The following is a 121896-nucleotide window of genomic DNA, read 5'->3' as shown; positions in this document are numbered from 1 at the left end:
CCCCAAAGCCAACAACTCATTTGGCCGCCTTTCCTTCCAGTTCCTTGCTGCCAGTGACTAACGAATTGCAAAAATTGCTGAAGCTGGAGACTTATATTTCCCTCACTAACTTTAAACATCAGCTATCTGAGCAGCGAACCGATCGCTGCAGCTGTACATAGTCCATCTGTAAATAGCCCACCCAATCCACAGACTACAAATGTCAGTGATGTTTGTGTCAGTATGAAAGAAGTTAGAGGTAGTGGTTGGTGACCTGCAGCGATCCAGACGAAGAGTACCTGCTGTCCCGAAGGCATCTGCCCTGTAAGTAGATATAAAAGTTATTATTCATGTTCTTTAGATAATGTTTTGAAGCATTAGAGACAGTTTATGGTTGATCCATTACAGTACAAAAGGCAGAATATACTGCATGTTCTAATATGGTTAAGAAATTTCAGACGACCTTTGCTTCACTCGGACTGTTAGCACCGTAGCCGAGACAGATCAGACTGCAGATCATGTTGTAGTTGAGGGAAGCGGCACAACTGACAATGGTATGATATGCCTTATCATTTCATGTATTTAATGGTTTCAAAGAAAAGAGCACTGCACACTGCTCTTGCTAATATCACTTATTTTTATTCAAGTGATACTAGCACCTAAAACAAGTTCTCAGATGTGCGAGTGCTTTTTTGAATGAAATATTCAGTAGTGAAATTGTTTAATGTTGATGGAACGCTAATCAACTTTGAAATAATGACAACAGAACCGACCAGATTCTCCACGGAGGAGTTTCCCGTTTCAACTACCGACAAGGTAAAGCAGTAAAACAGTGTACGTTTAAAGCATGTAACCTCTTTCCTGTGAGAGCATTTCATCATGTTTTTTGCTGTTTGGTTTTTCATCTCCAGCGTGTCCTTTACAGGATCTATAAAGAGGAAACCAACGAGCAGAGTACAATCCTCAGAATCAGAAATCCTCTTACCACTCTGGAGGACTTTAAGAGACTGGTTAACAAATAAGACGTTGGTGTCTGAGGGTGTGAGTACAATTGTAATAGATGTGATGTCTTGCTCAACATGTGGCAGTCCTACAGTAACTGGTAACACTAGTATCACTGTCTTGATTTCACAATTTGATGCTCACTGTCTTCTAATTATCTACAGTCTATACACCAGGTTATCCCAGCTAGTAGCAGACACCAGGTTATCCCAGCTAGTAGCAGACACCAGGTTATCCCAGCTAGTAGCAGACACCAGGTTATCCCAGCTAGTAGCAGACACCAGGTTATCCCAGCTAGTAGCAGACACCAGGTTATCCCAGCTAGTAGCAGAAATGGAGACCAAGGATGTACGTATACAAATATATTAGAAGTGTAATAGTTAATGTTGTCTGTAACGCAAACATCTCCTCTCGTACACATTGTATTAACAGTGTTACTTTATTTCTCTCAATAGGTGAAAGCTGTTGTCGTGTGTCATATCCTAGACTAACAGCAGACATGTCCATGAACGTGTCCTGTCTTGTTACCTGACGGTATGACGGTATGATTTAACCAGGCATCATTGGTATGATTTAACCAGGCAAGTCAGTTAAGAAAACAATTCTTATTTACAATGACGGCCTACCCCGGCCCTAACCGGGACGATGCTGAGCCAATTGTGCGCCGCCCTATGGGACTCCTAATCATGGCCGGATGTGATACAGCCTGGATTTGAACGAGGGACTGTAGTGACACTTCTAGCACTGAGATGCAGTGCCTTAGACCGCTGCGCCACTCAGGAGCCTATGCAGAAATGCAGACTGACTGAACTTAAATAATAAAATAAAAAAATGAAATGACTGCTCTCTCTTGGTTCATATGCATTCGTTCAGTTGTGAAAGTATTTGAATCCTTATAAACTCTAAACCAAAATAGGATGTTCAGATAAACGGCAAGATTGTTGTTCCTCAGTGTGTGGGAGCTGATCCTGGGAAAGGAGACCATTACATCCTTTGGGTGCGAGTCCACTTAATGATATATTGAAGATCTAAGACTTATTCCCATGTCATTCAAAATGGCTGGTACATGAGGTCTCATGAGATACACATATATTTGATATTTTCAAGTCAATAAGGATTTTTTTGCTGGTTCTCGCTTCCCTCTGGAAAATACATTCACCCCCACATGTTACTACCATAAATCACATCTAACTACCATACACATCACATCTAACTACCATACACATCACATCTAACTACCATACACATCACATCTAACTACCATACACATCACATCTAACTACCATACACATCACATCTAACTACCATACACATCACATCTAACTACCATACACATCACATCTAACTACCATACACATCACATCTAACTACCATACACATCACATCTAACTACCATACACATCACATCTAACTACCATACACATCACATCTAACTACCATACACATCACATCTAACTACCATACACATCACATTTTTATTTTATTTATTTTTTATTTCACCTTTATTTAACCAGGTAGGCAAGTTGAGAACACCTTTATTTAACCAGGTAGGCAAGTTGAGAACACCTTTATTTAACCAGGTAGGCTAGTTGAGAACACCTTTATTTAACCAGGTAGGCAAGTTGAGAACACCTTTATTTAACCAGGTAGGCAAGTTGAGAACACCTTTATTTAACCAGGTAGGCTAGTTGAGAACACCTTTATTTAACCAGGTAGGCAAGTTGAGAACACCTTTATTTAACCAGGTAGGCAAGTTGAGAACACCTTTATTTAACCAGGTAGGCTAGTTGAGAACACCTTTATTTAACCAGGTAGGCTAGTTGAGAACACCTTTTTTTAACCAGGTAGGCAAGTTGAGAACAAGTTCTCATTTACAATTGCGACCTGGCCAAGATAAAGCAAAGCAGTTCGACACATACAACGACACAGAGTTACACATGGAGTAAAACAAACATACTTGTTTATACTGTATTATTGACTATATACGATGTGAGCAAATGAGGTGAGATAAGGGAGGTAAAGGCAAAAAAAGGCCATGATGGAAAAGTAAATACAATATAGCAAGTAAAACACTGGAATGGTAGATTTGCAATGGAAGAAATGTGCAAAGTAGAAATAAAAATAATGGGGTGCAAAGGACCAAATAAATAAATTAAATACAGTAGGGTAAGAGGTTGTTGTTTGGGCTAAATTATAGGTGGGCTATGTACAGGTGCAGTAATCTGTGAGCTGCTCTGACAGTTGGTGCTTAAAGCTAACATCTAACTACCGTATACAAATCACATCTAACTACCATATACAAATCACATCTAACTACCGTATACAAATCACATCGTACTACCGTATACAAATCACATCGTACTACCATATACAAATCACATCGTACTACCATATACAAATCACATCGTACTACCGTATACAAATCACATCGTACTACCGTATACAAATCACATCGTACTACCGTATACAAATCACATCGTACTACCATATACAAATCACATCGTACTACCGTATACAAATCACATCGTACTACCATATACAAATCACATCGTACGTGACTGATTGGCTCAAATTGTTCTGAAGTAGAAAAATTGAAATGTTTTTTTTTTTACATTGGATAAAAGTAGAGAATCAGAGCTACAAAATGGTATATCATACACTGCATTTTTGAGGAACAATGGGAAAGTAATTCTGCTTTGAAAGTTGTTAAACTTGTAAACTCACTTTTGAGAAAAGGGCCTTTGAATGTTTTGGTACCTACTGTACTGGAGAGCTCTCCTTGTCTACACCCATTCAGCATTGTTCACACTCTTAAGCCAGCACCACCCATCTCTTTAAGGATTCACATGTAAGGTCATGTGCTAAACAGTGAGTAGTGTAGTAAAGATTAAGACTAAAAGTGGTAGTAGCCTGCAATAAGGAAGAATTCCAGGTAAACAGAGTGTCCAGATAAAAACATGTTATACATATTAGATGACAGAAACACTGGTCTAAATTGATGGGTCACGTGAATGAAATGCTAGAACCCCCAGCCACATCCAGTGGTGAAAAAAGTACAAAAGTGTCATACTGGAGTAAAAGTATAAATCATTTGAAATTCCTTATTTTTAACCAGACGGTATAAAAAATGCTTTTTATTGACGGATAGCCCGGGGAACACTCCAACACTCAGACATAATTTATAAACAAAGCATTTGTGTTTAGTGAGTCTGCCAGATCAGAGGCGGTAGGGATGACCAGGGATCTCTTCTTGCACAATTTCTGTCAAAAAGTACTTGTGTGTCGGGGAAAATGTATTTCTTTCAGAATGTAGTGAAGTAAAAGTTGCCAAAAATATAAATAGTAAAGTAATGTACAGTTACTCCCCAAAAATACTTAAATAGGACTTTTAAAGTATTTTTACTTAAGTACTTTTGACCACTGCCCAAATGCCTTCACACCAGGACATTACCATACTTTATATACTGTTACCCACGCACTTATCACATAGTATTCCATACATAACTTAAGGCCATGCAACCTGAGTTGAAACCTGACATGGAACCCAAACCGTCTGCTCGCGTGTGCCATTGTGCATAAATGTATTGTCCCCCCACACCAAACGCGGTCACGACACGCAGGTTAAAATATCAAAACAATCTGAACAGATTACATTAATTTGGGGACAGGTCAAAAAGCATTAAACATTTATGGCAATTTAGCTAGCTAGCTTGCACTTGCTAACTAATTTGTCCAATTTAGTTAGCTTGCTGTTGCTAGCTAATTTGTCCTGGGGTATAAACATGGAGTTGTTATTTTACCTGAAATGCACAAGGTCCTCTACTTCGACAATTAATCCACACAAAACGGTCAACCGAATTGTTTCTAGTAATCTCTCCTCCTTCCAGGCTTTCTCTTCTTTGAACTTATATGGTGATTGGCATCTAAACTTTCATAGTATTACCACGATGACCGACAACAGTTTCTTTCAATCACCCACGTGGTTATAACCAATGAGGAGATGGCACGTGGTATCTGCTTCTATAAACCAATGAGGAGACGGGGGAGGCAGGTCTTGCAGCGCGATCTGCGTCACAAATAGAACTGACTTCTATTTTAGCCCTTGGCAACGTGTGCGAGCAGTGTGGGTGAAATAATTGAATAATATAGATTTCTACATTTATTTTGCAATGCTCACGCGAAGTGAGCAGTGTAGTCAGGGTGTCAGTGAGGTGCACATGTCCAGTACATAAACAGATGCATGCACCATATATTTATGTGGTGGACACTTGATACGGTCACATGATATTGTTGTGGTATGTCACAAAATCATGTTACGACCACACATAAATATTAATTTTATATATCAATATTTAGCTAAGTTTTGCTAAGTGGTTGGGTCTCAACAGAAGGTGTAAACGGTACAGCCAAATGATTAGTTGCCGAAAGATTAGTGGAATCTGTGTGGGTAGCTGGACAGGTAGGATGACTGACAGTGAAGGTGAACAGGTGGTCACGTGTCAGGTGACAGAGGAATGGATGAGACTGAGGCAGGAATTCCTTTAACCATAAAGTGGTATATTTACTGAGTAGTTTGTGCTGCATCACAAAGGAAACAAATAACATGTATCCAATCAGATTCATAATCAAAGATCAAATCATATCATTCATTATTAACATAAGTTAGGGAGTTCAACAGTTCAGTTCATTAAGTCAATAGTAATCATCCGCGAGTCATTTAGGCTCGTAACTATTTATCATAAATCATGAAAGAATACAAACAGTGAATGGTTGGTTATACAATCCCCATTATCAAAGTCAATCAGTTAGCAAACAATGACGTTTCTCATTTCACTCTTTCAATTGTCTTCATGTGTACATATAATTCATTTCAATACACATGAACCATATCGATTGCATAATTGGCCTATGAGGATCCGTAGGGCCGTGATCATTGACAATTCACATTACACAATATGTTTGAAGCGTGCGCTCCAAGCCGTGCTCCGCGGTAATAACTATACACAATAACTGAATGGCCCACTCTCCCGATCGCCACAGATAATTCAGATGAAAGGTAAGAGTCGGTGGATTTACGTGGATTCATGGACGCACAGAACTTCTGGATCAGATGGAGTTAAGAGAAAGCAGCGAGATCAGGCGATGGCAATTTCCTCCTTTTATGGAGTTGAGATCTGTCGGACATTTCCACCTGACCTAATTAAAGCGCCCCTGGCCCAGCTGAGTAAATGGCAAAGGATTAAAGGATTATTCCACCAACTCCATGGGCCTTTTCTACATTGTAGCAATATTGTAGAAATATCAGAAATAGATAGTGTCAATATATATAAAATAATATACAGTAGGTACAAGAACAATATAAATAACTATATCAGTGATAAAGTGAACCAAATAGGTTCAATGTTAGCTAGCAATCCAGCCATTGAACTTTATGGACCACAAACATGCCCCATAAAGAAAATGTGAATTAAAAACAGGTTCAACCATGATCTTGCAGAGTTACTCCACCTCAAGAATTGCATTTGGCAAAAAGCTTGGCACATGCATACTCAGGCTGACTGGCTCTCGTTCAGGCAAATGAGAAATAAGTGCACTCAGGTTATCCGGAAGGCCAAAGTTAGTTACTTTAAGGAACAGTTCTCTCTCTGTGGGTCTAACCCCAAGAAGTTCTGGGAAACGGTTAAAGACCTGGAAAATAAACCCTCCTCACAGCTGCCCATGTCCCTTAATGTTGATGATGTGGTTGTTACTGACAAGAAGCACATGGCTGAGCTCTTTAATCACCACTTCATTAAGTCAGGATTCCTATTTGACTCAGCCATTGCTCCTTGCCTGTCCAACATTTCCTCATCTCTCACCCCTTCTAATGTGACTAGGCTCGATGCTCCTCCCTCTTTTTCCCCTGCCCCGCTACACAGCTTCTCACTCCAGGCAGTCACTGAGTCTGAAGTGCTAAAAGAGCTTAAACTTGATCCCCCAAAAAACATCTGGGTCAGATGGTTTAGATCCTTCCTTCTTTAATGTTGCTGCCCCTATTATCGCCAAGCCCGTCTCTCCTTTCTGGGGAGGTTCCCATTGCTTGGAAGGCAGCCACTGTTAGTTCTTTATTTAAAGGTGGGATCAAGCTGATCCTAACTGTTATTGGCCTATTTCTATTTTGCCCTGTTTATCAAAAGTGTTGGAAAAACGTGTCAATAATCAACTGATCAGCTTTCTTGATGTCTATAGTATTATCTCTGGTATGCAATCTGGTTTCTGCTCAGGTTATGGATGTCACTGCAACCTTTAAAGTCCTCAATGATGTCACCATTCTAATCAATGTTGTGTTTCTAGTTTTATTGACTGATTTCCGTAGACCATTCCATTCTTATTGATGCTTCTGAAGAGTCTTTGGCCTGGTTTGCTAACTACCTCTCTCAAAGAGTGTAGTGTATAAAGTCAGAACATCTGCTGTCTCAGCCACTGCCTGTCACCAAGGGTGTACACCAAGGCTCGATCCTAGGCCCCACGCTCTTCTCAATTTACATCAACAACATAGTTCAGGCAGTAGGAAGCTCTCTCATCCATTTATATGCAACTGATACAGTCTTATACTCAACTGGCCCCTCCCTGGATTTTGTGTTAAACGCTCTACCACAAAGCTTTCTTAGTGTCCAACAAGCTTTCTCTGCCCTTAACCTTGTTCTGAACACCTCCAAAACAAAGGTCATGTGGTTTGATAACAAGAATGCCCCTCTCCCCACTGGTGTGATTACTACCTCTGTGGGTTTAGAGCTTGAGGTAGTCACCTCGTACAAGTATTTGGGAGTATGGCTAGATGGTACACTGTCCTTCTCTCAGCACATATCAAAGCTGCAGGCTAAAGTTACATCTAGACTTGGTTTCCTCCGTCTTAATCACTCCTCCTCCTCCTCTTTCACCTTAGCTGCCAAACTAACCCTGATTCAGATGACCATCCTACCCATGCTAGACTATGGAGACGTAATTTATAGATCAGCAGGTAAGGGTGCTCTCGAGCGGCTAAATGTTCTTTACCATTTGGCCATCAAATTTAATACCAATGCTCCTTATAGGACACATCACTGCACTTAAACTCTGTAAACTGGTCATCTCTGTATACCCGTCGCAAGACCCACTGGTTGATGCTTACTTATAAAACCCTCTTAGGCCTTACTACCCCCTATCTGAGTTATCTACTGCAGCCCTCATCCTCCACATACAACATCGGTTCTGCCAGTCACATTCTGTTAAAGGTATCACGTTTTAAAGTATGACCTAGATGCAGACAGTGTCTAAGAAACAAAAGTTTATTTCTAAAATAGGGGCAGGCAAACGACAGGTCAAAGGCAGGCAGGGGTCAATAATCCAGACAGGGTGCAAAGAGTCCAGAACAGCAGGCAGTCTCAGGGTCAGGGCAGGCAGGGGTCAGCAATCCAGACAGGGTGCAAAGAGTCCAGAACAGCTTGCAGTCTCAGGGTCAGGGCAGGCAGGGTCAATAATCCAGAGAGGTGGGGTAAGGAAGGTCCAGAACGGCAGGCAGTCTCAGGGTCAGGGCAGGCAGGGTCAATAATCCAGAGAGGTGGGGTAAGGAAGGTCCAGAACGGCAGGCAGTCTCAGGGTCAGGGCAGGCAGGGGTCAGCAATCCAGACAGGGTGCAAAGAGTCCAGAATGGCAGGCAGTCTCAGGGTCAGGGCAGGCAGGGGTCAGCAATCCATGGAGGTGGGGTAAGGAAGGTACAGAACGACAGGCAGTCTCAGGATCAGGGCAGGCAGAATGGTCAAAACCGGGAAGGACTAGAAAACAGGAGCAAGAAACAGGCAGGAGAAGGGGAACAAACGCTGGTAGGTTTCACAAACAAATGAACTGGCAACAGACAAACAGAGATCACAGGTATAAATACACAGGGGATAAGGGGGAAGATGGGCGACACCTTGAGGAGGGTGGAGACAAGCACAAAGACAGGAGAAACAGATCAGGGTGTGACAAAAGGTCCCCAAAGCACACACATCCCTAGGTCGCTCGTCTTTTCAGTTCGCTGCAGCTAGCGACTGGAACGAGCTGCAACAAGCACTCAGACTGGACAGTTTTATCTCAATCTATTCATTCAAAGACTCATCATGGACACTCTTACTGACAGTTGTGGCTGCTTTGCGTGATGCATTGTTGTTTCTACCTTCATGCCCTTTGTGCTATTGTCTGGGCCCAATAATGTTTGTACCCTGTTTTGTGCTGCTGCCATGTTGTGTTGCTGCCATGTTGTGTTGCTACCATGTTGTTGTCATGTTGTGTTGCTACCATGCTGTGTTGTCATGAGTTGCTGCCATGCTATGTTGTCATCTTAGGTCTCTCTATGTAGTGTTGTGTTGTCTCTCTTGTCGTGATGTTTTGTCCTATATTTTTATTTAATATATTTTAAATCTCAGCCCCTATCCCCGCAGGAGGCCTTTTGCCTTTTGGTAGGTCGTCATTGTAAATAAGAATTTGTTCTTAACTGACTTGCCTTGCGAAAATTTAAAAAAAGGGTTGGATCCATAAGATGTAAAATAAAGGTTAAACAAAAAATACAAATAAAGCTTTAACTAGCAATACAACCCGATTGGGGTTAATTTATCTACTAATTTGATTTGCTTTTTTAAGTGTCACTAATACCTGCTATAACATGGTAGATCACTATCAAAGATAGTGTTTATGTAGGTTGGACTTTTCATTGGTATTATTGCTTTTGGTCTGAGACCTGCCATGGGGAGAATGAATAGGTTTTTATTGGATAGCCTGTGGGTCTGTGACCTGCCATGGGGAGAATGAATAGGTTTTTATTGGATAGCCTGTGGGTCTGAGACCTGCCATGGGGAGAATGAATAGGTTTTTATTGGATAGTCTGTGGGTCTGTGACCTGCCATGGGGAGAATGAATAGGTTTTTATTGGATAGCCTGTGGGTCTGAGACCTGCCATGGGGAGAATGAATAGGTTTTTATTGGATAGCCTGTGACATCTCTTCCTCTCATACCTTGAAATAAAATATGTTTCACTGTTCATTTCTGTGTCATCAACCTAATAAAGCATTATGACCATGAACTGGCAAAGGACACCTGGGACTTGATTTCTCCCTGGCATTATTGGGGAGACCAACTCACTGTAAAGCATTATGACCATGAACTGACAAAGGACACATGGGACTTGATTTCTACCTGGCATTATTGTGAAGACACACAACACAATTAAGTCTTCAGTTCCAAATTACACCAGTAGAGGTCATTCGTTACATAAATTATAGCAAAAGTATGATTTTTGGTGACATTCACAACATTAACAAGGCATCATTATTTTGCAATACCAATCAATGCGTGTTGACAATTTATTATTATTCGATTTACTACGAATTGACATTACATTTATTTGTAGTGCTTCCATTTCACTTTCCACTCAACGATTGGTCGAGCAGAGAGTCAAGGTAGCTGGCTTCGGGTAAAGTCAGAGACGGTGGGTAATGGAGGGTCCTTGCTATTCTGGGTCCTTTGGATGTCCCTATGCCATTGAAGTTGACATTTCAAATTGTTAAAGTAAAGATTAAGATTATGGTCAAATAAAAATTATGGTTAGGGATTAGAGTAAGGACGTCCCAAGGATCCCGGATAGGACTGTCCCTTGAGTAAGGACTGTCCTTTGTCTCCATGGCATAACCGTGATTAATTTAGCCTTGTGTCTTGTTCCAGTGCAAGGAAACACAAAGACACACAGCAGTAGAAATATGTATTGGAAAACAAATCAGAATTTCCCCTGCGTCAGGAATTCCATGAAGAGGTGTAGCCTAGCCCAGGCTGCAATACGATCACCCGTCCGACCGGTGTGGCGGTGCGGAGGGTGTTGGCTGGTTGGGCTGAAGGGCAGGATCTAATCGTCAGCCGAAAGTGCCCAACGCTTTCTATCGCCGCTTTGCTATTTATCCATAGAGACCCTTGGATTTGTACGTGCGCGTCATTTCTGACCCGTGGAGTGATTTTACGCACAGGCAATTTGGGACTGATCTTATCGAATCCGAATGGAATCAAACGGCAAAGCGGGAAAACATGGTAGGTTGAGCTGCAGATATATGGACTATTGTGTGATATCTGTTCATATTTAGAGAACCTTCTTTTTTATGCTCTACTACCAGAACCACTGTAACATCCGTTTGATTCCATTCCTCAATGGGCGTTGTGACCAGTAATGCTTGAGTGGAATGTGATTTGTTTGTCTGATTTTGTTGTCATGTGTCTTGTATAGGGCTGACTGACTGAGATTATTACCCTGCGTCTTGTGTAGGGCTGACTGACTGAGGTTGTTGTACTGCTTCTTGTGTAGGGCTGACTGACTGAGATTGTTGTCATGCGTCTTGTATAGGGCTGACTGACTGAGATTGTTGTCATGCTTCATGTATAGGGGCTGACCTACTGAGATTATTGTCATGCCTCATGTATAGGGCTGACTGACTGAGATTGTTGTCCTGCGTCTTGTATAGGGCTAACTGACTGAGATTGTTGTCCTGCGTTTTTGTGTAGGGCTGACTGACTGAGATTGTTGTCATGCGTCATGTATACAATGCGTCTTGTGTAGGGCTGACTGACTGAGATTGTTGTCATGCGTCATGTATAGGGCTGACTGACTGAGATTGTTGTCATGTGTCTTGTGTATGGCGGATTGTCTGAGAGTGTTGTCCTGCGTCTTGTGTAGGGCAGGTGTTAAACCAAGTACAAAGTAATGGTCGTTATTGTCCTAGGAAGAATAAGTAGAATAAATACTTAACAATGTGGTTTATTGATGAGCAACAACATGTTTGTGTGCAGCCAGATCAGATGTTATTATGTCTGGAGGCAGGCAGAGAGAGGCAGCCCACCAGGGAGCAGGTAGATAGAGGCAGCCAACCAGGGAGCAGGTAGAGAGAGGCAGCCAACCAGGGAGCAGGTAGATAGAGGCAGCCAACCAGGGAGCAGGCAGAGAGAGGCAGCCAACCAGGGAGCAGGTAGATAGAGGCAGCCAACCAGGGAGCAGGTAGAGAGAGGCAGCCAACCAGGGAGCAGGTAGAGAGAGGCAGCCAACCAGGGAGCAGGCAGATCAGATGTTATTATGTCTGGAGGCAGGCAGAGAGAGGTAGCCAACCAGGGAGCAGCCAGATCAGATGTTATTTTGTCTGGAGGCAGGCAGAGAGAGGCAGCCAACCAGGGAGCAGGTAGATAGAGGCAGCCAACCAGGGAGCAGGTAGAGAGAGGCAGCCAACCAGGGAGCAGGTAGAGAGAGGCAGCCAACCAGGGAGCAGGTAGATAGAGGCAGCCAACCAGGGAGAATACATCCCAGGAGCCAACTCCTTCCTTCTGTGAATGATAAGTGATAAAGGGTAGCCAATGCACCTTAGGCGTTGTTGTATGCTGGATAGGCTGCAACTTGCTGTATCTGACTGCAATTAACAGTGGCCACAGTCATTGATATACCCCTTGATTTTGTCTTACCTTATCCTAACCAAAAAAAGTACATTCATTTAACTCCAATTTACACTTAAATGAACAAGGAAGGACAGAGCAGTAATTAACAGATACTACTTAACATGTGAACTATGTCCAACTGACTCACCACCAGGGTTGGGTAGCTTACTTTCTAAATGTAATCCATTACAGTTACTAGTTACCTGTCCAACATTTGTAACTATGTAACTTTTGGATTACCCAAACTCAGAAAAGTAATCGGATTACTTTCAGCTACTTTTAGATTCCTTTCCCCTTAAGAGGCATGAGAAGAATACAAAAATGTACAGTGCCTTCGGAAAGTATTCAGAACCCTTGACTTTTTCTACATTTTCATGCGTTACAGATACATTACACACAATACCCCATAACCCACTGGAAATATCACATTTACATAATTATTCAGACCCTTTACTCAGTACTTTGTTGAAGCACCTTTGGCAGCGATTACAGCATTGAGTCTTCTTGGGTATGACGCTACAAGCTTGGCACACCTGTATTTGGAGAGTTTCTCCTATTCTTCTCTGCAGATCCTCTCAAGTTCTGTCAGACTGGATGGGGAGCATTGCTATACAGCTTTTTTCAGGTCTCCAGAGATGTGTCATTGGGTTCAAGTCCGGGCTCTGGCTGGGCCACTCAAGGACATTGAGACTTGTCCTGAAGCCACTCCTGCGTTGTCTTGGCTGTGTGCTTAGGGTCGTTGTCCTGTTGGAAGGTGAACCTTCGCCACAGTCTGAGGTCCTGAGCCCTCTGGAGCAGGTTTTCATCAAGGATCTCTCTGTACTTTGCTCCGTTCATCTTTCCCTCAATCCTGACTAGTCTCCCAGTCCCTGCCACTGAAAAACATCCCCACAGCATGATGCTGCCACCACCATGCTTCACCGTAGTGATGGTGCCAGGTTTCCTCCAGATGTGACGCTTAGCATTCAGGCCAAAGAGTTCAATCTTGGTTTCATCAGACCAGAGAATCTTGGTCTGAGTCCTTTAGGTGTCTTTTGGCAAACTCCAAACTGGATTTCATGTGCCTTTTACTGAGGAGTTCCTCTCCACAGAGGAACTCCGGAGCTCTGTCAGAGTGACCATCATGTTCTTGGTCACCTCCCTGACCAAGGCCCTTCTCCCCCGATTGTTCAGTTTGGCAGGGCGGCCAGCTCTAGGAAGAGTCTTGGTGGTTCCAAACTTCTTCAATTTAAGAATGATGGAGGCCACTGTGTTCTTGGGGACTTTCAATGCGGCTGACCTTTTTTGGTACCCTTCCTCAGATCTGTGCCTCGACTCAACCCTGCCTCGAAGCTCTACGGACATTTCCTTCAACCTCATGGCTTGGTTTTTGCTCTGACATGCACTGTCAACTTTGGGACCTTATATAGACAGGTGTGTGCCTTTCCAAATCATGTCCAATCAATTGAATATACCACAGGTGGACTCCAATCAAGATGTAGAAACATCTCAAGGATGATCAATGAAAACAGGATGCACCTGAGCTCAATTTCAAGTCTCATAGCGAAGGGTCTGAATACTTATGTAAATAAGGTAATTATGTTTTTATTTTTAATACATTTGCAAACATTTCTAAAGACCTGTTTTTATTTGTTAACCTAACTGACTGGGGTCTACCTTACAATAACAGACCAGATCCTATGTCAGCTTCACTGATTGGGGTCTACCATACGGGTGTCATCACAGATGATAATTTTTTTAAATGACTTATAATTAATGTGTATGTTACCCGTTATGACAGCGTGAACCTCCTTGCCATCCAAGTGAGAGGATACACCCACTGGGACACCACAGGGGATACACCCACTGGGACACCACAGAGGATAAACCCACTAGGACACCACAGAGGATAAACCCACTGGGACACCACAGAGGACATATAGTATCTGCAGAAGTACAATGTAATTACTATGTGTTACACACGATTGAGCTAGTTAAAATGAAGTGTATATGGAGGGAAACTTGTAATCAATGTCTACCTACATAGTATGTTACCTCCTGTATATACAGTGACCATACAAAACATTAGGAACATGACATAGACTGACCAGGTGAAACCTATGATCCCTTATTGATGTCACTTGTTAAATCCACTTCAATCAGTGTAGATGAAGTGGAGGAGACAGGTTAAAGAAGGATTTGTGAGACAAAGGAGGCATGGATTGTGGGCCATTCAGAAGGTGAATGGGTAAGACAAAAGATTTAAGTGCCTTTGAACGGGGTATGGTAGTCGGTGGAAGGCAAACCGGTTTGAGTCAAGATCTGCAACGCCGCTGGGTTTTTCACACCCAACTGTTTCCCGTGTGAATCAAGAATGGTCCACCACCCAAAGGACATCCAGGAAACTTGACACAACTGTGGGAAGCATTCGAGTCAACATGAGCCAGCATCCCTGTGGAAAACTTTTGACACCTTGTAGAGTCCATTCCCCAACGAATTGAGGCTGCTCTAAGGACTTTAGTCAACTTTATCGCAACATGTAAAAATACCTTACATTTCCTACAAAACAATATGGATTTTTATTATTGGGTTAATAAGTGTATTAATTAGAATTAACAAAGATATATTGGCCTACTCCATAACATAAAATAACTATTTTAATAGTAGTGACTCAAATCTGCAGCCTATAGTCTGGTGAGTAGCCTAGCTAGCTAGATAGCTAATTATGAGAAAACGAGATCGTCATTCTCTACCCTTTTTAACATTACAAGTAGCAAAGGAAATCAACCATGTCTGTTTCTTCTTTATCTGTTTCTTTGTAAGCATTGTCCCATCCTGGAGTCTGAGACCTTGTGGGAGTCTGTGGGAGTGAAGAAGAATATACAACAATTAGCTTACTAGCTAGCTATCATCAGAGAAGGTATAGAAACCTTTCTCCAATATACACTAAAGTATGTGGACACTTCCTCGTCGAACATCTCATTTTGAAATCATGGGCATTAATATGGAGTTAGTCCCCATTTTCTGCTAGAACAGCCTCCACTCTTCTGGGAAGGAAGGCTTTCCACTAGATGTTAGAACATTGCTGCGGGGACTTGCTTCCATTCAGCCACAAGAGCATTAGCGAGGTCGGGCACTGATGTTGGGCGATTAGGCCTGGCTCGGAGTCGGCATTCCAATTCATCCCAAAGGTGTTTGATGGGGTTGAGGTCAGGGTTCTGTGCAGGCCAGTGAAGTTCTTCCACACCAATCTCGACAAATCATTTCTGTGTGGGCCTCCCTTTGTGCACGGGGGCATTGTCATGCTGAAACAGGAAAGGGCCTTCCCCCAGACTGTTGCCAAAAAGTTGGAAGCACAGAATCGTCTAGAATGTCATTATGTGCTGTAGCGTTAAGATTTCCATTCACTGGAACTAAGGGGCCCGAACCATGAAAAACAGCCCCAGACCATTAGTCCTCCGCCGCCAAACTTTACAGTTGGCACTGTGCATTGGGGCAGCTAGCGTTATCCTGGGATCCACCAAACCCAGATTGGTGAAGCGTGATTCATCACTCCAGAGAACGTGTTTCAACTGCTCCAGAGTCCAATGGTAGTGAGCTTTACTTCTCTCCTGCCGACGTTTGGCATTTACGCATGGTGATCTTAGGCTTGTGTGCGGCTGCTCGGCCATGGAAACACATTTCATGAATCTCCAGACAAACAGTTCTTGTGCTGACGTTGCTTCCAGAGGCAGTTTGGAACTCGGTGGTGAGTGTTGCAACCAAAGACAGATGATTTTTACGTACTATGTGCTTCAGCACTCATCGGTCTCGTTCTGTGAGCTTGTATGGCCTACCATTTCGCTGCTGAGACTTTGTTGCTCCTAGACGTTTCCACTTCACAATAACATTTGACGAACTGACTTGTTGGAAAAGTGGCATCCTATGACATCTGGACAAGAGGAATACCTATGTAAGAATGCAGTTCATTGACTATAGCTCAGCATTCAACACCATAGTACCCTCCAAGCTCATCATCAATCTACACACAATATCCCATAATAACAAAGCAAAAACAAATCTTTATAAATGTTGCAAATTGATATAAAAAAAACTCTAATATCACATTTACGTAAGTATTCAGACCCTTTACTCAGTACTTTGTTGAAGCACCTTTGGCAGCGATTACAGCCTTGAGTCTTCTTGGGTATGATGCTACAAGCTTTGCACAACTCTATTTGGAGTTTCTTCCATTCTTCTCAAGATCTGTCAGGTTGGATGGGGAGCGTTGCTGCACAGCTATTTTCAGGTCTCTCCAGAGATGTTCAAGTCCTGGCTTTGGCATTTTTTTTTTTTTTCACCAGGTAGGCTAGTTGAGAACAAGTTCTGGCCAAGATAAAGCATAGCAATTCGACACATACAACAACACAGAGTTACACGTGGAATAAACAAAACATACAGTTAATAATACAGTAGAACAAAAGAAAACAAAAAGTCAATATACAGTGAGTGCAAATTAGGTAAGTTAAGGCAATAAATAGGCCATGGTGGCGAAGTAATTACAATATAACAATTAAACACTGGAATGGTAGATGTGCAGAAGATGAATGTGCAGGTAGAGATACTGGGGTGCAAAGGAGCAAGATAAATAAATAAATACAGTATGGGGATGATAGGTAGATAGATAGATGGGCTGTTTACAGATGGGCTATGTACAGATGCAGTGGTCTGTGAGCTGCTCTGACAGCTGGTGCTTAAAGCTAGTGAGGGAGATGTCTCTAGCTTCAGAGATTTTTGCAGTTTGTTCCAGTCATTGGCATTAGAGAACTGGAAGGAAATACGACCAAAGGAGGAATTGGCTTTGGGGGTGACCAGTGCTGCTGGAGCGCGTGCTACGAGTGGGTGCTGCTATGGTGACCAGTGAGCTGAGATAAGGCGGAGCTTTACCTAGCAGAGACTTGTAGATAACCTGTAGCCAGTGGGTTTGGCGACGAGTATGAAGCGAGGGCCAACCAACGAGAGCGTACAGGTCGCAATGGTGGGTAGTATATAGGGATTTGGTGACAAAACAGATGGCACTGTGATAGACTGCATCCAGTTTGTTGAGTAGGGTGTTGAAGGCTATTTTATAGATGACATCGCTGAAGTCGAGGATCGGTAGGATGGTCAGTTTTACGAGGGTATGTTTGGCAGCATGAGTGAAGGATGCTTTGGTGCGATATAGGAAGCCGATTCTAGATTTAATTTTGGATTGGAGATGCTTAATGTGAGTCTGGAAAGAGAGTTTACAGTCTAACCAGACACCCAGGTATTTGTAGTTGTCCACGTATTCTAAGTCAGAGCCGTCCAGAGTAGAGGTCGACCGATTAATCGGAATGGCCGATTAATTAGGGCCGATATCACGTTTTCATAACAATCGGAAATCTGTATTTTTGGGCACCGATTTGTATTTTTTTTATATATATTTTTTTATATACCTTTATTTAACTAGGCAAGTCAGTTAAGAACACATTCTTATTTTCAATGACGGGCGAGGAACGGTGGGTTAACTGCCTCGTTAAGGGGCAGAACGACAGATTTTCACCTTGTCAGCTCGGGGGATTCAATCTTGCAACCTTACAGTTAACTAGTCCAATGCAATAACGACCTGCCGCTCTCTCGTCGCACTCTACAAGGAGACTGCCTATTACGCGAATGCAGTAAGCCAAGGTAAGTTGCTAGCTAGCATTAAATGTATCTTATAAAAACAATCAATCATAATCACTAGTTAACTACACATGGTTGATGATATTACTAGATATTATCTAATGTGTCCTGCGTTGCATATAATCTGACTGAGCATACAAGCATACAAGTATCTGACTGAGCGGTGGTAGGCAGAAGCAGGCGCGTAAACATTCATTCAAACAGCACTTTTGTGCGTTTTGTTAGCAGCTCTTCGTTGTGTTTCAAGCTTTGCGCTGTTTATGACTTCAAGCCTATCAACTCCTGAGATGAGGCTGGCGTAACCGAAGTGAAATGGCTAGCTAGTTAGTGTGCGCTAATAGCGTTTCAAACGTCACTCGCTCTGAGCCTTCTAGTAGTTGTTCCCCTTGCTCTGCATGGGTAACGTTGCTTCGATGGTGGCTGTTGTCGTTGTCCAGGGAGGAGCCAATGAGAGGGACGGAAGCTATACTTTTACACTGGCAATACTAAAGTGCCTATAAGAACATCTAATAGTCAAAGGTTAATGAAATACAAATGGTATAGAGGGAAATAGTCCTATAATTCCTATAATAACTACAACCTAAAACTTCTTACCTGGGAATATTGAAGACTCATGTTAAAAGGAACCACCGGCTTTCATGTTCTGAGCAAGGACTTAAACGTTAGCTTTCTTACATAGCACATATTGAACTTTTACTTTCTTCTCCAACACTTTGTTTTTGCATTATTTAAACCAAATTGAACATGTTTCATTATTTACTTGAGGCTAAATTGATTTTATTGATGTATTATATTAAGTTAAAATAAGTGTTCATTCAGTATTGTTGTAATTGTCATTATTACAAATAAATAAACACAAATCGGTCGATTAATCGGTATCGGCTTTTTTGGTCCTCCAATAATCTGTATCAGCGTTGAAAAATCATAATCGGTCGACTTCTAGTCCAGAGTAGTGATGCTGGACGGGCGAGCAGGTGCGGGCAGTGATTGAATAGCATGCATTTAGTTTTACTTGCATTTAAGAGCAGTTGGAGGCCACGGAAGGAGAGTTGTATGGCATTGAAGCTCGTCTGGAGGTTAGTTAACACAGTGTCCAAAGAGGGGCCAGAAGTATACAGAATGGTGTCGTCTGCATAGAGGTTGATCAGAGAATCACCAGCAGCAAGAGCAACATCATTGATGTATACAGAGAAGAGAGTGGGCCCGAGAATTGAACCCTGTGGCACACCAATAGAGACTGCCAGAGGTCCGGACAACAGGCCCTCCGATTTGACACACTGAACTCTATCAGAGAAGTAGTTGGTGAACCAGACGAGGCAATCATTTGAGAAACCAAGGCTGTCGAGTCTGCCAATAAGAATGTGGTGATTGACAGAGTCGAAAGCATTGGCCAGGTCGGTGAAAACAGCTGCACAGTAATGTCTCTTATCGATGGCGGTTATGATGTCGTTTAGCCACGCTCCAGGTTCTGAGGTGCACCCATGACCAGCTCTGAAACCACATTGCATAGCGGAAAAGGTACGGTGGGTTTCGAAATGATCGTTAATCTGTTTGTTAACTTGGCTTTCGAAGACCTTAGAAAGACATGGTAGGATAGATATAGGTCTGTAGCAGTTTGGGTCTAGAGTGTCACCCCCTTTGACGAGGGGGATGACCACGGTAGCTTTCCAATCTTTGGGAATCTCAGACGATACGAAAGAGGTTGAACAGGTTAGTAATAGGGGTTGCAACAATTTCGGCAGATAATTTTAGAAAGAGAGGGTCCAGATTGTCTAGCCCACCTGATTTGTATGGGTCTAGATTTTGCAGCTCTTTCAGAACATCAGCTATCTGGATTTGGGTGAAGGAGAAATGGTGGGGGCTTTGGCGGGTTGCTGCGGTGGGTGCCGGGCAGTTGTCTGGGGTAGGGGTAGACAGGTGGAAAGCATGACCAGCCGTAGAGAAATGCTTATTGAAATTCTCAATTATAGTGGATTTATCGGTGGTAACAGTGTTTCCTAACCTCAGAGCAGTGGGCAGCTGGGAGGAGGTGCTCTTATTCTCCATGGACTTTACAGTGTCCCAGCTGGGAGGAGGTGCTCTTATTTTACATGGACTTTACAGTGTCCCAGCTGGGAGGAGGAGCTCTTATTTTCCATGGACTTTACAGTGCCCCAGTTGGGAGGAGGTGCTCTTATTTTCCATGGACTTTACAGTGTCCTAGAACATTTTTGAGTTAGTACTACAGGATGCAAATTTCTTGTCCACTCAAGGACATTGAGATTTGTTTCGAAGCCACTCCTTTGTTGTCTTGGCTGTGTCTTGCTTGTTGTTTCAGTGTTATTACCCTGTAATAGAGACCCCTTAAAATGAAGCGTTATCATTATTTTTTGCAGTGTAGGGAACACGCCCTGTCCTCGCAGACCTGCGAATGTCATGACTTTTGAGCTTATTTTTGCAAATTTCTAAAGGAAGCATCGGTAGCATCGGTAGCATTGGTAGCATCAGGATATATTAGAGGAGAGAAGTGAAAGGTGTTCCTGATGTATTGTTTGCATAAATGTCTGAAAAGGACTAAATCAGAGGAGGTGTTCCAAGAGCACGTGAGAACAGGAGAATGGCAAACGCTTAGGTAGGGTTTCCTGAACACGAGGTGTTACCTGTCTGTCAGCTTTCAGGGCAGTCTGTTATATTTTTGCAAAGACATAGCATGGCAGTTGCTGAATACACAGGCTGGCGGTAGACAAAGTACTACTCCTGGATCTTCTTTTGGCAAGGGACACCACCGCCACCCATGCCTACAATTGTGATTGGAGCATTTTCTCGCAAGGAGTGTGCAAGAAGGCCGCATCAAATGCTAAAATGGCTCAACAATGTAGAAAATTAGCCATGAAAATAGTATTGATAGTGGTGATATGAAGGCATGTCGTAATGACAAAATATCAGGATATATAGTATGAGCCTTTTTACTATTCCAAACATGAATCAGTCACGTGGACGACATTCACATACAGTACATAGAATAAATAAACAAACAGTAGGGATTTATTTACATTTGAGTCATTTAGCAGACTCTCTTATCCAGAGCCACTACAGTAGTGAGTGCACACGTTCTCTTACCTTTTTCGTACTGGTCCCCTGTGGGAATCTAACCCACAACCCTGGTGTTGCAAGAGCCACACAGGACCACATGAAGTCCCAGTGAGACCAGATCTCTTTAAATGACTCACTCTTTATCCAGTGTTAAATTGTAATTATTCACTCCTATGGCCTATTTATTGCCTACTTCCTCATGCCTTTTGCACACAATGTTTATAGATTCTTTTTTTTCTATTATGTTATTGACTTGTTTATTGTTTATTGTTTACTCCATGTGTAACTCTGTGTTGTCTGGTCACACTGCTATACTTTATCTTGGCCAGGTCGCAGTTGCAAATGAGAACTTGTTCTCAACTAGCCTACCTGGTTAAATAAAGTTGAAATAAAATAATAACATTTACACAGGAAGTCCCATGGAAACTAGATCTCTTTATTTACACAGGAAGTCCCAGTGAGACCATGTGTCTTTTTATTTACACAGGAAGTGTGTAAATGTGTCTTTATTTATACAGGAAGTCAGGAAGTCCCATTGAGACCATGTGTCTTTATTTACATAGGAAGACCATGTGTCTTTATTTACATAGGAAGTCCCATTGAGACCATGTGTCTTTATTTACATAGGAAGTCCCATTGAGACCATGTTTCTTTATTTACATAGGAAGTCCCATTGAGACCATGTGTCTTTATTTACACAGGAAGTCCCATTGAAACCATGTGTCTTTTTTTACATAGGAAGTCCCATTGAGACCATATGTCTTTATTTACACAGGAAGTCCCATTGAGACCATGTGTCTTTATTCTACACAGGAAGTCCCATTGAGACCATGTGTCTTTATTTACATAGGAAGTCCCATTGAGACCATGTGTCTTTATTTACACAGGAAGTCCCATTGAGACCATGTGTCTTTATTTACATAGGAAGTCCCATTGAGACCATGTGTCTTTATTTACATAGGAAGTCCCATTGAGACCATGTGTCTTTATTTACATAGGAAGTCCCATTGAGACCATGTGTCTTTATTTACATAGGAAGTCCCATTGAGACCATGTGTCTTTATTTACATAGGAAGTCCCATTGAGACCATGTGTCTTTATTTACATAGGAAGTCCCATTGAGACCATGTGTCTTTTGCATGGGAGCCCTGCTCATCTAAATCTTCAATAAAGGTTGGATGTCCTTTCAGTCCCAGTTACAATATGCCTATAGGGTGTCTTTATACTGTAACTGTTGTAAACAATGTTTAGACGACTGTGGTGTGGCTGTTGAGCTCCCAGAATGCAATATGTGATCGTTATGGAGCTGTTTAATCATCAAGGGAGCACTTTGTAAATTCTGTCTGGCACAAAGCACTAGGACGTTGTAAAACTTTTCAACTTTTCACAGTAACATCTACATCTGGTTTGGCGTTGGGGTTAGAATGTGGAATGCTTTATTTTCCCTCCAACACTTGTCAGGAAAACACACTCATCTTTGCAGTGCTGCTGGTCAGCCTGTGGTTCATATAGAAACAGCCAACAGATCAACTATGAGAACAACACTGGTTTACATCTAAGGGTTCTTCATGTTGCTGTTACTGACAGGTTTTTCTATCTTTGCTGAATTTCTCTTTTTCCTGCAAACATTCTTTGTTGAAGAAAATGAAAAATGTTTTATGAAGATGTAAAACATCTTTGCCACAGTCCTCTCTTTCCTACCACCACCTTGCAGTCCTCTATTTTCTACCACCACCTTGCAGTCCTCTCTTTCCTACCACCACCTTGCAGTCCTCTCTTTCCTACCACCACCTTGCAGTCCTCTATTTCCTACCACCACCTTACAGTCCTCTCTTTCCTACCACCACCTTGCAGTCCTCTATTTCCTACCACCACCTTGCAGTCATCTCTTTCCTGCCACCACCTTGCAGTCCTCTCTTTCCTGCCACCACCTTGCAGTCCTCTCTTTCCTACCACCACCTTACAGTCCTCTCTTTCCTACCACCACCTTGCAGTCCTCTCTTTCCTACCACCACCTTGCAGTCCTCTCTTTCCTACCACCACCCTGCAGTCATCTCTTTCCTGCCACCACCTTGCAGTCCTCTATTTCCTGCCACCACCTTGCAGTCCTCTCTTTCCTGCCACCACCTTGCAGTCCTCTCTTTCCTACCACCACCTTACAGTCCTCTCTTTCCTGCCACCACCTTGCAATCCTCTCTTTCCTACCACCACCTTGCAGTCCTCTCTTTCCTACCACCACCTTGCAGTCCTCTCTTTCCTACCACCACCTTGCAGTCCTCTCTTTCCTGTCACCACCTTGCAGTCCTCTCTTTCCTACCACCACCTTGCAGTCCTCTCTTTCCTACCACCACCTTGCAGTCCTCTCTTTCCTGCCACCACCTTGCAGTCCTCTCTTTCCTGCCACCACCTTGCAGTCCTCTCTTTCCTGCCACCACCTTGCAGTCCTCTCTTTCCTGCCACCACCTTGCAGTCCTCTATTTCCTACCACCACCTTGCAGTCCTCTCTTTCCTGCCACCACCTTGCAGTCCTCTATTTCCTACCACCACCTTGCAGTCCTCTCTTTCCTACCACCACCTTGCAGTCCTCTCTTTCCTGCCACCACCTTGCAGTCATCTCTTTCCTGCCACCACCTTGCAGTCCTCTATTTCCTGCCACCACCTTGCAGTCCTCTCTTTCCTGCCACCACCTTGCAGTCCTCTCTTTCCTGCCACCACCTTGCAGTCCTCTCTTTCCTACCACCACCTTGCAGTCCTCTCTTTCCTACCACCACCTTGCAGTCCTCTCTTTCCTACCACCACCTTGCAGTCCTCTCTTTCCTACCACCACCTTGCAGTCCTCTCTTTCCTACCACCACCTTGCAGTCATCTCTTTCCTAGCACCACCTTGCAGTCCTCTCTTTCCTACCACCACCTTACAGTCCTCTCTTTCCTACCACCACCTTGCAGTCCTCTCTTTCCTACCACCACCTTGCAGTCCTCTCTTTCCTTCCACCACCTTGCTGTCCTCTCTTTCCTACCACCACCTTGCAGTCCTCTCTTTCCTACCACCACCTTGCAGTCCTTTCTTTCCTACCACCTTGCAGTCATCTCTTTCCTACCACCACCTTGCTGTCCTCTCTTTCCTACCACCACCTTGCAGTCCTCTCTTTCCTACCACCACCTTGCAGTCCTCTCTTTCCTACCACCACCCTGCAGTCCTCTCTTTCCTACCACCACCTTGCAGTCATCTCTTTCCTGCCACCACCTTGCAGTCCTCTATTTCCTGCCACCACCTTGCAGTCCTCTCTTTCCTGCCACCACCTTGCAGTCCTCTCTTTCCTACCACCACCTTACAGTCCTCTCTTTCCTGCCACCACCTTGCAATCCTCTCTTTCCTACCACCACCTTGCAGTCCTCTCTTTCCTACCACCACCTTGCAGTCCTCTCTTTCCTACCACCACCTTGCAGTCCTCTCTTTCCTGTCACCACCTTGCAGTCCTCTCTTTCCTACCACCACCTTGCAGTCCTCTCTTTCCTACCACCACCTTGCAGTCCTCTCTTTCCTGCCACCACCTTGCAGTCCTCTCTTTCCTGCCACCACCTTGCAGTCCTCTCTTTCCTGCCACCACCTTGCAGTCCTCTATTTCCTACCACCACCTTGCAGTCCTCTCTTTCCTGCCACCACCTTGCAGTCCTCTATTTCCTACCACCACCTTGCAGTCCTCTCTTTCCTACCACCACCTTGCAGTCCTCTCTTTCCTGCCACCACCTTGCAGTCATCTCTTTCCTGCCACCACCTTGCAGTCCTCTATTTCCTGCCACCACCTTACAGTCCTCTCTTTCCTACCACCACCTTGCAGTCCTCTCTTTCCTACCACCACCTTGCAGTCCTCTCTTTCCTGCCACCACCTTGCAGTCATCTCTTTCCTGCCACCACCTTGCAGTCCTCTATTTCCTGCCACCACCTTACAGTCCTCTCTTTCCTACCACCACCTTGCAGTCCTCTCTTTCCTACCACCACCTTGCAGTCCTCTCTTTCCTTCCACCACCTTGCTGTCCTCTCTTTCCTACCACCACCTTGCAGTCCTCTCTTTCCTACCACCACCTTGCAGTCCTTTCTTTCCTACCACCTTGCAGTCATCTCTTTCCTACCACCACCTTGCTGTCCTCTCTTTCCTACCACCACCTTGCAGTCCTCTCTTTCCTACCACCACCTTGCAGTCCTCTCTTTCCTACCACCACCCTGCAGTCCTCTCTTTCCTACCACCACCTTGCAGTCATCTCTTTCCTGCCACCACCTTGCAGTCCTCTATTTCCTGCCACCACCTTGCAGTCCTCTCTTTCCTGCCACCACCTTGCAGTCCTCTCTTTCCTACCACCACCTTACAGTCCTCTCTTTCCTGCCACCACCTTGCAATCCTCTCTTTCCTACCACCACCTTGCAGTCCTCTCTTTCCTACCACCACCTTGCAGTCCTCTCTTTCCTACCACCACCTTGCAGTCCTCTCTTTCCTGTCACCACCTTGCAGTCCTCTCTTTCCTACCACCACCTTGCAGTCCTCTCTTTCCTACCACCACCTTGCAGTCCTCTCTTTCCTGCCACCACCTTGCAGTCCTCTCTTTCCTGCCACCACCTTGCAGTCCTCTCTTTCCTGCCACCACCTTGCAGTCCTCTATTTCCTACCACCACCTTGCAGTCCTCTCTTTCCTGCCACCACCTTGCAGTCCTCTATTTCCTACCACCACCTTGCAGTCCTCTCTTTCCTACCACCACCTTGCAGTCCTCTCTTTCCTGCCACCACCTTGCAGTCATCTCTTTCCTGCCACCACCTTGCAGTCATCTCTTTCCTGCCACCACCTTGCAGTCCTCTATTTCCTGCCACCACCTTGCAGTCCTCTCTTTCCTGCCACCACCTTGCAGTCCTCTCTTTCCTGCCACCACCTTGCAGTCCTCTCTTTCCTACCACCACCTTGCAGTCCTCTCTTTCCTACCACCACCTTGCAGTCCTCTCTTTCCTACCACCACCTTGCAGTCCTCTCTTTCCTACCACCACCTTGCAGTCCTCTCTTTCCTACCACCACCTTGCAGTCATCTCTTTCCTAGCACCACCTTGCAGTCCTCTCTTTCCTACCACCACCTTACAGTCCTCTCTTTCCTACCACCACCTTGCAGTCCTCTCTTTCCTACCACCACCTTGCAGTCCTCTCTTTCCTTCCACCACCTTGCTGTCCTCTCTTTCCTACCACCACCTTGCAGTCCTCTCTTTCCTACCACCACCTTGCAGTCCTTTCTTTCCTACCACCTTGCAGCCATCTCTTTCCTACCACCACCTTGCTGTCCTCTCTTTCCTACCACCACCCTGCAGTCCTCTCTTTCCTACCACCACCTTCCACTGTAGCGCTCTCAGATTGGGCTGTGTTCAGGTTGGGCTGTTCAGGTTGGGTTGTGTTCATGTTGGGCTGTGTTCAGGTTGGGCTGTGTTCATGTTGGGCTGTGTTCAGGTTGGGCTGTGTTCACGTTGGGCTGTGTTCACGTTGGGCTGTGTTCACGTTGGGCTGTGTTCAGGTTGGGCTGTGTTCAGGTTGGGCCGTGTTCACGTTGGGCCGTGTTCACGTTGGGCCGTGTTCACGTTGACCCATGTTCATGTTGACGCGTGTTCACGTTGACCCATGTTCATGTTGACGCGTGTTCATGTTGACCCGTGTTCACGTTGACCCGTGTTCATGTTGATGCGTGTTCACGTTGACCCATGTTCATGTTGACGTGTGTTCATGTTGACCCATGTTCATGTTGACGTGTGTTCATGTTGACCCGTGTTCATGTTGACTCGTGTTCATGTTGACGCGTGTTCACGTTGACCCGTGTTCATGTTGACGCGTGTTCACGTTGACCCGTGTTCAGGTTGGGCTGCATTCATGTTAGGATATGTTCAAGGTAAGGTAGTGGTTAGGATTGTGTTTATAATGGTAGAGGTTAGGATTGTGTTTATAATGGTAGAGGTTAGGATTGTGTTTATAATGGTAGAGGTTAGGATTGTGTTTATAATGGTAGTGGTTAGGATTGTGTTTATAATGGTAGTGGTTAGGATTGTGTTTATAATGGTAGAGGTTAGGATTGTGTTTATAATGGTAGAGGTTAGGATTGTGTTTATAATGGTAGTGGTTAGGATTGTGTTTATAATGGTAGAGGTTAGGATTGTGTTTATAATGGTAGTGGTTAGGATTGTGTTTATAATGGTAGAGGTTAGGATTGTGTTTATAATGGTAGAGGTTAGGATTGTGTTTATAATGGTAGAGGTTAGGATTGTGTTTATAATGGTAGTGGTTAGGATTGTGTTTATAACGGTAGTGGTTAGGATTGTGTTTATAATGGTAGTGGTTAGGATTGTGTTTATAATGGTAGAGGTTAGGATTGTGTTTATAATGGTAGTGGTTAGGATTGTGTTTATAATGGTAGAGGTTAGGATTGTGTTTATAATGGTAGTGGTTAGGATTGTGTTTATAATGGTAGAGGTTAGGATTGTGTTTATAATGGTAGAGGTTAGGATTGTGTTTATAATGGTAGAGGTTAGGATTGTGTTTATAATGGTAGTGGTTAGGATTGTGTTTATAACGGTAGTGGTTAGGATTGTGTTTATAATGGTAGTGGTTAGGATTGTGTTTATAATGGTAGAGGTTAGGATTGTGTTTATAATGGTAGAGGTTAGGATTGTGTTTATAATGGTAGAGGTTAGGGCCTGCTCAGCCATCCTTTTCCTGTAGTCCACAAGCATCTGTTTTGTCTTGATCACATTGAGGGAGAGGTTGTTGTCCTGGCACCACACTGCCAGGTCTCTGACCTCCTCACTTTAGGCTGTCTCATCGTTGTCGATGATCAGGCCTACCACCTTTGCGTCGTCTGCAAACTTAATGATGGTTTTGGAGTCGTGCTTGGCCACACAGTGGTGGATGAACAGGCAGTACAGGAGGGGACTAAGCACGTGCCCTGAGGGGCCCCCATGTTGAGGATCAGTGTTTTGGCGGTGATTTTGCCTACCCTCACCACCTTGGGTCATCACGTCAGAAAGTCCAGAATCCAGTTGCAGAGGGAGGTGTTCAGACCCAGAGTCCTAAACTTGGTGACGAGCTTGGATGGGATAATGGTGTTGTACGCTGAGCTGTAGTCAATGAACAGCATTCTCACGTAGGTGTTCCTTTCGTCCAGGTGGGAAATCGCAGTGTGGAGTGCAATAGAGATTGTGTCCTCTATGGATCTGTTGGGTGGTATGAAAATTGGAGTGGGTCTAGGGTGGCTGGGATGGTGGAGTTGATGTGAGCCATGACCAGCCTTTCAAAGCACTTCATGGCTACAGATGTGAGTGCTACGGGTCAGTAGTCCTTTAGGCAGGTTCCCTTGGTATTCTTGGGCACAGGGACTATGGTGGTCTGCTTGAAACAGATAGCTATTACAGACTCGTGCTGCTCTCATGCATGCTTCAGTGTTGCTTGCCTCAAAGGGTGCGTAGAAGTCATTTAGCTCGTCTTGCAGCCTTGTGTCACTGGGCAGCTCGCGGTTGGGATTCCCTTTGACATTTACCCTCCCAAACAGGTATCCTACATCCTATAATGACATACCCTCCATACACAAATAATGACATTTTAACTTGACAATATCATATTTGCATTGATTGTTTGGAGGGGGAAATTCTCAAAAGGGTGTTATTGTTATTGATTTTGTACAATCACCTTACAGTTGTAGGGCCCTATAAGATCAGTTTTATCTTTTGGTAAATTCAATTTTCACGGTTTTATTTTTCCCAGTTTTCTTGTTTTTTTTTCAGGTTCACTCTCAAAATCACACGTTGTTAATAGAAAAGCTACGTTATTCTAAGTTCACAACAATTCTTAAACCAAATCAGGAGACCACTTTTGAGGTCTGGGAACAGTAAACAATTATATTTAGTCCTTTAATTCAATGAACGCCTAGCAAGATACCATTGTGTTTGGATAGTGGTGTTAGTGTACGCTACATGTGGTGGCAGAGTTTACAAAACAATTACCCCGCGATTGATACAAATCACTATGATATCATTCTGCCAGACAGACCTACTCTGCAGTCAACATTTAATTGTTTCCCAAGGTTTCTTGGGAAAGCCTTTAGAAACGTTCATTCAAACAGTGCATGCTGACTGGATTGTGCATCACTTCAGACTAAACGTTATGAATAGTGTGCATACCCTTTGTTGCATATCCATTGCTGTTTAAATAAATCTTGATAATAAAAAAAGCTAATTGTGAAGCAAAAACTAACGAGACCAGCTCGTTAACACCATAACACCACAACAACCATAAGACTATAACACCATAACAACCACAACACACACAACAACCATAACACTATAACACCCATAACAACCATAACACCAAAACACCCATAACACCCATAACACTATAACACCCATAACACCCATAACACCACAACAACCATAACACTATAACACCCATAGCACTATAATAACCATAATAACCATAACACCCATAACAACCATAACACCAAAACACCCATAACACTATAACACCCATAACACCCATAACACCACAACAACCATAACACTATAACACCCATAGCACTATAATAACCATAATAACCATAACACCCATAACAACCATAACACTATAACACCCATAGCACTATAATAACCATAACACCCATAACACCCATAGCACTATAATAACCATAACACTATAACACCCATAGCACTATAATAACCATAATAACCATAACACCCATAACAACCATAACAACCATAACAACCTTAAAAAGATCCCGGTAACGGGATTGATTTGACAACATCCAGTGAAATGCAGGGCACCAAATAGAAAAACAGAAATACTCATAATAACAATTCACAAAACATACATGTATTATACATCAAAATAAAGCTTAACTTCTTGTTAACCACCATCCAGCCGCAGTGTCCGATTTCAAAAAGGCTTTACGGCGAAGCAGACCATGCCATTTTCTGAGGACAGCACCCCGCATACAAACACATGAAAATCAGATTTCAATGAGCCAGGTGCAACATAAAACTCATGCCTTACCTTTGAAGATCTTCTTCTGTAACACCCATAACACCTTAACAACCATGACACCCATAACAACCACAACACCCATAACACCCATAAGACCTTAACAACCATAACACCTTAACAACCATGACACCCATAACAGCCACAACACCCAGAACAACCATAACACCCATAACACCTTAACAACCATAACACCCATAACACCTTAACAACCATAACACCCATAACACCTTAACAACCACAAAACCCATAACACCTTAACAACCACAACACCCAGAACAACCACAAAACCCATAACACCCATAACACCCATAACACCTTAACAACCATAACACCCATAACACCCATAACACCTTAACAACCACAAAACCCATAACACCTTAACAACCATAACACCCAGAACAACCACAAAACCCATAACACCCATAACACCCATAACACCTTAACAACCACAAAACCCATAACACCTTAACAACCATAACACCCATAACAACCACAACACCCAGAACAACCACAACACCCATAACACCTTAACAACCACAACACCCAGAACAACCACAAAACCCATAACACCTTAACAACCATAACACCCATAACACCTTAACAACCATAACACCCACAACACCCAGAACAACCACAAAACCCATAACACCTTAACAACCAGAACAACCACAAAACCCATAACACCCATAACACCTTAACAACCATAACACCCATAACACCCATAACACCTTAACAACCACAAAACCCATAACACCTTAACAACCATAACACCCAGAACAACCACAAAACCCATAACACCAATAACACCCATAACACCCATAACACCTTAACAACCACAACACCCAGAACAACCACAAAATCCATAACACCTTAACAACCATAACACCCAGAACAACCACAACACCCAGAACAACCACAAAACCCATAACACCTTAACAACCATAACACCCATAACACCTTAACAACCATAACACCCACAACACCCAGAACAACCACAAAACCCATAACACCCATAACACCTTAACAACCACAACACCCAGAACAACCACAAAACCCATAACACCTTAACAACCACAACACCCGGAACAACCACAAAACCCATAACACCCATAACACCTTAACAACCACAACACCCATAACACCTTAACAACCACAACACCCATAACACCTTAACAACCATAACACCCACAACACCCAGAACAACCACAACACCCATAACACCTTAACAACCACAACACCCAGAACAACCACAAAACCCATAATACCTTAACAACCATAACACCCAGAACACCTTAACAACCATAACTACCATAACACCCATAACACCATAACAACCATAACACGCATAACACCTTAACAACCATAACAACCATGACACCCATAACAACCACAACACCCAGAACAACCACAAAACCCATAACACCTTAACAACCATGACACCCATAACAACCACAACACCCAGAACAACCACAAAACCCATAACACCTTTAACAACCATGACAACCATAACAACCATAACAACCATAACAACCATGACAACCTTAACAACCATAACACCCACAACAAACTTAACAACCTTATCAAACATTTTTGGTTCTAGGTCGATTTTCAAGCATTTTGAATGAAGAGCCGTTTGGGAGCCAAATTATGCAGCTCTTTTATGTGACGGTTAATGTCTGCCTGACCTCTAACCTCTGTGTGACCCCACTAGGTTTAGAGGGCGATGTGGACCTTCAGTTCTTGCTGGTGGGAGGAAAGCTGATGAAAGTAAAGTCTTCCTCTTGGAAAAAGGACCGAATGTACAAGCTGCATGATGACAACGCGACCATATGGCATGAGTCACACAGGATCTTCAAGAGAAAACAGACCTGTGAGTACTGCACTGTTACTGTACCATTCATCTACATCAACATCTACAACTCAATTAAAGGTAGCCCATTGATGGTCCTCAAACACATTTACCTCCATTCTGTTATGAAACAACAAAGCCCTGGATACCACTACTGGTCAGGCTGGGGGTTACATGCCTAGATACCACTACTAATCAGGCTGGGGGTTACATGCCTAGATACCACTACTGGTCAGGCTGGGGGTCACATCCCTAGATAACACTACTGGTCAGGCTGGGGGTTACATCCCTAGATAGCACTACTGGTCAGGCTGGGGGTTACATCCCTAGATAACACTACTGGTCAGGCTGGGGGTTACATCCCTAGATAACACTACTGGTCAGGCTGGGGGTTACATCCCTAGATACCACTACTGGTCAGGCTGGGGGTTACATCCCTAGATACCACTACTGGTCAGGCTGGGGGTTACATGCCTAGATACCACTACTGGTCAGGCTGGGGGTTACATGCCTAGATACCACTACTGGTCAGGCTGGGGGTTACATGCCTAGATACCACTACTGGTCAGGCTGGGGGTTACATGCCTAGATACCACTACTGGTCAGGCTGGGGGTTGCATCCCTAGATACCACTACTGGTCAGGCTGGGGGTTACATGCCTAGATACCACTACTGGTCAGGCTGGGGGTTACATGCCTAGATACCACTACTGGTCAGGCTGGGGTTTACATGCCTAGATACCACTACTGGTCAGGCTGGGGGTTACATGCCTAGATACCACTACTGGTCAGGCTGGGGGTTACATGCCTAGATACCACTACTGGTCAGGCTGGGGGTTGCATCCCTAGATACCACTACTGGTCAGGCTGGGGGTTACATGCCTAGATACCACTACTGGTTAGGCTGGGGGTTACATCTCTAGATAACAATACTGGCCAGGCTGGGGGTTACATCCCTAGATAACACTACTGGTCAGGCTGGGGGGTTACATCCCTAGATACCACTACTGGTCAGGCTGGGGGTTACATCCCTGGATAACACTACTGGTCAGACTGAGGGTTACATCCCTAGATACCACTACTGGTCAGGCTGGGGGTTACACCCCTAGATACTACTACTGGTCAGGCTGGTGGTTACATCCCTAGATACCACTACTGGTCAGGCTGGGGGTTACATCCCTAGATAACACTACTTTAGTGTGGATGTCAGCGGCCCCAGAGTCGATGAGTACCCAGAGAGATTTCAACTGGTTTCCCCACAGCAAGATGGCATGAAAAGGGGTGCAAGTAAGGGGAGAGGAAAAGTTCTCTGTATGGCCCACCAAAGTACTTGCTCCTACCGTTGAGCCTTGTCTTTAAGTGGACAAGTGGAGATGAAATGACCAGTAATACAGGCATCTCTTATTGTGAAGCCTGTATAGCCGTTCGGCTGGGGACAGCCTAACTCTGCCTAGTTGCATCTGCTCGGGAAGAGGTGAATCGGCAGACTTTGGAGACTCTCGGGGGAAATCGGGTAGCCTCGGGTTCTCTCGGCAACTGAGCCGTAGGGGACTTCCGGATTGCTTCGAAGGTGAGGCTTGGGCGGGCGAGTGAAATCGTACCTCCTCTCCTTCCTTCACTCCCGTAGTCGCCCATCGATCCAAATGGTTAGGGCGATGAGAGAGTCGAGATCCGTCTGTAGTTCCCAGGCTGCAAGCTTGTCCTTTACTTCCTCCGATATTCCGTGCAGGAACATGTCAAACAGCACTTCCACGTTCCAGGCACTCTCAGCTGCCAACGTGAGGATATCCACCACATAGTCTGGCACACTGCGGGAGTTTTTTTTGTTATTGTTATTTTTTCATTATTTTGTCATATTTATTTGTTTATTTTATTTGACTGAATATTCGAAACATACAATATACTTGCAGTAAAGCCGCTCAACAACTACATCATACCAGTCATCCAACAGACTCCCATTCAGAGTGACACACAGAAGCATCCAGGGTCAATGCCCTGCTCAAGGGCATGTTGACAGATCTCCCACCAGTCCAAAAAACATGAACCCGAACCCTCCAAGATCCCCCCACAGTTCCCCAATACCTGTCCCTCAACCATTCAAGACCCCTCCCACAGTCCCCCCAAGAAGAAAAATAAAAAATACAATTAATTCCATTCCCCACCCCCAAGAACCCCGCAATGCACCAACAACCAAGAGATTAAACTAAAGAGAAAAATGTTTTTATTTAAAGTATATACATTTAAAACAAAGGAAATCAAGGACAACTAAAATCATAAAAGCAATGCCAACTGTATATGTTTGTGTGCATATATGGCACTATTACATTTATGTGTGCGTTCTTGTATGTGTTTATTTGAATGAGAGTGTGTGTATATGCATGTGTACAAACACCTGCACGGCATCAGCCTCAGGCAAACCGGCATTAGTTGTAAAAACACTGCCACTCAGTGTCATTCAAACATACTTTTTATTATGTTGTATTTAGACTTAAAAAACGTTTATCTTTGACCATCATTCTATCTCCCGCACAGCAACTCTACTCCCATTTGTCTCCAATTCCACATCCCAACCATTTCCTCAGCCCATCCCATCTATCTCTACTGGCCACCCACTTCGGGATTCTACCTAACACATATCTTTCAACTATGCTGTGATGTTTAACGTACATTTTCAATCTATCTAATTGAATAGAAAGAGAGTATTACTATATTAGTAATTTACTGAACCGGTCCCTCCAGATCTCCTAACAGTACTATTTATAGGGTCAGTTCTAGATCAATGCTATTCATTTTCAGCCATTCTTGAACCTGAGACCAGAAACAGGCTACCTGAGGGCAATAACAAAATAAATGGTCTATTGATTCTGTATCCTCACAACAAAATCTGCAGAGCTTCAATGATTTTTTGCCCCAAATATTCAACATTTTGTTGGTATACATTTTGTTGGTATACTGGTATACTTTCCTATTTATGCTATTTTTATTCCTCCACCAGTTTTGATCCTTTATATTGGGCAGACAGACCAGTTCCCTACCTCCTCCCCCTGCCACCTGCCTCCTCCATTTTTGGGGCAATGCTGTAATCAATTGGTTGTACTCTTGGATTGAGCAGACCTCCATGAAGGACATAACTCTACCATTACAATTTACAATATCACTTAAGAACAAAATACCCTTTTCAAACATCTTTCCCATAAATACAGGTATTTTATTAACCAGCACATTTGAGTTCAGCCATAATATTTGTTGTAATATTTGTTCTATCTTTTCAGGGGGATGAAATTTAAATTGTAGCCAGCTCTGCAATGCAGTAGCCAGCTCTGCAATGCAGTAGCCAGCTCTGCAATGCAGAGAGATACTTTGAAAAAAGTATCATTTTCAATTAATCGAAAATGAGACATGGCAATCTGCACAAAGGCGAAAAGGCAATTTTTAAACAATGGATTAGCTTTTTTTAGTAATCTACTTGAGAACCATTTAGGGTTCAAATACAACTTTTGAATGAGTGAACCTTTTAGAGAGAGGTTTAGTGCTTTTATATTTAATAATCTCAACCCACCCAATTCATATTCATTATATAGATAGGCATGTTTTATTTTGTCTGGTTTAGCATCCCAGATAAAGCGAAATATTTTTTGCTCATATGATTTGAAAAAGAAATCACCAGGAGTAGGCAGCGCCATAAGTAAGTGAGTAAACTGAGATATGACTAAGGAGTTAATCAGGGCAATTTTTCCATAAATAGACAGGTATTTACTTCTCCATGGTTGCAGGATCTTGTCTATTTTTACAAGTTTTGTATTGAAATTCATTATGGAGAGCTTATTTATATATTTTGTGTTATGAATACCAAGTATGTCTACTTCACCATCAGCCCATTTTATAGGTAAACTGCAGGGTAATGTAAAAGTTGTATTTTTTAAAGATCCAATACGTATTATTGTACACTTATCATAATTTGGTTTTAGTCCAGAGAGTCCAGAAAAGTTATCTAGATCTTCAATGAGACATGGGATCTAGCTTGCGGACTTAATATAAAACTAGAGTCATCGGCATACATGGACACCTTTGTTTTTAAGCCTTGGATTTCTAATCCTCTAATGTTGTTATTGGATCTGATTTTAATAGCTATCATTTTGATGGCCATAACGAATAGATATGGTGACAGCGGACACCCTTGTTTAACTCCTCTTGATGATTCAAAACTCTCTGAGAAGTAGCCGTTATTTACTATTCTACACCTGGGGTTACTATACATTATTTATACCCATTTTATAAGAGAATTACCAAAATTGAAAAATTGATAAATTGATAAATAAAATCCAGTCTTACTATATCAAATGCCTTTTCAAATTCCGTTATAAATACCATTCCTAGCTTCTTATATGTTTCTATTATTTCTAAGTTGTCGTATATTATTATTATTCTTTTTTTTATTTATTTCACCTTTATTTATCCAGGTAGGCAAGTTGAGAACAAGTTCTCATTTACAACTGCGACCTGGCCAAGATAAAGCAAAGCAGTTCGACACAAACAACACAGAGTTACACATGGAGTAAAACAAACATACAGTCAATAATACAATAGAAAAATAAGTCTATATACAATGTGAGCAAATGAGGTGAGATAAGGGAGGTAAAGGCAAAAAAAGTAAATACAATATCGAAAATAAGTAAAACACTGGAATGGCAGATTTGCAGTGGAAGAATGTGCAAAGTAGAAATAGAAATAAAGGGGTGCAAAGGAGCAAAATAAATAACTAAATACAGTAGGGGAAGAGGTAGTTGTTTGGGCTAAATTATAGATGGGCTATGTACAGGTGCAGTAATCTGTGAGCTGCTCTGACAGCTGGTGGTTAAAGCTAGTGAGGGAGACAAGTGTTTCCAGTTTCAGAGATTTTTGTTGTTCGTTCCAGTCATTGGCAGCAGAAAACTGGAAGGAGAGGTGGCCAAAGGAGATATACCTACTGGAGCGCGTGCTACAGGTGGGTGCTGCTATGGTGACCAGCAAGCTGAGATAAGGGGGGACTTTACCTAGCAGGGTCTTGTAGATGACATGGAGCCAGTGGGTTTGGCGATGAGTATGAAGCAAGGGCCAGCCAACGAGAGCGTACAGGTCGCAGTGGTGGGTAGTATATGGGGCTTTGGTGACAAAACGGACGGCACTGTGATAGACTGCATCCAATTTATTGAGTAGGGTATTGGAGGCTAAAACAGTGTCCAAAGAGGGGCCAGAAGTATACAGAATGGTAACGTCTGCGTAGAGGTGGATCAAGGACTCACCAGCAGCAAGAGCGACATCATTGATGTATGCAGAGAAGAGAGTCGGCCCAAGAATTGAACCCTGTGACACCCCCATAGAGACTGCCAGAGGCCAGGACAACAGGCCCTCCGATTTGACACACTGAACTCTATCAGAGAAGTAGTTGGTGAACCAGGCGGGGCAATCATTTGAGAAACCAAGGCTATCGAGTCTGCCGATGAGGATGTGGTGATTGACAGAGTCGAAAGCCTTGGCCAGGTCGATGAATACGGCTGCACAGTAATGTCTCTTATCGATGGCGGTTACGATGTCGTTTAGGACCTTGAGCGTGGCTGAGGTGCACCCATGACCAGCTCTGAAACCAGATTGCATAGATTGCATTGCATTGCATAGATTGCATTATCTCCAATGTATCATCCATGTAAAAAACCTGTCTGATCAATACCTGGTAAAACCCTTTCAAATCTGAGTGCTACGAGTGCTAGTATTTTTGCATCACAGCATTGAAGTGTAAGGGGCCTCCAGTTTTTTAGATAGACTGGGTCTTTATATTTGCCATCTGGGTCTTGTTTTAATAATAGAGAAATTAGACCTTCCTGCTGTGTACCTGACAGATGACCATTTCTATAGGAATAGTTAAAACAATCTAACAATAGAGCTTTTATTATATAAAAAATTCTTAATATTCCTCTACTGGTATGCCATCAAGCCCTGGGGTTTTTCCAGACTGAAAGGATTTAATAGCCTCAGAAAGGTTCTTCCTCTGTCATTTGGCCTTCACACTGATCTTTCTGTACATTTGTTAATTTTTCATTTTTTATACTATTTGGAAAGAATTCCTTACCGTAATCTTCATTCAGAGGGTGACAATGAGACAGAAAAGAGAACATCTGCCTAAAATAATTAGCTTCCTCTTTTAAAATATCATTCAGAGAATCATAGATGACTTCGTCTTCAGTGACGAGTTTCTGCAAATTATTTTTGTTAGCGTTCCTGTATTGGAGATTCAGGAAGAATTTTGTGCATTTTTCTCCATATTCCAATCAGTTTGCTTTATTTTTGTATAGATTACATTAGATCGTTCTTGAAAACGTTTCTCAAGTTCTTTTTGTTTTTCCTCTAACTTATTTTGCATCTCTGTAGTATCGTTTTTGTTGCTATCTACCTGTACTATTAGTTCATAGATTTCCCTTTTTAGTCTTGTCTCTTTAGCCAGAAACTGCTTTTTCATTATTGATGAATATTGAATTGAATGACCTCTGAAGGTACATTTAACCAATTGGATATAGGGGGCGCTATTTAAATTTTTGGATGAAAAATGTTCCCGTTTTAAACAAGATATTTTGTCACGAAAAGATGCTTGACTATGCATATAATTGACAGCTTTGGAAAGAAAACACTCTGACGTTTCCAAAACTGCAAAGATATTGTCTGTGAGTGCCACAGAACTGATGTTACAGGCGAAACCCAGATAAAAATCCAATCAGGAAGTGCCGCATTTTTTGAAACCGCCTCATGCCAATGACTCCTTATATGGCTGTGAATGAGCTACGAATGAGCTTACGATTTCCACGCATTCCCCAAGGTGTCTACAGCATTGTGACGTCTTTTTAGGCATTTCCATTGGAGAATGGCTGTAAGGGACCATATATAGCGAGTGGTCACATGTTGTGTCCCGGAGAAAATCTTGCGTAAAATACTGAGGTAGCCATTTTTCCAATCGCTTCTTATGAGAAACCAATTGCCTCGACGGATATATTATCGAATACATATATTAAAAACACCTTGAGGATGGATCCTAAACAACGTTTGCCATGTTTCTGTCGATATTATGGAGCAAATTTTGAAAAAAGTTTGGAGTTATAGTTGAAGTATTTTTCGGTTGATTTCTCAGCCAAGCAGGATGAACAAACGGGAGCTTTTTCGTCTACAAAAATATTATTTTTGGAAAAAAGGAACATTTGCTATCTAACTGGGAGTCTCCTGAGTGAAAGCATCTGAAGTTCTTCAAAGGTAAATTATTTCATTTGGTTGCTTTTCTTATTTTCGTGAAAATGTTGCCTGCTGCCAGCAGAGCCTAGCATAGCATTATGCCATGATAAACTTACACAGATGCTTGTCTAGCGTTGGCTGTAACGCATATTTTGAAAATCTGAGATGACAGTGTTGTTAACAAAAGGCTAAGCTTGTGTTTGAATATATTTATTTCATTTCATTTGTGATTTTCATGAATAGGAAAAGTTGCGTTATGCTAATGCATTTGAGGCTATGATTACGCTCCCGGATACGGGTTTGCTAATCGCAAGAAGTATCCCAAACAATAACGGGATTTGCTGAACCTATATTAAACTGGAAAAATTCAGTTATACATTTTTTTTGTCTTAGTTAAAAATAAATTGTCCTCCAGTTAACTTTGATTAAATTTCCAATATCCCCGTCCACTTGGAAAATCCATGAGTTATGTGAATGCCAATCAGATGATAATCCGATCGCATTCTGTCTCCTATTAAAACTTTTTAAACCTTTAATGCAAGAGAGAGAGAGAGACATGAAAGTAGTCAAGACGACTAGCTTGATTAAGTCTCGTCCATCTATATCTCACTAGGTCGGGGTTTTTTAGTCTCCAAATATCCACTATTTCTAATGTGTCCATGATATTTGTGATTTCCATAAGGGCATGGTGATGATAGTTTGTGGAGTGATTGCCTTTACGGTCCATTGAGGTGCTTAAAACCTCTTGCGACGAGCAATCCCGTATCCGGGAGCGTAATTATAGCCTCAAGCTCATTACCATAACGCAACGTTAACTATTCATGAAAATCGCAAATGAAATGAAATAAATATATTGGCTCACAAGCTTAGCCTTTTGTTAACAACACTGTCATCTCAGATTTTCTAAATATGCTTTTCAACCATAGCTACACAAGCATTTGTGTAAGAGTATTGATAGCTTGCATAGCATTAAGCCTAGCATTCAGCAGGCAACATTTTCACAAAAACAAGAAAAGCATTCAAATAAAATCATTTACCTTTGAAGAACTTCGGATATTTTCAATTAGGAGACTCTCAGTTAGATAGCAAATGTTCAGTTTTTCCAAAAATATTATTTGTGTAGGAGAAATCGCTCCGTTTTGTTCATCACGTTTGGCTAAGAAAAAACCCAGAAGATTCAGTCATTACAACGCCAAACTTTTTTCCAAATTAACTCCATAATATCGACAGAAACATGGCAAACGTTGTTTAGAATCAAACCTCAAGGTGTTTTTCACATATCTATTCGATGATAAATCACTCGTGGCAGTTTGGTTTCTCCTCTGAACCAAATGGAAAAATGCACGCACCTGGAGATTACTCAATAATTTCGACGGAGGACACCAAGCGGACACCTGGTAAATGTAGTCTCTTATGGTCAATTTTCCAATGATATGCCTACAAATACGTCACAATGCTGCAGACACCTTGGGGAAACAACAGAAAGTGTAGGCTCATTCCTGGCGCATTCACAGCCATATAAGGAGACATTGGAACACAGCGCATTCAAAATCTGGCGCACTTCCTGTATGAAATGTCATCTTAGTTTCGCCTGTAGCATTAGTTCTGTGGCACTCACAGACAATATCTTTGCAGGTTTGGAAACGTCAGAGTGTTTTCTTTCCAAAGCTGTCAATTATATGCATAGTCGAGCATCTTTTCGTGACAAAATATCTTGTTTAAAACGGGAACGTTTTTAATCCAAAAATGAAATACTGCCCCCAGAGTTTCAAGAGGTTAAAACACTGTGTTATAGTCTCCTACCAGGATGATTAGATTCGATCGTTGCCTGTAAGTTCAATAAATTGTTATAAATGTTTTCGAAGAAGTGTGAATCATCCTGATTTGGACCATATAGATTAATGAGCCACATCTCTTTTTCGTTCACTTTCATATTCAAAAGGATCCACCTTCCTTGCGAATCATTCCTGACTATTTTCACATTCAGATCAACATTTTTTGTTAATTAATATCATCACACCCTTTGAGTTCCTTTGTTCATGACAGAGAATTATTTCACCACCCCATTCTTTTTTACACTCAACTTCATCTAAGGATGTAGAGTTTCCTGTATACATTATATGTTATATTCCTTTTCTTTTAGCCATGTAAAGACTAATCTTCTTTTTTTATAATCTGCTAAACAGTTACAATTATAACTGGCTATACTTATTTCACCCCTTACCATAACTAGATACTATTCTCAGTTTAAATTGACCATAATTAGTGCTTGTAAAGTTACTGCCATCAGAGGTATTATAAAGGTCAAAACTAGAGCTTTCAAATGTCTGATATTTAGAATTCAAGAAATAGGTTCTAGCAATATTTGTTTTATTGCCTTGCCTGTTTGCCTGTGAGACAATGCCACAGATGTTAGAAAATTGAGACAAGATATTATGTGTGTAGTAAATCTGAGTAGGTTGATGTGTATGGTATGATATTGGATGTGATTTAGTGAAAGTGTGTATGATGTCTGTATAAGCGTAAGACTATAATGTGTGATGTCCAAATAAATAATAACTCATGAAGTGCGTATAGCCTTAATATTCATGATGATAATTGTAATCCATAACGTATAACCATCATAGTTGCATCACAATTACCTTTAACATAATTGAAAAACACATCCCAACACTTCCATAGCAATTGACGTTTCACATAATCATGAAAGAGACCTTGCATTACTCTAGAGAAGTCTTCACTACAGTACAAATGTATTCCATACAATATGTTATTATTCCCCAATGCACCTATTCTGATATCTTCCCCTTACTTGTTGTAAACATATATAAAATTATAGACAAATACATAAAAATGATTGACAAACAGTAAACACATTAAATTATAAAACAGTTCTCGACAATAGAGAGAGAGGGAGAGAAGAGAAGAGAAAAGAGAGAAAGAGAGAGTGAGAGAAGAGAGCGAGATCAGGTGTGTGTATGTATAAGTCCGTATGTGTAAGCAAGCATGTAATTGAGTACGTGTGTGTTCATTTCCACTTCATAATGTTCAGATATTTTTACAGTTCCCATACTTTCTTTTTTTTCATAACCTGAAGTCCCTGTAGAATTTAATACAGCCATGGTGTTATGGCGCTGTCTCGGAACAGCTGTTCATCTATAAAGAGTTTCCCCACAATGATAAAGGCACGCCTACCATCCTTCCTTTGCTGTCTTTGTACCGGATACAGTCTCTTACGACGTTTGTTTATCTCCCTTGGAAATTGGTAATTGAGACCGAATTTGGTCCCTTTAAGCTCCCTTCCTCTGCTTTTGATCAGCTCCTTTTGTTGGTAGTGTTCAAATTTTGCGATGATCGGTCAGGGACTCTTGGTGTTGTTGCTCCGAGCTCCAAGTCTGTGTACTCGGTGGAAAGTCACCTTGTTTACAGTCTTTATAGGAAGTTTGAAGGCAGATTGCATGAATTCTCTGATCGCGCCCTCTGGATTATTGGATGCGTCCTCAGGAATCCCAGAATTTGTTTTCTGATTTTCACGCCTGCTACGGCTTTGTATGTCTAGTAGCGACTCCCTCATCAGCCTGTTTTCCCTGAGTGGACAATCCATGTTGGAATCGTGGATTTTTACCTTGGCTGTGAGTGTCTTGTTTTCTCCTTGGAGCGTGAGAATTTCACTCTGGCTGAACTTCAAACTCCCCCTCAGCCCTGCTACCTCCTCACACAACTGTTCCAGTGTTGCATGGATTCCAATCGTCCGTGTCTGTAGATGAATCTGTTTTTCTTTTTTTGTCGGGTTAAAGTTATTTTGTGAGGTGGTCTGATCTTTCCATGAAGGAGTATGTTGTTCCTCCATAGCGTAAAGCTGTTGGTACTCGTCGATTCCCTCAGGATCTCCTTATTATCCAGATTGGCTCTATACTGCAACCAGTTGTTTTACGAGAAGATAACAGTGAGTCTTTCCCAAGACGATGACAGTTGTCTGTAATACAGCCAGCTAGCACTCGCGGAATCCTCGCAAAAAAAGGAGCACAAACTTGCAGTCCCAGCCGTAAAGGCTAACCACTTCGTGGAATCCTTAGCAACAAAACTTCAGTTCGGATTAAAATCCATTTAATGAAAACGTTTTAATGTAAACAACAAACCAAGTGTAGACCGTACAATTTCCTGTTGCGCTCTCTGATGATGTATGATGACGTCTGCTGAATAGTTAGCTTGTTTAGCTAGTTACCACAGATTGTGTTCTAGATAGTTAGCTTGTTTAGCTAGTTACCACAAACAGATTGTGTTCTAGATTGTTAGCTTGTTTAGCTAGTTACCACTAACAGATTGTGTTCTAGATAGTTAGCTTGTTTAACTAGTTACCACTAACAGATTGTGTTCTAGATAGTTAGCTTGTTTAGCTAGTTACCATTAACAGATTGTGTTCTAGATAGTTAGTTTGTTTAGCTAGTTACCATTAACAGATTGTGTTCTAGATTGTTAGCTTGTTTAGCTAGTTACCATTAACAGATTGTGTTCTAGATAGTTAGTTTGTTTAGCTAGTTACCATTAACAGATTGTGTTCTAGATTGTTAGCTTGTTTAGCTAGTTACCATTAACAGATTGTGTTCTAGATAGTTAGTTTGTTTAGCTAGTTACCATTAACAGATTGTGTTCTAGATAGTTAGTTTGTTTAGCTAGTTACCATTGACAGATTGTGTTCTAGATAGTTAGTTTGTTTAGCTAGTTACCATTAACAGATCGTGTTCTAGATAGTTAGTTTGTTTATTAGCTAGTTGGCCGAAGACGAGAAAATAACAAGTGGTGAATCCTGACTGTTCCCACACTACTTCCCTCTCCACTGTCCAGGCCGGTGTGTGCGTGTGTGTTTGTATGTGTGCGTGTGTGTGTGCTGGTGTGTCTTTCCAGTCCACCCTTGGCTTCCTCTGAGACATCTCCAGACAGAGGACTGTTCATGTTTATCTGCTCAAGCCCAGAACCCAGCCGGCCCCTCCATCCACTCCACCCAACCCAGAGAAGGCTCCTCCTGCTGAGCCTGATAACCTCTGGCCTCTCCCTGAGCAAACACTGGAGCCCGGACCATACCAGTGGCCACACACACCCAGACTGTGCAGAGGCTCAGAGGGGAGTGATCATGTGAATGACCTGGCAAGGCTATTGTTCTATTGTTTCCTGTGGGTAGGCATGCTATAGTAGGGCTGGAGATGGGTTAGAGCAGGGTTGGAGATGGGTTAGAGTAGGGCTGGAGTTGGGTTAGAGTAGGGCTGGAGATGGGTTAAAGTAGGGCTGGAGATGGGTTAGAGTAGGGTTGGAGAGGGGTGTGTCAGAAATATTCTAGCTATTTTCACAACCGTAATTATGAGTGTAATAGCTGGCAGTGGCGAGGGCAGTAACGAGGGCAGTGACGAAGGCAGTGGCGAGGGCAGTGGCGAGGGCAGTGGCAAGGGCAGTGATGAGGGCAGTGGCTATGGCAGTGATGAGGGCATTGACGAGGGCAGTGGCTAGGGCAGTGGCTATGGCAGTGATGAGGGCAGTGATGAGGGCAGCGACGAGGGCTTGGCCACTCACTTGCCAATCAAGGCGTTCCATGGCTTAATACTGCATGTGTTTTTTAGGTAATTTACAATCTTTGCATTGTCAATTCAGCTTTGCATTGTCAATTTTTCATTGTCAATTCAGCTGGGGGCATGAAATATTCTCCTCCTGGTTCATTGTGGAGTGATTCAACAGTTCTTTAAATATCATAGGCTACAGTAACGCAACAGTAGAGAAAATTAACATACATTGTTTTGCTCAATATTGTCACGTATACTCCCTCATCAGGATGCTGATTATCCCACACACCTGTCACCATCGTCTCGTGCACCAGCGCCTCATGACACTCAATCACCTCCTTGATTATCTTCCCTATATCTGTCACTCACCTGGACTCCATCACCTCCTTGATTATCTTCTCTATATCTGTCACTCACCTGGACTCCATCACCTCCTTGATTATCTTCTCTATATCTGTCACTCACCTTGACTCCATCACCTCCTTGATTATCTTCTCTATATCTGTCACTCACCTGGACTCCATCACCTCTTTGATTATCTTCTCTATATCTGTCACTCACCTTGACTCCATCACCTCTTTGATTATCTTCTCTATATCTGTCACTCACCTTGACTCCATCACCTCTTTGATTATCTTCTCTATATCTGTCACTCACCTTGACTCCATCACCTCTTTGATTATCTTCTCTTTATCCGTCACTCACCTGGACTCCATCACCCCCTTGATTATCTTCCCTATATCTGTCACTCACCTGGACTCCATCACCTCCTTGATTATCTTCCCTGTATATGTCACTCCCTTTGGTTTATTCCCCAGGTGTCATTGTTTCTGACTCTGCTTTCATGTCGGTGCGTTGTTTGTGTTTTGTGTTCATTGTTTATTTTATTCATTAAAACACTCACTCCCTGAACTTGCTTCCCGACTCTCAGCGTACTCATTACAAATAGCCTGTGTTTGGAGTTGTAGCCTAGCCTACATGCTAATTTGTGTTGTATGTGTGAGGCACGATCTTCAGGCTTTTTTTAGTAATCTACTTGAGAACCATTTAGGGTTCAAATACAACTTTTGAATGAGTGAACCTTTTAGAGAGAGGTTTAGTGCTTTTATATTTAATAATCTCAACCCACCCAATTCATATTCATTATATAGATAGGCATGTTTTATTTTGTCTGGTTTAGCATCCCAGATAAAGCGAAATATTTTTTGCTCATATGATTTGAAAAAGAAATCACCAGGAGTAGGCAGCGCCATAAGTAAGTGAGTAAACTGAGATATGACTAAGGAGTTAATCAGGGCAATTTTTCCATAAATAGACAGGTATTTACTTCTCCATGGTTGCAGGATCTTGTCTATTTTTACAAGTTTTGTATTGAAATTCATTATGGAGAGCTTATTTATATATTTTGTGTTATGAATACCAAGTATGTCTACTTCACCATCAGCCCATTTTATAGGTAAACTGCAGGGTAATGTAAAAGTTGTATTTTTTAAAGATCCAATACGTATTATTGTACACTTATCATAATTTGGTTTTAGTCCAGAGAGTCCAGAAAAGTTATCTAGATCTTCAATGAGACATGGGATCTAGCTTGCGGACTTAATATAAAACTAGAGTCATCGGCATACATGGACACCTTTGTTTTTAAGCCTTGGATTTCTAATCCTCTAATGTTGTTATTGGATCTGATTTTAATAGCTATCATTTTGATGGCCATAACGAATAGATATGGTGACAGCGGACACCCTTGTTTAACTCCTCTTGATGATTCAAAACTCTCTGAGAAGTAGCCGTTATTTACTATTCTACACCTGGGGTTACTATACATTATTTATACCCATTTTATAAGAGAATTACCAAAATTGAAAAATTGATAAATTGATAAATAAAATCCAGTCTTACTATATCAAATGCCTTTTCAAATTCCGTTATAAATACCATTCCTAGCTTCTTATATGTTTCTATTATTTCTAAGTTGTCGTATATTATTATTATTCTTTTTTTTATTTATTTCACCTTTATTTATCCAGGTAGGCAAGTTGAGAACAAGTTCTCATTTACAACTGCGACCTGGCCAAGATAAAGCAAAGCAGTTCGACACAAACAACACAGAGTTACACATGGAGTAAAACAAACATTCAGTCAATAATACAATAGAAAAATAAGTCTATATACAATGTGAGCAAATGAGGTGAGATAAGGGAGGTAAAGGCAAAAAAAGTAAATACAATATCGAAAATAAGTAAAACACTGGAATGGCAGATTTGCAGTGGAAGAATGTGCAAAGTAGAAATAGAAATAAAGGGGTGCAAAGGAGCAAAATAAATAACTAAATACAGTAGGGGAAGAGGTAGTTGTTTGGGCTAAATTATAGATGGGCTATGTACAGGTGCAGTAATCTGTGAGCTGCTCTGACAGCTGGTGGTTAAAGCTAGTGAGGGAGACAAGTGTTTCCAGTTTCAGAGATTTTTGTTGTTCGTTCCAGTCATTGGCAGCAGAAAACTGGAAGGAGAGGTGGCCAAAGGAGATATACCTACTGGAGCGCGTGCTACAGGTGGGTGCTGCTATGGTGACCAGCAAGCTGAGATAAGGGGGGACTTTACCTAGCAGGGTCTTGTAGATGACATGGAGCCAGTGGGTTTGGCGATGAGTATGAAGCAAGGGCCAGCCAACGAGAGCGTACAGGTCGCAGTGGTGGGTAGTATATGGGGCTTTGGTGACAAAACGGACGGCACTGTGATAGACTGCATCCAATTTATTGAGTAGGGTATTGGAGGCTAAAACAGTGTCCAAAGAGGGGCCAGAAGTATACAGAATGGTAACGTCTGCGTAGAGGTGGATCAAGGACTCACCAGCAGCAAGAGCGACATCATTGATGTATGCAGAGAAGAGAGTCGGCCCAAGAATTGAACCCTGTGACACCCCCATAGAGACTGCCAGAGGCCAGGACAACAGGCCCTCCGATTTGACACACTGAACTCTATCAGAGAAGTAGTTGGTGAACCAGGCGGGGCAATCATTTGAGAAACCAAGGCTATCGAGTCTGCCGATGAGGATGTGGTGATTGACAGAGTCGAAAGCCTTGGCCAGGTCGATGAATACGGCTGCACAGTAATGTCTCTTATCGATGGCGGTTACGATGTCGTTTAGGACCTTGAGCGTGGCTGAGGTGCACCCATGACCAGCTCTGAAACCAGATTGCATAGATTGCATTGCATTGCATAGATTGCATTATCTCCAATGTATCATCCATGTAAAAAACCTGTCTGATCAATACCTGGTAAAACCCTTTCAAATCTGAGTGCTACGAGTGCTAGTATTTTTGCATCACAGCATTGAAGTGTAAGGGGCCTCCAGTTTTTTAGATAGACTGGGTCTTTATATTTGCCATCTGGGTCTTGTTTTAATAATAGAGAAATTAGACCTTCCTGCTGTGTACCTGACAGATGACCATTTCTATAGGAATAGTTAAAACAATCTAACAATAGAGCTTTTATTATATAAAAAATTCTTCATATTCCTCTACTGGTATGCCATCAAGCCCTGGGGTTTTTCCAGACTGAAAGGATTTAATAGCCTCAGAAAGGTTCTTCCTCTGTCATTTGGCCTTCACACTGATCTTTCTGTACATTTGTTAATTTTTCATTTTTTATACTATTTGGAAAGAATTCCTTACCGTAATCTTCATTCAGAGGGTGACAATGAGACAGAAAAGAGAACATCTGCCTAAAATAATTAGCTTCCTCTTTTAAAATATCATTCAGAGAATCATAGATGACTTCGTCTTCAGTGACGAGTTTCTGCAAATTATTTTTGTTAGCGTTCCTGTATTGGAGATTCAGGAAGAATTTTGTGCATTTTTCTCCATATTCCAATCAGTTTGCTTTATTTTTGTATAGATTACATTAGATCGTTCTTGAAAACGTTTCTCAAGTTCTTTTTGTTTTTCCTCTAACTTATTTTGCATCTCTGTAGTATCGTTTTTGTTGCTATCTACCTGTACTATTAGTTCATAGATTTCCCTTTTTAGTCTTGTCTCTTTAGCCAGAAACTGCTTTTTCATTATTGATGAATATTGAATTGAATGACCTCTGAAGGTACATTTAACCAATTGGATATAGGGGGCGCTATTTAAATTTTTGGATGAAAAATGTTCCCGTTTTAAACAAGATATTTTGTCACGAAAAGATGCTTGACTATGCATATAATTGACAGCTTTGGAAAGAAAACACTCTGACGTTTCCAAAACTGCAAAGATATTGTCTGTGAGTGCCACAGAACTGATGTTACAGGCGAAACCCAGATAAAAATCCAATCAGGAAGTGCCGCATTTTTTGAAACCGCCTCATGCCAATGACTCCTTATATGGCTGTGAATGAGCTACGAATGAGCTTACGATTTCCACGCATTCCCCAAGGTGTCTACAGCATTGTGACGTCTTTTTAGGCATTTCCATTGGAGAATGGCTGTAAGGGACCATATATAGCGAGTGGTCACATGTTGTGTCCCGGAGAAAATCTTGCGTAAAATACTGAGGTAGCCATTTTTCCAATCGCTTCTTATGAGAAACCAATTGCCTCGACGGATATATTATCGAATACATATATTAAAAACACCTTGAGGATGGATCCTAAACAACGTTTGCCATGTTTCTGTCGATATTATGGAGCAAATTTTGAAAAAAGTTTGGAGTTATAGTTGAAGTATTTTTCGGTTGATTTCTCAGCCAAGCAGGATGAACAAACGGGAGCTTTTTCGTCTACAAAAATATTATTTTTGGAAAAAAGGAACATTTGCTATCTAACTGGGAGTCTCCTGAGTGAAAGCATCTGAAGTTCTTCAAAGGTAAATTATTTCATTTGGTTGCTTTTCTTATTTTCGTGAAAATGTTGCCTGCTGCCAGCAGAGCCTAGCATAGCATTATGCCATGATAAACTTACACAGATGCTTGTCTAGCGTTGGCTGTAACGCATATTTTGAAAATCTGAGATGACAGTGTTGTTAACAAAAGGCTAAGCTTGTGTTTGAATATATTTATTTCATTTCATTTGTGATTTTCATGAATAGGAAAAGTTGCGTTATGCTAATGCATTTGAGGCTATGATTACGCTCCCGGATACGGGTTTGCTAATCGCAAGAAGTATCCCAAACAATAACGGGATTTGCTGAACCTATATTAAACTGGAAAAATTCAGTTATAATTTTTTTTTGTCTTAGTTAAAAATAAATTGTCCTCCAGTTAACTTTGATTAAATTTCCAATATCCCCGTCTACTTGGAAAATCCATGAGTTATGTGAATGCCAATCAGATGATAATCCGATCGCATTCTGTCTCCTATTAAAACTTTTTAAACCTTTAATGCAAGAGAGAGAGAGAGACATGAAAGTAGTCAAGACGACTAGCTTGATTAAGTCTCGTCCATCTATATCTCACTAGGTCGGGGTTTTTTAGTCTCCAAATATCCACTATTTCTAATGTGTCCATGATATTTGTGATTTCCATAAGGGCATGGTGATGATAGTTTGTGGAGTGATTGCCTTTACGGTCCATTGAGGTGCTTAAAACCTCTTGCGACGAGCAATCCCGTATCCGGGAGCGTAATTATAGCCTCAAGCTCATTACCATAACGCAACGTTAACTATTCATGAAAATCGCAAATGAAATGAAATAAATATATTGGCTCACAAGCTTAGCCTTTTGTTAACAACACTGTCATCTCAGATTTTCTAAATATGCTTTTCAACCATAGCTACACAAGCATTTGTGTAAGAGTATTGATAGCTTGCATAGCATTAAGCCTAGCATTCAGCAGGCAACATTTTCACAAAAACAAGAAAAGCATTCAAATAAAATCATTTACCTTTGAAGAACTTCGGATATTTTCAATTAGGAGACTCTCAGTTAGATAGCAAATGTTCAGTTTTTCCAAAAATATTATTTGTGTAGGAGAAATCGCTCCGTTTTGTTCATCACGTTTGGCTAAGAAAAAACCCAGAAGATTCAGTCATTACAACGCCAAACTTTTTTCCAAATTAACTCCATAATATCGACAGAAACATGGCAAACGTTGTTTAGAATCAAACCTCAAGGTGTTTTTCACATATCTATTCGATGATAAATCACTCGTGGCAGTTTGGTTTCTCCTCTGAACCAAATGGAAAAATGCACGCACCTGGAGATTACTCAATAATTTCGACGGAGGACACCAAGCGGACACCTGGTAAATGTAGTCTCTTATGGTCAATTTTCCAATGATATGCCTACAAATACGTCACAATGCTGCAGACACCTTGGGGAAACAACAGAAAGTGTAGGCTCATTCCTGGCGCATTCACAGCCATATAAGGAGACATTGGAACACAGCGCATTCAAAATCTGGCGCACTTCCTGTATGAAATGTCATCTTAGTTTCGCCTGTAGCATTAGTTCTGTGGCACTCACAGACAATATCTTTGCAGGTTTGGAAACGTCAGAGTGTTTTCTTTCCAAAGCTGTCAATTATATGCATAGTCGAGCATCTTTTCGTGACAAAATATCTTGTTTAAAACGGGAACGTTTTTAATCCAAAAATGAAATACTGCCCCCAGAGTTTCAAGAGGTTAAAACACTGTGTTATAGTCTCCTACCAGGATGATTAGATTCGATCGTTGCCTGTAAGTTCAATAAATTGTTATAAATGTTTTCGAAGAAGTGTGAATCATCCTGATTTGGACCATATAGATTAATGAGCCACATCTCTTTTTCGTTCACTTTCATATTCAAAAGGATCCACCTTCCTTGCGAATCATTCCTGACTATTTTCACATTCAGATCAACATTTTTTGTTAATTAATATCATCACACCCTTTGAGTTCCTTTGTTCATGACAGAGAATTATTTCACCACCCCATTCTTTTTTACACTCAACTTCATCTAAGGATGTAGAGTTTCCTGTATACATTATATGTTATATTCCTTTTCTTTTAGCCATGTAAAGACTAATCTTCTTTTTTTATAATCTGCTAAACAGTTACAATTATAACTGGCTATACTTATTTCACCCCTTACCATAACTAGATACTATTCTCAGTTTAAATTGACCATAATTAGTGCTTGTAAAGTTACTGCCATCAGAGGTATTATAAAGGTCAAAACTAGAGCTTTCAAATGTCTGATATTTAGAATTCAAGAAATAGGTTCTAGCAATATTTGTTTTATTGCCTTGCCTGTTTGCCTGTGAGACAATGCCACAGATGTTAGAAAATTGAGACAAGATATTATGTGTGTAGTAAATCTGAGTAGGTTGATGTGTATGGTATGATATTGGATGTGATTTAGTGAAAGTGTGTATGATGTCTGTATAAGCGTAAGACTATAATGTGTGATGTCCAAATAAATAATAACTCATGAAGTGCGTATAGCCTTAATATTCATGATGATAATTGTAATCCATAACGTATAACCATCATAGTTGCATCACAATTACCTTTAACATAATTGAAAAACACATCCCAACACTTCCATAGCAATTGACGTTTCACATAATCATGAAAGAGACCTTGCATTACTCTAGAGAAGTCTTCACTACAGTACAAATGTATTCCATACAATATGTTATTATTCCCCAATGCACCTATTCTGATATCTTCCCCTTACTTGTTGTAAACATATATAAAATTATAGACAAATACATAAAAATGATTGACAAACAGTAAACACATTAAATTATAAAACAGTTCTCGACAATAGAGAGAGAGGGAGAGAAGAGAAGAGAAAAGAGAGAAAGAGAGAGTGAGAGAAGAGAGCGAGATCAGGTGTGTGTATGTATAAGTCCGTATGTGTAAGCAAGCATGTAATTGAGTACGTGTGTGTTCATTTCCACTTCATAATGTTCAGATATTTTTACAGTTCCCATACTTTCTTTTTTTTCATAACCTGAAGTCCCTGTAGAATTTAATACAGCCATGGTGTTATGGCGCTGTCTCGGAACAGCTGTTCATCTATAAAGAGTTTCCCCACAATGATAAAGGCACGCCTACCATCCTTCCTTTGCTGTCTTTGTACCGGATACAGTCTCTTACGACGTTTGTTTATCTCCCTTGGAAATTGGTAATTGAGACCGAATTTGGTCCCTTTAAGCTCCCTTCCTCTGCTTTTGATCAGCTCCTTTTGTTGGTAGTGTTCAAATTTTGCGATGATCGGTCAGGGACTCTTGGTGTTGTTGCTCCGAGCTCCAAGTCTGTGTACTCGGTGGAAAGTCACCTTGTTTACAGTCTTTATAGGAAGTTTGAAGGCAGATTGCATGAATTCTCTGATCGCGCCCTCTGGATTATTGGATGCGTCCTCAGGAATCCCAGAATTTGTTTTCTGATTTTCACGCCTGCTACGGCTTTGTATGTCTAGTAGCGACTCCCTCATCAGCCTGTTTTCCCTGAGTGGACAATCCATGTTGGAATCGTGGATTTTTACCTTGGCTGTGAGTGTCTTGTTTTCTCCTTGGAGCGTGAGAATTTCACTCTGGCTGAACTTCAAACTCCCCCTCAGCCCTGCTACCTCCTCACACAACTGTTCCAGTGTTGCATGGATTCCAATCGTCCGTGTCTGTAGATGAATCTGTTTTTCTTTTTTTGTCGGGTTAAAGTTATTTTGTGAGGTGGTCTGATCTTTCCATGAAGGAGTATGTTGTTCCTCCATAGCGTAAAGCTGTTGGTACTCGTCGATTCCCTCAGGATCTCCTTATTATCCAGATTGGCTCTATACTGCAACCAGTTGTTTTACGAGAAGATAACAGTGAGTCTTTCCCAAGACGATGACAGTTGTCTGTAATACAGCCAGCTAGCACTCGCGGAATCCTCGCAAAAAAAGGAGCACAAACTTGCAGTCCCAGCCGTAAAGGCTAACCACTTCGTGGAATCCTTAGCAACAAAACTTCAGTTCGGATTAAAATCCATTTAATGAAAACGTTTTAATGTAAACAACAAACCAAGTGTAGACCGTACAATTTCCTGTTGCGCTCTCTGATGATGTATGATGACGTCTGCTGAATAGTTAGCTTGTTTAGCTAGTTACCACAGATTGTGTTCTAGATAGTTAGCTTGTTTAGCTAGTTACCACAAACAGATTGTGTTCTAGATTGTTAGCTTGTTTAGCTAGTTACCACTAACAGATTGTGTTCTAGATAGTTAGCTTGTTTAACTAGTTACCACTAACAGATTGTGTTCTAGATAGTTAGCTTGTTTAGCTAGTTACCATTAACAGATTGTGTTCTAGATAGTTAGTTTGTTTAGCTAGTTACCATTAACAGATTGTGTTCTAGATTGTTAGCTTGTTTAGCTAGTTACCATTAACAGATTGTGTTCTAGATAGTTAGTTTGTTTAGCTAGTTACCATTAACAGATTGTGTTCTAGATTGTTAGCTTGTTTAGCTAGTTACCATTAACAGATTGTGTTCTAGATAGTTAGTTTGTTTAGCTAGTTACCATTAACAGATTGTGTTCTAGATAGTTAGTTTGTTTAGCTAGTTACCATTGACAGATTGTGTTCTAGATAGTTAGTTTGTTTAGCTAGTTACCATTAACAGATCGTGTTCTAGATAGTTAGTTTGTTTATTAGCTAGTTGGCCGAAGACGAGAAAATAACAAGTGGTGAATCCTGACTGTTCCCACACTACTTCCCTCTCCACTGTCCAGGCCGGTGTGTGCGTGTGTGTTTGTATGTGTGCGTGTGTGTGTGCTGGTGTGTCTTTCCAGTCCACCCTTGGCTTCCTCTGAGACATCTCCAGACAGAGGACTGTTCATGTTTATCTGCTCAAGCCCAGAACCCAGCCGGCCCCTCCATCCACTCCACCCAACCCAGAGAAGGCTCCTCCTGCTGAGCCTGATAACCTCTGGCCTCTCCCTGAGCAAACACTGGAGCCCGGACCATACCAGTGGCCACACACACCCAGACTGTGCAGAGGCTCAGAGGGGAGTGATCATGTGAATGACCTGGCAAGGCTATTGTTCTATTGTTTCCTGTGGGTAGGCATGCTATAGTAGGGCTGGAGATGGGTTAGAGCAGGGTTGGAGATGGGTTAGAGTAGGGCTGGAGTTGGGTTAGAGTAGGGCTGGAGATGGGTTAAAGTAGGGCTGGAGATGGGTTAGAGTAGGGTTGGAGAGGGGTGTGTCAGAAATATTCTAGCTATTTTCACAACCGTAATTATGAGTGTAATAGCTGGCAGTGGCGAGGGCAGTAACGAGGGCAGTGACGAAGGCAGTGGCGAGGGCAGTGGCGAGGGCAGTGGCAAGGGCAGTGATGAGGGCAGTGGCTATGGCAGTGATGAGGGCATTGACGAGGGCAGTGGCTAGGGCAGTGGCTATGGCAGTGATGAGGGCAGTGATGAGGGCAGCGACGAGGGCTTGGCCACTCACTTGCCAATCAAGGCGTTCCATGGCTTAATACTGCATGTGTTTTTTAGGTAATTTACAATCTTTGCATTGTCAATTCAGCTTTGCATTGTCAATTTTTCATTGTCAATTCAGCTGGGGGCATGAAATATTCTCCTCCTGGTTCATTGTGGAGTGATTCAACAGTTCTTTAAATATCATAGGCTACAGTAACGCAACAGTAGAGAAAATTAACATACATTGTTTTGCTCAATATTGTCACGTATACTCCCTCATCAGGATGCTGATTATCCCACACACCTGTCACCATCGTCTCGTGCACCAGCGCCTCATGACACTCAATCACCTCCTTGATTATCTTCCCTATATCTGTCACTCACCTGGACTCCATCACCTCCTTGATTATCTTCTCTATATCTGTCACTCACCTGGACTCCATCACCTCCTTGATTATCTTCTCTATATCTGTCACTCACCTTGACTCCATCACCTCCTTGATTATCTTCTCTATATCTGTCACTCACCTGGACTCCATCACCTCTTTGATTATCTTCTCTATATCTGTCACTCACCTTGACTCCATCACCTCTTTGATTATCTTCTCTATATCTGTCACTCACCTTGACTCCATCACCTCTTTGATTATCTTCTCTATATCTGTCACTCACCTTGACTCCATCACCTCTTTGATTATCTTCTCTTTATCCGTCACTCACCTGGACTCCATCACCCCCTTGATTATCTTCCCTATATCTGTCACTCACCTGGACTCCATCACCTCCTTGATTATCTTCCCTGTATATGTCACTCCCTTTGGTTTATTCCCCAGGTGTCATTGTTTCTGACTCTGCTTTCATGTCGGTGCGTTGTTTGTGTTTTGTGTTCATTGTTTATTTTATTCATTAAAACACTCACTCCCTGAACTTGCTTCCCGACTCTCAGCGTACTCATTACAAATAGCCTGTGTTTGGAGTTGTAGCCTAGCCTACATGCTAATTTGTGTTGTATGTGTGAGGCACGATCTCAATAAGAAAAATATAGCCTAGGCCTACCGTGCATTATAGGGGCGGCAGGGTAGCCTAGTGGTTAGAGCGTTGGACTAGTAACCAGAAGGTTGCGAGTTCAAACCCCCGAGCTGACAAGGTACAAATCTGCCGTTCTGCCCCTGAACAGGCAGTTAACCCATTGTTCCCAGGCCGTCATTGAAAATAAGAATTTGTTCTTAACTGACTTGCCTGGCTAAATAAAGGTAAAAATAAAAAAAATAAAAAATAGGATGGAATAATTTAAGTACATTTGGAGGAGTACATCTTTGGTAACCAGATGAGAGGCTCTCTCTGAAGATGGGGATGGATGCTTGAACAAGCTAAATACAGTATGCAGGTAGGCTGTGTGTGTATGTTTTAGGATGTGCAGGATTTTTAAAATTCAAGGCACTCTGACGAATAGTCCATTTAAACACCTTTTATGGATAGGCTGATTTGCAAGTCCAGGATAAAAAAGACAACGCATTGCTGTTGAACCAGTCTTAGTAGCCTAGGACTAGGGTAGGAGTAGCAGAAGGTCAAGGGTAGGAGTAGCAGAAGGTCAGGGGCAGGCAGGGTGGTCAGGCAAGCAGGGTCAGAGTTGGGACATTCAAGGGTCAAAACCAGGAGGGCGAGAAAAGAGAGACTGGGAAAAGCAGGAGCTGAGACACAAAAACGCTGGTTGACAAACAAGACGATCTGGCACAGAGAGACAGGAAACACAGGGATAAATACACCGGGGATAGTAAGCGACACCTGGAGGGGGTGGAGACAATCACAAGGACAGGTGAAACAGACCAGGGCGTGTCAAAGTGTCTATGACAAATCAGGACAGGTAGTTTCACTGAGCAGCCATTACAAACACAGGCTGTAAAACAGTGATCACTAAGGTCATTACAGAAAACACATACCAATCAGGATTATTTGTGAGGATAACATCAAGAAGAGTATACATTTCTGGGTGTTTGGAGTCATATTTTGGGGGATTGGTAATAATCTGAGAAAGATTTAGGGAGTCCCATTGCTTTAGGACTTGGTCAGGTGGTTTCAGCATGTCCCAGTTTAGGTCACCTAGCAGGACAAATTCAGACTTAGTGGAAGGTGCCAGGAGAGAGCTTTAGGGCAGGTAGGGTACAGGCCTGTGCTGATGGAGGACGATAACACCCAGCAACAGTCAACAAAGAGTTATTTGAAAGTGTAATGTGTAAAACCAGCAAATCAAATTGTCTGGGGACAGACTTGGTGGAAACAACCGAGCACTGAAGGTGTTCCTTGGTAAAGATTGCCACTCCACCACCTTTGGAAGATCTGTCTTGCCGAAAAAGATTATAACCAGAAAGGTTAACATCAGTGTTCATAACACTCTTCCTGAACCACGTCTCAGTAATGACCAACACATCTGGATTGGAGCTGTGAACCCACACTTTCAATCAATCAATTTTAGGTAATAAGCTTCTAGTGTTAACGTGCAGAAAACCCATGCTTTTACGAGAGCAGAAATCAGTTAAGCAGATATCAGAGCATAACAGTAGATGGGCCAAGGTGTACATGTACATTTCCAGATATCATCAGCAGTAATACAATCAGGGCACGGCAGAGGACAAGGAGAGCTCTGCAGTATTGATTTCTAACATTTGAATGTGCATCAGAATGCAACAAGATCATATTGTAGCGGAATTGCATCAGGTAACATGAATACAAAGCTGGCGAGAGGTGTTTAGAATAGGAAGAGGTAGTTACATTGAGGTTTGTCTTTCATTATTTGAGGCTGTCTGGTATTAGTGCATAAGCCTAAACTTTAGGGCTTCACTGTACGCGCGACAAATATCCCACACAGGCAACTGCCAAATAATGCTTTTGGGAACAGGCAGAAAAAGTTCACGTCAATCCACGGAGGCAAAAAGGACATTGTCGAAGTTTAATTCAATAAGACAAAAGCTGCGAAAGTAGAGTTGAAAATAAAGAGAAGGGAGGGATAGAAAAGTTTGCTTGGAAAAGATTTGGTGAAGTGGTAAAAGAGGATGGTAGTAGTGCTGGCTGTGTTATGTGTTAGACTTCAGTGTAGCTTTTGACATTATTGATCATAGTCTACTGCTGGAAAAACATATGTGTTATGGCTTTACACCCCTGCTATATTGTGGATAAAGAGTTACTTATCTAACAGAAGACAAAGGGTGTTCTTTAATGGAAGCCTCTCAAATATAATCCAGTTAGAATCAGGAATTCCCCAGGGTAGCTGTCTAGGCCCCTTGCTTTTTTCAATTTTCCTAACAACATGCTACTGACTTTGAGAAAAGCCAGAGTTTCTATGTATGCGGATGATGCAGTAGTAGCTAAGATGTGGAGAAGTCTGTCTATAATAAAGCGCTGCTCTACCTTCTTGACAACTCTATCAACAAGACAGGTCCTACAGGCCCTAGTTTTGTCGCACCTTGACTACTGTTCAGTCATGTGGTCAGGTGCCACAAAAAAGTAAAACTGAAATTGGCTCAGAACAGTGCAGCACGGCTGGCACTTGGATGTACACAGAGAGCTAATATTAATAAAACGCATGTTAATCTCTCCTCGCTGAAAGTGGAGGAGAGATGGACTTCATCACTACTTTTATTTATGAGAGATTTTGTTATGTTGAATACACCGAGCTGTCTGTCTAAACTACTGGTACACAGCTCGGACACCCATGCATATCCCACAAGACATGCCACAAGAGGTCTCTTCACAGTCCCCAAGTCCAGAACGGACTATGGGAGGCACACAGTACTACATAGAGCCATGACTACATGGAACTCTATTCCATATCAAGTAAATTATTCAAGCAGTAAAATTACATAAAAAAACAGATAAAAAACACATTTGTGAAGCAACACAAACATTGGCAGACACATACATACACATGGATTTAGTAATGTAGATATGTGGTAGTGGTGGAGTAGGGGCCTGGGGGCACACAGTGTGTTGTGAAATCTGTGAATGTATTGAAATGTTGCTTTGGCAGCAGCTAATGGGGATTGATAATAAATACAAAATACAACTTTAGTAGAAGAGGATGATAGCGGTGCTGGCTATGTTATGTGTGAGATTGAAAAATATGGTAATGATTATGATCACACTTCCTCAATTCAAATATTATGGCGACATTATACCAAAGATGGTTTGGTATGGTTTAGAAACTTTAGAACCAAGCTTGAGTTATTAGTGTAGCCTATTACTGCCTGAAAAAAAAACTCCAGGCTTCCGTCATAACTGTCAATTTACAGAATAAAAGCGAAAGAATGTTCTCTAGTAATACTAGTCCCGTGTGAATAGGGCTGTAATCTTAATAATAAATACATAACCAACGTTACATTAAGCATTGCTTGCAGTAAAATGATACCTTTTGACTTGGGAACAGGAGTGGAGATATGTCTTTCTTTCAGCATCTTGAAGGAATGCAATGTTCAGTTAGGCACCATGTGTAGAGGTGCTGTCATAAAAGCTGATAGTGATTCAACCACATAAAATTCACATCGAAGATGAACTGAAATCTTATCAGAAATATTTGGGTCATTTTCACAGCTTTTGCTTTCCTTACAACCGGTCAAACTGATGTCATTCTTTGTTGTATTTTCTCCCCAGTCCCTTAACTTCTTTGTTGTATTTTCTCCCCAGTCCCTTAACTTCTTTGTTGTATTTTCTCCCCAGTCCCTTAACTTCTTTGTTGTATTTTCTCCCCAGTCCCTTAACTTCTTTGTTGTATTTTCTCCCCAGTCCCTTAACTTCTTTGTTGTATTTTCTCCCCAGTCCCTTAACTTCTTTGTTGTATTTTCTCCCCAGTCCCTTAACTTCTTTGTTGTATTTTCTCCCCAGTCCCTTAACTTCTTTGTTGTATTTTCTCCCCAGTCCCTTAACTTCTTTGTTGTATTTTCTCCCCAGTCCCTTAACTTCTTTGTTGTATTTTCTCCCCAGTCCCTTAACTTCTTTGTTGTATTTTCTCCCCAGTCCCTTAACTTCTTTGTTGTATTTTCTCCCCAGTCCCTTAACTTCTTTGTTGTATTTTCTCCCCAGTCCCTTACTTCTTTGTTGTATTTTCTCCCCAGTCCCTTTGTTGTATTTTCTCCCCAGTCCCTTAACTTCTTTGTTGTATTTTCTCCCCAGTCCCTTAACTTCTTTGTTGTATTTTCTCCCCAGTCCCTTAACTTCTTTGTTGTATTTTCTCCCCAGTCCCTTAACTTCTTTGTTGTATTTTCTCCCCAGTCCCTTAACTTCTTTGTTGTATTTTCTCCCCAGTCCCTTAACTTCTTTGTTGTATTTTCTCCCCAGTCCCTTAACTTCTTTGTTGTATTTTCTCCCCAGTCCCTTAACTTCTTTGTTGTATTTTCTCCCCAGTCCCTTAACTTCTTTGTTGTATTTTCTCCCCAGTCCCTTAACTTCTTTGTTGTATTTTCTCCCCAGTCCCTTAACTTCTTTGTTGTATTTTCTCCCCAGTCCCTTAACTTCTTTGTTGTATTTTCTCCCCAGTCCCTTAACTTCTTTGTTGTATTTTCTCCCCCCTTAGTCCCTTAACTTCTTTGTTGTATTTTCTCCCCAGTCCCTTAACTTCTTTGTTGTATTTTCTCCCCAGTCCCTTAACTTCTTTGTTGTATTTTCTCCCCAGTCCCTTAACTTCTTTGTTGTATTTTCTCCCCAGTCCCTTAACTTCTTTGTTGTATTTTCTCCCCAGTCCCTTAACTTCTTTGTTGTATTTTCTCCCCAGTCCCTTAACTTCTTTGTTGTATTTTCTCCCCAGTCCCTTAACTTCTTTGTTGTATTTTCTCCCCAGTCCCTTAACTTCTTTGTTGTATTTTCTCCCCAGTCCCTTAATTTTCTCCCCAGTTCTTTGTTGTATTTTCTCCCCAGTCCCTTAACTTCTTTGTTGTATTTTTCTTTGTTGTATTTTCTCCCAGTCCCTTAACTTCTTTGTTGTATTTTCTCCCCAGTCCCTTAACTTCTTTGTTGTATTTTCTCCCCAGTCCCTTAACTTCTTTGTTGTATTTTCTCCCCAGTCCCTTAACTTCTTTGTTGTATTTTCTCCCCAGTCCCTTAACTTCTTTGTTGTATTTTCTCCCCAGTCCCTTAACTTCTTTGTTGTATTTTCTCCCCAGTCCCTTAACTTCTTTGTTGTATTTTCTCCCCAGTCCCTTAACTTCTTTGTTGTATTTTCTCCCCAGTCCCTTAACTTCTTTGTTGTATTTTCTCCCCAGTCCCTTAACTTCTTTGTTGTATTTTCTCCCCAGTCCCTTAACTTCTTTGTTGTATTTTCTCCCCAGTCCCTTAACTTCTTTGTTGTATTTTCTCCCCAGTCCCTTAACTTCTTTGTTGTATTTTCTCCCCAGTCCCTTAACTTCTTTGTTGTATTTTCTCCCCAGTCCCTTAACTTCTTTGTTGTATTTTCTCCCCAGTCCCTTAACTTCTTTGTTGTATTTTCTCCCCAGTCCCTTAACTTCTTTGTTGTATTTTCTCCCCAGTCCCTTAACTTCTTTGTTGTATTTTCTCCCCAGTCCCTTAACTTCTTTGTTGTATTTTCTCCCCAGTCCCTTAACTTCTTTGTTGTATTTTCTCCCCAGTCCCTTAACTTCTTTGTTGTATTTTCTCCCCAGTCCCTTAACTTCTTTGTTGTATTTTCTCCCCAGTCCCTTAACTTCTTTGTTGTATTTTCTCCCCAGTCCCTTAACTTCTTTGTTGTATTTTCTCCCCAGTCCCTTAACTTCTTTGTTGTATTTTCTCCCCAGTCCCTTAACTTCTTTGTTGTATTTTCTCCCCAGTCCCTTAACTTCTTTGTTGTATTTTCTCCCCAGTCCCTTAACTTCTTTGTTGTATTTTCTCCCCAGTCCCTTAACTTCTTTGTTGTATTTTCTCCCCAGTCCCTTAACTTCTTTGTTGTATTTTCTCCCCAGTCCCTTAACTTCTTTGTTGTATTTTCTCCCCAGTCCCTTAACTTCTTTGTTGTATTTTCTCCCCAGTCCCTTAACTTCTTTGTTGTATTTTCTCCCCAGTCCCTTAACTTCTTTGTTGTATTTTCTCCCCAGTCCCTTAACTTCTTTGTTGTATTTTCTCCCCAGTCCCTTAACTTCTTTGTTGTATTTTCTCCCCAGTCCCTTAACTTCTTTGTTGTATTTTCTCCCCAGTCCCTTAACTTCTTTGTTGTATTTTCTCCCCAGTCCCTTAACTTCTTTGTTGTATTTTCTCCCCAGTCCCTTAACTTCTTTGTTGTATTTTCTCCCCAGTCCCTTAACTTCTTTGTTGTATTTTCTCCCCAGTCCCTTAACTTCTTTGTTGTATTTTCTCCCCAGTCCCTTAACTTCTTTGTTGTATTTTCTCCCCACTTCTTTGTTGTATTTTCTCCCCAGTCCCTTAACTTCTTTGTTGTATTTTCTCCCCAGTCCCTTAACTTCTTTGTTGTATTTTCTCCCCAGTCCCTTAACTTCTTTGTTGTATTTTCTCCCCAGTCCCTTAACTTCTTTGTTGTATTTTCTCCCCAGTCCCTTAACTTCTTTGTTGTATTTTCTCCCCAGTCCCTTAACTTCTTTGTTGTATTTTCTCCCCAGTCCCTTAACTTCTTTGTTGTATTTTCTCCCCAGTCCCTTAACTTCTTTGTTGTATTTTCTCCCCAGTCCCTTAACTTCTTTGTTGTATTTTCTCCCCAGTCCCTTAACTTCTTTGTTGTATTTTCTCCCCAGTCCCTTAACTTCTTTGTTGTATTTTCTCCCCAGTCCCTTAACTTCTTTGTTGTATTTTCTCCCCAGTCCCTTAACTTCTTTGTTGTATTTTCTCCCCAGTCCCTTAACTTCTTTGTTGTATTTTCTCCCCAGTCCCTTTAACTTCTTTGTTGTATTTTCTCCCCAGTCCCTTAACTTCTTTGTTGTATTTTCTCCCCAGTCCCTTAACTTCTTTGTTGTATTTTCTCCCCAGTCCCTTAACTTCTTTGTTGTATTTTCTCCCCAGTCCCTTAACTTCTTTGTTGTATTTTCTCCCCAGTCCCTTAACTTCTTTGTTGTATTTTCTCCCCAGTCCCTTAACTTCTTTGTTGTATTTTCTCCCCAGTCCCTTAACTTCTTTGTTGTATTTTCTCCCCAGTCCCTTAACTTCTTTGTTGTATTTTCTCCCCAGTCCCTTAACTTCTTTGTTGTATTTTCTCCCCAGTCCCTTAACTTCTTTGTTGTATTTTCTCCCCAGTCCCTTTACTTCTTTGTTGTATTTTCTCCCCAGTCCCTTAACTTCTTTGTTGTATTTTCTCCCCAGTCCCTTAACTTCTTTGTTGTATTTTCTCCCCAGTCCCTTAACTTCTTTGTTGTATTTTCTCCCCAGTCCCTTAACTTCTTTGTTGTATTTTCTCCCCAGTCCCTTAACTTCTTTGTTGTATTTTCTCCCCAGTCCCTTAACTTCTTTGTTGTATTTTCTCCCCAGTCCCTTAACTTCTTTGTTGTATTTTCTCCCCAGTCCCTTAACTTCTTTGTTGTATTTTCTCCCCAGTCCCTTAACTTCTTTGTTGTATTTTCTCCCCAGTCCCTTAACTTCTTTGTTGTATTTTCTCCCCAGTCCCTTAACTTCTTTGTTGTATTTTCTCCCCAGTCCCTTAACTTCTTTGTTGTATTTTCTCCCCAGTCCCTTAACTTCTTTGTTGTATTTTCTCCCCAGTCCCTTAACTTCTTTGTTGTATTTTCTCCCCAGTCCCTTAACTTCTTTGTTGTATTTTCTCCCCAGTCCCTTAACTTCTTTGTTGTATTTTCTCCCCAGTCCCTTAACTTCTTTGTTGTATTTTCTCCCCAGTCCCTTAACTTCTTTGTTGTATTTTCTCCCCAGTCCCTTAACTTCTTTGTTGTATTTTCTCCCCAGTCCCTTAACTTCTTTGTTGTATTTTCTCCCCAGTCCCTTAACTTCTTTGTTGTATTTTCTCCCCAGTCCCTTAACTTCTTTGTTGTATTTTCTCCCCAGTCCCTTAACTTCTTTGTTGTATTTTCTCCCCAGTCCCTTTACTTCTTTGTTGTATTTTCTCCCCAGTCCCTTAACTTCTTTGTTGTATTTTCTCCCCAGTCCCTTAACTTCTTTGTTGTATTTTCTCCCCAGTCCCTTAACTTCTTTGTTGTATTTTCTCCCCAGTCCCTTAACTTCTTTGTTGTATTTTCTCCCCAGTCCCTTAACTTCTTTGTTGTATTTTCTCCCCAGTCCCTTAACTTCTTTGTTGTATTTTCTCCCCAGTCCCTTAACTTCTTTGTTGTATTTTCTCCCCAGTCCCTTAACTTCTTTGTTGTATTTTCTCCCCAGTCCCTTAACTTCTTTGTTGTATTTTCTCCCCAGTCCCTTAACTTCTTTGTTGTATTTTCTCCCCAGTCCCTTAACTTCTTTGTTGTATTTTCTCCCCAGTCCCTTAACTTCTTTGTTGTATTTTCTCCCCAGTCCCTTAACTTCTTTGTTGTATTTTCTCCCCAGTCCCTTAACGTCTTTGTTGTATTTTCTCCCCAGTCCCTTAACGTCTTTGTTGTATTTTCTCCCCAGTCCCTTTACTTCTTTGTTGTATTTTCTCCCCAGTCCCTTAACTTCTTTGTTGTATTTTCTCCCCAGTCCCTTAACTTCTTTGTTGTATTTTCTCCCCAGTCCCTTAACTTCTTTGTTGTATTTTCTCCCCAGTCCCTTAACTTCTTTGTTGTATTTTCTCCCCAGTCCCTTAACTTCTTTGTTGTATTTTCTCCCCAGTCCCTTAACTTCTTTGTTGTATTTTCTCCCCAGTCCCTTAACTTCTTTGTTGTATTTTCTCCCCAGTCCCTTAACTTCTTTGTTGTATTTTCTCCCCAGTCCCTTTACTTCTTTGTTGTATTTTCTCCCCAGTCCCTTAACGTCTTTGTTGTATTTTCTCCCCAGTCCCTTAACGTCTTTGTTGTATTTTCTCCCCAGTCCCTTTACTTCTTTGTTGTATTTTCTCCCCAGTCCCTTAACTTCTTTGTTGTATTTTCTCCCCAGTCCCTTAACTTCTTTGTTGTATTTTCTCCCCAGTCCCTTAACTTCTTTGTTGTATTTTCTCCCCAGTCCCTTAACTTCTTTGTTGTATTTTCTCCCCAGTCCCTTAACTTCTTTGTTGTATTTTCTCCCCAGTCCCTTAACTTCTTTGTTGTATTTTCTCCCCAGTCCCTTTACTTCTTTGTTGTATTTTCTCCCCAGTCCCTTAACTTCTTTGTTGTATTTTCTCCCCAGTCCCTTAACTTCTTTGTTGTATTTTCTCCCCAGTCCCTTAACTTCTTTGTTGTATTTTCTCCCCAGTCCCTTAACTTCTTTGTTGTATTTTCTCCCCAGTCCCTTAACTTCTTTGTTGTATTTTCTCCCCAGTCCCTTAACTTCTTTGTTGTATTTTCTCCCCAGTCCCTTAACTTCTTTGTTGTATTTTCTCCCCAGTCCCTTAACTTCTTTGTTGTATTTTCTCCCCAGTCCCTTAACTTCTTTGTTGTATTTTCTCCCCAGTCCCTTAACTTCTTTGTTGTATTTTCTCCCCAGTCCCTTAACTTCTTTGTTGTATTTTCTCCCCAGTCCCTTAACTTCTTTGTTGTATTTTCTCCCCAGTCCCTTAACTTCTTTGTTGTATTTTCTCCCCAGTCCCTTAACTTCTTTGTTGTATTTTCTCCCCAGTCCCTTTACTTCTTTGTTGTATTTTCTCCCCAGTCCCTTAACTTCTTTGTTGTATTTTCTCCCCAGTCCCTTAACTTCTTTGTTGTATTTTCTCCCCAGTCCCTTAACTTCTTTGTTGTATTTTCTCCCCAGTCCCTTTACTTCTTTGTTGTATTTTCTCCCCAGTCCCTTAACTTCTTTGTTGTATTTTCTCCCCAGTCCCTTAACGTCTTTGTTGTATTTTCTCCCCAGTCCCTTAACTTCTTTGTTGTATTTTCTCCCCAGTCCCTTAACTTCTTTGTTGTATTTTCTCCCCAGTCCCTTAACTTCTTTGTTGTATTTTCTCCCCAGTCCCTTAACTTCTTTGTTGTATTTTCTCCCCAGTCCCTTAACTTCTTTGTTGTATTTTCTCCCCAGTCCCTTTACTTCTTTGTTGTATTTTCTCCCCAGTCCCTTAACTTCTTTGTTGTATTTTCTCTTCTTCTTTGCTCCACAAAAGATGACAGAGAAAACTTTACCGATGTCTAGATTAAACTAGATTAAAGAATGAATTATATCGATCTATTACATTGTTAAGGTTTTATATAGTCATCTAGGGCAACATATAATGACGGAAGAGAAGTTACATTTATCTACTTATAGACAAGCTGACTAAAAATAGCCTACCAAAATGTTGGAAATTATAAGCAGAAAGATGTCATAACAGGCAACAACAAAATCCTGCACAGTCTTTGACAGTAGCCTATAGCACATGTTCTATATTAGTGGGTTAGGGTTGGGTGCGGGCCTCAGATTTTCACTTCATCACATCTAGTTTTTTCTTGTGTCAATCATCCACCAGACACAGAATAACTCTAAGGGGAAGTTAACATAGTGAACATAGAATAACTCTAAGGGGAAGTTAACATAGTAAACACAGACATGGTTTGGCTTCCTTTCCCATTCACTCCTATCTTTGGTTGCACCACAGAGTGTTTGGATGTTCCTGTTCCACAGAAAGGCTTGATAATTATCAAGGGAGTGAATGTGGTCAGGACCACACAGTATACTTTTTCTCTCCCTGAATTTCATCTGGTATTTAAGGAATGTGTGATGACTTGGACACTGTTCTGTCTCTGAAAATGGAATTAACAACTACTGGTCCAAACTCAAAGTACTGTATATTCTCCGGCCACAACTTTCTGTTTGCTGTGTGTGTGTGTTTGGCTGACTGCTCGTGTGTGAAACAACAGCTTATCTTCTGCTGAGTACTTCTGTGGTATTAGTTCATCCAGCAGTCAGTTAGTCAGCTGAGTGAGTCTCAAGTCTCCAGGACTAGGACCTGTCCACATAAACGTATTCATTATGATATAAAGGCCAAACTGATCCTAGATCATCACTCCTGCTCTGTGATGCTTTGTGGATAAGGGCCCTGGACACTGAACATCCTGATACCTCTCAGTGTTCCTGTGTTCAGACATAATGTAGACCTCTGCAGAAAGAGACCCCAGGCTTCTACATATGCTGATAAATTATCATGTTATCCAGTTAAACATGACACACAGAGACAAACATCTATTCTGTGAGAGGTCCCTCTGCCTCCACCAGCACCTAGTATGGTCAGATTGTGATTGTAAACCAGTATCAATGTATAGTCAGATTGTGAACCAGTATCAATGTATGGTCAGGTAGGGTTGTATCTGATTGTTCATACCGTTTCTTTACGGGAAGTGCCTTGTGGTGCACTATAAAAAAACTATTTAGGCAACAGGGATATTGATCTAGAAGGGTATTGAATGTCTCTGCCGTAACCTAGAAGCTTGATCTTGACATCTAGCCACTTAGCTAGCAAGTTGCCAAGCCAAATGCATAGTTGGGGCCAAGAGCTGAATATCATTTATTTGACACATCTTAGATTTCTTAGAGTTATACTTAACAAATAGTTCTAAACACTGGTGTAGCACCAGAGCATGTGAGTGGAGTTGAGCTGTTGGATATCCGCTCATGGCTCATGGAGTGGTGCTTTCCTAAAAACCTCTCCACACTCACAGGAAAAACAACTGCAGCTCCAAATTCGCTCCATTCAGAAAATTCACAATTTAACCAACACCCATCTATAATCTGTGACTTCCTGGACCTACCAATAGTTTTTAAAGATTTGAAACAAAACCATATAGATTTGAATGAAAAGTAGTTGAATAAACATGAAAAGGTGAATGTATGACATTGACATTTCAAACAGGCTAAATAGCCTATAAACACTCTAAACAGGTCAGCAGCCAGGCTGGAGCCTAAGAAGGAATGAAAATGAATGATTTAGGCTATAGTGCATTTGGAAAGTATTCACACTCATTGACTTTTTGCACATTTTGATATGTTACAGCCTTATTCTAAAATGGATTACATTGTGTTTTTCCCTCATCAATCTACACACAATACCCCATAATGACAAAGCAAAAACAGTTGTTTTTTTGATACTGCTGCTGACACTACTGCTACTGACACTACTGTTACTGCAAATACTGCTACTACAACAACTACTAATACCACTACTACTACTACTGCTACTACTAATACTACTGCTATTACTACTACTAATACTGGTGCTACTACTATTAATGCTGCTTCTACAACTACTACTACTGCTGCTACTGCTACTACTAATACTTCAACTACTACTACTAGTACTACTACTGCTTCCAATACTACTGGTGCTACTGCTACAACTACTGCTACTACTACCACCACCACTACTACTACTACTACTACTACTACTACTACTACTACTACTACTACTACTACTGCTGACACTACTTCTACTGATACTACTACTACTACTGCTTCTACTACTACTACTACTGCTGACACTACTTCTACTGATACTACTACTACTACTACTACTACTACTGCTTCTACTACTACTACTACTACTGCTGCTTCTACTACTACTACTACTACTACTACTGCTACTACTACTACTGCTACTACTACTACTGCTGCTGCTGCTGACACTACTTCTACTGCTACTATTACTGCTACTACTACTGCTACTCTTACTGCTAATATTGCACCAACTACTTCTACTACCACTACTACTACAACTACTGCTACTTCTGCTGTACTACTGCTAATACTAATACTACTTATGCTAATACTGCTACTCTACTGCTACTACTACTCCTACCACTACTACTCCTGCTACAACTACTACTACTATTGCTATCACCGCTACTACTACTTCTGCTACTGCTACTGATACTACAACTACTACAGCTACTACTACTAATCTTGCTACTACTACTGCTGCTACCACTACTACTCCTGCTACAACTACTACTGCTACTACTACTATTGCTATCACCGCTACTACTGCTTCTGCTACTGCTACTGATACTACAACTACTACAACTAATCTTTCTACTACTACTGCTGCTACTACTACGTCTTCTTCTGCTACTAATACTACTACTACTGCTACTACTGCTGTACTACTGCTACTAATAATACTACTACTGCTAATACTACTACTACTACTGCTGCTACTACTGCTACTACTACTGCTGACACTACTACTACTGATGATACTACTTCTGCTTCTATTACTGCTACTACAGCTAGTGCAACTGCAACTGCTACTACCACTACTACTACTACAGTGCTATTTCTGCTACTACTACTACTAGTACTACTGCTACAACTACTACTACAACTACTACTGCTACTACTTCTGCTATCACTACTTCTACTTCTGCTGCTACCACTACTACTACTACTACTACTACTGCTACTACTACTGCTTCCAGTACTGCTACAACAACAACTACGACTGATTCTACTGCTACTGCTACTGCTACTACCACTACTACTACTACTACTACTGCTACTACTACTGCTTCCAGTACTGCTACAACAACAACTACGACTGATTCTACTGCTACTGCTACTACTACTACTACTGCTACCAGTACTGCAACTGCTACAACAACTACTACTACGGATTCTACTGCTACTGCTACTGCTACTTCTACTACTACTACTACTACTGCTACTAGTACTGCTACTGATACTGCTACAACAACTACTGCTACTGATTCTGCTGCTACTACTACTGCTGCTACTAATACTACTACTACTGCTACTGCTACTAATACTACTACTACTGCTACTGCTACAACAACTACTACTACTGATTCTACTGCTACTGCTACTACTGCTACCAGTACTGCGACAACAACTACTACTACTGATTCTACTACTACTACTACTACTCCAACTGCTACTACTTCTACTCCTACTACTACTGCTACTACTACTGCTACCACACCTGCTACTACTACTACTACCACTGCTACTACTCCTACTACTTCCACTACTGCTACTATTAATACTACTACGACTACTACTACTGCTTCCACTACTACTAGTGCTACTGCTACTGCTACTACTACCACTACTACTACTGCTACCATTGCTATACTACTGCTGCTACTACTACCACTACTACTGCTACTACTGCTGCTACTACTGATGACACTACTTCTGCCTCTACTACTACCACTTCTGCTACTACAGTGCTATTACTGCTACTACTACTACTAATATTACTGCTACTTCTCCTGCTAGTAGTACTACTGCTACTGCTACTACTACTGCTCCTGCTACTACTGCTACTACTCTTATTACTACTACGACTGCTGCTGCTACTGATACTACTGCTGTTACTGCTACTGTTACTGCTTCTGCTACTACAACTGCTACTACTACTACTACTACTACTCCTGCTACTACTACCACCACCACTACTACTACTACTACTACTACTACTACTACTACTACTACTACTACTACTACTACTACTACTACTGCTGACACTACTTCTACTGATACTACTACTACTACTGCTTCTACTACTACTACTACTGCTGACACTACTTCTACTGATACTACTACTACTACTACTACTACTACTGCTTCTACTACTACTACTACTACTGCTGCTTCTACTACTACTACTACTACTACTACTGCTACTACTACTACTGCTACTACTACTACTGCTGCTGCTGCTGACACTACTTCTACTGCTACTATTACTGCTACTACTACTGCTACTCTTACTGCTAATATTGCACCAACTACTTCTACTACCACTACTACTACAACTACTGCTACTTCTGCTGTACTACTGCTAATACTAATACTACTTATGCTAATACTGCTACTCTACTGCTACTACTACTCCTACCACTACTACTCCTGCTACAACTACTACTACTATTGCTATCACCGCTACTACTACTTCTGCTACTGCTACTGATACTACAACTACTACAGCTACTACTACTAATCTTGCTACTACTACTGCTGCTACCACTACTACTCCTGCTACAACTACTACTGCTACTACTACTATTGCTATCACCGCTACTACTGCTTCTGCTACTGCTACTGATACTACAACTACTACAACTAATCTTTCTACTACTACTGCTGCTACTACTACGTCTTCTTCTGCTACTAATACTACTACTACTGCTACTACTGCTGTACTACTGCTACTAATAATACTACTACTGCTAATACTACTACTACTACTGCTGCTACTACTGCTACTACTACTGCTGACACTACTACTACTGATGATACTACTTCTGCTTCTATTACTGCTACTACAGCTAGTGCAACTGCAACTGCTACTACCACTACTACTACTACAGTGCTATTTCTGCTACTACTACTACTAGTACTACTGCTACAACTACTACTACAACTACTACTGCTACTACTTCTGCTATCACTACTTCTACTTCTGCTGCTACCACTACTACTACTACTACTACTACTGCTACTACTACTGCTTCCAGTACTGCTACAACAACAACTACGACTGATTCTACTGCTACTGCTACTGCTACTACCACTACTACTACTACTACTACTGCTACTACTACTGCTTCCAGTACTGCTACAACAACAACTACGACTGATTCTACTGCTACTGCTACTACTACTACTACTGCTACCAGTACTGCAACTGCTACAACAACTACTACTACGGATTCTACTGCTACTGCTACTGCTACTTCTACTACTACTACTACTACTGCTACTAGTACTGCTACTGATACTGCTACAACAACTACTGCTACTGATTCTGCTGCTACTACTACTGCTGCTACTAATACTACTACTACTGCTACTGCTACTAATACTACTACTACTGCTACTGCTACAACAACTACTACTACTGATTCTACTGCTACTGCTACTACTGCTACCAGTACTGCGACAACAACTACTACTACTGATTCTACTACTACTACTACTACTCCAACTGCTACTACTTCTACTCCTACTACTACTGCTACTACTACTGCTACCACACCTGCTACTACTACTACTACCACTGCTACTACTCCTACTACTTCCACTACTGCTACTATTAATACTACTACGACTACTACTACTGCTTCCACTACTACTAGTGCTACTGCTACTGCTACTACTACCACTACTACTACTGCTACCATTGCTATACTACTGCTGCTACTACTACCACTACTACTGCTACTACTGCTGCTACTACTGATGACACTACTTCTGCCTCTACTACTACCACTTCTGCTACTACAGTGCTATTACTGCTACTACTACTACTAATATTACTGCTACTTCTCCTGCTAGTAGTACTACTGCTACTGCTACTACTACTGCTCCTGCTACTACTGCTACTACTCTTATTACTACTACGACTGCTGCTGCTACTGATACTACTGCTGTTACTGCTACTGTTACTGCTTCTGCTACTACAACTGCTACTACTACTACTACTACTACTCCTGCTACTACTACTACTGCTACTACTGCTGCTTCTGCTACTACTACTCCTGCTACTACTACTACTACTACTGCTACTACTACTGCTGCTGCTGCTGACACTACTGCTATTAGTACTACTACTACTCCTGCTACTACTACTACTACTACTGCCACAACTTCTGCTACTACTACTACATCTACTACTAATACTAATACTGCTACTACTGCTGCTACTACTGCTAATACTAATACTGCTACTACTGCTGCTACTACTGCTACTACTGCTACAACTACTGCGACTATTACTACGGCTACTACTACTACACCTGTTGCTGCTGACACTACTGCCACTACTACCACTACTACTTCTACTGTTACTACTGTTGCCTGCTACTACTAATACTGTTACTACTATTACTTCTGCTACTACAACTACTGCTATTGCTACTGTCACTACTGCTGTACCACAGCTAATGCTAATAATACTACTGATACTACTACTGATACTACAACTACTACCGCTGCTACTACTACTGCTACTGCTTCAACTACTACTACTACTACTATTACTGCTACTGCTACAACTACTACTACTACTACTACTACTGCTGCATAGCTGGTCCCCTTACTATGTTATGTTGTGACAGAGTGAAAAACACCATGGTAACTACACTACATACTGGGGCTGGTCCCCTTACTATGTTATGTTGTGACAGAGTGAAAAACACCATGGTAACTACACTACATACTGGGGCTGGTCCCCTTACTATGTTATGTTGTGACAGAGTGAAAAACACCATGTAAATACACATTAAGTCACACTGTGCAGGCCCTATTCATATTTCAGAGCAACCTCAGAGAGTTCAACTGTGCAGCAAGGCAGTTAAGTGAGTTCACGTTGGCTTGGAAGTGATCTGTTTACCACAGTGTTACCCAAACCAAAAATCCATGGAATGTGTCTGGTTGGCCAAATCAAGTATTTAGTAAACAACAGTCGGATAAGAGTGTAGAGTACAGTGTAAAGTACAGTAGACACCAGGGACTAGGTCTGTCAGGGTGTGTAGGAAGGAGCTGCTTCTCACATAAACTAGAGACCGTTAAGGAAGGAAGTGTGTAGTTAGATAGGGGGCAGGGACGCACTAGATAGACAGACATGTTTTTATCTGCTGTAGGTTTGTGTGAGTTTTTATCTTTTGCACTGTTGGGTGCTGTGAGTGGCAGAAAGCCTTAGATGTCCACCGTCACATTGAAACACAGTGTTTTCCTGTAGATAGATGGGTGGAAGAGGGCCTGGCACACCCTGCCTACCCTCCTCTGTCACCCTGTCCTATCAAACCCACCCTCTCCTATATGTTTCTGTCTGGGGTAGATGCGATAAAGCCATGATTGGGACAGGCTCTGGTGACAGCCATGTCATCACATGGTTTTCTCTCGCCTGGATCTTGAGGCTCTTTGGTTTTAACCAAGGAACTATCAAATGCTCAGGTAGAGCATTGGTCCAAAAGGTTTGAATCTCCGAGCCGTCAAGGCACTTAACCATAATTGCTCCTGTGAGTGGCACTGGATAAGATTGTCTGCTAAGTAAAAAATAACATGTACTCCCCCTCTTGTCTCCCCTTTCAGTTTCCATTGATGATGTAGATTCTGTGCGTAAGGGCCGTCAGTCGGAGGGTCTTCAGAAGCACACAGAGGCCCACGTTGAGGACCGCTGTTTCTCCATCTTCTTTAAGGGCCGCAGGAGGAACCTGGACCTGGTGGCGACCTCGGTGGAGGAGGCTCGGCAGTGGGTCAATGGTCTGGAGAAGATCATCTATAAAATGAAGAAACTCAACCGCCAGCAGACGAGCGAGCAGTATCCTCTTTCGTTAAGCTGCTTGCTTTGAAAATCACAACTAATACGTTGTTTAGATACTTAGAGTAACACATCTGAAACTATTTGTTCAGCCTATGCAGTAAAGTGTATTCCCATCTATAATGTGCTTAGGTCAAAGGTTAATCTCTGTTCAGTGTTTGATCCTTCCATCTGGAAGTATTAAAGCTGGATCTTCAACTGTATGAGGAAAGCAGACAAGAACAAGGACAACATGATGACTCTGAAGGAGCTGAAACACTTCCTCCGCCAGATCAACATCGAGGTGGACGAGACCTACGCTAAATTGCTGTTTACAGTGAGTGGATATCTGTTGATGGATTTACAATGAGGCTGTTAATGACTTACAATGAGGTTGTGATGGACTTACAATGAGGTTGTGAATGACTTACAATGAGGTTGTGAATGACTTACAATGATGTTGTTAATTACTTACAATGAGGTTGTTAATGACTTACAATGAGGTTGTTAATGACTTACAATGAGGTTGTTAATGACTTACAATGAGTTTGATATAGAAGCTTACAATGAGGTTCTTAATGACTAAAAATGAGGTTGTTAATGACTAAACATTAGGTTGTTAATGACTTACAATGAGGTTGCTATAGAAGCTTACAATGAGGTTGTTAATGACTTACAATGAGGTTGTTAATGACTTACAATGAGGTTGCTATAGAAACTTACAATGAGGTTGTTAATGACTTACAATGAGGTTGTTAATGACTTACAATGAGTTTGATATAGAAGCTTACAATGAGGTTCTTAATGACTAAAAATGAGGTTGTTAATGACTAAACATTAGGTTGTTAATGACTTACAATGAGGTTGCTATAGAAGCTTACAATGAGGTTGTTAATGACTTACAATGAGGTTGTTAATGACTTACAATGAGGTTGCTATAGAAACTTACAATGAGGTTGTTAATGACTTACAATGAGGTTGTTAATGACTTACAATGAGGTTGTTAATGACTTACAATGAGGTTGTTAATGACTTACAATGAGGTTGTTAATGACTTACAATGAGGTTGTTAATGACTTACAATGAGGTTGTTAATGACTTACAATGAGGTTGTTAATGACTTACAATGAGGTTGTTAATGACTAACAATGAGGTTGTTATAGAAGATTACAACTGTAGAGGCATGATAGTTCTTAATGCAGTTATTTCATGTTCCTGTATAAATATCAGTTTCATTTAAGGTTCTGCCAGGTCTCAAAGCATTTCATGTCATCTGAGGAGGAAGTCAATGTAGTAAAGTAAATGATCTTGTCCTGTAGAAATGTGACACGTCAAACTCTGGCACCCTGGAGGGTTCTGAAATCAAACACTTCTATGACCTGTTGACTCACCGGGAGGAGATCGATGTGATCTACGAGAAGCACGCCGCCACAGGGGGGCAGATGAGCGCCCAGGATCTGCTCAACTTCCTGCTGAATGAGCAGCGTGAGGTGGCCACCTTGGAGGACGCCTTAAGACTCATAGAGAAATACGAGCTGGATGACTCAGGTGAGAGATGCTCTGTTTTTTTTATTTTACCATTATTTTACCAGGTAAGTTGACTGAGAACACATTCTAATTTACAGCAACAACCTGAGGAATAGTTACATGGGAGAGGAGAGGGATGAATGAGCCAATTGGAAGTTGGGAATGATTAAATACTCTGGCACTGACTCAATATGAGCTGGATCACTCGGGTGAGAGCTGCTCTGACACTGACTCAATATGAGCTGGATGACTCAGGTGAGAGCTGCTCTGACACTGACTCAATATGAGCTGGATGACTCAGGTGAGAGCTGCTCTGACACTGACTCAATATGAGCTGGATGACTCATGTGAGAGCTGCTCTGACACTGACTCAATATGAGCTGGATGACTCAGGTGAGAGCTGCTCTGACACTGACTCAATATGAGCTGGATGACTCAGGTGAGAGCTGCTCTGACACTGACTCAATATGAGCTGGATCACTCGGGTGAGAGCTGCTCTGACACTGACTCAATATGAGCTGGATGACGGATGCAGTATGGGATGACAAAATACAATTTTATGGTGTTCTAGGAATGTGCTAAAATAGTCCAACCTTTAATATTTCTGTCGCACTTTTCCTTTATAAACTAAATTATATATCTCTGGTAGGCCTACTCCACACGGCCACTCTATCCCCAATCCCCTAATTCATTCTGCCCCCCCACATTCCCTCCACCAGCAAAGCATATGAATCACATGACCAAAGATGGCTTCCTGATGTACCTGCAACAGGAGGAGGGGTCTATCTTCAACCCCGCCCACAAGAAGGTGTTCCAGGATATGAGCCAGCCAATCAACCACTACTTTATCAGCTCTTCCCACAACACCTACCTGATGGAAGACCAGCTCAAAGGCCCCAGCAGCACAGAGGCCTACATCAAGTAACCATGACAACCTAAACTAACCATACATTACAACCTCTAATCTAAACTAACCATACATTACAACCTCTAATGTAAACTAACCATAAATTACAGCATCTAATCTAAACTAACCATATATTACAAATTGTAATATAAACTAACCATAAATTATAACCTCTAATCTAACCTTACATTACAATTTCTAATCTAAACTAACCATACATTACAACCTCTAATGTAAACTAACCATAAATTACAGCATCTAATCTAAACTAACCATATATTACAAATTGTAATATAAACTAACCATAAATTATAACCTCTAATCTAACTTTACATTACAATTTCTAATCTAAACTAACCATCAATTACAACCACTAATCTAACCATACATTACAACCTCTAATCTAACCATACATTACAACCTCTAATCTAACCATACATTATAAACTCTAATCTAACCATACATTATAAACTCTAATCTAAACTAATCATAAATTACAACCTCTAATTTAATTTAAATTACAACCTCTAATCTAACCATACATTACAACCTCTAATCTAAACTACCCATACATTACAACATCTAACCATACATTACAATCTCTAATCTAAACAAGCCATACATTACATAATCTAATCTAACTATACATTACAACCTCTAATCTAACCATACATTACAACCTCTAATCTAAACTACCCATACATTACAACATCTAACCATACATTACAACCTCTAATCTAAACTAGCCATACATTACATCATCTAATCTAACCATACATTACAACATCTAATCTAACCATACATTACAACCTCTAATCTAACCATACATTATAGCTCTTATATAAACTAACCATATTTTACAACCTCTAATCTAACCATACATTACAACCTCTAATCTAAACTAACCATAAATTACAATCTCAAATCTATCATAATTTACAACCTCTAATATAAACTAACCATACATTACAACATCTAATCTAACCATACATTATAGCTCTTATATAAACTAACCATATTTTACAACCTCTAATCTAACCATACATTACAACATCTAATCTAACCATACATACAATCTCAAATCTACCATAATTTACAACCTCTAATCTAAACTAACCATACATTATAACCTCTAATCTAAACTAACCATAAATTACAATCTCAAATCTATCATAATTTACAACCTCTAATCTAAACTAAACATACATTATAACCTCTAATCTAAACTAACCATATTTTACAACCTCTAATCTAAACTAACCATACATTACAACCTCTAATCTAAACTAACCATAAATTACAATCTCAAATCTATCATAATTTACAACCTCTAATATAAACTAACCATACATTACAACATCTAATCTAACCATACATTATAACCTCTAATCTAAACTAACCATATTTTACAACCTCTAATCTAAACTAACCATACATTACAACCTCTAATCTAACCATACATTATAACCTCTAATCTAACCAAAGATTACAACCTCTAATCTAACCATACATTATAACCTCTAATCTAAACTAACCATATTTTACAACCTCTAATCTAATCTAACCATACATTATAACCTCTTATATAAACTAACCATACATTACAACCTCTAATCTAACCATATTTTACCATCTCTAATCTAACCATACATTATAACTTCTAATCTAAACTAACCATACATTACACCCACTAATGTAAACTAACCATACCTTACTATCCAGCAGCACTAAGGCTTGCCAGATAGAACTGCCAAAGGGAGCGGAGTTGCAATCTACTGCAGAGATAACACGCAGAGTTCTGTCATACTATCCAGGTCTGTGCCCAAACAGTTTGAGCTTCTACTTTTAAAATCCACCTTTCCAGAAACAAGTCTTTCACCGTTGCCGCTTGTTATAGGCCCCCTCGGCCCCCAGTTGTGCCCTGGACACCATATGTGAATCGATCGCCCCCCAACTATCTTCAGAGTTTGTACTGTTAGGTGACCTAAACTGGGACATGCTTAACACCCCGGTCATCCTACAATCTAAGCTAGATGCCCTCAATCTCAACAAATCATCAAGGAACCTACCAGGTACAACCCTAAATCCGTAACCATGGGCACGCTCTTAGATATTCCTGACCAACCTGCCCTCTAAATACACCTCTGCTGTCTTCAACCAGGATGTCAGCGATCACTGCTTCATTGCCTGCGTGCATAATGGGTATACGGTCAAACTACCACCCCTCATCACTGTCAAAACGCTCCCTAAAACACTTCACCGAGCAGGCCTTTCTAATCGACCTGGCCCGGGTATCCTGGAATGCCTGGTTGCTCTTCAAAAGTGCTTTCCTCTCCATCTTAAATAAGCATGCCCCGTTCAAAAAATGTATAACTAAGAACAGATATAGCCCTTGGTTCACCCCAGATTTGACTGCCCTTGACCAGCACAAAACATCCTGTGGCGTTCTGCATTAGCATCGAATAGCCACCGTGCAACTTTTCAGGGAAGTTAGGAACCAATATACTCAGTCAGTTAGGAAAGTTAAGGCTTGCTTTTTCAAACAGAAATTCGCATCCTGTAGCACTAATTCCAAAAGGTTTTGTGGCACTTTGAAGTCCATGGAGAATAAGAGCACCTCCTCCCAGCTGCCCACTGCACTGAGGATAGGAAACACTGTTACCACTGATGAATCAACGATAATCAATAATTTCAATAAGCATTTTTCCACGGCTGGCTATGCTTTCCACCTGGCTACCCCTACCCTGGCCAACATCTCAGCACCCCCTGTGGCAACTTGCACAACCCCCCCTCCCCCCGCTTCTCTTTCACCCAAATCCAGACAGCTGATGTTCTGAAAGAACTGCAAAATCTGGATCCCTACAAATCAGCCGGGCTAGACAACCTGGACCCTCTCTTTCTAAAATGATCTGTTGAAATTGTTGCAACCCCTATTACTAGCCTGTTCAAACTCTCTTTCGTATCGTCTGAGATCCCCAAACATTGGAAAGCTGCCGCGGTCGTCCCCCTCTTCAAAGGGGGAGACACTCTAGACCCAAACTGCTACAGACCTATATCTATCCTACCCTTTCTTTCTAAAGTCTTAGAAAGCCAAGTTAACAAACAGATTACTGACCATTTCGAATCCCACCGTACCTTCTCCGCTATGCAGTCTGGTTTCCGAGCTGGTCATGGGTGCACCTCAGCCACGCTCAAGGTCCTCAACGATTACATAACCGCCATCGATAAGAGATAATACTGTGCAGCCGTCTTCATCAACCTGGCCGAGGCTTTCGACTCTGTCAATCACCACAGTCTTATCGGCAGACTAAACAGCCTTGGTTTCTCAAATAACTGCCTTGTCTGGTTCCCCAACTATTTCTCAGATAGAGTTCAGTGTGTCAAATCGGAGGGCCTGTTGTCCGGACCTCTGGCAGTCTCTACGGGGGTGCCACAGGGTTCAATTCTTGGGCCGACTCTTTTCTCTGTATGTATCAATGATGTTGCTCTTGCTGCTGGTAATTCTCTGATCCACCTCTACGCAGACGACACCATTCTGTATACATTTTTGGCACTGTGCTAACAAACCTCCAAACAATCTTCAATGCCACGACACTCCTTCCGTGGCCTCCAAGTGCTTTGAAATGCTAGTATAACTAAGTGCATGCTCTTCAACCGATTGCTGCCTGCACCCTCCAGCCCGACTAGCATCACTACTCTGAACGGTTCTGACATAGAATATGTGGACAACTACAAATACCTAGGTGTCTGGTTAGACTGTAAACTCTCCTTCCAGACTCACATTAAGCAACTCCAATCCAAAATCAAATCTAGAATTGGATTCCTATTTTGCAGCAAAGCCTACTTCACTCATGCTGCCAAACATACCCTCGTAAAACTGACTATCCTACCGATCCTGGACTTCGGCGATGTAATTTACAAAATAGCCCCCGACACTCTACTCAGCAAACTGGATGCAGTCTATCACATTGCCATCCGTTTTGTCACCAAAGCCCCATATACTACCCACCACTGTGATCTGTATGCTCTCGTTGGCTGGCCCTCGCTACATATTCGTCGCCAAACCCACTGGCTCCAGGTCATCTATAAGTCTTTGCTAGGTAAAGCCCCGCCTTATCTCAGCTCACTGGTCACCAGAGCAACACCCACCCATAGCACGCGCTCCAGCAGGTATATTTCACTGGTCATCCCCAAAGCCAACACTTACTTTTGCCGCCGTTCCTTCAAGTTCTCTGCTGCCAACGACTGGAACAAATTGAAAGAATCTCTGAAGCTGGAGTCTTATGTCTCCCTCTGTAATTTTACGCATCAGCTATCTGAGCATCTTTCCGATCACTGCACCTGTACACAGCCCATTTGCAAATAGCACACCCAACTACCTCATCCCCACATTATTACTTACCCTCTTGCTCTTTTGCACCCCAGTAGCTCTACTTGCACATCATCATCTGCACATCTATCACTCCAGTATTAATGCTAAATTGTAATTATTTTCACCTCTGGGGCCTATTTATTGCCTACCTCCCTACTCTTCTACATTTGCACACACTGTACATAGATTTTAATATTTTTATTTTATTTTGTGTTATTGACTGTACGTTTGTTTATGTGTAACTCTGTGTTGTTGTTGTTTATGTCGCACTGCTTTGCTTTATCTTGACCAGGTCGCATGTAAATGAGAACATGTTCTTAACCGGCCTACCAGGTTAAATTAAAGTGAAATGAAAAATAAAATAAATTACATCAAGTAATCATAACTACCTCTAATTTAAGATAACCATACCTTTCTACTTATAGTCTATTACCTTGCAGCACTGAGACCTATATCAAGTAAAGATATATATTACAGCACATTACAACATAGCACATACATATTACAACATATTACATTCATATTACATATTGCAACAAATTACATACATATTACAACATATTACATACATATTACATATATATTACAATATATTACATACATATTACAACATATTACATACATATTACATATATATTGCAACATATTACATATATATATTACAACATATTACATATATATTACATACATATTACAACATAGCACATACATATTGCAAAATAGCACATACATATTACAACATAGCACATACATATTACATACATATTATAACATAGCACATGCACATTACAACATATTACAACATAGCACATACATATTACATACATATTACAACATAGCACATACATATTACATACATATTATAACATAGCACATGCACATTACAACATATTACAACATAGCACATACATATTACAACATAGCACATACATATTACATACATATTACAACATAACACATACATATTACAACATATTACATACATATTACATCATAGCACATACATATTACAACATAACACATACATATTACAACATATTACATACATATTACAACATAGCACATACATATTACATAACATTACATACATATTACATAACATTACATTACATACATATTACATAACATTACATACATATTACATATATATTACAACATATTACATATATATTACATACATATTACAACATATTACAACATTGTACATACATATGACATACATTTAACAACATAGCACATACATAGCACATACATATTACAACATATTATATACATATTACAACATAGCACATACATATTACAACATATTACATACATATTACAACATAGCACATACATATTACAACATAGCACCTACATATTACAACATAGCACCTACATATTACAACATAGCACATACATATTACATACATATTACAACATAGCACATACATATTACAACATATTACAACATAGCTCATACATATTACAACATAGACCATATATTTTACAACATTTTACAGCATATTACATACATATTACAACATATTGCAACATATTTCAACAGTTTACATACATATTACATACATATTACATACATTACAACATATTACAACATATTACAACATAGCACATACATATTACAACATAGCACCTACATATTACAACATTTTACAACATATCAAATACAAATTACACGTTAGATATATATTACATGCATATTACAACATATTACATAATTTTACAACATATTACAGCATATTACATACATATTACATATATATTACAACATTTTACAACATATTACAACATATTACACGTTAGATATATATATATATATATATTACATGCATATTACTACATATTACATGCATATTATTACATGTTACAATATATTACAACATAGTCCACACATATTACACAATATTACAAAATATTACATACATATTACAACATATTATACATATTACATGTTAGATACATATTACAACATAGTCCACACATATTACACTATATTACATACATATTACAAAATAGTACGTACATATTACCACATAATACATACATATAACATACATATTACAACATATTACATAAATATTGCAACATATTACATACATATTACAACAAATTACAACATATTGTAATCATCGACGAGGTTAGTGGAGCAGGTTGAGAGCTTCAAGTTCCTTGGTGTCCACATCACCAACAAACGAACAAAGTCCAAGCACACAAAGACAGTCATGAAGAGGGGACGACAAAACCTATTCCCTCTCAGGAGACTAAAAAGATTTTGCATGGGTCCTCAGATCCACAAAAGGTTCAAGAGCTGCACCATCGAGATTCTCCTGACTGGTTGCATCACTACCTGGTATGACAACTGCTCGGCCTCCGACCGCAAGGCAGTTCAGAGGGTAATGCGTACGGCCCAGTACATCACTAGGGCCAAGCTGCCTGCCATCCAGGACCTCGAAACCAGGCGGTGTCAGAAGAAGGCCCTAAAAATGGTCAAAGACTCCAGCCACCCTAGTCATAGACTGTTCTCTCTGCTACCGCACGGCAAGCGGTACCGGAGCGTCAAGTCTTGGTCCAAGAGACTTCTAAACAGATTCTACCCCCAAGCCATAAGACTCCTGAACATCTAATCAAATGGCTACCCAGACTACTTGTATTGCCCCCCCCCTTTTACGCTGCTGTTATCTCTATTATTATCTATGGATAATTAACTTTAATAACTCTACCCACATGTATATATTACCTCAATTACCTCGACTAACCGGTGCCCCCACACAATGACTCTGTACCGGTACCCATGTATATAGTGTCGCTATTGTTATTTTACTGCTGCTCTCTAATTATTTGTTACTTTTATTTCTTATTTTTGTAGGTATTTTTCTTAAAACTGCATTGTTGGTTAAGGGCTTGTAAGTATTTCACTGTAATCCCTGTTGTATTCGGCGCATGTGACAACTAACATTTTATTTTATTTTATATTACATACATATTACGTACAGTGGGGAGAACAAGTATTTGATACACTGACGATTTTGCAGTTTCCCACTTACAAAGCATGTAGAGGTCTGTAATGTTTACACTTCAACTGTGAGAGACGGAATCTAAAACAAAAATCCAGAAAATCACATACAGATACAGTACTAGATATAGTAGTACTAGATATAGTAGAAATAGTACTAGATACAGATATAATATAAGTTATTGGGGCGGCAGGTAGCCTAGTGATTAGAGCGTTTGGACAGTAACCGAAAGGTTGCTGAATCGAGTCCCCGAGCGGACAAATCTGTTGAATATCTCATCTTCAAGCTTGAGGCTCTGGGTCTCAACGCCGTCCTGTGCAATTGTGTCCTGGACTTTCCGACGGGCCGCTCCCAGGTGGTGAAGGTAGGAAACAACATCTCCACTTCGCTGACCCTCAACACTGGGGCCCCACAAGGGGGCGTGCTCAGCCCCCTCCTGTACTCCCTGTTCACCCACAACTGTGTGGCCATGCACTGCCCTCAACCGCAAGGCTCTCCAGGGTGGTGCAGTCTGCACAATACATCACTGGGGGCAAACTACCTGCCCTCGATGGCACCAACAGTGCCCGATGTCACAGGAAGGCCAAAAATATCATCAAGGACATCAACCGCTGCGAGGTCAGTCCAGGTGCATCAAAGCTGAGACCGAGTGACTGAAATACAGCTTCTATCTCAAGGCCATCAGACTGCTTAACAGCAATCACTAACTCAGAGAGGCTGCTGCCTACATTGAGACCCAATCACTGGCCACTTTAATAAAATGATCACTAGTCACTTTATACAACGCATTCTAAATACTGCCACTTTAATAATGTTTACATATCTTACATTACTCATATCACATGTATGTATATACTGTTTTTTTTTTTTACCATCTATTGCACCTTGCCTATGCCGCTCAGTCATTGCTCATCCATATACTTACATGTACATATTCTCATTCACCCCTTTAGATTTGTGTGTATTAGGTAGTTGTTGGGGAATTGTTAGATTACTTGTTAGATATTACTGCACTGTTGGAACTAGAAGCACAAGCATTTCGCTACACTCGCATTAACATCTGCTCACCATGTGTATGTGACAAATAAAATGTGATTTGATTTGATTTACTAGATATAGTAGATATTGTACTAGATAAGGATACAGTACTAGATAAAGTAGATGTAGTACTAGGTACATATAGTACTAGTTATACTAGTTATAGTAGATATAGTAGATAGATACAGTACTAGATATAGTAGATATTGTGCTATTTAGAGATATAGTACTAGATATAGTAGATATAGTACTAGATAAAGTAGATATAGTACTAGATACAGATATAGTACTAGTTATAGTAGATATAGTAGATAGATAGAGTACTAGATATAGTAGATATTGTGCTATATAGAGATATAGTACTAGATATAGTAGATATAGTACTAGATACAGTGGATATAGTACTCAATACAGATACGGTAATAGATACAGTAGATATAGTACTAGATACAGATACAATACTATATATAGCAGATATTGTACTATATACAGATACGGTACTCTTAATAGTAGATAGTGTACTAGATACAGTAGATATATATATAGATATAGTAATATATATAATATAACTAGTACTAGATATAGTAGATATTGTCCAAGATACAGTACCAGATATAGTAGATATAGTACGAGATACAGTAGTAGATATAATATATATTGTACTAGATACAGTACTAGATATAGTAGATATAGTACTAGATGCAGTACCATATATAATAGATATAGTACTCCATACAGTACTAGATATAATAGATATTGTACAAGATACAGTATTAGATATATTAGATGTGGTACTAGATATATTACTAGACATAATAGCAAAAGTACTAGATACAGATCTAGATATAGTACTAGATGCATGACTAGATATAGAAGATATTGTACTAGATACAGTAGTAGACATAGTAGATGTAGTACTAGATATAGTACTGGATACAGTAGTGGACATAATAGATATTGTACTAGATACAGTATTAGATATAGTAGATGTAGTTTTAGATACAGTTCTAGATATAATAGATATTGTACTAGATACAGTACTAGATGCAGTAGTGGATATAACAGATATAGTACTAGATACAGTACTAGAGATACTAGTAGTACTCTATGTTTGTTGTGGTCTTTAGGGCCCTGATGAAGAGTTGTCGCTGTGTGGAGTTAGACTGTTGGGACGGGGCCCATGGGGAGCCAGTCATCTACCATGGCCACACCCTCACCTCCAAGGTCCTGTTTAAAGATGTCATCAAGGCCATCAAGGAGTATGCCTTCAAGGTAACCATAACACCTGACCCTAACCCATCATAGAGTACGCCCTCAATGTCAGTGTAACCTTGACCATTTTGATGACCATTTTTATGTCTCTGTGTCCAAAATGAAGGAAGTTGCTAACTAGCTCTAGCACAATTGCTAAATAGCGTTAGTACAATGACTTGAAGTCTATGGGTATCTGCTAGCATAATAACAGTTACCCATAGACTTCCAGTCATTGCGCTAACTCTAGTTAGCACTGACACGTGAAACTAGCTATAACTTCCTTCTATTGGACACAGAGTGTTAATCTGACTCTGCTAAAATCCCGAAGTGTCCCTTTAACCCCTGGAGAACGCTTTCAAGGTGAAGTTTCACCATGAAGTCAAACCAGCCCTGTGATGACCAGTAGAGATGGACATGACTGCTAATGTTATGTTGTTGTCCTCCCCCAGACATCAGAGTACCCAGTGATCCTGTCCCTGGAGAACCACTGTACACTGGAGCAGCAGAAACTGATGGCCAAGCACATGATCTCCATCCTGGGCAGCGCCCTGCTCACCTCCCCCCTGGAGGACCAGATGCCCACTGCCTTCCCCTCACCCCAGGTCAGAGACTAACAGATAATCCACCGACCCACCCATCCATCCATCCACCCATCCATCCATCCATCCAACCTTGTTTGTTTTTCAACCCTCAGTGTTTAAAGCCTGGAGCTTCGTAACCACATACCCGGTATTTTAAAAATGAACACTAAGAGGCAAGCCTGAACAAGTTGTGGATGCTAGACAGATGAAAGTCTAAGTCAGTACTGAGTGTGTGAAGGAAGAACAATAACACCTTGTCTGACTGGTTAGGATATGATTGGGGTGTTACCAGAAGGAATTTGATTTCCCTATGAACAGTATCTGTCTGTTAGAGCCTGTCTATAGGGCTAACATTATCTGTCTGTTAGAGCCTGTCTATAGGGCTAACAGTATCTGTCTGTTAGAGCCTGTCTATAGGGCTAACCGTATCTGTCTGTTAGAGCCTGTCTATAGGGCTAACCGTATCTGTCTGTTAGAGCCTGTCTATAGGGCTACAGTATCTGTCTGTTAGAGCCTGTCTATAGGGCTAACCGTATCTGTCTGTTAGAGCCTGTCTATAGGGCTAACAGTATCTGTCTGTTAGAGCCTGTCTATAGGGCTAACAGTATCTGTCTGTTAGAGCCTGTCTATAGGGCTAACAGTATCTGTCTGTTAGAGCCTGTCTGTCTATGAGGCTAACAGTTTCTGTCTGTTAGAGCCTGTCTGTCTATGAGGCTAACAGTATCTGTCTGTTAGAGCCTGTCTATAGGGCTAACAGTATCTGTCTGTTAGAGCCTGTCTATAGGGCTAACAGTATCTGTCTGTTAGAGCCTGTCTATAGGGCTAATAGTATCTGTCTGTTAGAGCCTGTCTGTCTATGAGGCTAACAGTTTCTGTCTGTTAGAGCCTGTCTGTCTATGAGGCTAACAGTATCTGTCTGTTAGAGCCTGTCTGTCTTTGAGGCTAACAGTTTCTGTCTGTTAGAGCCTGTCTGTCTATGAGGCTAACAGTATCTGTCTGTTAGAGCCTGTCTATAGGGCTAACATTATCTGTCAGAGCCTGTCTGTCTATGAGGCTAACAGTATCTGTCTGTTAGAGCCTGTCTGTCTATAGGGCTAACAGTATCTGTCTGTTAGAGCCTGTCTATAGGGCTAACAGTATCTGTCTGTTAGAGCCTGTCTGTCTATGAGGCTAACAGTATCTGTCTGTTAGAGCCTGTCTATAGGGCTAACAGTATCTGTCTGTTAGAGCCTGTCTATAGGGCTAACAGTATCTGTCTGTTAGAGCCTGTCTATAGGGCTAACAGTATCTGTCTGTTAGAGCCTGTCTATAGGGCTGCAGTATCTGTCTGTTAGAGCCTTTCTATAGGGCTAACAGTATCTGTCTGTTAGAGCCTGTCTATAGGGCTAACAGTATCTGTCTGTTAGAGCCTGTCTATAGGGCTAACAGTATCTGTCTGTTAGATTCCTGTCTATAGGGCTAACAGTATCTGTCTGTTAGAGCCTGTCTATAGGGCTAACAGTATCTGTCTGTTAGAGCCTGTCTATAGGGCTGCAGTATCTGTCTGTTAGAGCCTGTCTATAGGGCTAACAGTATCTGTCTGTTAGAGCCTGTCTATAGGGCTAACAGTATCTGTCTGTTAGAGCCTGTCTATAGGGCTAACAGTATCTGTCTGTTAGAGCCTGTCTATAGGGCTGCAGTATCTGTCTGTTAGAGCCTGTCTATAGGGCTAACAGTATCTGTCTGTTAGAGCCTGTCTATAGGGCTAACAGTATCTGTCTGTTAGAGCCTGTCTATAGGGCTAATAGTATCTGTCTGTTAGAGCCTGTCTGTCTATGAGGCTAACAGTTTCTGTCTGTTAGAGCCTGTCTGTCTATGAGGCTAACAGTATCTGTCTGTTAGAGCCTGTCTGTCTTTGAGGCTAACAGTTTCTGTCTGTTAGAGCCTGTCTGTCTATGAGGCTAACAGTATCTGTCTGTTAGAGCCTGTCTATAGGGCTAACATTATCTGTCAGAGCCTGTCTGTCTATGAGGCTAACAGTATCTGTCTGTTAGAGCCTGTCTGTCTATAGGGCTAACAGTATCTGTCTGTTAGAGCCTGTCTATAGGGCTAACAGTATCTGTCTGTTAGAGCCTGTCTGTCTATGAGGCTAACAGTATCTGTCTGTTAGAGCCTGTCTATAGGGCTAACAGTATCTGTCTGTTAGAGCCTGTCTATAGGGCTAACAGTATCTGTCTGTTAGAGCCTGTCTATAGGGCTAACAGTATCTGTCTGTTAGAGCCTGTCTATAGGGCTGCAGTATCTGTCTGTTAGAGCCTTTCTATAGGGCTAACAGTATCTGTCTGTTAGAGCCTGTCTATAGGGCTAACAGTATCTGTCTGTTAGAGCCTGTCTATAGGGCTAACAGTATCTGTCTGTTAGATTCCTGTCTATAGGGCTAACAGTATCTGTCTGTTAGAGCCTGTCTATAGGGCTAACAGTATCTGTCTGTTAGAGCCTGTCTATAGGGCTGCAGTATCTGTCTGTTAGAGCCTGTCTATAGGGCTAACAGTATCTGTCTGTTAGAGCCTGTCTATAGGGCTAACAGTATCTGTCTGTTAGAGCCTGTCTATAGGGCTAACAGTATCTGTCTGTTAGAGCCTGTCTATAGGGCTGCAGTATCTGTCTGTTAGAGCCTGTCTATAGGGCTAACAGTATCTGTCTGTTAGAGCCTGTCTATAGGGCTAACAGTATCTGTCTGTTAGAGCCTGTCTATAGGGCTAATAGTATCTGTCTGTTAGAGCCTGTCTGTCTATGAGGCTAACAGTTTCTGTCTGTTAGAGCCTGTCTGTCTATGAGGCTAACAGTATCTGTCTGTTAGAGCCTGTCTGTCTTTGAGGCTAACAGTTTCTGTCTGTTAGAGCCTGTCTGTCTATGAGGCTAACAGTATCTGTCTGTTAGAGCCTGTCTATAGGGCTAACATTATCTGTCAGAGCCTGTCTGTCTATGAGGCTAACAGTATCTGTCTGTTAGAGCCTGTCTGTCTATAGGGCTAACAGTATCTGTCTGTTAGAGCCTGTCTATAGGGCTAACAGTATCTGTCTGTTAGAGCCTGTCTGTCTATGAGGCTAACAGTATCTGTCTGTTAGAGCCTGTCTATAGGGCTAACAGTATCTGTCTGTTAGAGCCTGTCTATAGGGCTAACAGTATCTGTCTGTTAGAGCCTGTCTATAGGGCTAACAGTATCTGTCTGTTAGAGCCTGTCTATAGGGCTGCAGTATCTGTCTGTTAGAGCCTTTCTATAGGGCTAACAGTATCTGTCTGTTAGAGCCTGTCTATAGGGCTAACAGTATCTGTCTGTTAGAGCCTGTCTATAGGGCTAACAGTATCTGTCTGTTAGATTCCTGTCTATAGGGCTAACAGTATCTGTCTGTTAGAGCCTGTCTATAGGGCTAACAGTATCTGTCTGTTAGAGCCTGTCTATAGGGCTGCAGTATCTGTCTGTTAGAGCCTGTCTATAGGGCTAACAGTATCTGTCTGTTAGAGCCTGTCTATAGGGCTAACAGTATCTGTCTGTTAGAGCCTGTCTATAGGGCTAACAGTATCTGTCTGTTAGAGCCTGTCTATAGGGCTGCAGTATCTGTCTGTTAGAGCCTGTCTATAGGGCTAACAGTATCTGTCTGTTAGAGCCTGTCTATAGGGCTAACAGTATCTGTCTGTTAGAGTCTGTCTGTCTTCGAGGCTCGGCAGGAATGCTACAGCTGCTTCTGATTTAATATATTAACAGTATTTCTGATTTAATTTGTCTTCATACAGCCAACACAAAGAATGTTGCTGGAGAAAAACTAAATGAACCTCTCTCTCTCTCTCTCTCTCTCTCTCTCTCTCTCTCTCTCTCTCTCTCTCTCTCTCTCTCTCTCTCTCTCTCTCTCTCTCTCTCTCTCTCTCTCTCTCTCTCTCTCTCTCTCTCTCTCTCTCTCTCTCTCTCTCTCTCTCTCTCTCTCTCTCTCTCTCTCTCTCTCTCTCTCTCTCTCTCTCTCTCTCTCTCTCTCATAATTAAAGAAATGTGTGTATAGAGTATCAGCAAAAAGTTTGGACACACCTTCTCATTCAAGGGTTTGTCTTAATTTGTACTATTCTTTACATTGTGGAATAATAGTGAAGACATCAAATCTATGAAATAGCACAAATAGATCAGGTAGTAACCAAAAAAGTGTTAAACAAATCAAAATATATTTTATATTTTAGATTCTAAAAAGTAGCCACCCTTTGCCTTGATGACAGCTTTATACACTTTTGGCATTCTCTCAACCAGCTTCATAAGGTTAAAGTTACCTGGAATGCATTTCAATTAAAAGTTATGCCTTGTTAAAAGTTCATTTGTGGAATGTCTTTTCCTTCTTAATGCATTTGAGCCAATCAGTTGTGTTGTGACAAGGTAGAGGTGGTATACAGAATATAGGGCTATTTGTAAAAAGACAAAGTCCATATTATGGCAAGAACAGCTCAAATAAGCAAAGAAAAAAACGACAGCCCATCATTACTTTAAGACATGAAGGTCAGTCAATGTGGAAAATGTCAAGAACTTTGAAAGTTGAAAGTTTTTTCAAGTCCTATGATGGATTTTGATCATTTGTGTGTATAGTCCTAATTCTGCTCTGCATGCTTTATTTGGGGTTTTGCTTTGTACTCTGCATTTTGTACTCTCATGCAGTCTCAATTGGGTGTTAGTCCCATTTTGTGAATTCTTAGTTGGTGAGTGGACCCCAGACCTCACAACCTTTAAGGGCAATGGGTTCATTAACTGATTGGAGAATTTTTAGCCAGATCTTAGTTGGGATGTCAATTTTTACGTTTCTTTTGATGGCTTACAAGGCCCTTCTGGCCATGTCTCTCAGATCGTTCACAGACTCGTGGAAGTTATCTGTGGTGCTGATGTTTCAACAAGCTCTCACAGTGTCAAGTCAGAATTAGACGTTCATCATCTCAAAGTGTTACTTCTCTGTATTGTTCCAAGGTTAAGTTCTCATTAACTCTGAATGGTTAAGTTCTCATTAACTCTGAATGGTTAAGGTTAGACATTAACTCTGAATGGTTAAGGTTAGACATTAACTCTGAATGGTTAAGGTTAGGCATTAACTCTGAATGGTTAAGGTTAGGCATTAACTCTGAATGGTTAAGGTTAGGCATTAACTCTGAATGGTTAAGGTTAGGCATTAACTCTGAATGGTTAAGGTTACTCATTAACTCTGAATGATTAAGTTCTCATTAACTCTGAATGATTAAGTTCTCATTAACTCTGAATGATTAAGTTCTCATTAACTCTGAATGGTTAAGTTCTCATTAACTCTGAATGGTTAAGGTTAGGCATTAACTCTGAATGGTTAAGTTCTCATTAACTCTGAATGGTTAAGTTCTCATTAACTCTGAATGGTTAAGGTTACTCATTAACTCTGAATGGTTAAGTTCTTATTAACTCTGAATGGTTAAGGTTACTCATTAACTCTGAATGGTTAAGGTTACTCATTAACTCTGAATGGTTAAGTTCTCATTAACTCTGAATGGTTAAGGTTAGGCATTAACTCTGGATGGTTAAGGTTAGGCATTAACCTTGAATGGTTAAGGTTAGGCATTAACTCTGAATGGTTAAGGTTAGGCATTAACTCTGAATGGTTAAGGTTAGGCATTAACTCTGAATGGTTAAGGTTAGGCATTAACTCTGAATGGTTAAGGTTAGGCATTAACTCTGAATGGTTAAGGTTAGGCATTAACTCTGAATGGTTAAGGTTAGGCATTAACTCCGAAATGGTTTTACATTCGATAAAGGTAGAGACTTAGAGATAGAAAATCATATATCATACACTGCAGTTGAAGAAGAATGGGAAAGTAGTTCTGCTTTGAAAGTTGATAAACTGGTAACCCCACTTCTGAGAAAATGGCTCTTGAATGTTTTGGTACACCTACTGGAGAGTTCCTCTTTGTCTCCACCCATTGATCATGGTTGAAACCCTCTTTTTTTAACACATTCTTATTTACATTGACAGCCTAGGAACAGTGGGTTAACTGCCTTGTTCAGGGGAAGCAGGACAGATTTTTACCTTGTCAGCTTGGGGATTCGATCTAGCAACCTTTTGGTTACTGACCCAACGCTCTAACCACTAGGCTACTTGCCACCTCTTAAACCATGACCTCATCCATCTCTTTAAGGATTCACATGTGAGGCCCTGTGCGAAACAGAGTGAGTAGTTTAGTAAAGAACCAAAGATTTCAAGACTAAAAGTGGTGAAAGTAGTAGCAGAGAATCTTCTTTCTCATTTGGGGCGGCAGGGTAGCCTAGTGGTTAGAGTGTTGGACTAGTAACCGAAATGTTGCAAGCTCGAATCCCTGAGCTGACAAGGTACAAATCTGTCATTCTGCCCCTGAACAGGCAGTTAACCCACAGATCCTGAGTTCGAGGCTGGGGCCGACAGATTAACAAAATGAGGTACCGTGTTAGTGAACAGTCCAGCAGGCAACAGCTGTGTAGCTGAGTGATCATAGGGTCCAATGAGCAGCAATAGGTGAGTCAGGGAGCCGTTCGGTAGTCACTACTACGCTAGGCGAGCGGGAGACACGGCGTTCAGAAAGCTAGCGGGCCGGGGTTGGCAGATGGGTCTTTGGTGACATCGCAACGGAAAAGCCTGTTGAAACCACATCGGACAATTACGTCGGCAGACCAGTTGTGATGGATCGGCGGGGCTCCTTGTCGACAATAACGGGTCAATGCAAATTGCCAAAAGAGTTATTGTAGCCCAAGAATTATCTTGTTTACTTCGTCGGCTAGCTGGGAGATGGGCCTAGTTCGAGGCTAGCTCAAGGCTAACTGGTGCTTGCTTTGAGACAGAGGCATTAGCCACTCAGTTGCAGCTAGCTAGCTGCGATGATCTGGTGTAATGGTCCAGAGCTTGCAGCAGGAATCCGGTGATGTGGTAGAGAAAACAGTCCAATATGCTCTGGGTTGATATTGCGCTGTGCAGACTGGCAGGTATTGTCCGAAGCTAAAGCTGGCTGATGTCCGAGCTAAAGGTGGAGACTACTAGTAGTGGCTAACAAAGACTAATAGCTAGTAGCTGGTTAGCTGGCTTGCTCCTGATGGAGGTACCGGTTATTAGGTATAAAAATAGCAGATCCGTACCACATTGGGTGAGGCGGGTTGCAGGAAAGTATATTTAGTTCATAGATGGAAAGGGAGATTAAAATATATACGGGAAAAAAAACAAAAAACAGACTATTTACACAGGACAAGACAAACACACATCCGACTGCTACGCCTCTCATGGATATGTAAAATGTTATATCTTTTGCACTGGAATCAGGCTGTATTAGCTAGCTATGTTTGTGCCGACTCAGTACTTTTACTGCTACTAACTAGCATGCTACTAAATCAGCATGTTAGACAGGTATTTACCTCTCCATGGTTGCAGGATCTTCTCTATTTTTACAAGTTTTGTATTGAAATTCATTGTGGATAACTTATTTATATATTTTGTGTTATGAATACCAAGTATGTCTACTTCACCATCAGCCCATTTTATAGGTAAACTGCAGGGTAATGTAAAAGTTTAAAGATCCAATATGTAATATTGTACACTTATCATAATTTAGGTTTTAGTCCAGAGAGTACATAAAAGTACATAAAAGTTATCTAGATCTTCAATCAGTCATTGCAGGGATCTAGCTCGCGGACTTAATATAAAACTAGAGTCATCGGCATACATGGACACCTTTGTTTTTAAGCCTTGGATTTCTAATCCTCTAATGTTGTTATTGGATCTGATTTTAATAGCTAGCATTTCGACGGCCATAACGAATAGATATGGTGGCAGCGGACACCCTTGTTTAACTCCTCTTGACAATTCAGAACTCTGAGAAGTAGCCGTTATTTACCATTTTCCACCTGGGGTTGCTATACATTATTTTTACCCATTTTATAAAATAATTACTAAAAATTCAAAAATTCAAAAATAAAATCCAGTCTTACTTTATAAAATGCCTTTTCAAAATCCGCTATGAATACTAGGCCTGGCTTAGATGTTTCATGATGACTGGGTCTTTATATTTGCCATCTGGGTCTTGTTTTAATAACAGAGAAATCAGACCTACCTGCTGAGTACCTGACAGACCACCATTTTTATAGGAATAGTTAAAACAATCTACCAATAGAGCTTTTATTATATCAAAAATTCTTCATATTCCTCTACTGGTATGCCATCAAGCCCTGGGGTTTTTCCAGACTGAGAGGATTTAATAGCCTCAGAAAGGTTCTTCCTCTGTCATTTGGCCTTCACACTGATCTTTCTGTACATTTGTTAATTTTCCATATGCTGAGACCTTGCATTACTCTAGAAACCGCTTCACTCTAGTACAAAGGTTTTCCGGCATTGCATGACAGGGTGTGGACTATGGGCCTTTACCATCATGTCAAAGGTTTTCCGGCATTGCATGACAGGGTGTGGACTATGGGCCTTTACCATCATGTCAAAGGTTTTCCGGCATTGCATGACAGGGTGTGGACTATGGGCCTTTACCATCATGTCAAAGGTTTTCCGGCATTGCATGACAGGGTGTGGACTATGGGCCTTTACCATCATGTCAAAGGTTTTCCGGCATTGCATGACAGGGTGTGGACTATGGGCCTTTACCATCATGTCAAAGGTTTTCCGGCATTGCATGACAGGGTGTGGACTATGGGCCTTTACCATCATGTCAAAGGTTTTCCGGCATTGCATGACAGGGTGTGGACTATGGGCCTTTACCATCATGTCAAGTTGCACCCTCCTCAGCCTTACTATTTTCATTTTCCTTGCTAGAAGAACCGGTATAATAACAATAACAATAATGAAAATATACAATAGGGCTTAACCAGCTTTGCTGTTGAACCCTTAACAGGGTATCCTGGGATTTAGTAGTCATTCAATTATCTAGTATAGATGCATCTCCATTAACACAATGTGTATCTGTCTGTCTCTGTGTAGGAATTGAAGGGTCGGTTCATCATCAAGGGGAAACGTCTGAACAAGCTGGATGCCGTCTTCAGCAATACTAGTCCTGGAGTAGAGGAAGACTGTGTCTCAGAGGAGGACGAGGCTGCAGAGACCAACAACTCCAAGACAGACACCAACGGACAGAAGGCCAAAGCCAAGGTACGGCAACACGCTGCTGTGGTGCCAAGGTAGTCAAAGCCATGGTGTCCCAAATGTCACCCTAATCCCTAGTAGTGCACTACCAGCCCATAGGACAGTGGTAAGAAGAAGTAGAATAGAGTGCCATTTTGGACATGGTCATGCTACAGTGGTGCCAAGCTACTGTGGTGCCAAGCTACTGTGGTGCCAAGCTACTGTGGTGCCAAGCTACGGTGGTGTCAAGCTACTGTGGTGCCAAGCTACTGTGGTGCCAAGCTACTGTGGTGCCAAGCTACTGTGGTGCCAAGCTACTGTGGTACCAAGCTACTGTGGTGTCAAGCTACTGTGATGCCAAGCTACTGTGGTGCCAAGCTACTGTGGTGCCATGCTACTGTGGTGTCACGCTACTGTGGTGCCAAGCTACTGTGATGCCATGCTGCTGTGGTGCCATGCTACTGTGGTGTCACGCTACTGTGGTGCCAAGCTACTGTGGTGCCAAGCTACTGTGGTGCCATGCTACTGTGGTGTCACGCTACTGTGGTGCCAAGCTACTGTGATGCCATGCTGCTGTGGTGCCATGCTACTGTGGTGCCATGCTACTGTGGTGTCACGCTACTGTGGTGCCAAGCTACTGTGGTGCCAAGCTACTGTGGTGTCACGCTACTGTGGTGCCAAGCTACTGTGGTACCATGCTACTGTGGTACCATGCTACTGTGGTGTCACGCTACTGTGGTGCCAAACTACTGTGATGCCATGCTGCTGTGGTGCCATGCTACTGTGGTGTCACGCTACTGTGGTGCCAAGCTACTGTGGTGCCAAGCTACTGTGGTGTCACGCTACTGTGGTGCCAAGCTACTGTGGTACCATGCTACTGTGGTACCATGCTACTGTGGTACCATGCTACTGTGGTGCCAAGCTACTGTGGTACCATGCTACTGTGATGCCAAACTACTGTGGTGCCAAGCTACTGTGGTACCATGCTACTGTGGTACCATGCTACTGTGGTACCATGCTACTGTGGTACCATGCTACTGTGGTGCCAAGCTACTGTGGTGCCAAGCTACTGTGGTGCCAAGCTACTGTGGTACCATGCTACTGTGGTACCATGCTACTGTGGTGCCAAGCTACTGTGGTACCATGCTACTGTGATGCCAAACTACTGTGGTGCCAAGCTACTGTGGTGCCAAGCTACTGTGGTGCCATGCTACTGTGGTACCATGCTACTGTGGTGCCATGCTACTGTGGTGTCACGCTCTACTGTGGTGCCATGCTACTGTGGTACCATGCTACTGTGGTACCATGCTACTGTGGTGCCATGCTACTGTGGTACCATGCTACTGTGGTGCCATGCTACTGTGGTGTCACGCTCTACTGTGGTGCCATGCTACTGTGGTACCATGCTACTGTGGTACCATGCTACTGTGGTGCCATGCTACTGTGGTGCCAAACTACTGTGGTACCATGCTACTGTGGTGCCAAACTACTGTGGTACCATGCTACTGTGGTGCCATGCTACTGTGGTACCATGCTACTGTGGTGCCATGCTACTGTGGTGCCATGCTACTGTGGTGCCAAGCTCTACTGTGGTGCCATGCTACTGTGGTGCCAAACTACTGTGGTACCATGCTACTGTGGTGCCATGCTACTGTGGTACCATGCTACTGTGGTGCCATGCTACTGTGGTGCCAAGCTCTACTGTGGTGCCAAGCTCTACTGTGGTGCCATGCTACTGTGGTGCCAAACTACTGTGGTACCATGCTACTGTGGTGCCATGCTACTGTGGTACCATGCTACTGTGGTGCCATGCTACTGTGGTGCCATGCTACTGTGGTGCCATGCTACTGTGGTACCATGCTACTGTGGTACCATGCTACTGTGGTACCATGCTACTGTGGTGCCATGCTACTGTGGTACCATGCTACTGTGGTACCATGCTACTGTGGTACCATGCTACTGTGGTGTCACGCTACTGTGGTGCCATGCTACTGTGGTACCATGCTACTGTGGTACCATGCTACTGTGGTACCATGCTACTGTGGTGTCACGCTACTGTGGTGCCAAGCTACTGTGGTGCCAAGCTACTGTGGTGTCACGCTACTGTGGTGCCAAGCTACTGTGGTACCATGCTACTGTGGTACCATGCTACTGTGGTACCATGCTACTGTGGTGCCAAGCTACTGTGGTGCCAAGCTACTGTGGTACCATGCTACTGTGGTACCATGCTACTGTGGTACCATGCTACTGTGGTACCATGCTACTGTGGTGTCACGCTACTGTGGTGTCACGCTACTGTGGTGCCAAGCTACTGTGGTACCATGCTACTGTGGTACCATGCTACTGTGGTACCATGCTACTGTGGTGCCAAGCTACTGTGGTGCCAAGCTACTGTGGTACCATGCTACTGTGGTACCATGCTACTGTGGTACCATGCTACTGTGGTACCATGCTACTGTGGTGTCACGCTACTGTGGTGCCAAGCTACTGTGGTGCCAAGCTACTGTGGTGTCACGCTACTGTGGTGCCAAGCTACTGTGGTACCATGCTACTGTGGTACCATGCTACTGTGGTGTCACGCTACTGTGGTGCCAAACTACTGTGATGCCATGCTGCTGTGGTGCCATGCTACTGTGGTGTCACGCTACTGTGGTGCCAAGCTACTGTGGTGCCAAGCTACTGTGGTGTCACGCTACTGTGGTGCCAAGCTACTGTGGTACCATGCTACTGTGGTACCATGCTACTGTGGTACCATGCTACTGTGGTGCCAAGCTACTGTGGTACCATGCTACTGTGATGCCAAACTACTGTGGTGCCAAGCTACTGTGGTACCATGCTACTGTGGTACCATGCTACTGTGGTACCATGCTACTGTGGTGCCATGCTACTGTGGTGCCAAGCTACTGTGGTGCCAAGCTACTGTGGTGCCAAGCTACTGTGGTACCATGCTACTGTGGTACCATGCTACTGTGGTGCCAAGCTACTGTGGTACCATGCTACTGTGATGCCAAACTACTGTGGTGCCAAGCTACTGTGGTGCCAAGCTACTGTGGTGCCATGCTACTGTGGTACCATGCTACTGTGGTGCCATGCTACTGTGGTGTCACGCTCTACTGTGGTGCCATGCTACTGTGGTACCATGCTACTGTGGTACCATGCTACTGTGGTGCCATGCTACTGTGGTACCATGCTACTGTGGTGCCATGCTACTGTGGTGTCACGCTCTACTGTGGTGCCATGCTACTGTGGTACCATGCTACTGTGGTACCATGCTACTGTGGTGCCATGCTACTGTGGTGCCAAACTACTGTGGTACCATGCTACTGTGGTGCCAAACTACTGTGGTACCATGCTACTGTGGTGCCATGCTACTGTGGTACCATGCTACTGTGGTGCCATGCTACTGTGGTGCCATGCTACTGTGGTGCCAAGCTCTACTGTGGTGCCATGCTACTGTGGTGCCAAACTACTGTGGTACCATGCTACTGTGGTGCCATGCTACTGTGGTACCATGCTACTGTGGTGCCATGCTACTGTGGTGCCAAGCTCTACTGTGGTGCCAAGCTCTACTGTGGTGCCATGCTACTGTGGTGCCAAACTACTGTGGTACCATGCTACTGTGGTGCCATGCTACTGTGGTACCATGCTACTGTGGTGCCATGCTACTGTGGTGCCATGCTACTGTGGTGCCATGCTACTGTGGTACCATGCTACTGTGGTACCATGCTACTGTGGTACCATGCTACTGTGGTGCCATGCTACTGTGGTACCATGCTACTGTGGTACCATGCTACTGTGGTACCATGCTACTGTGGTGTCACGCTACTGTGGTGCCATGCTACTGTGGTACCATGCTACTGTGGTACCATGCTACTGTGGTACCATGCTACTGTGGTGTCACGCTACTGTGGTGCCAAGCTACTGTGGTGCCAAGCTACTACTGTGGTGTCACGCTACTGTGGTGCCAAGCTACTGTGGTACCATGCTACTGTGGTACCATGCTACTGTGGTACCATGCTACTGTGGTGCCAAGCTACTGTGGTACCATGCTACTGTGATGCCAAACTACTGTGGTGCCAAGCTACTGTGGTACCATGCTACTGTGGTACCATGCTACTGTGGTACCATGCTACTGTGGTGCCAAGCTACTGTGGTGCCAAGCTACTGTGGTGCCAAGCTACTGTGGTACCATGCTACTGTGGTACCATGCTACTGTGGTGCCAAGCTACTGTGGTACCATGCTACTGTGATGCCAAACTACTGTGGTGCCAAGCTACTGTGGTACCATGCTACTGTGGTACCATGCTACTGTGGTACCATGCTACTGTGGTGCCAAGCTACTGTGGTGCCAAGCTACTGTGGTGCCAAGCTACTGTGGTACCATGCTACTGTGGTGCCATGCTACTGTGGTACCATGCTACTGTGGTACCATGCTACTGTGGTGCCATGCTACTGTGGTGCCAAACTACTGTGGTACCATGCTACTGTGGTGCCAAACTACTGTGGTACCATGCTACTGTGGTGCCATGCTACTGTGGTACCATGCTACTGTGGTGCCATGCTACTGTGGTGCCATGCTACTGTGGTGCCAAGCTCTACTGTGGTGCCATGCTACTGTGGTGCCAAACTACTGTGGTACCATGCTACTGTGGTGCCATGCTACTGTGGTACCATGCTACTGTGGTGCCATGCTACTGTGGTGCCAAGCTCTACTGTGGTGCCAAGCTCTACTGTGGTTCCATGCTACTGTGGTGCCAAACTACTGTGGTACCATGCTACTGTGGTGCCATGCTACTGTGGTACCATGCTACTGTGGTGCCATGCTACTGTGGTGCCATGCTACTGTGGTGCCATGCTACTGTGGTACCATGCTACTGTGGTACCATGCTACTGTGGTGCCATGCTACTGTGGTGCCATGCTACTGTGGTACCATGCTACTGTGGTACCATGCTACTGTGGTACCATGCTACTCTGGTGCCAAGCTCTACTGTGGTACCATGCTACTGTGGTACCATGCTACTGTGGTGCCAAGCTCTACTGTGGTGCCAAGCTACTGTGGTACCATGCTACTGTGGTGCCAAGCTCTACTGTGGTGCCATGCTACTGTGGTGCCATGCTACTGTGGTACCATGCTACTGTGGTACCATGCTACTGTGGTACCATGCTACTGTGGTGCCATGCTACTGTGGTGCCAAGCTCTACTGTGGTGCCAAGCTCTACTGTGGATTAGCTGCAAAACTGTCCTCAGCAGAACTAGTTCCATTTCAGGCCATATGCTAAGGAAAACACATATGGGAATACTTTGATAGAAATTAATTCAAAACATCTCTATTTCTGTAGATTTTCTAAAAATGCTGTTTTATTGCTTTTCAGAAGTCAAAGATCAAGCTAGCCAAGCAGCTGTCTGATCTGGTGATCTACTGTAAGAGTGTCCACTTCTCAGGGTTTGAGCATGCTAAAGACAACCAGGCCTTCTATGAGATGTCCTCCTTTAAAGAGAGCAAGGCTGTTAACCTGGCTGAGACAGCAGGTAAAACCCTCTGTTCTGTTACAGCAAGCCTGAATAACAGAAAGCCTGAATAACAGCGAGCCTGAATAACAGGACCATTCAGCCTTGATTCAATGTACTATAGATATTTCATTATGCATGTTCTAGAACAGTTCTTACAAGGATTGCACCATTAACCTGTCTGGTTTACATCTCTTCCAGCTAAAGCCTTTATCCACCACAACATGACCAAGCTGAGCCGTATCTACCCAGCTGGCTCCAGAACAGCCTCCTCCAACTACAACCCAGTTCCCCTGTGGAACGCAGGCTGTCAGATAGGTACAGTCTCTTCAATTAGACTTATATTTAAGAATCCTCTGATAGAATTGACATGAATAATCTCTGCACCAGCTCAGGTCACAGTCTTCCCCTTTCTCTATAAATGAACAATCTCTGTACCAGCTCAGGTCACAGTCTTCCCTTTTCTCTATAAATGAACAATCGCTGTACCAGCTCAGGTCACAGTCTTCCCCTTTCTCTATAAATGAACAATCTCTGTACCAGCTCAGGTCACAGTCTTCCCTTTTCTCTATAAATGAACAATCTCTGTACCAGCTCAGGTCGCAGTCTTCCCCTTTCTCTATAAATGAACAATCTCTGCACCAGCTCAGGTCGCAGTCTTCCCTTTTCTCTATTAATGAACAATCTCTACACCAGCTCAGGTCACAGCCTTCCCCTTTCTCTATAAATGAATAATCTCTGCACAAGCTCAGGTCACAGCCTTCCCCTTTCTCTATAAATGAATAATCTCTGCACAAGCTCAGGTCACAGCCTTCCCCTTTCTCTATAAATGAACAATCTCTGCACCAGCTCAGGTCACAGTCTTCCCCTTTCTCTATAAATTCATGATCGATGATTTATTGATCGATGCTTTATTGATTATGATTTTTCTTTCCAGTGGCGCTGAACTTCCAGACTCCATCTAAGGAGATGGACCTGAACCAGGGCAGGTTCCGATCCAACGGGCTGAGTGGATACATCCTGAAGCCTGAATTCCAGAGATACGCTGGTTCAGAGTTCAATCCTATGACCCTAACCCAGGGACCCTGGATCAAACACAAGGCCTTCCACATCATGGTGAGAGGATCACCGTTATAGTGTGTTATATACTGTATATATATATACTCTATGTATTATATATGATACTATAGTGTATTACATTAGTGGAAAATCACTAGTGTATTATAATAGCTACTATTAGAACACAGTGAAGGCTACTACAGAGAATGGTACATTGATGAATAAAATAGCAATATATTGAGGAAGGAAAATGGCCTTCTGATAACATAAATGAGTTTCTGTGTTTTTAATTTTAGATCGTATCTTATAGTGAACACTGCTAAGAGAAATGGGGCTAGGAACTGAGTGGCATCGTTTCAAATTAGAAGATTTGATTTAATTGAGATGAGATATGGTTTAAGAGGGATTCATTATGTTGTGTACTAAACAGCACTACAGTATATCAAATGCTTTGAAATATCCTTAGTCATTAGGCTTCTGCTATAGACCTCTGTGTTTGTGTGTGTGCGTGCGTGCGTATCTCCAGGTGATCTCAGCCCAGCAGCTGCCCAAGCTAAACAAGGACAAGCCTAAATCCATCGTGGACCCGCTGGTTAAAGTGGAGATCTACGGTGTTCCAGCTGACACGTGCAGCAAGGAGACACGCTCCATCGAGAACAACGGTGAGACACATACAGGCACACCAAACACACACACGCAGCGTCAGTATCTGATCCAGGCTTTCTGTTCCTCTCACCAGGTTTTAACCCCATGTGGAATGATGTTCCTCTCACCAGGTTTTAACCCCATGTGGAATGATGTTCCTCTCACCAGGTTTTAACCCCATGTGGAATGATGTTCCTCTCACCAGGTTTTAACCCCATGTGGAATGATGTTCCTCTCACCAGGTTTAACCCCATGTGGAATGATGTTCCTCTCACCAGGTTTAACCCCATGTGGAATGATGTTCCTCTCACCAGGTTTTAACCCCATGTGGAATGATGTTCCTCTCACCAGGTTTTAACCCCATGTGGAATGATGTTCCTCTCACCAGGTTGTAACCCCATGTGGAATGATGTTCCTCTCACCAGGTTTTATCCCCATGTGGAATGATGTTCCTCTCTGCAGGTTTTAATCCCATGTGTAATGATGTTCCTCTCTGCAGGTTTTAACCCCATGTGGAATGATGTTCCTCTCTGCAGGTTTTAACCCCATGTGGAATGAGACGTTCCAGTTTGACATCCAGGTACCAGAGCTGGCCATGTTGCGTTTCCTGGTCGAAGACTATGACGCCACCTCACAGAACGACCTGATTGGACATTACTGCCTGCCACTGACCAGTCTACAGAACGGTAATACCTCCCTCTGTCTCTCTCTGTCTTGTCCCTCTCTCTTCTTTCTCCGTCATCCTCTCTCTCTTTCTCTCTCACTCTTTCCCCCCTCTCTCTCTCTCTCTTTCTCTCTCCTCTCATTGCTGACTTATTCAAACCTCACATCCTGTTTCCCAGGCTACCGCCACGTCCCTCTGCTCACCAAGCGTGGTGATGTCATCCCCTCCGCCGGCCTGTTTGTTCACCTCATGCTGCTGGACGCCAAATAGATCCCGACCCACTTCACACTGATGCCTCCCTCATCACGCTGACCCCTCCCACGTCACACTGACCCCTCCCACATCACGCTGACCCCTCCCACACTTGCCACTCCCACATGATACGAACCACTCACATACCACACTGACCCTTCCCACATCATACTAACCCCTCCCACACCACACTGACCCCTCCCACATCATACTAAAAAGTCCAATCCACACTGACCCCTCCCACATCATACTAAAAAGTCCAATCCACACTGACCCCTCCCACATCATACTAAAAAGCCCAATCCACACTGACCCCTCCCACATCATACTGACAATTCCCACATCATTGAGTTGTAACTGACAAGGTTTTTAATATGTCGATATTTAATGTTTTATCTACTTCTTTTAAGTTTGTTCCACCTGAGTAAGTCTGACCACAAGTCAGAGACCACTGTGATGACACACCAAAATGTGTTTGATGGATCGCTGGAAAATAGGATTTTGTAGGCTACAGTCCAAACTGTTGTTTTTGTCGCCCTGCTTTGCTTTATCTCGGCCAGGTCGCAGTTGTAAATGAGAACTTGTTAAATAAATTAAAATATATATATATGTTTTCCAATGGTGCGATTTCTGTCAGTCTGCAAATATTATCCAACTTGAATAAACTCTTGGAGGTGAGGATGACAGTAGTGGTGTAGTCTACGACGATACGGATATCACTCATTATTGATATCTACATAGCACATTGATGTGAATCACACTGCTGCTCTCTCATTTAGCTATTTACGCCTTACCTATTGTGGTTGTTGGCTGTTCACGAATCTAAATGTGTATTTGAACCCAATAATGGTTGAATTCAAAAAGTTTAAACTGCCTATCAATCATTGTTTTTAAAACCAGTGGACAGCCAGTGAAAAATGCGCTCTGGCAGCAGCTGCATAGCGTGGATCCCAGCCTATGGAATAAAAGTGGGGCTTTCATTGCTCAATCTAATTCATGCTGATTAATAACAAATAAAAGATCCATAGGCCTAATGGACACATGATCAAACTCATTATGACTGTTGTTACTGACTGTTCATGTGAAACACACATCACGCCCTACATGACCTACTGCGGTTCCTCTTAACACCCTTCTCTTGATATCAGCTGTGTAACATATAACAGAGTATAGTAGCTGTGGTAGTAATATCTTGCTGTTGTTTTTCAGTAAACTGCATTTGCACATGCTATTGAATAAAATCATAATTTAGAAAAGTTGTTTGATGGTGAATTCTTTTTGAGAGAGAGATTTTGTGGCAACTTTATGATAATTAGCTGTGTTGTTATGAAAGGGTTAGTTCAATATGATCGTCAAACTGAGTTGCAGTAAATATAACAAAACACAAGCCAGCAAGATCTTCCTTGATTTCATTCATTTTGAATGTTAAAAACACTCCTGCTTCTTATGCTGTTCAGCTGGTAGAACATGTCAGTGAAGGACTGGGCATGATCCATGGATCTCCAGATCCACATCAGAGAGACAGTCCTGACAATGGAGAGAGAGAGAGAGAGACACTCCTGCTTCTTATGCTGTTCAGCTGGTAGAACATGTCAATGAAGGACTGGGCATGTTTTTGTTCAATAAAAAATAAAGGGACTTTGTTAAAGACACTGAAAATGAAAGTGGTATTGCTGTCTTATTTAAATTGTAGAGCGCAATGTACAGTTCCTCTACCTTGAACTGTATTTGAAAAGTATGGCAACTTAAACATAACATGGACACAATCAATGAAAATATAACCATTCAACTCTAATAAGATATGTGCCCTTGTCATCCCAACTGATTGACTCCGCCCACTCAAAACAGCCCTGCCTTCTTCAGGTTGTTTTACCGCCACTTGGGCAGTCGCTGGGAACCAGCCTGAGAACAACCCAGCAGGTTCTCCAGATCCACATCAGAGAGACAGTCCTGACAACAGAGAGAGACAGTCCTGACAACGGAGAGAGAGAGAGAGACAGTCCTGACAATGGAGAGAGAGAGAGAGAGAGAGAGAGAGAGAGAGACAGTCCTGACAATGGAGAGAGAGATAGACAGTCCTGACAATGGAGAGAGAGAGAGAGACAGTCCTGACAATGGAGAGAGAGAGAGAGAGACAGTCCTGACAATGGAGAGAGAGAGAGAGAGAGACAGTCCTGACAATGGAGAGAGAGAGACAGTCCTGACAATGGAGAGAGAGAGAGAGACAGTCCTGATAACGGAGAGAGAAAGTCCTGACAACGGAGAGAGAGCGAGAGAGAGAGAGACAGTCCTGACAACAGAGAGAGAGAGAGAGCAACGGAGAGAGAGAGAGAGAGAGAGAGAGACAGTCCTGACAACAGAGAGAGACAGTCCTGACAATGGAGAGAGAGAGAGAGTCCTGACAACGGAGAGAGAGAGAGAGAGACAGTCCTGACAACGGAGAGAAAGAGAGAGAGAGACAGTCCTGACAACGGAGAGAAAGAGAGAGAGACAGTCCTGACAACGGAGAGAGAGAGAGAGACAGTCCTGACAACGGAGAGAGAGAGAGAGACAGTCCTGACAACGGAGAGAGAGAGACAGTCCTGACAAGGGAGAGAGAGAGACAGTCCTGACAAGGGAGAGAGAGACAGTCCTGACAAGGGAGAGAGAGACAGTCCTGACAAGGGAGAGAGAGAGAGACAGTCCTGACAAGGGAGTGAGAGAGAGACAGTCCTGACAACGGAGAGAGAGAGAGAGACAGTCCTGACAACGGAGAGAGAGAGAGAGAGACAGTCCTGACAACGGAGAGAGAGAGAGAGAGAGAGAGAGAGAGAGACAGTCCTGACAACGGAGAGAAAGAGAGTGAGACAGTCCTGACAACGGAGAGAAAGAGAGAGAGACAGTCCTGACAACGGAGAGAGAGAGAGAGAGAGACAGTCCTGACAACGGAGAGAGAGAGAGAGACAGTCAGACAGTCAGCAGAACAGCCCACCTCAGCACCCAACAAAAGTCTCGACACCACAGCAGAACAGTCCACACCAGACCCTGACCATAGAGTCGACATCACAGCAGAACAGACAAATGAAGAACCCCAAGCCCAGAGGCTCTCACCCCCTCTGAGCACCCCCCCTGTCAGCCACCCTGATAGCCCTTTTGACAACCCACCCACACCCACTGAGGACAAACACAAGACACAGATTGTACTACTTATGGACTCAAATGGGAAATATATAGAAGAAAAAAAACTTTTTCCTTAACACAGTGTGTCTAAACTCTGGTGTCCAAACACCCAGCGCGCCCTAGACCTTCTGTCTGAGGCCAAACTAGGCTCACCCAGCCACATAATAATACACACAGGCACAAACGACCTGAGAGCACAGCAGGAAAGAGTGGCCACAGCACTGAAGGGAGTGATTGAAAAGGCTTCTTCTACTTTCCCCAACGCACAAGTGGTTATCTCCACCCTGCTACCACGAAAAGACTTCCACCCTGCCACAATACAGCGGGTAAATGCAAGTATTTCCCGTGACTGTGCCTCAAAACCAAACGTTTTCCTGGCCCACCACTCCACCCTGGACTTGAACAGCCTCTATGACCAGGTCCACCTCTACAAGGCAGCAGTGCCCACCTTTGCCCGAACTCTAAAGGACATCGCTCTCAAACGTATCCCCAACACTTCACACAGGAGCAACAGATCAATAGACACCCCACCCAGACCAGCGAGACACCCTCCCAGATCTGCAGGACCCCCCCCTGGACCTACACATAGAGGACCCACGCCAAGAGGAATTACATCCAGACCACAGTACACCCAGTCACATCCACACCCCCACCCCAACCAATCAACACCCCCCCACGTCAACCATGCCCACAACCCATTTAGGCCCCCTCAGATCAGACCTATGCCACTCCTGCCCACCCCATGCACCCCACCCCCGCAAAGAGGGCCTCAACATGGAAGCCACACATACGCCCAGGTAATGAGGGGGCAAACAGTCCCAACCCCCACTCTCACACTCGCCCAAGCCAATGGCATGTACCAGATGCTCAGCAGGCTCTGCTCACACTTACTGGCCTGAGGCCAAACAACGACCAACAACATTGGACACTCTATGGAACAAAAAGCCTTCACTATATTATCCTGGAATATCCAAGGCCTGAGGTCATCTGCCTTTGGCCTAAAGAGCAGAAACCCGGACTTCACCAAAGAAATCGGTAATACAGACATTGTCATCCTGCAAGAAACCTGGTATAGAGGAGACGGACCCACTGGTTGCCCTCTAGGTTACAGAGAGCTGGTAGTCCCATCCACCAAACTACCAGGTGTGAAACAGGGAAGGGACTCAGGGGGTATGCTAATTTGGTATAGAGCAGACCTAACTCACTCCATTAAATTAATCAAAACAGGAACATTCTACATTTGGCTAGAAATTCAAAAGGAAATTATCCTAACAGAGAAAAATGTCCTCCTGTGTGCTACCTATATCCCCCCACTAGAATCCCCATATTTTAATGAAGACAGCTTCTCCATCCTGGACGGGGAAATCAATCATTTCCAGGCCCAGGGACATGTACTAGTCTGTGGCGACCTAAATGCCAGAACCGGACAAGAACCTGACACCCTCAGCACACAGGGGGACAAACACCTGCCTGGAGGTGACAGCATTCCCTCCCCCATATGCCCCCCATGGCACAACTATGACAACATAACCAACAAAAACGGGTCACAACTCCTGCACCTCTGTCGCACGCTGGGTATGTACATAGTCAACGGTAGGCTTCGAGGGGACTCCTATGGTAGGTACACCTATAGCTCATCTCTTGGCAGTAGTACTGTAGACTACTTTATCACTGACCTCAACCCAGAGTCTCTCAGAGCGTTCACAGTCAGCCCACTGACACCCCTATCAGACCACAGCAAAATCACAGTCTACTTAAACAGAGCAATACTCAATCATGAGGCATCAAAGCCAAAGGAACTGAGTAACATTAAGAAATGCTATAGATGGAAGGAATGCAGTTTGGAAACCTACCAAAAAACAATTAGGCAACAACAAATTCAATCCCTTTTAGACAATTTCCTGGGTAAAACGTTCCACTGTAATAGTGAAGGTGTAAACTTGGCAGTAGAAAATCTTAACAGTATATTTGACCTCTCAGCTTCCCTATCAAATCTAAAAATCTCAAATAGATAACCGAAGAAAATTAACAATAATGACAAATGGTTTGATGAAGAATGCAAAAATCTAAGAAAGAAATTGAGAAACCTGTCCAACCAAAAACATAGAGACCCGGAAAACCTGAGTCTACGCCTTCACTATGGTGAATCACTACGGAAAAAGAAGGAACAGCATGTCAGAAATCAGCTCAATGCAATTGAAGAATCCATAGACTCTAACCACTTCTGGGAAAATTGGAAAACACTAAACAAACAACAACACGAAGAATTATCTATCCAAAATGGAGATGTATGGGTAAACCACTTCTCCAATCTTTTTGGCTCTATAACAAAGAATAAAGAGCAAAAACATATACATGATCAAATACAGATCTTAGAATCAACTATTAAAGACTACCAGAACCCACTGGATTCTCCAATTACAGTGCCTTGCGAAAGTATTCGGGCCCCCTTGAACTTTGCGACCTTTTGCCACATTTCAGGCTTCAAACATAAAGATATAAAACTGTATTTTTTTGTGAAGAATCAACAACAAGTGGGACACAATCATGAAGTGGAACGACATTTATTGGATATTTCAAACTTTTTTAACAAATCAAAAAATTAAAAATTGGGCGTGCAAAATTATTCAGCCCCCTTAAGTTAATACTTTGTAGCGCCACCTTTTGCTGCGATTACAGCTGTAAGTCGCTTGGGGTATGTCTCTATCAGTTTTGCACATCGAGAGACTGAAATTTTTTCCCATTCCTCCTTGCAAAACAGCTCGAGCTCAGTGAGGTTGGATGGAGAGCATTTATGAACAGCAGTTTTCAGTTCTTTCCACAGATTTGGATTCAGGTCTGGACTTTGACTTGGCCATTCTAACACCTGGATATGTTTATTTTTGAACCATTCCATTGTAGATTTTGCTTTATGTTTTGGATCATTGTCTTGTTGGAAGACAAATCTCCGTCCCAGTCTCAGGTCTTTTGCAGACTCCATCAGGTTTTCTTCCTGTATTTGGCTCCATCCATCTTCCCATCAATTTTAACCATCTTCCCTGTCCCTGCTGAAGAAAAGCAGGCCCAAACCATGATGCTGCCACCACCATGTTTGACAGTGGGGATGGTGTGTTCAGGGTGTTGCTTTTACGCCAAACATAACGTTTTGCATTGTTGCCAAAAAGTTCAATTTTGGTTTCATCTGACCAGAGCACCTTCTTCCACATGTTTGGTGTGTCTCCCAGGTGGTTTGTGGCAAACTTTAAACGACACTTTTTATGGATATCTTTAAGAAATGGCTTTCTTCTTGCCACTCTTCCATAAAGGCCAGATTTGTGCAATATACGACTGATTGTTGTCCTATGGACAGAGTCTCCCACCTCAGCTGTAGATCTCTGCAGTTCATCCAGAGTGATCATGGGCCTCTTGGCTGCATCTCTGATCAGTCTTCTCCTTGTATGAGCTGAAAGTTTAGAGGGACGGCCAGGTCTTGGTAGATTTGCAGTGGTCTGATACTCCTTCCATTTCAATTTTATCGCTTGCACAGTGCTCCTTGGGATGTTTAAAGCTTGGGAAATATTTTTGTATCCAAATCCGGCTTTAAACTTCTTCACAACAGTATCTCGGACCTGCCTGGTGTGTTCCTTGTTCTTCATGATGCTCTCTGCGCTTTTAACGGACCTCTGAGACTATCACAGTGCAGGTGCATTTATACGGAGACTTGATTACACACAGGTGGATTGTATTTATCATCATTAGTCATTTAGGTCAACATTGGATCATTCAGAGATCCTCACTGAACTTCTGGAGAGAGTTTGCTGCACTGAAAGTAAAGGGGCTGAATAATTTTGCAAGCCCAATTTTTCAGTATTTGATTTGTTAAAAAAGTTTGAAATATCCAATAAATGTCGTTCCCCTTCATGATTGTGTCCCACTTGTTGTTGATTCTTCACAAAAAAAATACAGTTTTATATCTTTATGTTTGAAGCCTGAAATGTGGCAAAAGGTCGCAAAGTTCAAGGGGGCCGAATACTTTCGCAAGGCACTGTACATTGAATGAGTTACAGGACAAAATAAAAACCCTCCAACCCAAAAAGGCCTGTGGTGTTGATGGTATCCTCAATGAAATGATCAAATATACAGACAACAAATTCCAATTGGCTTTACTAAAACTCTTTAACATCATACTTAGCTCTGGCATCTTCCCCAATATTTGGAACCAAGGACTGATCACCCCAATCCACAAAAGTGGAGACAAATTTGACCCCAATAACTACCGTGGAATATGTGTCAACAGTAACCTTGGGAAAATCCTCTGCATTATTATTAACAGCAGACTCGTACATTTCCTCAATGAAAACAATGTACTGAGCAAATGTCAAATTGGCTTTTTACCAAATTACCGTACAACAGACCATGTATTCACCCTGCACACCCTAATTGACAACCAAACAAACCAAAACAAAGGCAAAGTCTTCTCATGCTTTGTTGATTTCAAAAAAGCCTTCGACTCAATCTGGCATGAGGGTCTGCTATACAAACTGATGGAAAGTGGTGTTGGGGGTAAAACATACGACATTATAAAATCCATGTACACAAACAACAAGTGTGCGGTTAAAATTTTTCAGTTTTTGATTTGTTAAAAAAGTTTGAAATATCCAATAAATGTCGTTCCACTTCATGATTTTGTCCCACTTGTTGTTGATTCTTCACAAAAAAATACAGTTTTATATCTTTATGTTTGAAGCCTGAAATGTGGCAAAAGGTCGCAAAGTTCAAGGGGGCCGAATACTTTCGCAAGGCACTGTATATCAACGAATTGGCGCGGACGGACACTAGAAAAGTCTGCAGCACCCGGCCTCCCCCTGCTAGAATCCGAAGTCAAATGTCTGCTGTTTGCCGATGATCTGGTGCTTCTGTCACCAACCAAGGAGGGCCTACAGCAGCACCTAGATCTTATGCACAGATTCTGTCAGACCTGGGCCCTGACAGTAAATCTCAGTAAGACCAAAATAATGGTGTTCCAAAAAAGGTCCAGTCACCAGGACCACAAATACAAATTCCATCTAGACACTGTTGCCCTAGAGCACACAAAAAACTATAAATACCTTGGCCTAAACATCAGCGCCACAGGTAACTTCCACAAAGCTGTGAACGATCTGAGAGACAAGGCAAGAAGGGAATTCTATGCCATCAAAAGAAACATAAATTTCAACATACCAATTAGGATTTGGCTAAAAATACTTGAATCAGTCATAGAGCCCATTGCCCTTTATGGTTGTGAGGTCTGGGGTCCGCTCACCAACCAAGACTTCACAAAATGGGACAAACACCAAATTGAGACTCTGCACGCAGAATTCTGCAAAAAATCCTCCGTGTACAACGTAGCATCCAAATAATGCATGCAGAGCAGAATTAGGCTGATACCCACTAATTATCAAAATCCAGAAAAGAGCCGTTAAATTCTACAACCACCTAAAAGGAAGCGATTCACAAACCTTCCATAACAAAGCCATCACCTAAAGAGAGATGAACCTGGAGAAGAGTCCCCTAAGCAAGCTGGTCCTGGGGCTCTGTTCACAAACACAAACACACCCTATAGAGCCCCAGGACAGCAGCACAATTAGACCCAACCAAATCATGAGAAAACAAAAATATAATTATTTGACAAAAAAACAGAGCAAACTAGAATGCTATTTGGCCCTACACAGAGAGTACACAGCGGCAGAATACCTGACCACTGTGACTGACCCAAAATTAAGGAAAGCTTTGACTATGTACAGACTCAGTGAGCATAGCCTTGCTATTGAGAAAGGCCGCCGTAGGCAGACATGGCTCTCAAGAGAAGACAGGCTATGTGCTCACTGCCCACAAAATGAGGTGGAAACTGAGCTGCACTTCCTAACCTCCTGCCCAATGTATGACCATTTTAGAGAGACATATTTCCCTCAGATTACACAGATCCACAAAGAATTCGAAAACAAATCCAATTTTGATAAACTCCCATATCTACTGGGTGAAATTCCACAGTGTGCCATCACAGCAGCAAGATTTGTGACCTGTTGCCACGAGAAAAGGGCAACCAGTGAAGAACACACACCATTGTAAATACAACCCATATTTATGCTTATTTATTTTATCTTGTGTCCTTTAACCATTTGTACATTGTTAGAACACTGTATATATATATATATATATATAATATGACATTTGTAATGTCTATTGTTTTGAAACTTCTGTATGTGTAATGTTTACTGTTAATTTGTATTGTTTATTTCACTTTATATATTATCTACCTCACTTGCTTTGGCAATGTTAACACATGTTTCCCATGCCAATAAAGCCCTTGAATTGAATTGAGAGACAGTCCTGACAATGGAGAGAGAGAGAGACAGTCCTGACAATGGAGAGAGAGAGAGAGAGAGACAGTTCTGACAATGGAGAGAGAGAGAGAGAGACAGTCCTGACAACTGAGAGAGAGAGAGACAGTCCTGACAACAGAGAGAAAGAGAGAGAGACAGTCCTGACAACGGAGAGAGAGAGACAGTCCTGACAACAGAGAGAGAGAGAGAGAGAGAGAGTCCTGACAATGGAGAGAGAGAGAGAGAGACAGTCCTGACAACAGAGAGAGAGAGAGTCCTGACAATGGGAGAGAGAGAGAGTCCTGACAATGGAGAGAGAGAGAGTCCTGACAATGGAGAGAGAGAGAGAGAGAGAGACAGTCCTGACAACGGAGAGAGACAGTCCTGACAACGGAGAGAGAGAGAGAGAGTCCTGACAATGGAGAGAGAGAGAGAGAGAGAGAGTCCTGACAATGGAGAGAGAGAGAGAGAGTCCTGACAATGGAGAGAGAGAGAGAGAGAGAGAGAGCGAGAGAGAGACAGTCCTGACAACGGAGAGAGAGAGAGACAGTCCTGACAACAGAGAGAGAGAGACAGTCCTGACAACGGAGAGAGAGAGAGACAGTCCTGACAACGGAGAGAGAGAGAGAGAGACAGTCCTGACAACGGAGAGAGACAGTCCTGACAACGGAGAGAGAGAGAGAGAGAGAGAGAGAGAGAGAGAGAGTCCTGACAATGGAGAGAGAGAGTCCTGACAATGGAGAGAGAGAGAGAGATAGAGACAGTCCTGACAATGGAGAGAGAGAGAGAGGGAGAGAGAGAGAGAGAGAGACAGTCCTGACAACGGAGCGAGACAGTCCTGACAACGGAGCGAGACAGTCTTGACAACGGAGCGAGACAGTCCTGACAACGGAGAGAGAGCGAGACAGTCCTGACAACGGAGAGACACAGTCCTGACAACGGAGAGAGACAGTCCTGACAACGGAGAGAGACAGTCCTGACAACGGAGAGAGACAGTCCTGACAACGGAGAGAGACAGTCCTGACAACGGAGAGAGACAGTCCTGACAACGGAGAGAGACAGTCCTGACAACGGAGAGACACAGTCCTGACAACGGAGAGAGAGCGAGACAGTCCTGACAACGGAGAGAGAGAGAGAGAGAGAGAGAGAGAGAGAGAGAGAGACTGTCCTGACAACAGAGAGAGAGAGACAGTCCTGACAACGGAGAGAGAGAAACTGTCCTGACAATGGAGAGAGAGACAGAGGGAAGTTAAGGGAAGAGAGAGGAGAGAGAGATGGAGAGTAAGGCGAGCAAGAGAGAGATGTGTTATGCTGCCCAGTGCTGTCGATTTACAACCATTACCAATGTGTCTCACCTCTACTGGGTTAGTGATAGTCAATGTGTCTCACCTCTACTGAGTTAGTGATAGTCAATGTGTCTCCTCTACTGGGTTAGTGATAGTCAATGTGTCTCACCTCTCTCCTGTTAGGGTCTTCTCCCTGGGGTAGCTCATTGGGGCTCTTGTTGAGCAGCAGCTCAGCGGCCAGGTACTCTCAAGTCCTGGGGGCCGAGGAGGACAAGGTGGGAGACAGAGTGGTGCTGAAAGTGTTGGACAGGTTGGGTCTGGGCACCAGGGGTGGCTGGGCTTGAGGGGCGAGATGAGCCTCCTCCCTCTAGATGGAATTTATAGGATGGGCAGTGGTGTAAAGTAATACCTTAAGTATTTTCGGGGGGTATCTGTAATTTACTTTAATTTATATTTTTGGCAACTATTACTTCTCTACATTTCGAAATAAAATTTACTTTTTACTCCATACATTTTCCCTGACACCCAAAAGTACTTGTTACATTTTGACAGGAAAATTGTCCAATTCACACACTTATCAAGAGAACATCCCTGGTCCTCCCTTCTTCCTCTGATCTGGAGGACTCACTAAACACAAATGCTTTGGTTGTAAATCATGTCTTGAGTGTTGGAGAGTGCCCGTGGCTATCCAGCAAAAAAATAAATAATAATTGTGCCATCTGGTTTGCTTAATATAAGGAATTTGAAATGATTTAAACTTTTACTTTTGACACTTAAGTATTTTTTAATTAAATACTTTTACACTTCTACTCAAGTAGTATTTTACTTGAGTCATTTTCTATTAAAGGCATCTTTACTTTTTATCAAGTATGACAGTTTAGTACTTCTTCCACCACTGAGGATGGGGGAGAGCTAAGCTGGTCTGGGCCTCCTGTATCCACCACCTCCACTACTCCCCCAAATAGAACCCTTAGATGGAGCTTGTAGGATGGGGGAGAGCTAAGCTGGTCTGGGCCTCCTGTATCCACCACCTCCACTACTCCCCCAAATAGAACCCTTAGATGGAGCTTGTAGGATGGGGGAGAGCTAAGCTGGTCTGGGCCTCCTGTATCCACCACCTCCACTACTCCCCCAAATAGAACCCTTAGATGGAGCTTGTAGGATGGGGGAGAGCTAAGCTGGTCTGGGCCTCCTGTAACCACCACCTCCACTACTCCCCCAAGCAGAACCAGCTCAGGTCTGTGTTACAGACACGTAAGAAGAGGTTGAGTGATAACCACCAGCAGGTGAAGGCCGATATCCACCAGCAGGTGAAGGCCGATATCCACCAGCAGGTGAAGGCCGATATCCACCAGCAGGTGAAGGCCGATATCCACCAGCACGATATCCACCAGCAGGTGAAGGCTGTATGGAGGATTTAGAAAATACGTAGATTAATGTTTCTTCTGTTACAATCATGCATGTTTGATGCATGCGAAGGTTAGGCTTGTATTGGTTATATCATAATGACTTTGAAATGTGGTTAATGGTTTATCTTGGTTATTGTTAGAGTTTTCTAGTGCATCACTTACTGCAGTAATCTGAGAGATAGACGCAATGTCGCCCAGCTTTTGTTAAATATCCGCGTGTTGCCCAGTGACGCAAGCCTACCAGATGGGCTAAATGCCTTTTATGCTCGCTTTGAGGCAAGCAACACTGAAGCATGCATGAGAGCACCAGCGTTCCGGACGACTGTGTGATCACGCACTCCGTAGCCGATATGAGCAAGACCTTTAAACAGGTCAACACTCACAATGCCGCTGGGCCAGACGAATTACCAGGATGTGTAATCGGAGCATGCGCGGACAAACTGGCAAGTGTCTTCAATTACAGTTTCAACCTCTCCCTGACCGAGTCTGTAATACCTACATGAGACTACCATTGTCTCTGTGCCCAAGAAAGCGAAGGTAACCTGACTAAATGACTACCGCCCTGTAGCACTCACGTCAGTAGCCATGAAGTGCTTTGAAAGGCTGGTAATGGCTCACATCAACATAATCCTCCCAGAAACCCTACACCCACTCCAAATTGCATACTGCCCCAACCGATCCACAAATGATGCAATCTCTATTGCACTCCACACTGCCCTTTCCCACCTGGTCTAAAGGAACACCTACGTGAGAATGCTATTCATCGACTACAGCTCAGCATTCAACACCATAATGCACTCAAAGCTCATCACTAAGCTAAGGACCCTGGGACTAAACACCTCCCTCTGCAAATGGATCCTGGACTTCCTGACGGGCCGTCCCCAGGTGGTAAGGGTAGGTAACAACACATCTGCCACGCTGATCCTTAATCCATTTTAGAATAAGGCTGTAACGTAACAAAATGTGGAAAAAGTCAAGGGCTCTAAATACTCTCTGAATGCACTGTACATAACAATTATTGGCTATACAGCTAGCTAGCTAAGTTTACTAGCTAACAGTGAGGACAAACAATAATACAACAATTGACTGTTGTAAATCTCAAACTGAAACTTTTTTTACTATAAAACTATTTGCCTAAGCATGCCTGATAGTATCTAGCTATGGCCATGTCTGTCTACCTACCTAGGTACATTTGTACAATCTGGTCACTGTGCAAAGGTTGATGGTCATGCCATATTTATTTCTATTAGGCTAGATATTGTTCTAAATGTACTCTCATTGCTGTGTACATGTATGCATGTTCAACTATTCTAACCTATTGTTGATGTTATGCTGGCACAATTCAAGTGTCCTTCAAACTGTACAGAGTAAATTTATCATTTTTTGTCTTCCAGAAAATACTGTGTGGTGCCTGGGCTTCTTCCTGGAGTGGATTCTAGATACTGAAACAGAATTCCTTTGCCTGCGTCATTGTAGCAGACCTGTATTCCTCTCGAGGGATTAGACATTATGCTGGATTTCAAGCAGATGACTCATGAGGAGCTGAATAGCAGTTTGATCATGACAACACTCCTCCCACAGCTGTGCAAGTATACCGTGAACTTAGTGTGTTCCTTTGTGAATGGCAGTTTCATCATGACCACCTCTCCCATCATCTGCTGATCACCAGTTATCTTAGCCACAGACTGTTACACCAGTTAGTGTGATTTAACCACAGATTGTTGGTGTCCATTACTGGAAGTTAAATGATAGGTACTGTTCGGTGTAGCATAGAGAATTTTCAACCAACCTTAGCAACATCCTCGATATGTGGAAACAGGAGTCCAATAAAATGTTCAGTTGCAGGGCATCAGTTTTAATTTAGAAAATGCAATAATAGTAATGCAAAGGGCAATAAATTACCATGTCCGTACTGTAAGACGCCTAAGACAGTGCTACAGGGAGACAGGGCGGACAGCTGATCGTCCTCGTAGTGGCAGACCACGTATAACAACACCTGCACAGGATCAGTACATCCTAACATCACACCCGAGGGACAGGTACAGGATGGCAACAACAACTGCCCGAGTTACACCAGGAACACACAATCCCTCCATCAGTGCTCAGACTTTCCGCAATAGGCTGAGAGACTGTTGTAAGGCAGGTCCTTGTCAGATATCACCGGCAACAACGTCGCATATGGGCACAAACCCACTGTCGCTGGACCAGACAGGACTGGCAAAAAGTGCTCTTCACTGACGAGTCGCAATTTTGTCTCACCAGGGGTGATGGTTGGATTTGCGTTTATCGTCAAAGGAATGAGCGTTACACCGAGGCCTGTACTCTGGAGTGGGATCGATTTGGAGGTGGAGGGTCCGTCATGGTCTGGGGCTGTGTGTCAGCATCATCGGACTGAGCTTGTTGTCATTACAGGCATTCTCAACATTGTACGTTACAGGGAAGACATCCACCTCCCTCACGTGGTACACTTCCTGCAGGCTCATCCTGAAATGACCCTCCAGCATGACAATGCCACCAGCCATACCGCTCGTTCTGTGTGACAGGAACGTCAGTCTTCTGCCATGGCCAGTGAAGAGACCGGATCTCAATCCCATTGAGCACATCTGGGACCTGTTGGATTGGAGGGTGAGGGCTAGGGCCATTCCCCCCAGAAATGTCCGGGAACTTGCAGGTGCCTTGGTGGAAGAGTGGGGTAACATCTCACAGCAAGAACAGGCAAATCTGGTGCAGTCCATGAGGAGGAGAAGCACTGCAGTACTTAACGCAGCTGGTAGCCACACCAGATACTGACTGTTACTTTTGTTTTTGACCCCCCTCTTTGTTCAGGGACACATTATTCAATTTCTGTTAGTCACATGTCTGTGGAACTTGTTCAGTTTGTCTCAGTTGTTGAATCTTGTTACATTCATACAAATAGTTACACGTTAAGTTTGCTGAAGATCATCGCAGTTGACAGTGAGGACGTAACTTTTTTTGCTGAGCTTAGAAGCCTTGTCCATTCTGATGACCATCAAGACATCTAGAAGCCCTGCCCATGAGGACCATCATAACATCTAGAAGCCCTGCCCATGAGGACCATCATAACATCTAGAAGCCCTGCCCATGAGGACCATCATAACATCTAGAAGCCCTGCCCATGAGGACCATCATAACATCTAGAAGCCCTGCCCATGAGGACCATCCTAACATCTAGAAGCCCTGCCCATGAGGACCATCATAACATCTAGAAGCCCTGCCCATGAGGACCATCATAACATCTAGAAGCCCTGCCCATGAGGACGATCAGATCTTCTAGAAGCCCTGCCCAGTCTGATGTCCATCATAAGATCTAGAAGCCCTGCCCATGAGGACGATCAGATCTTCTAGAAGCCTTGCCCAGTCTGATGACCATCATAAGATCTAGAATCCCTGCCCATGAGGACCATCAGATCTTCTAGAAGCCCTGCCCAGTCTGATGACCATCATAAGATCTAGAATACCTGCCCATGGGGACCATCAGATCTTCTAGAAGCCCTGCCCAGTCTGATGACCATCATAAGATCTAGAATACCTGCCCATGAGGACCATCAGATCTTCTAGAAGCCCTGCCCAGTCTGATGTCCATCATAAGATCTAGAAGCCCTGCCCATGAGGACGATCAGATATTCTAGAAGCCCTGCCCAGTCTGATGACCATCATACGATCTAGAATCCCTGCCCATGAGGACCATCAGATCTTCTAGAAGCCCTGCCCAGTCTGATGACCATCATAAGATCTAGAATCCCTGCCCATGAGGACCATCAGATCTTCTAGAAGCCCTGCCCAGTCTGATGACCATCATAAGATCTAGAAGCCCTGCCCATGAGGACCATCCTAACATCTAGAAGCCCTGCCCATGAGGACCATCATAACATCTAGAAGCCCTGCCCATGAGGACCATCATAACATCTAGAAGCCCTGCCCATGAGGACGATCAGATCTTCTAGAAGCCCTGCCCAGTCTGATGTCCATCATAAGATCTAGAAGCCCTGCCCATGAGGACGATCAGATCTTCTAGAAGCCTTGCCCAGTCTGATGACCATCATAAGATCTAGAATCCCTGCCCATGAGGACCATCAGATCTTCTAGATGCCCTGCCCAGTCTGATGACCATCATAAGATCTAGAATACCTGCCCATGGGGACCATCAGATCTTCTAGAAGCCCTGCCCAGTCTGATGACCATCATAAGATCTAGAATACCTGCCCATGAGGACCATCAGATCTTCTAGAAGCCCTGCCCAGTCTGATGTCCATCATAAGATCTAGAAGCCCTGCCCATGAGGACGATCAGATATTCTAGAAGCCCTGCCCAGTCTGATGACCATCATACGATCTAGAATCCCTGCCCATGAGGACCATCAGATCTTCTAGAAGCCCTGCCCAGTCTGATGACCATCATAAGATCTAGAATCCCTGCCCATGAGGACCATCAGATCTTCTAGAAGCCCTGCCCAGTCTGATGACCATCATAAGATCTAGAAGCCCTGCCCATGAGGACCATCCTAACATCTAGAAGCCCTGCCCATGAGGACCATCATAACATCTAGAAGCCCTGCCCATGAGGACCATCATAACATCTAGAAGCCCTGCCCATGAGGACGATCAGATCTTCTAGAAGCCCTGCCCAGTCTGATGTCCATCATAAGATCTAGAAGCCCTGCCCATGAGGACGATCAGATCTTCTAGAAGCCTTGCCCAGTCTGATGACCATCATAAGATCTAGAATCCCTGCCCATGAGGACCATCAGATCTTCTAGATGCCCTGCCCAGTCTGATGACCATCATAAGATCTAGAATACCTGCCCATGGGGACCATCAGATCTTCTAGAAGCCCTGCCCAGTCTGATGACCATCATAAGATCTAGAATACCTGCCCATGAGGACCATCAGATCTTCTAGAAGCCCTGCCCAGTCTGATGTCCATCATAAGATCTAGAAGCCCTGCCCATGAGGACGATCAGATATTCTAGAAGCCCTGCCCAGTCTGATGACCATCATACGATCTAGAATCCCTGCCCATGAGGACCATCAGATCTTCTAGAAGCCCTGCCCAGTCTGATGACCATCATAAGATCTAGAATCCCTGCCCATGAGGACCATCAGATCTTCTAGAAGCCCTGCCCAGTCTGATGACCATCATAAGATCTAGAAGCCCTGCCCATGAGGACCATCCTAACATCTAGAAGCCCTGCCCATGAGGACCATCATAACATCTAGAAGCCCTGCCCATGAGGA

General features: G+C 42.4%; 1 protein-coding gene across 2 annotated transcripts; it reads left to right on the top strand.

Annotated features, from left to right (window-relative positions):
• The first annotated feature begins 10822 nt into the window (after positions 1–10822).
• On the top strand, positions 10823–105702 carry LOC139420113 (1-phosphatidylinositol 4,5-bisphosphate phosphodiesterase delta-1-like). Of its 2 annotated transcripts, XM_071169841.1 has the most exons (16): positions 10916–11052; positions 14219–14378; positions 31937–32095; positions 74303–74531; positions 74718–74847; positions 75830–76058; positions 76757–76958; positions 86496–86640; positions 87072–87224; positions 96176–96343; positions 101691–101847; positions 102028–102144; positions 102764–102942; positions 103412–103547; positions 104067–104216; positions 104373–104645. In XM_071169841.1, the coding sequence occupies exons 1-16, from the start codon at positions 11050–11052 to the stop codon at positions 104462–104464; spliced, it is 2409 nt and encodes an 802-aa protein (XP_071025942.1). In that variant the 5' UTR covers positions 10916–11049; the 3' UTR covers positions 104465–104645. The 2 variants fall into 2 exon arrangements, with proteins under 2 accessions (XP_071025943.1, XP_071025942.1); XM_071169842.1 differs by lacking the exon at positions 14219–14378 and having other exon boundaries at positions 10823–11052; positions 104373–105702.
• Positions 105703–121896: the final 16194 nt, after the last annotated feature.

This window comes from Oncorhynchus clarkii, chromosome 11, assembly GCF_045791955.1.
Source record: "Oncorhynchus clarkii lewisi isolate Uvic-CL-2024 chromosome 11, UVic_Ocla_1.0, whole genome shotgun sequence".
NCBI lineage: Eukaryota > Metazoa > Chordata > Actinopteri > Salmoniformes > Salmonidae > Oncorhynchus > Oncorhynchus clarkii.
This window is presented reverse-complemented; position numbering and strand designations above follow the sequence as displayed.

What these genes read in the sequence shown, in the direction of transcription:
- LOC139420113 (XM_071169841.1), top strand. An exon ending in ATACGAGCTGGATGACTCAG is followed by an intron (nt 76,059 to 76,756) that starts GTGAGAGATGCT and finishes TCCCTCCACCAG; the next exon opens with CAAAGCATATGAATCACATG. An exon ending in GAACGCAGGCTGTCAGATAG is followed by an intron (nt 102,145 to 102,763) that starts GTACAGTCTCTT and finishes TTTTCTTTCCAG; the next exon opens with TGGCGCTGAACTTCCAGACT.